This window comes from Bos javanicus, chromosome 18 (assembly GCF_032452875.1).
Source record: "Bos javanicus breed banteng chromosome 18, ARS-OSU_banteng_1.0, whole genome shotgun sequence".
In the NCBI taxonomy this organism is placed as follows: domain Eukaryota; kingdom Metazoa; phylum Chordata; class Mammalia; order Artiodactyla; family Bovidae; genus Bos; species Bos javanicus.
Window position 1 is genome coordinate 44690565 of NC_083885.1, and position 122612 is coordinate 44813176.

Sequence of the window (122612 nt, forward strand, 5' to 3'; positions counted from 1 at the left end):
AAAATCCCATGGACAGAGGCGCACAAATCTTCCTCTTCTTTGAGAAAGAATACAACAGATTTTCCCAATGGCTCAGTGGTAAAGAAACGCCTGCCAATGCAAGAGACGTGGGTTTGATCCCTGATCCGAGAACTAAGATCCCACACACTGTGTGTGTTAGTCACTTAGTCGCGTCCAACTCTGTGACCCCATGGACTGTAGCCCTCCAGGCTCCTCTGTCCACGGGATTCTCTGGGCAAGAACACTGGAGTGGATTGCCATTTCCTTCTCCAGAGTATCTTCCTGACCCAGGGATCGAACCTGGATCTCTTGCACTGCAGGCAAATTCTTTACCATCTGAGCTATAGGAAAACCCACATGCTGAGGGGCCACTAACAAACTAAATAGAGGACCACAATCCATACCAAGAGAAGCCTAGTCACAAATAGAGAAACCACCCCCTCCCCCCCCACACACACACACAGCAAAAAAGAACCCACAGGCCACAATGGAGACCCAGCACAGCTAAAAAATTTAAAATAAATTTAAAAAATTGTTTCAAAAGTGAGAATGAGAAAGAAGGTATATGAAGTTTCAGGAAAAGAGAGAAGTTGTCAGAGTCATCTAAAAGAAATCAAGTGCTTTCTTTCCTCAACTCTGTAGCCAGAGAAAGTGAGCTATTCTGAGGATCTGCTGCTCTCAGTACACTATCTAATGAAAAGGGTTCTTATGTGTTCTGTTAAACTTAACACAGACACGTAATCGTCACCTTGAGATAAAAGAAGGATGTACATCCTTTACATAAAGTAAGTTCAACATAGTTCTCACTCTCTCTGCTCTCAACTGCACAGTGTAGGAGGTACTTACAAATGATCCTTGTACACATCAAACCCATTACTTTAAGAAGCTAGTCTCTTTTAGGAAACTGAGCCTAATAACCTATGAATGAAAGCATGTTCCATGTTCCCTATAAAGTACATTAAACGCAGAACTATGATTTAATGCCAAGTACGTTTTAGGTATTATACCTTAAAATGCTTCATGTTCACTTTAAAAATTATGTAACAGCCTGCAGATTCAGGAGCAGTAATGCAGCTTTCACCATCACTCATGAAGGTTCATTTCCTCCACACCAGCCATAGCCCACCTGTGTATGAGGTATAAACAGCTTTCATAAATTGGATGTACTGAGTGGATTTTCTCCTCCCTGTTGGGGTTGGGGCTGTTGGGGTTAGGGAACCAAGGCATTCTAAAATCCAAGGAAGGGATGTGCCTGGTGGAACAGTAGAAAAGAATCTGCCTGCCTGTGCAGGAGACATGAATTTAATCCCTGGTCTGAGAAGATTCCACACGCTATGGACAACTAAGCCCATGTGCCACAACTACTGAGCCCACATGCTGCTACTACTGAAGTCCATGGGCCTAGAGCCTATGCCCCACAACAAGAGAAGTTACTGCAATGAGGAGCCTGCTCACTGTAACGAAGGGTAGCCCCTGCTTGCTGCAACTAGAGAAAGTCCGAGCAAAGCAATGAAGACCCAACACAGCCAAAAATATACAAGTATATAAATAATCAAAGGCTTTGTTCATAGTAATACTTCCTAAGGCCCACTTGACTTCACACTCCAGGATGTCAAGCTCTAGATGAGTGACGACACCATCTTGGTTATCTGTCTCATTAAGACCTTTTTTTGTATAGTTCTGTGTATTCTTGCCACCTTTTAAAAATCTCTTCTGCTTCTGTTAGGTCCTCGCCATTTCTGTCCGTTATTGTGCCCATCTTTGCATGAAATGGTCCCTTGATATCTCCAATTTTCTTGAAGAGATCTCTAGTCTTTCCTGTTCTGTTGTTTTCCTCTATTTGTTTGCATTGTTCATTTAAGAAGCCCTTCTTATCTCTCCCTGCTATTCTCTGGAACTCTGCATTCAGTTGGGTATATCTTTCCCTTTCTCTCTTACCCTTCACTTTTCTTCTTTCCTCAACTATTTGTAAAGCCTCCTCAGACAATCACTTTGCCTTCTTGCATTTCGTCTTCTTTGGGATGGTTTTGGTCACTGCCTTGTGTCCATATTCTTTAGGTACTCTGTCTACCAGATCTAATCCCTTGAATCTGTTCAATAGCTCCACTGTATAATCATAAGGGATTTGATTCAGGTCATACCTGAATGACTTAGTGGTTTTCCCTACTTTCTTCAATTTAAGCCTGAGTTTTGCAACAACAAACCCTCCTTCACCAAATATATATACAGTAAGATTGTAAGTACATTCAATAGACACTACACCAGACCAAGAGTCAAGAACCCAGAATTCTAAGGACCCTGACCCCCACTACACACACTCACACCCTAGAATCATGTTAAATATACTTGAAGGTGCTGTGGTTCAGCAACCAGAAGCAGCACCCTGAGCTTTCATCCCAGTTCTGCCATCAAGGAGCAGTGGGCTTGATAAATTACAGTGAGAATCCGGTCTGAACCAGGCTATGATATTAACTTCAGCTCAGTTTCTAATCAGCTCACTTAGGTCAGTCTCATGAACTTTTGAGGCCTAAGGATATTAATTTCCACTCTGCAGGGGTGCTAGGACACAACAGAGGCTCAGCGAATGTAATTATTATTATTCCTTCATCTGTCTAAGCCTGTTTCCTAATCTTTGCAAATGCAATGGGTAACTAGACCAGTTCCCCTTAGCCTGAAGGGCCACTGTGAGCATCCCATGGCATCACACAGAAGAAATATGAGCATCAAAGCAGAACAGGCTGAAGGAGAAATGAAATGGTAGGAGTAATATGATTATTTATTTGAAACAAAGAAAATGTTTCTATTTGGGAAAAGTATAGTCTCAAAAAAAAAAAAAAAAATCCAGGACCAAAAATAAAGAAAAGAAGACTAACTGAAAAGTGGATATTTATGAGAGAAAGCCTAGAGAAGGTATGCCCTAGCACATGGTGAAAATGAAGGCATAAACTCATAAGTTAAGTTTATTTTTCTTAGAGTCTCCAAAGAATAATCTCTTAAGGTTGCTTATAGCCAAAAGTAGTGTTTCTCAAAGTATGGCCCCAAGGATCACCTTCTTTTTTTTTTTTTTTACCCTGAAGCTCTTTTTTGCTTTCTTTAATTTTACTTTTTAATATAAATTTATTTATGTTAATTGGAGGCTAATTACTTTACAATATTGTATTGGTTTTGCCATACATAACATGAATCCACCACGGGTGTACAGGTGTTTCCCATCCTGAACCCCCCTCCCACCTCTCTCCCCATACCATCCCTCTGGGTCATCCCAGTGCACCAGCCCCAAGCATCCTTTATCATGCATCGAACCTGGACTGGCAATTCGTTTCTTATATGATATTATACATGTTTCAATGCCATTCTCCCAAAGCATCCCACCCTCGCCCTCTCCCACAGAGTCCAAAAGACTGTTCTATACATCTGTGTCTCTTTTGCTGTCTCGCATACAGGGTTATTGTTACCATCTTTCTAAATTCCATATATATGCGTTAGTATACTGTATTGGTGTTTTTCTTTCTGGCTTACTTCATTCTGTATAATCGGCTCCAGTTTCATCCACCTCATTAGAACTGATTCAAATGTATTCTTTTTAATGGCTGAGTAATACTCCATTGTGTATATGTACCATTGCTTTCTTATCCATTCATCTGCTGATGGACATCTAGGTTGCTTCCATGTCCTGGCTATTATAAACAGTGCTGCGATGAACATTGGCGTACAGGTGTCTCTTTCCCTTCTGGTTTCCTCGGTGTGTATGCCCAGCAGTGAGATTGCTGGGTCATATGGCAGTTCTATTTCCAGTTTTTTAAGGAATCTCCACACTGTTCTCCATAGTGGCTGTACTAGTTTGCATTCCCACCAACAGTGTAAGAGGGTTCCCTTTTCTCTCCACCCTCTCCAGAATTTATTGCTTGTAGACTTTTGGATCACAGCCATTCTGACTGGCGTGAAATGGTACCTCATGATGGTTTTGATTTGCATTTCTCTGATAATGAGTGATGTTGAGCATCTTTTCATGTGTTTGTTAGCCATCTGTATGTCTTCTTTGGAGAAATGTCTATTTAGTTCTTTGGCCCATTTTTTGATTGGGTCATTTATTTTTCTGGAATTGAGCTGCAGGAGTTGCTTGTATATTTTTGAGATTAGTTGTTTGTCAGTTGCTTCATTTGCTATTATTTTCTCCCATTCTGAAGGCTGTCTTTTCACCTTGCTTATAGTTTCCTTTGTTGTGCAGAAGCTTTTAAGTTTAATTAGGTCCCATTTGTTTATTTTTGCTTTTATTTCCAATATTCTGGGAAGTGGGTCATAGAGGATCCTGCTGTGATTTATGTCGGAGAGTGTTTTGCCTATGTTCTCCTCTAAAAGTTCTATAGTTTCTGGTCTTACATTTAGATCTTTAATCCACTTTGAGTTTATTTTTGTGTATGGTGTTAGAAAGTGTTCTAGTTTCATTCTTTTACAAGTGGTTGACCAGTTTTTCCAACACCACTTGTTAAAGAGATTGTCTTTTCTCCATTGTATATTCTTGTCTCCTTTGTCAAAGATAAGGTGTCCATAGGTGCATGGGTTTATCTCTGGGCTTTCTATTTTGTTCCATTGATCTATATTTCTGTCTTTGTGCTAGTACCATACTGTCCTGATGACTGTGGCTTTGTAGTAGAGCCTGAAGTCAGGCAGGTTGATTCCTCCAGTTCCATTCTTCTTTCTCAAGAATGCTTTGGCTATTCATGGTTTTTTGTATTTTCATACAAATTGAAATTATTTGTTCTAGCTCTGTGAAGAATACCGTTGGTAGCTTGATAGGGATTGCATTGAATCTATAAATTGCTTTGGGTAGTATATTCATTTTCACTATATTGATTCTTCCAATCCATGAACATGGTATATTTCTCCATCTATTAGTGTTCTCTTTGATTTCTTTCACCAGTGTTTTATGGTTTTCTATACATAGGTCTTTAGTTTCTTTAGGTAGATATATTCCTAAGTATTTTATTCTTTTCATTGCTATGATGAATGGAATTGTTTCCTTAATTTCTCTATTTTCTCATTATTGGTGTATAGGAATGCAAAGGATTTCTTGTGTTGATTTTATATCCTGCAACTTTACTGTATTCATTGATTAGCTCTAGTAATTTTCTGGTGGAGTCTTTGGGGTTTTCTATGTAGAGGATCATGTCATCTGCAAACAGTGAGAGTTTTACTTCTTCTTTTCCAATTTGGATTCCTTTTATTTCTTTTTCTGCTCTGTTTGCTGTGGCCAAAACTTCCAGAACTATGTTGAATAGTAGTGGTGAAAGTGGGCATCCTTGTCTTATTCCTGACTTTAGGGGAAATGCTTTCAATTTTTCACCATTGAGGATGTTTGCTGTGGGTTTGTCATACATAGCTTTTATTATGTTGAGGTATGTTCCTTCTATTCCTGCTTTCTGGAGAGTTTTTATCATAAATGGATGTTGAATTTTGTCAAAGGCTTTCTCTGCATCTATTGAGTAATCATATGGCTTTTATTTTTCAATTTGTTAATGTGGTGTTTTGCATTGATTGATTTGCGGATATTGAAGAATCCTTGCATCCCTGGGATAAAGCCCACTTAGTCATGGTGTATGATCTTTTTAATATGTTGTTGGATTCTGATTGCTAGAATTTTGTTAAGGATTTTTGCATCTATGTTCATCAGTGATATTGGCCTGTAGTTTTCTTTTTTTGTGGCATCTTTGTCAGGTTTTGGTATTAGGGTGATGGTGGCCTCATAGAATGAGTTTGGAAGTTTACCTTCCTCTGCAATTTTCTGGAGGAGTTTGAGTAGGATAGGTGTTAGCTCTTCTCTAAATTTTTGGTAGAATTCAGCTGTGAAGCCATCTGGACCCAGGCTTTTGTTTGCTGATATATATATTTTTAATTCAGTTATACACACATATATTTTTAAATATCTTTTCCACTATGTTTTATCACTATAAACACAGTTCCCTGTGCTGTACAGCAGGACCTTGTTGTTTATCCATCCTATATATAATAGTTTGCATCGGCACAATAAACTGTTGAAAATTCTGAAAGAGATGGGAATGCCAGACCGCCTGACCTGCCTCTTGAGAAATGTGTATACAGCTGAGGAAGTAACAGTTAGAACTGAACATAGAACAACAGACTGGTTCCAAATAGGAAAAGGAGTATGTCAAGGCTGTATATTGTCACCCTGCTTATTTACCTTATATGCAGAGTACATCATGAAAAACGCTGAGCTGGAAGAAGCACAAGCTGGAATCAAGATTGCTGGGAGAAATATCAATAACCTCAGATATGCATATGACACCACCCTTATGGCAGAAAGTGAAGAGGAACTCAAAAGCCTCTTGATGAAGGTGAAAGAGAAGAGTGAAAAAGTTGGCTTAAAGCTCAACATTCAGAAAATGAAGATCATGGCATCTGGTCCCATCACTTCATGGGAAATAGATGGGGAAACAGTGGAGACAGTGTCAGACTTTATTTTTGGGGGCTCCAAAATCACTGCAGATGGTGATTTCAGCCATGAAATTAAAAGACGCTTACTCCTTGGAAGGAAAGTTATGCCCAACTTAGATAGCATATTCAAAAGCAGAGACATTACTTTGCCAACAAAGGTCCGTCTAGTCAAGGCTATGGTTTTTCCAGTGGTCATGTATGGATGTGAGAGTTGGACTGTGAAGAAGGCTGAGCGCCAAAGAATTGATGCTTTTGAACTGTGGTGTTGGAGAAGACTCTTGAGAGTCCCTTGGACTGCAAGGAGATCCAACCAGTCCATCCTAAAGGAGATCAGCCCTGGGATTTCTTTGGAAGGAATGATGCTAAAGCTGAAACTCCAGTACTTTGGCCACCTCATGGGAAGAGTTGACTCATTGGAAAAGACTCTGATGCTGGGAGGGATTGGGGGCAGGAGGAGAAGAGGACGACAGAGGATGAGATGGCTGAATGGCATCACTGACTCGATGGACGTGAGTCTGAGTGAACTCTGGGAGTTGGTGATGGACAGGGAGGCCTGGCATGCTGCGATTCATGGGGTCGCAAAGAGTGGGACACGACTGAGCGACTGAACTGAACTGAACCCCAAACTACCCCACCATCCCTCTCCCTTGGTAACCACAAGTCTATTCTCTATGTCCGTGAGTCTGTTTCTGTTCATTCCTGTTTTATTTTAGGTTTCACATATAAGTGAGATCACATAGTATTGCTTCCTCTTTCTGTCTTACTTCACTCAGTATGATAATCTCTAGTTGCATCCATTTGCTGCCAATGGCATTATTTCATCCTTTTTATGGCTGAGTAGTGTTCTATTGCATATATTAATATGTACCACAGCTTCCTTATCCATCCATTTATTGATGTAATGTCCTGGTTTTGATCACTGTATAATGGCAAGGAAAACATTAACATTAGGGGAAGCTGAGGGAAAGCTATACAGAACCTCTTTGTACTGTTGTATTAATTTTCTACTGCTACATAACAAATAATCACACATTTAGCTGCTTAAAACAATACTCAGTTATTATTTCACAGTTCCATAGGTCAGAAGTCTGGCATTCATGGTTAGACTCTCTGCTGAGGGTCTCACCAGCTCAAAATCAAGGTATCCATAGAGACTGGTTTCTCATATGGGACACAGGATCCTCTTGCAAACTCACTCAGGCTGCTGACAGGATTCAATTCCTCCAAGTTACAGGAAGAAGGTTGCACTTCCTAGCTGGTTGTCAGCTGGGGGCCATCCTTATCTCCTATAGGCTTCTTTCTAGTCCCTACCCTTGGCCCTCTGAATCTTATAGTTAGCAGAAGCGTGTTGAGTCCTCATGCTTTGAATCTCTCTGACCTCAGCCAGAAAAAATTTTCTTCTGTTAAAGGCTCATGTGATTAGATTGAACCCACCTGGATATTCCAGGCTAGTCTCCCTATTTTATTTGCAACCTTAACTACATCCGCAAAGTCTCCTTGCCATCCAACATAATATAGTCAGAGGCATCTGAGATTATGGCAGGGATATCTTTGGGGGACCATTTTCCTATCACAACTATATTTGCAACTTTTCTCAAAGACTAAAATTAGTTCAACATTTTAAATTTAAAAGAGTGATTCTCTCTTGGTGTTAATATTTGGGGGGATTTGGTTTTTTTTACTATTTTCTAGGTCCCCTGCATTGATTAATATTTTTGTAATCATAAAGTGCGATTTTTCTGTTGTCTTGTCTTAATATAGTGTTTTATATTCTCAAGATATACAAATATATTATATATATATTCTTCAATAATGCTGTGCAAGGGACTTCCCTAGAGTTCAAGTGGCCAAGACTCCATGCTCCCAATGCAGGGGACCTGTATTTGATCTCTGGTCAGGGAACTGGATCCCACATGCCGCCACTAAAGATTTCACTTGCCACAGTGAAGATCCCATGTGCCGCAACTAAGAAGACCTGACATGGTCAAATAAAATAAATACTAAATAATAATAATAATGCTGTGCAAAGTCAGCCTGCCTAAGAGAAGCATACTGATTTCTTCACCAACCAGATTGGTTCAAAACAGCAAACAGGAATGCTGGCCACCTGTAACCTCCCAAACCATCCCTTCTTTCTCATGCAAACACTGCTTGAAATTCACAGAATTCTAAAACTAACTTTTCCTGTCAAATCATTATGTTACAAGGTCTTACCCATCACAGGGATTCCCCTCCATATATTTTCTGAAAATAATTTGTCGTTTGAGAATTTGAAGGCAGTTGAATTGCTTTTAGTAATAAGTCAAAATGTTTGAACAGGTTGTTTATAAACAGACCTAGAAATGTCATTTTCACTGAGCATTGGATCAATTTAAATGCTGTTATTCACTGAATAATAACACCACCATGCTGTCTTTCTAAAATTCCAACACAGAATAATGAGACTAATTACTGGGTAAACTCAGCCCTGAGGAGGCCAAGGGGGCAGATATTCTTGGCAGCTGTCCAACTTGGAGTCTGGAGAAACAGCAGATGTTGTACAAAGGCTGATGATGATGCGAGGCTCAGCCAAGGGGATCAAAGGATGAGGGGCATCCTGGGAAGAGGATGAGGTGCTCATTTTTTCAAAAAAAGAAAGTGGACTGGTAGTCCAGTGGTTAGGAATCTGCCTGCCAATGCAGGGGACACAGGTTTCATCCCCAGTCCAGGAAGATCCCACATGCCACACAACAAAGCCTGTGCAATACAACTACTGTGCCTGTGCTCCAGAGCCCAGGAACCGCAACTACTGAGCCACAACTTCTGAAACCCACACACCCTAGAGCCAGCCTGTGCTCTGCAACAAGAGAAGCCACCACAATGAGAAGCCCATGCACTGCAACTAGAGAAAGACCATATGCAGTTATGAAGACCCAGCACAGCTAATATAAACTTAAATTTTTTTACAGTGGAGGAGGCATGGATTTAAAGTATTTACCAAATATAAATTTCAAACATTTTGATAATTCTTCAAGGTACTAACTTTTATACATTTGTTACCAAGTCCAAGCTCACTCTGCTCACCATGTAACAACCAATTAACCAAGAGACAAAATGTTGAGGCAAGGAATATGACTTTATTTAGAAAGCCAGCTGACAGAAAAGATGGCAGACTAATGTCTCAAAATAACCATCTTATCAGGGTTTGGATGTCCAGTTTGTTTATAGAAGGGGAGAGGGGAGGTGAAGAAGTAAAGTAAAAAGGGCCATTAATCTTACAAGTATCTTCTGGAATGATCAGATGAGATGTGTTAATTTCTTCCTTCCTGTAGGCATCCACAGGTGGACAGGGTCCTGAGCAAAGGTATTTTGGTTTAACATTCAGGCAGAGGCAGGGTCAGAGGCAGGCCATTACGTATAATTATAATAGCAAAAGCAAGGAAAAGCAAATGTTAAAAGTCAAAGAATCAGATCCAACGTAGAGTCAATATTGGCTCTTCAATGTAACACATTCAATAAATATTTACTGGGCATTGTTTCAGCACTGAAGATACAGTAGGAGAAAACTTGCAGCATAGTAGGTGAGATGGACATTAAACTAACAACCACTCAACTAATAACAAAATCATGACAAATGTTCCAAAGGAAAAGCTTAGAGTTCAACAAGAATGTTAGTCTGGAGGGCCAGAAAAAAGGATATTCTGAAGATGTGGGGTTTTCTTAATTAACTTTTTTATTTTGAGGTAATTATAGACTTACATGTAGTTACAAAAAATAATAGAGATTTCTTCCTTAAAGTTCAGTTTAGAAGGTTCTTTATATATTATAAATACTAGTTCTTTGTTGGATATATAGTTTGCAAATATTTTCTCCCCAGTCTGTAACTTGTTTTTTTATCCTATTCACATGGGCTTTAGAAGAGCAGATGTTTTTATTTTTTATTTATTTATTTTTTTATTTATTTATTTTTTTCAGTGTTACAGCTCCATTTTATTTAGAAGATAGCAGGAGAATCCAAGACTCGAAGAGAAGAGAGTGGAGGAGTGCGTGGGGAGTGGGGGGGCGGGGAGAGAGAGAGAGAGAGAGAGAGAGCGCGCGCGCGCACACACACGGAAGAGAGAGAGAAAAAGAGAGAGAGAGAGCGCATGCGTACGCGGGGGTGGGGGGGGGGGGAGAGAGACAGTCTGTGAGAAAGCGCTTTGGCTCCTCCTTTTATATGTTTTTTCCTCCACCTGGGCCTGCCCTATGCAAATTGGGCTTAGCCAGAAGTGCTGTTTGTTCTGCCTGAAGTCTTCACTCTGGTCCTCGGACCTTCTTTGACCTTCCTTGTCTTCTAGTCACCGCCATTTTGGACTCCTTTTCCCTATTCTACCTACCTAACATTTCCCCCTCAAGAGATGGGAGGCCCAATTCTTTGAGAATAGGGGCGTCGAGGTCTTTCTGGCTACTTCCTGCTGAACTGGAGCAGTGAGGGGTATTGGGCCTCCCCCTCTTGCTAGTCTCAATCCCCAGAGTCCTTATAGCGGTGTCCAAGGGTGTGTGATATTTTCCGTGGTCAGCTGTAGTTTTATATCTTTGTTGAACTGGCACTGCATGTTGTAGCTGGTTGATCTGGTGGCAGAGGCTTAGCCTCTATGGTCTCAAAACTGGAGACTACTGCATACCCGGCTCTTCTTTTTCCATCCAAGACAAAGCTGCTTCCATCAGTGTACTAGATTTCCTCAGGATTGGTCAGAGGATCTTCTGACAATCCCTCTTGGGGTTTTGTCCAGTGGTCCAAGGTTTCTTAACCTGAGGTCTTCTGGAATCTGAGACTGGGCCGCGTGAGCTTTCTGCTGAGTTCGTTTTTCGCTGTCCCGGTTTCCAGCATGATGGGCCTTCCCCTGCGCTGGGTTTCTTTGCCTTCCGCTTCTAGCGGGGGAGCTTTGCTGAGTTGGGCTCCTGTTGTGCTTGGCCTCTTCCATGCAGAGGTTGTTTCAGCCAGGTTATATCCAAGTCACGGCACCATAGATGTCACGTGAGTGTATGTTCCTCAGTTCTTTGTCTCATCACAACAAAGATTTGGAGCGACGGACATTAAAGTCCTCGGCGCGTCACAGCTCTCGGGTCTCGGACAAACTGTGCTACAGCTCTTAGGCAAATCAGTGTTACAGCTCCATTTTATTTAGAAGATAGCAGGAGAATCCAAGACTCGAAGAGAAGAGAGTGGAGGAGTGCGTGGGGAGTGGGGGGGAGAGAGAGAGAGAGAGAGAGAGCGCGCGCGCACACACACACGGAAGAGAGAGAAAAAGAGCTAGAAGAGCAGATGTTTTTAATTCTGATGAGATCCAGTATATCAGTTTTTCCTGCTGTGGATCATGCTTTTGATATCAAGGCTAAGAACACTTTGTATAGTTCTAGATTATGAAGATTTTCCCCTTTGGTTTTTTTCATAAAAGATTTATAGTTCTTGTATCTTACATTTTGAGTTATAGGTCAAGATTAATTTTTTTGTCTATGGCTGTCCAATTGTTCCAACACTGCTTGTTACAAAGCTATGCTTCCTCCATTGAACTGCCTTTGCACTTTGTCAATATTAAGCCGGGTATATCTGTGAGGTCTATTTCTGGGTTATCTATTCTGTTCCATCGACCTATGCATCATATCTTCTTTTGCACTGGGCCCCAGAAATTGTGCAGCTGACCTTGTTTAACTGAGCAATACCTCCAACTCACATTCTACACCACCATCATCTGCCACTACTTCAGGGCACAGAGAAGTGGATAACACAGAAAAATATCCAGTCCTCACTCTGTGGCTCCTGAAGGAAAATAAATTTCCCAGGTATTATAGAAAGAGTGCCAAGAAGTCACCCCACTGAAGCACCTCACTGAGCAGACAGGGAGGTTAACATACATGCAGAGCCACCCAAGCATGACCAGGTTCAAGGGAAAAAGCATGCACTATGCAAACACCTCCCAAGAACTTAGCACACAAAACTAACCCTGAAGATAATTAACTCAAAAAACAGAGGAACACTTCCCTACAGTGACTTTTCATGATAACAAGTCAAAGAGAACATGAATTCAATAAAACTCAAGGACAAGATGGAAAATAACAAAATGGTATGAAAAGGAAGATTGCAGACTTAATGAAACTGAGGATCAAAACATTACAAAACAAATCAGCATGTTGGAAATGGCAAGAAACAGACTCTACCACAGCTGATGATTAAATTAAAGACAGATGAGGAAAAGGGGGTTACAGAAATGGCAGTGAACAAAGATTCAAAAGTCAAAAAAATTAAGCAACTGGAGGGAAATATTGCTATGGAGGTCAGGTGAAGATGATTCTGTATTACAATGATTGGTGTGCCTATAATGAAAAACCCAACAAGTAGAACAGAAATTTTAAAAGATGAAACACAAGATAATTTCCCTGAATTTTTGTTCAGTTGCTAAGTTGGGTCCGACTTTTTGTGACCCCGTGGACTGCAGCATGCCAGGCTTCCCTGTCCTTCACTATCTCCTGGAGTTTGCTCTTGTCCACTGAGTTGGTGATACCAACCAACCATCTCATCCTCTGTCTCACTCTTCTCCTCTGCCCTCAATCTTTCCCAGCATCAGGGTCTTTTCCAATGAGTCAGCTCTTTGCATCAGGTGGCCAAAGTATTGGCACTTCAGCTTCAGCATCAGACCTTCCAATGAATATTCAGGATGGATTTCCTTCAGGATTGACTGGTTTGATCTTGCTGTCCAAAGGACTCTCAAGAGTCTTCTCCAGCTCCACAATTTGAAAGCATCGATTCTTCAGTGCTCAGGCTCCTTTATGGTCCAACTGTCAAATCCATACATGACTACTGGAAAAACCATAGTTTTGACTATATGAACCTTTGTCAGCAAAGTGATGTCTCTGCTATTTAACATGCTGTCTAGGCTTGTCATAGCTTTTCTTCCGAGGAGCAAGCATTTTTTAATTTCATGGCTCCAGTCACCATCTGCAGTGATTTTGGAGCCCAAGAAGAGAAAATCTGTCATTGTTTCCACTTTTCCCCCTTCTACTTGCCATGAAGTGATGGGACCAGATGCCATGATCTTAGTTTTTTGAATGTTGAGTTTTAAGCCATCTATTTCACTCTCCTCTCCCAGCCTCATCAAGAGGCTCTTTAGTTCCTCTTCACTTTCTGCCATTAGGGTGATATTATCTGTATATCTGAGGTTGTTGATATTTCTCCCAGCAATCTTGATTCCCTGAACTGGGGAGAGGGGGAAGTCTGGAAACTGAAAGGTCATATCACTGTCAATCTGAAAGTTGAGAATTATATTTTACTCAGAGGCTATTACTGAGGACTCTAGCCCAGGAATCAGCTTCTCAGACAGTGCCAAGAAACTGTCCTAAAGAGGTAAGAGAAGTATGTGTGTATAGGAGATTTTGCTAAAAAAAAGAAAAAATCAAAAGAACATCAAAAGATTACTGGTAAACACACAAAAAACAGACATCTCATGTTAATGATTTTAGTGCTTTTCTGCATTGGGGAAGATGTCTGGTTTCACCATCCTGAATTCCCCTCAGGACATACCATCAGGGTGGCTACAGCAGTTGACAGTAGGCAACACTCACTGTTTACTGGAATGGCAAGCAACAAACTTTGTCCACACTACATGACAAGAAATTGGATACAAAAAGCTCAATCTCCTATCAAAGCCACCAAACTTCCATCATAAGGATTTCTTCAGTACCAGGTAGCAGAATCTAGATGGCCTCAGCATTCAGATGAATGCTGAATGCCCCATGGCAGCATTCAAAGCCAGAAGATGGGGACTTCCCTGGTGGTCTAGTGGCTAAGGCTCCATGCTTCCAACACAGGGGTCCTAGGTTCGATTTCTGGTTCAGGATCTAGAGCCACAGCTAAGAGTCTATATGACACAACTAAAGATCCCACATGCTGCAACTAAGACCAGGTGCAGTCAAACAAATATATAAATATTTTGAAAATTAAAAAAAAAAAGATTGTGCCATTATAAAAAAGCTAGAAGACCACACGGAAATGTGTGCTGCAGCAAAGAATGTGTGACAGTTCTGTGTGTGTGCCATTATTACGTCCATTTAATGTTATTTCCAGGTGGTGGGATTTAGGATGGGTTTTTTTTTTTAACGCATTATTTGAACTCTTTAGAATAAACAAATATCACTGTTATCAAACTAAAAGGGCTCTGGATCCCAGTTTTCATTGTGGTACTGTTAGGGGAAGCACACTGACTGAAACTGCCCACCCTGGCCAGGCACCATAGTAACCATTTGCATGAGTTGGTTTACAGCAGGAGGTCCTGGTAAGGAACACAGAACTAATAGGCCGCCACCAACCACAAGATTTCAGGAAAGGTCAAAAGAAGACACCACATGTTCGATCACCTCTCAGAATCCTTCTCACTGGCTTCCATCTTGGCTAAGCAATGCATGTGCCACCAGGAAGGACTCTGAGTAAGAATGATTGGCCAAAGAACCCAGAAACTAATCCCATCACCACAAAACCCAAGACTGCGAGCCACATGGGAGAGCAGTTCTCCTGGGTTCCCTTATCCTACTACTCTTCACCTGGGTACCCTTTCCAATAAAATACCCTTTCTTGCTTTGTCAGCATGTGTGTCCCCTTGGATAATTCATTTAAAAGTGTTAGACAGGAGCCCACTTTTGGGCCCTGGAAGGGCTCCCCCTTCTGGCAACAGTACAGGTGGTGGGGTAGAGCAAAGATTCCCCCACAGCACCAATTCTCAGGATACCAGCAAAATGGCCTACAAATCAACTCAATTCTGATGCTCTCTGCCTGGAGACAGCACCAGATCCACAAGTTAAGGGCTCAGTCGAGCAGCACTCTGTCTCCTTGCCTTACTTCAGATGCCAGTCACTAGCACAAGTTATCACCTGGTTTCTGACCAACCAGCTATAGACTAGAGTTCCAATGACCCCTGCCTTAGGTTGGATTAATGTCCTAGAGCAGCTCACAGAACTCAAAGAAATATTTTACTTACTAGATTACCAGTTTACTATAAAAAGATGTAACTCAGGAAGAGCCAGATGGAAGAGAAGCATCAGGCAAAATGGGGAGAAAGGAGCACAGAACTTATACTCGCTCCAGGAGTGCCTCTCTCTCCAAATCTCCACACGTCAGCCAACCTAGAAGCTCTCCGAACTCCATCCTCTTGGATTTTTACCAAAGTTTCATTACATAGGTATGATTGCTTAGATCAATCATCTTTAGCTACTGACTCATCCTCCAGCTTCTTTCCTCTTTTTCCAGCCATTCTCCTTTTCTCCCTTTTTTTTTGGGGGGGGGGGCGGCGGGGGGCGGGGGCTCTTTTCAGTTTATTGCATGAAAGAGTTACCCTAGTTCAAGTTAAAAGCAGACCCCAAATGGTTACATTATACAAGCTGTGAGGTTTTTAAACTTGTGACAAGGGACAAAAAGGAAATTATACTCATTGCAAAAAAAAAAAAAAAATCCTCATTTAAGCTTCAGTGAACCCAAAACATTTAAAACCCATGGACTTTCATCTGGTCATGCTAGCCAGTCTCTATGAAGAACTGGCATGTGTTCTTGTGCTGGTCACCCTGTAGCTGAATTACTCCTCCATATTCTGGCTGTTCAACTGCAGTACCAGTGCAGGCAAACTTCTTTCTTAAACACCTTTATTAGTTCCTCTTTATCATAATCATCAGCAATCCCTTGACAGTAGTGAGGGTCTTTCTGCCATTTCTCTGTTGAATTCTTATATAGATATAATCCTCAATGCTAGCAGGAAGGCAGAGCAGAGGGGGTTAGAGGGTGGGACTAAAAGTTCCAACCCTCTAATCACCAGATTGGTTCTCCTAGTAACCAACCTTCATTCTAGGGCTCTCCAAAAATCACTTAATTAATATAAGCAATACCTTTAAATTCTCACCACCTAGGACACTCCAAGGGTTTGGGGAGCTGTGAGCCAGGAACCACAGACACCATTTGATCATCTGAATGACAAAATATATATTTCTTATCAATCACAATATTGCACAAACTGATGGTGATTCTTCTTTAAAAAAAAAAAAAAAAGATTTAAAGCAAATATGCAAAGATGTTAGCAGTGGTGTTGTTCTAAGTGGAAGGAATGGGAATGATTGCTTTCTTCTTTGCTGTGCATCTTTTAATTTCTAAAAATTAACAAGTAAACAAATAGGAGCAGAGACAAAAAAAACTTCCTGGTGAAAGAACTGCCATGAACCTAGTTAGAAGAAGAAGGAGATGGTATCATCCAGGAACTAAGAACAGGACAGTATGGAAAAGAAAGTCACATGTGGTGAGGCAGATGGGTGGGAAAACCACCAGCAGAGCTTGCAGGCTACACAGGAGACTTAGAAAGTCATACAAAAGCTTGCCCCTGATCAAAATTTAATCTATTCCAAAAACTTCACTTTCCACTCTCAGCCCACAACTAAAAATAATTTTTAAATACCGAAAATTGGACTTACCTGGTGGTACAGTGGATGGGAATCCACCTGCCAATGCAAGGGACATGGATTCGATGATTCCCCTGGTTGGGGAAGATTCCACATGCCTCAGGGTAACGAGGCTCACATCAAGAGAGCTCTAGGGCCCAGGAGCCACAACTACTGAGTCTACATGATGCAACTATTGAAGCCTGCGTGCCTAGAGCCTGTGCTCCATAACACAAGAAGCCACTATACTACTAAGAAGCCTGTGCACTTCAATGAAGAGCAGACCCTGCTCACTGCAACTGCAGAAAGCTCACTTGCAGCAACAAGGGCCAAGCACAACCAAAAAGTAAATAAATAAATTTTTTGAAGTTTTTTTAAAAATGAATAAATGCTGAAAAATTAACAGCGTTCAGAGTTGTCTGCACACCACCATGGCCAAAACAGTGAACTTCACAGACAACATTGTCCTTCAGTCAGCTACAGTACCTTTCCATCCTATTAATAAAAAAAACTCTCCTTGTGTTCTAGGATAGTTTTAGTAAAAAGGTCACACAGTTCAGTTCAGTTCAGTTGCTCAGTCGTGTCCCACTCTTTGTGACCCCATGAATCACAGCACGCCAGGCCTCCCTCCCAACTCCCGGAGTTCACTGAGACTCACGTCCATCGAGTCAGTGATGCCATTCAGCCATCTCATCCTCTGTCGTCCCCTCTCCTCCTGCCCCCAATCCCTCCCAGCATCAGAGTCTTTTCCAGTGAGTCAACTCTTCGCATGAGGTGGTCAAAGTACTGGAGTTTCAGCTTCAGCATCATTCCTTCCAAAGAAATCCCAGGGCTGATCTCCTTCAGAATGGACTGGTTGGATATCCTTGCAGTCCAAGGGACTCTCAAGAGTCTTCTCCAACACCACAGTTCAAAAGCATCAATTCTTCGGTGTTCAGCTTTCTTCACAGTCCAACTCTCACATCCATACATGACCACAGGAAAAACCATAGCCTTGACTAGACGGACCTTTGTTGGCAAAGTAATGTCTCTGCTTTTGAATATGCTATCTAGGTTGGTCATCACTTTCCTTCCAAGGAGTAAGCATCTTTTAATTTCATGGCTGCAGTCACCATCTGCACCTGACCTGCCTCTTGAGAAATTTGTATGCAGCTGAGGAAGCAACAGTTAGAGCTGGACATGGAACAACAAACTGGTTCCAAATAGGAAAAGGAGTACATCAAGGCTGTATATTGTCACCCTGCTTATTTAACTTATATGCAGAGTACATCATGAGAAATGCTGTGCTGGAAGAAGCACAAGCTGGAATCAAGATTGCCGGGAGAAATATCAATAACCTCAGATATGCAGATGACCCCACCCTTATGGCAGAAAGTGAAGAGGAACTCAAAAGCCTCTTGATGAAGGTGAAAGAGGAGAGTGAAACAGTTCACTTAAAACTCAACATTCAGAAAATGAAGATCATGGCATCTGTCCCATCACTTCATGGGAAATAGATGGGAAACAGTGGAAACAGTGTCAGACTTTATTTTTGGGGGCTCCAAAATCACTGCAGGTGGTGACTGCAGCCATGAGAAAAGGTCATACAAAAGGTATTAAATATGTCTCATAATTAAAATAGTACTAAATCAACTCCAACAAGCTGCAAATGAAAAATCAGCTTGGTCCTTATATATAAAACTCTGTTTAGTATTTCAAAGTTTCTCCAGCAACTTCATCATCTCAAATGTCAGCAAAGATAATAGTCCTTTGGACTGCAAGGAGATCAAACCAGTCAATCCTAAAGGAAATCAACCCTGAATATTCACTGAAAGGACTGATGCTGAAGCTGAAGCTCCAATACTTTGGCCACCTGATACAAAGAGCTGATTCATAAGAAAAGACCCTGATGCTAGGAAAGATTGAAGGCAGGAGAGAGGACAAGATGGTTGGATGGGATCACCAACTCAAGGGACATGAGTTTGAACAAGCTCTGGGAGATGGTGAAGGACAGGGTAGCCTGGCCTGCTGCAGTCCATGGGGTCACAAAGAGTCAAACACAACTGAGCAACTGAACAACAACAATCAAACATATAAAACTAGATGGCAGCACTTGCCTGCCTTTTTAGGACACAAATGGCAGTCACATTGCTGTCATCTTTTAACATCAAAAATAATTAGGAATCAAGACAGAAATTCTATGAATTGTTACAGTTTAATTATGTTTATAAATTCCAAACAGCCTAAACATCTGTACATATTTTTCTTACTACTTAGTTTGCCTAAAACAAGTTGAGATCATGACCTCTTAACAGCTATACTTGTTTAGTATATGAGAGAAGAAAAAGATCCACAATGTAAAAAGGATTTTTATTAAAACCAGTATGGTTCCCACAAGGATCCAGGGCAGGATGCAGACAGTAAATAAAGAGTTGGTGGCTACTCTGTTCCTACTGTGGCAGTCCCCCTAGCCTTGACCTCTGTTTTCCTGCAGCCAGGCAGGCAGCCACCTTCTCAGGAGCACATACCCTGCACTCTCCTGAGAACACCAGTGGTCCAGAAGCCCAGGTCTCTGTTTCAAAGTTCCACCAAAGGATTGGTCAACAACCATCATTTCTGCATGAAATTCACACAGTCAACAGAGAAATGAAATAACATCGTACTTCTATAGCTCTTTTTAGTTAACACACATTTCCTTTCAGGGAATTCCCTAACAATCCAGTGGTTAATGGGGCTTCCTCAGTGGCCCAGCAGTAAAGAATCCACCTACAATGCAGGAGATGTGGGTTCAGGCCTTGGGTTGAGAAGATCCTCTGGAGGACAGCATGGCAACCCACTCCAATATTCTTGCCTGGAGAATCCCATGGTCAGAGGAGCCAGGCAGGCTACAGTCCGTGGGGTGGCAAAGAGTCGGACATGACTGAAATGACTTAGCACTCATGCTTGCCAGTAGTTAGGACTGAGCTCTCACTGCTGAGGACCTGGGTTTGATCCCTGGTTGAAGAACTAAGATCCAACAAGAAGCAGAACAAAAAAAAAAAAAAAAAGAATCCTTTCATATGCATCAGCTTATTTAATTTTCACAATATTGTAAGGCAATTATCAATATCTTCATGCTACATATGAGGCACTAAAGTTCATAGATACTGAGCATATTACCTGAGGTCACGCTGGCAGAGCTGAATAGAGTCCAAGTCTTCTTGGCTCTAAATTCAGGTGGCTCTTCCCTTCACAACATTTGACAAAAGCTGTTGATCACCCTATCCCTAAAGTAGACCCATAGCCACTCCCTATTCCACCCCACCCAGTTACTATTCAATCACCCTAGTTTTTGCTTCTATAACCAAGAAGGACCCTGTGAGGTCTTCCTGGGACAGACTCCTCCCCTATATCCTCTGCTATAGCATCTTTCTGAAGTACCTAGATCATAGTATCTGACGCACACTGACTGGGTTGTTTTACAGATACTAAGACCATCATCAATTGGAAGAAATTAACTACTTGATGATTATGAACCTCCAGACATACTGGCACCTAAGGATTGATAATGTTAACCCCTGTGACCCCATTTTGTTTCCTCACCATCAACCAATCAGAGAACTGTACACGAGCTGATCCTACACCCTGGGACCACTCCCCATTTACCTGGCCTTTACAAATGCTTTGGTAAAACCCTTTGGGCAGCTTGGGGTTTAAAGCACAAGCCACCCATTCTCCTTGTATGAGAGCCTTTACAGTAAATGCTGCACTTTCCTTCATCACAACCCAGTGTCATTTAATTGGCTTCACTGTGCACAGGCAAGCAGACCCCAGTTTGATTCAGTAACATTTCCAAAAGTTTTTTATATATTGTTTGTCTCTTTCTTCCTCCCTCATTTTGAACACATCCTCTAGAACATGTGTTCCAACAAAGTGGGGACTTTGTCTGTCTTCTTCACTGCTGAACCACCACCACCTACAGCAGTGTCTGAACATAGCAGGTGGCAATAAAAATGAAATAAATAAATGAATAATGAAGTATTTCTGGGGCAAAAGACTTATCCAACAATCTTAAAATCTGCAGCATGCCTAGGACTTACAGTCATGTGGGGTGTTATAAAGTAATACACTTTTGAGACTCCTGGCTGGATTAAGAATCCACCCAATGTGACTGTCTTCCAATAAGACTGGTCTTCCAGAATACGTGGCATCCTCTATTCTATGCATCATCACACCACGTCTGGCTCCAGGAATATTTAGTTCTCATTTCTTATGAAAATCTAGTTTTGTAGGATATCCTTCATGTTTGATGGCATATAGATTTACTTATCTTTATTTCTACTATTAACACATACACATAATCTTTTTTTGGGTCTATTACTTGCAAATCATTAGCTTGATATAATTACACAGAAAAAGTAAATTGATTTTTTAAAAATAGTAACTAGATAGCAGGGATATGGTTTAAGGAATTCACAAATTGGTTGGAGTAAAAAAGAAAAAATGAAGAGGTAAGCAAAGAGGAAAAAGATATAAATAACATTAATATAAAATATCATGATAGAGTGGCATAAGATTAGTTGCCATATTAAATATGAACAAATTACTTGCTATGGAAATTCACAGGAAGGATACCTGAAGCTGAACTTCAAAGAAAAAACTTCAAGAAAGACAGGGAATGAGTTTTAATTAGCCCTTGAAGAACAAGTAGGATTCATAAAAGTATAAAGACTGAAAACATCATGAAAGCTCAAGGAAGCTTGTTTTGCTAAAGAAGAGAATATGGTTTAGAAGGTAATCAGGAAAAAAGCTCACAAAAGAATGAGACCAATTCAAGTAAATACCATTAATGCCAGGATGAGAAGTCTGAAATGTATAGGCAATGAGAGCCACTTAATGGTTTAATGCAGGGCTTTCCCATGATCAATGTGGTATTTTAGGAAAATTACTCTGACATGGAATGAGACAGAAGGATGAGAGGAAGCTGTCACTAATCTACTTGGCCTCTCTGTAGGGAGCTTTCCTTTTTATTCACTCAAGCTTTGAGAACAGTTATCCCAAAAAAAAAAAAAAAAAACAGTTTCTGGATGAACATTTCCAGGATGTTCACTGCTGCAAATACCTTATTTAATTGGAAGAGATCACAAACAACCACATCACAGTCTGACACCTTCAAGCTCTGCTGCTGTTGCTGTATAGTTGCAAAGTCATGTCCGACTCTTTGTGACCCCATGGACTGTAGCCCGCCAGGCTCCTCTGTTCATGGAATTTTCTAGGCAAGAATACTGCAGTGGGTTGCCATTTCCAACTCCAACCTTCAAGCTCTACTTCATGATAAAGCTAAAGAAGACAAGTCACAGGGCCCTCCCTGGTGGCCCAGTGGCTAAGTCTCTGTGCTCCCACGGCAGGGGGCCCGGGTTGGATCCTGGTTGGGGAACTAAGATCTGGGGCAACTAAGCCTGAACACAGCACCTACTGAGCCTACGTGCTGCAACTACTGAAGCCCATGCCCCCTAGAGGCTGTGCTCCACAACAAGAGAAGCCACCACAATGAGAAGGCCATGCCCCACAACAAAGAGTGGCCCCCATTCACCACAACTAGAGAAAGCCTGTGATCAGCAATGAGGACCCAGTGCAGCCATATAGAAATAAATTTTTTTTAATATATTAAAAAAAAAAGGAATGTGAAGTGACTTAGCCAAGGTAACACAGAATGTAAGTAGTGGGTGCAAGAGTCACCTAGCCTCTTCATTGTACTACACAGCCTACCTTACCTTCACATGGCATTCAGGCCCTGAACAGTATAGCTCCAAACTGCCTCTCCAATCTAGCAAAATGTTTACATCTTTTATCTTGTATATATACAGTCAGCCTTCTATGTCCATGGGTTCCAAATCCACAGATTCAATCAATTACAGACTGAAAACATTCAAGAACAAATAAAAAATTCCAGAATGTTCCAAGAAGCAAAACGTGAACCTGCTGCATGTTAGCACTAGTGACACAGTATTTACATTGTATTTACAACTATTTACATAATATTTGGGCCTTCCCTGGTGGCTCAGGGGTAAAGAACCCACTTGCCAAGCAGGAGACACAGGTTCAATCCCTGGGTCAGGAAGATCCCCTGGAGAAGGGAATGGCAACTCACTCCAGTATTCTTACCTGGAGAATCCCATGGCCAGAGGAGCCTAGCGGGCTACAGTCCATTGGGTCACAAAGACTCAGACACGACTTAGTGACTAAACACCACACCACGTAGTATATATACTATACTAGGTATTTAAGTAATCTAGAGATGATTTAAAGCACACAGGAGGATGAATATAGGTTATATGCAAATATTACATCATTTTATATAAGGGACTTCAGTAGCATAGATTTGAGTATCAGTAGGGGGTCCTGGACGGAGAAGGCAATGGCACTCCACTCCAGTACTCTTGCCTGGAAAATCCCATGGATGGAGGAGCCTGGTAGGCTGCAGTCCATGGGGTCGCTAAGAGTCGGATATGACTGAGCGACTTCACTTTCACTTTTCACTTTCATGCATTGGAGAAGGAAATGGCAACCCACTCCAGTGTTCTTGCCTGGAGAATCCCAGGGACGGGGGAGCCAGAGTTGGACACGACTGAAGTGACTTAGCAGCAGCAGGGGGTCCTGGAACCAATCCCCCATGAATACTGGGGGATGATTATAAACCAAAGTGGTTTCATTAATTCAATAATTTCAATAATAAAACAATCATAGAAAATCTGTTGATTTCTATGTTATCAGTAGTTGCTTAACCTGAATATACATATATTCTATGACTGAAAAGTAAAAGGAAAACCCCATTTAAAATGAAGCTGGGGGACATCTCTGGTGGTCCAGTGGTTACGACTCTACACTGCCAGTACAGGGAGAGAGGGTTTAATCCCTGGTGGGGAAACTAGGATCCTGTATGCCATGCAGAACAGCCGAAAGATAAATAAATAAATAAAAAGAAAGCAGAAGTCATGAAGGGGGAAGATCTCCCGCACTGTCCCTCATTACTGTTTGCAGATCCCAAACAGGAAGAGATGTAACTTGGATCTCCAACAGGAAGATTATTACTCTCCTTACTCCAAAAAAGAAAGAGTTCTCCTTGTCCAGCAACAGCCTCAGGCTGAAAAACTATTCAGCCAAAAGAAACCATCATCACCCTGAACACTCTCTTTCCTCCAATGGACTTTCTTTCAAAACAGCCACCTCCAACTTCCTTATTCTTTAGAAAGTAACTTTCCTCTCCTTTTGCCAGACTTGCCTATGGTTTTGCCACAGCTTGTGCATCCTGGATTGCAATTCCTCTACTATTCCCAAATATCAATAAGCCCATTTTGCTCGTAAAACACTGGCTGTTTTATTCTAAAGATCAACACAGCCTAGAAATTCTACTCCTAGTAAATGCCAACAGGAACATGTACAAAATTTCATCAAAAGACAAGTTCAATAGTCACAGCAGCACAACTTACACAAGCCAAAAACCAAAAAAAAAAAAAGGTGATAACCCAAATGTCTATGTATAACAGAAAATAAAATATATATACACAGAAAATAAAAAATTGCAATGAGAATAAAACAAACTACAACAACACACACACATGTGAATCTTACTAACAATGCTGAGTGCAGAAGCTGGGCACAAAAAAGTACAGACTCTATGATTCCATTTACATGAAGCTCAAAAACTACATAATAGAAATTAGGGAGAGGGGTTTACCTGGTGGTCCAGTGGTTAAGAATCTGCCTTGCAATGCAGGGGACACCAGTTCAATCTCTAGGATGGGAGGATACCACATATCACAGAGCAACTAAACCCGTGCACCACACTACTAAGCCTGCACTCTAGAGCCCTCTAGCCACAACTACCAGGCCCATTCACCACATCTACTGAAGCCCGTGTGCCTAGAGCCCACACTCCACAACAAGAGAAGCCTCTGCAACAAGAGAAGACACGGCAACAAGAAGCCCATGCACTGCAACTAGAGAAAACCCTTCAAACAACAACAAAGACCCAGCTGCTGCTGCTGCTGCTAAGTCGCTTCAGTTGTGTCAGACTCTGTGCAACCCCATAAACGGCAGCCCACCAGGCTCCCCTGTCCCTGGGATTCTCCAGGCAAGAACACTGGAGTGGGTTGCCATTTCCTTCTCCAATGCGTGAAAGTGAAAAGTGAAAGTGAAGTCACTGAGTCGTGTCCGACTCTTAGCAACCCCATGGACTGCAGCCTACCAAGCTCCTCTGTCCACGAGATTTTCTAGGCAAGAGTACTGGGGTGGCTTGCCATTGTCTCCTCTGAAAGACCCAGCACAGCCCAACAAACAAATTTTTTAAAAGAAGTATTTTTTTAAAAAGGAAGTTAGGGGAACTTCCCTGGTCGTTCAGTGGCCAAGACTCTGAGCTCCCAATGCAGGTGGCCCAGGTTTGATCCGTGGTCAGGGAACTAGAGATCCTGATGTATGCTGCATGTATGCTGCAACTAAGAGTTTGCATGCCACAACTGAAGATCCCATATGCCACAACCGAGATGGAAGACCTCGCATGCTGCAACTAAGACCTAGTGAAGCCAGATAAATAAGTAATTAAAAAAAAAAAAGACATTAGGATAAGGGTTCTCAGCCCCCAGGTTGGGGGGAGCAGATATGACTGGAAAGAGTTGGTGCCTTAACACAAATCAAAGCAGTGGCACTAAACTGTTAGTCACTGTATTCTTCACAGCCATGCCCTCAAGTTGAGAAAGGGAGAAAAAGCCCGCTTCAATAAACAATGTTCTTGATGAACAGTAAATATTATTAACTTTATTAAATCTTGCTTTTCAACATACATCGTTTTACTACTTTAATATAATGTGTAATATGTGATGAAATGGGAAGTATGCATGAGGCACTTCTGTCCCGTACTTAAGTTCAATGGTTGTCATGAGGAAAAGCACTTGTGTGAAAATTTGAGTTGTAAACTGATACAGCCATTCTTTTGATAGAATGTCATTTTTACTTAAAACAATGATTGACAAGCTGAGGCTATTCAGTCTTGAGTATCTGGCACACATTTCCTCTAAAATGAACTATTGTAAGTGAGCCTATTACTTCAAGGAAAACAACTTAGTATTTGCTGGCAATTAAAAAAATTCAAGCTTTCAACAAAAATTATTTTGGAAAACTTATACCTGACACAAAGAGCTTGACAATTTCACACTACTCAAGACTCTTCTTGGGGGCTTCCCTGATGGTCCTGTGGTTAAGAATCCACCTTCCAATCCAGGGGACACGGGTTCCATCTCTGGTAGGGGAACTAAGATCCCACATGCCATGGGGCAAACAAGCTGGCGCAAGCAACTACTGAGCCCACATGAGGCAACAAAGACCAGACACAGCCAAACAAATATTAAAAAAAAAAAAAAAGACTCTTCACTGATAGGTTAGTGGTAGAAGTAATCATCATGAGGCTTTTTTGTTTTGTTTTTGTATAATGAAATATGCCAACATTTGGAAAATTTGCAGAACTCAATGAGCAGAGATCTGGAATAGGTAAACCCTCAAAAACAGGAAAAATGATGGCGCAGGAATGGAGAGTGACTGCTAATGTGTATGCAGTTTTATTTTGGGGTATTGGAAATATTAAATTGTAGTGATGGTTTTACAACTCTGTAAATATACTAAAAAATCACGGCACTTTATACTTTTAATGGGTGAATTGCATGGTACATGAAATATATCTCCAAGAGCTGTAAATCAAAAATTATACCACTGTAATAAAATCACAATATCTGAAGTTTATTTAAAAGAAAAAACCAGACTGTCACCCCACAGGCCATGGTTTGCTGATCCCTGTTTAACCATTATCTTTGAATTTCTCATTCTAGAACAACTTTTGGTGATCAGTATTTCAAAATCTACTTTTAATTTACTGTTTTTCCTTATTCTTCCACTATGCCCTTCTGTTATCTGTACATCAAAACAATTTTCTTTAAAGTTAGAGTTGCCTATATTAGTAAAATGAGCCTCCTTCCAACCAATACCTCACAACCAAAACACACACACACACACACACACACACACACACACCAATAACAATAAAAGATATCAGATGTGGCCATAGTTATCTAAGATCTGACTGGGGGTGAAAGACCAGTTTCCAAGTTCACTCATGTGGCTGTTGATACAAAGCCTCAATTTCTCAACTCAAGGATATCTTAATCAGTCACTTGCATTTCATCATGACTCCTTAGCTGACTTCCTCCAAAGCAAGCAAGCAAGAGCAAGGAAGACACTCTGTGCCTCTTATGACCTCATTTCTGAAATGTATATTACCTCCACTTTATTCTATTTGTGAGAAGTAAGTAGCCAAGTCTTGCCCACATTCAAAAAGAGAGGAATTAGGCTCCATCTCTTGAAGAGAGGAGTATGAAATAATTTGTGGACATATCTTAAAACCACCATAGACTCCTTGTGTGTGAGTCACACAGTCATGTTCGACTCTGCAACCCCGTGGACATGACCTGGTGCCGCTCTTTGCGACCCCTGTAGCCCACTAGGCTCCTCTGTCCAAGGAATTCTCCAGGCAAGAATACTGACGTGGTTTGCCATTTCCTCCTCCAGAGGATCTGCCCAACCCCAGGATCCAACCCACTCCCTTATGTCTCCTGCATTGGCAGGCAGATTCTTTACCACTGGGCCACCTGAACTTTTTTTGCTAACTTGATGGTATGTAAAATAACAACTTCCTAAACCATGTGTTTTTAATTCAAGTATGAATGGAACACATCAGGTTACCCTGGATAACTTTTGTTTCATGAAGCAAATTAGCATCCAGAATTCAGGCATTTTATTCTTTCTCTTTTTTTAAGCAATTTAAGTAAACGTCGAACACAGTCTGACAGGGAATTAACCTGGAGGCAATACTGAGTAGTCAGGAACAGCATAATCTCTGAGGCCAGTCTGTGGAGATTTCGATCTTGCAGTCAAGATCTGTCACACTAACAGTGTGTGAAATCTGTGGGCGGCAACTTTGCTTCTCTGTACCTCAGTTTCCTCATGCACTGTCATACTATATCAGCATGGGAAGGAACAACTATATTTAAGCCTAAAACTCCCCACCTAGGAAGAAACAAACCACCCAAATGCTTCGTCTCTTTTTCAAAAGCGCTCTTGAAGCCGGCGCGAGGACGAGGAGAGCGTCTCCTGGATAGCTGGTCCCACTTGCCGCCGGACTCGGGCTCGGTCCTAAGTGAGCTCACCGAACTGGGGAATATCAACCCACTTAACACCGGCAACATCCTGCCTTCCCTTCAGCAACTCAGCTGGTGCGAATAACCCCGCGCTCCCGCAATCGCCCCGCCGCTCTCACCTGAGGGGGTACGGTAGCTCATAGACCCGCAGCCACGCCTCCGACCACCGCCCAGGTCGAGAGGCGGGGCGAGGGTCCAAGCCACGCCCACCCAGCCTCCGGGCCGGACCTCACTGGGCCCCCACCACCACCTATCTCACTGCGCCTGCGCCCCAAGGCGCGGGGCAGGCTGGGAGGTGTCAGGGGCTTATTGCATGGTGCGTAGGTTGGTTACCTGTTCCGCTGCTCAGGTGTTCGCCGCGGCCACTGGGTATCGCTTTTACCACTGGTACTATTCCAGCCGTCTTTACCTCCCAGGCTTACCAGCCCCTAACCCAGAAAGTTCCTGCCGCGATCCACCCAGTGATCCCAGCAACTAGCCAGGGTCTAACGCTACTGACACCTCCTCCCCACCTGTGTACCTGGCACTACGCTAATTCCATGCATTATGTCATTTTAATACCCTCTGCAACTGACACTGAAACAAGTTAAAGAACTTGCTTAAAGTCAGAGATCCAAGATGTACTAGAACTTCAAATAGATTGCAGACTGCCTACTACCCTTCCACTTTTAGTGGTGGAACAACAGAATGTATGGCCAAGGGTCATATGCATTACACAAGTTTTCACTGTCTCTCAAGCGTCGCAAGGGCGGTATTATCTCTACAGCTGAGGATTCTTAAGTGACTGGCCCAGGAACACCAGCCCAATTTTGGTCACATAATCTGGGTCACACGTGGCCTCTGTGTTTCTCCATAGTTTTTTCAAACGACTTTATTGAGGTGATATACTTAAAATCTGCACATAGTTGAAGTGTACAATTTTATTTTTACATGTGTATGTATACACCCCTGAGACCATAATCAAAGTCAAGAGAGTAAGCATACACATCATCCCCCCAAATTTCCTTCTGCTCATTTGTAATCTCTATTGCCAGTCACAACCTACTATACTTACTCCTCAGAGAACTGCTTTTGGTCACTGTAGATCAGTTTACATTTTATAGAATTGACCATAAATGAAATTATATGCTACGAGCTTTGGGAGAGGTTGGGGATGAGTCATGCTTAATTATTTTGAGGTTAGTCAATGTTGTTGAGTATATCAACAGTTCATTCCTTTTTACTTCTGAGTAGTAGTGCATTATGGGCTTCCCTGGTGGCTCAGATAGTAAAGAATCTGCCTGCAATGCAGGAGGCCAGATTTGACCCCTGGGTTGGAAAGATCTTCTGGAGAAGGGAATGGCTAGCCATTCCAGTATTATTGCTTGGAGAATTCCATGGACAGAGGAGCCTGGCAGGCTGAACAGTCCATGAGGTCACAAAGAGTCGGACATGACTAAGCAACTTTCACCTTTTTTCACTTATGCTATATTAATTTTCATATACAGTGAAAGATATGAGTTGAAGTTAATTTTTTCAAATACAGAAATCCAGTTGTTTCAATTATTTGTTGAAAGATTATACTTTCTCCATTGAATTGTCTTTGCCACTTGATTAAGAAGCAACTGATCAAATCAATGTGGGTTTAGTTATGGAATCTATTCCATTCATTGATCTACTTTTCTGTCTTGAAGTTGATTACCATGTGTGTTCTTAGTGACTCAGTCGTGTTAGACTCTTTGCTACTCCATGGACTGTAGATGGCCAGGCTCCTCTGTCCATGGGGATTCTCCAGGCAAGAATACTGGAGTGGGTTGCCATGCTCTCCTCCAGGGGATCATCCCAACTCAGGGATCAAACCCAGGTTTCCCTTGTTACAAGTGGATTCTTTGCCGTCTGAGCCACCAGGGAAACTCAAGAATACCGGAGTGGGTAGCCTATCCTTCTCCAGGGGAACTTCACAATCCAGGAATCGAACCGGGGTCTCCTGCATTGCAGGCGGATTCTTCACCAGCTGAGCTACCAGGGAAGCCTTTGGTTACCATAACTTTATAATAAACCTTGAAATAAGGTCATTTACATCTTCCAACTTTGTTTTTTGGTCTCAAAGTTGTCTTGGCTATTCTATATCCTTTGCATTTCTAAAGGAATGTTAGAATCAATTTATCAATTTCAACAACAAAAAAAGAGCCTGGTGGGGTTTTGATTAGTCTTTCAGTAAAGACTTTTAGTCTTTCTACAGATTAATCTGTAGATTAATCTATGGCACATTGATGCCTAAAAAATAATGAGTCTTCTAGTCTATAAATATGGTATATATCTCCATTTAAGTATTTAAGTATTCTATAATACTTAAGTATTATATAATTTCTCTCACAATTGTTTTGTAGTTTTCAGTGTACACACCTTGCAAGTCTTTTGTCAGATTTATGCCTATTTCATACTTTGTATGCTAGTATAAACAGTATTGTTTCTACATTTTTAAAAGAATTTTTCATTTATTTATTTTTGGCTGCACCAGGTCTTCATTGGTTGCACTGGATCTTCACTGGTGTATGAGGGCTTTCTCTAGTTGTGTAAAGCATAGGCTATGCTTCATTACAGGGCACTAGCTTCTCATTGCAGTGGCTTCTCTTGTCATGGAGCATGGGCTCTAGGGCTCATGGGCTTTAGTGGTTGCTGCATGTGGAATCAGTAATTGCAGCTCCTGGGCTCTAGAGTGTGGGCTCAATTGCCCCGCGGTACGTTGGATCTTCCCAGACCAGGGATTAAACCTGTGTCCTGTGCATTGACAGGAATTCTTAACCACTGGACCACTAGGGAAGCCCTGTTTCTACATTTTTAATAATTTATTGCTAATAAATAGAAATATAACTGATTTATATATATATATATATCTTATATCCTGAAAACTTGCTAAACTCAATAGTTTGAGTAGCTTTTTATAAATTCTATAGAATTTTCTATAGATACAATCATAGTATCAGTTATCAGTAAATAAAGATAAATTTCTTCTTTTTTTTAAATCTGGATGACTTTGCTTTTTCTTACCTATTGCACTAGCTACAACCTCCAGTATAGTTCAGTGAGAAATGGATTGTCTTTTCAATAAGTGAAGCTGAGTCAATTGGATATTCATCTAAGAAAACATGAAACTTGACCCCTACCTCACATAACACACAAAAATTAATTTGAGAAGTATTATAGAGCTAAGTGTGAAAGGTAAGACAATAATACTATTAAAGAAAACATAAGAGACTATGTTAAGGGCTAAGAGCAGGCAAAAATTTATTAAATGGGACACAAAAAAAGATTAATAAATTAATTCCATTTAATGTATGAATTAAGTTTAATTTACATATTAACTTAATTACTAAAACTTCTGTTCATCAAAAGATGTCATGAAGGGGACTTCTCTGGTGGTCCAGTGGCTAAGACTCTGTACTCCCAACGCAGGGGCCTGGACTCGATCCCTGGTCAGGGAACTGGATCCCACATGCTGTAACTAACAGTTTGCATGTCTCAATTAAAGATCCCACATAATGCAACTAAAGATCCTATATGCCACAATTAAAACCCGCCTCAGATAAATTAAACTTTCTTTTTAAAAAAAGGTACACAATGTTTATTAAAAAAAAAAAAATTGCCATGAAGAAAGTGGAAAAGTTAGTGACAGGCCAGGAAAAGATATTTGCAAAACATGTATCTGACAGAGGACTCCTGTAAATTGATTTTTTTTTTAAAAAAAAATCTGAATCAACTTTAAGAGAGCAGAGAGACAGAAGACTTGCACTGATATTCACAAAAGAAGATATCCAAATGGCCAATAAGCAGATGAAAAAGCATTCAACATCAATAGTCATGCAAGAACATGCAAATTAAAGCCACAATTGGGATACCACTACAAACCAACATACTCACCTCCACCATGCTGCACCCACTTTGGAGAACTAGCAGTATCTACAAAAGCTAAACATACATGTTCATCCTGTGACCCAGCAGTTCCATCTCTGGGTATAGCCAACATAAATGAATGCCTCTGTCCACCAAAAGACATGTACAAGAATGTTCATAGCAGTTTTATTTATAATGACCCAAATCTGGAAACAACTCAAATGTCCATCACCAGTAGGATGGATAACTGGCTATATTGTATTATATTCATGTGGTGGAATGCTACTGTATGGAATGGAATACTACAATGGTGAAAAAGAAGAAATCCCTGCTATGTGCAAGCATGGGAATGAATATCACAAATATGTGCTGCGTGCTGAATCGTTTCGGTTGGGTCCAACTCTGTGCGACCCTATGGACCATAGCCTAGCAGGCTCCTCTGTCCATGAGATTCTCCAGGCAAGAATACTGGAATGGTTGCCATGCCCTTCTCCAGGGGATCTTCCCAACTCAGGGATCGAACCCTCATCTCTTATATCTCCTACGTTGGCAAGCCGGCCCATTACCACTAGCGCCACCTGGAAAGCTTCACAAATACAACATTGACCAAAATATGCTGAGTACAAAAGATTATACCTGTGTGAAGCTCATAAACAGGCAAAACTAACCCACCAAAAAGTTACTTTTGTTGGAGGAAGTGATAGTGACTGGAAGAGAGTACAGACAAACCTACTGGGGTACCAGAAATGCTCTATATCTTGGTCTGAGTAGTGTCTAAGCTGCTACATATACACATGTAAATCTCACTATTCTCTACATGTAAAATGTATGCATTTTATGTATGCAAGTTATATCAACATAAAGGAAAACTAAAGTGTCTGTTTCTGAACATAATTATTCAATTCTTCTGATATGTATGCCTATTTCTGGGCCCAAACTGCTCTTTTGATCACTATAACTTTCTAGTAAGTTTGATATCTACAAAATAAGTTTAACTCTTTTCTTTTTTAATATAAATTTATTTATTTTAGTTGGAGGTTAATTACTTTACAATATTGTATTGGTTTTGCCATACATCAACATGAATCCACCACGGGTATACACATGTTTCCCATCCTGAACCCCCCTCCCACCTCCCTCCCCATACCATCCCTCTGGGTCATCCCAGTGCAAATGTATGTTTTCAAGTGAATTTTAGGATCAATTTTTCTAATTCTTTAGAAATTTTCTATTGTGATTTTAATTGGGATTGTATTATATAGTTAATTTGTAAAACAATTACATTTCTACAATACTGTGTGTGTGTGCATTCATTCATGTCCAACTCTTCGAGACCCTGTGGACTGTGACCCACCAGGCTCCTCTGTCCGTGGGCAAGAATACTGGAGTGTGTTGCCATGCCATCCACCAGGGCATCTTCCTGACCCAGGGATCGAACCCATGTCTCTTACATCTCTTGTAAGATTCTTTACCACTAGTGCCACCTGGGAAGCCCTTCTACAACATTGACTCCATTCAATTAACATGGTTCATTATTGAAAAGTCATGGAATTTTCAACCAACTTTTAAGGCATTGTTATGTAGGACTTGAACATTTTTTTTGGTATATTATGTATATGATGTAATTACATAATTATGATTTCTATTGTATTATAAAGAAATATTTATCTCATTATATTCTCTAATCACTGTTGGTATATTAAAAAGCTCTTTACTTTTTCAAAAATATCTGGCCACCTTATTGAACTCCTTCATTCATTTTAGTAGTTTTTCATTTGATTATTTTTATTTCTAGGTCATGTGTAAAATGTTAAAACTTTTTCTCCTTTATATGAGCATCTAACTTTTGGTTAATTTTCTAACAATGTTTTCCTGGAAGTAGATGAAGATGGTAAGTGCCCACTAGGTAACATTGTTTATAATAACAATGTCGCCCATGGTTTGCAACTTTTATCTGGACTGGGAGTCACCATTAGTTACTTAGTTCAGTTGCTCAGTCTGTCGGACTCTTTGCGACCCCATGGACTGCAGCACACCAGGCTTCCCTGTCTATAACCAACTCATAACTCAAATTCATGTCTATGGAGTCAGTGATGCCATCCAACCATCTCATCCTCTGTTGTCCCCTTCTCCTCCTGCATTCAATCTTTCCCAGCATCAGGGTCTTTTCCAATGAGTCAGTTCTTCGCATCAGGTGGTCAAGATATTGGAGTTTCAGCTTCAGCATCAGTGCTTCCAATGAAATCCCAGGACTGATCTCCCTTCGGTTGGATCTCCTTGCAGTCCAAGGGACTCTCAAGAGTCTTCTCCAACACCACAGTTCAAAAGCATCAATTCTTCAGTGCTCAGCTTTATTTATAGTCCAATTCTCACATTCATACATGACTACTTGAAAAAAAAGCTTTGACTAAACAGACCTTGGTTGGCAAAGTAATGTCTGCTTTTTAATATGCTGTCTAGGAAACAGTGTCAGACTTTATTTGGGGGGGGCTCCAAAATCACTGCAGATGGTGATTGCAGCCATGAAATTAAAAGACACTTACTCCTTGGAAGGAAAGTTATGACCAACCTAGATAGCATATTAAAAAGCAGGGACATTACTTTGCCAACAAAGGTCCGTCTAGTCAAGGCTATGGTTTTTCCAGTGGTCATGTATGGATGTGAGAGTTGGACTGTGAAGAAAGCTGAGCGCCGAAGAATTGATGCTTTTGAACTGTGGTGTTGGAGAAGACTCTTGAGAGTCCCTTGGACTGCAAGGAGATCCAATCAGTCCATCCTAAAGGAGATCAGTCCTGGGTGTTCTTTGGAAGGAATGATGCTGAAGCTGAAACTCCAATACTGTGGCCACTTCATGTGAAGAGATGACTCATTGGAAAAGACCCTGATGCTGGGAGGGATTGGGGGCAGGAGAAGGGGACGACAGAGGATGAGATGGCTGGATGGCATCACTGACTTGATGGGCATGAGTTTGAGTAAACTCTGGGAGTTGGTGATGGACAAGGAAGCCTTGTGTCCTGTGATTCATGGGATCGCAAAGAGTCGGACACGATGGAGCAACTGAACTGAACTGAACTGAACTAGGTTGGTCATAACTTTTCTTCCAAGGAGCAAGCATCTTTTCATTTCATGGCTGCAGTCACCATCTGCAGTGATTTTGGAGCCCAGAAAAATAAAGTCTGTCACTGTTTCTGTTGTTTCCCCATCTATTTACCACGAAGTGATGGGATCAGATACCATGATCTTAGTTTTCTGAATGTTGAGTTTTAACCCAACTTTTTCACTCTCTTCTTTCACTTTCATCAAGAGGCTCTTTAGTTCTTTGCTTTCTGCCATAAGGGTGTTGTCATCTGCATATTGAGGTTATTGATACTTCTCCCAGCAATCTTGATTCCAGCTTGTGCTTCTTCCAGCCCAGTATTTCTCATGATGTATTCTGCATAGAAGTTAAATAAGCAGGGTGACAATATACAGCCTTAACGTACTCCTTTCCCAATTTGGAACCAGTCTGTTGTTTCATATCCAGTTCTAACTGTTGCTTCTTGACCTGCATACAGATTTCTCAGGAGGCAGGTCAGGTGGGCTGGGATTCCCATCTCTTTCAGAATTTTCCACAGTTTGTTGTGATCCACATAGTCAAAGGCTTTGGTGTAGTCATTAAAGCAGAAGTGTATGTTTTTCTAAAACTCTCTTGCTTTTTCTATGATCCAGCAGATGTTGGCAATTTGATCTCTGGTTCCTCTGCCTTTTCTAAAACCAGCTTGAACATCTGGAAGTTCACGGTTCACATACTGTTGAAGCCTGGCTTGGAGAATTTTGAGTATTACTTTACTAGCGTGTGAGATGAGTGCAATTGTGCGGTAGTTTGAGCATTCTTTGGCCTTGCCTTTCTTTGGGATTGGAATGAAAACGGACCTTTTCCAGTCCTGTGGCCACTGCTGAGTTTTCCAAATTTGCTGGCATATTGAGTGCAGCCCTTTCACAGCATCATCTTTTAGGATTTGAAATAGCTCAACTGGAATTCCAGCACCTCCCCTAGCCTTGTTCGTAGTGATGCTTCCTAAGGCCCACTTGACTTCACATTCCAGGATGTCTGGCTCTAGGTGTGTGATCACACCATTGTGGTTATCTGGGTCATGAAGACCTTTTTTGTACTTCTATGTATTCTTGCCACCTCTTCTTAATATCTTTTGCTTCTGTTAGGTCCATATCATTTCTGTCCTTTATCGAGCTCATCTTTGCATGACATGTTCCATTGGTATCTCTAATTTTCTTGAAGAGCTCTCTAGTCTTTCCCATTCTATTATTTTCCTCCATTTCTTTGCATTGATCGCTGAGGACGGCTTTCTTATCTCTCCTTGCTATTCTTTGGAACTCTGCATTCAAATGGGTATACCTTTCCTTTTCTCCTTTGCTTTTAGCTTCTCTTCTTTTCACAGCTATTTGTAAGCCCTCGTCAGACAACCATTGTGCCTTTTTGCATTTCTTTTTCTTGGGATGGTCTTGATCCCTGCCTCCTGTACAATGTCATGAACCTCCATCCATAGTTCTTCAGGCACTCTATCAGATTTAATCCTTTGAATCTATTTGTCACTTCCACTGTATAATTGTTAGGGATTTGATTTAGGTCATACCTGAATGGTCTAGTGGTTTTCCCTACTTTCTTCAGTTTAAGTGTGAGTTTGGCAATAAGGAGTTCATGATCTGAGCATGACTGAGCAACTGAACTGAACTGAACTGAACTGATCTGAGCCATAGTCAGCACCCAGTCTTGTTTTGCTGACCATATAGAGCTTCTCCATCTTTGGAGTCACCGTAGTTCATTTTTAACCTGCAAGTCCCTTGAAGGGATGCTTGGCCATCTGCTGAGTGAATTGCTGCAAATATTCCCACTGGTAGGAATATCTGACACTGCTTGGTTGCCTGTGTGGTTCCTGTCCTATGTCCTGAATGTTGTTGCTGTTGTTTAGTTGCTCAGTTGTGTCTGACTCTTTTGTGACCCCATGGAGTGTAGCCCACCAGGCTTTTCTGTCCATGAAATTTCCCCAGCAAGAATACTGGGGTGGTTTGCCATTTCCTTCTCCAAGGGATCTTCCCGACCCAGGGATCAAATTGGTGTCTCCTGCATTACATAGGCCTGTCCTATATCATGTGTAGCCTGCAACAGTCTTGTGAGTCTGAAGATATTTAGTCAAATCTAAGAAGGAGCCTCACGGGCATTGCAGAGTGGCAGCAGCAGTAGGCTAGACTTTTAGACCCTCCATTCAATTTTACCAATGGACTGTGAGATAAGGGAATGAGGAAGAAACTGCTGACAAGGTACTAAATGTGCGAGAGAAGCCATCTACCCATTCTCTGATGTTGAAAACTCTGCTGTATATAAGAGGGGATAAATCATCCCCTTGTGGGAAGCAGATTTGGGTTGAAGTAAAACCAACTTCACACTGAGAGAAGAAATTTCTCACTGTTCACTGTGGGACCCACTGCAGCTGGGCCACAGAAACTTATTAACAAACTTTGGTTGGTTAGATGTTGGACAGGGGTGGCAAAGACAAAAGAATGAATCATGAGACACCATGCCTGTGATGGGACTGCCACCTGATAAAGCAGGCATGACTGCCAGGTAGATTGATTCCATGCAAACTTGAATCTACAGAGAGATGTTTGTGAGTGCCCAAGAGAGCAGAAGGCAAAAGCAGACAGCAGGCTGTGTGATGACCATCAGGTCCAAGCAGAGCTACAGCAGTATAATAGCATATGGGGTCACCAATAAAAGATTAAAGAAAATGGTAAGGGATAGCCTTATAATTCTGATAAAAGCTGTGGATTGAGAATGCTTGAGGCCACTTAAGGCTACACAAGAGCCTGACCAATGTCCTCTGCTGCCATCTAGTGAAGACTTGGTGGGAATGCAAGCACTTTCTAAAGTGAGAAGAGGTTGTTAAAGCAATACTTCGTTATTTTAAAGGCCTGCACTGTACACTTTCAGACTGGATAAAACCTTTGATATACAAACGGTATATAGGGAGAACAGATCATTTTTCTTAAAAAGTTAAATAAATTTCACTGTAGTATGTTCTGTCTGCTAAAAACTAATCATGTAATATTGTTAGCTGTAAAATACCTAGAAATCCCAAAATAAGGTATTGTAGGCACTATAAATACAGATGATCAGATCATTCTAGATTCATAGGATATGGCGGGAACATCCTTACTGTAATACAAATCCTGGTGATGGCAAAATATTCAAACTTGTCCTTTATGTTAAAAGTGATAATCACAGTCTTGGGAAAGAAGAGTGGAACTGGAGGAATCAACCTGCCTGACTTCAGGCTCTACTACAAAATTGTAGTCATCAAGATAGTATGGTACTGGCACAAAGACAGAAATATAGAACAATGGAACAAAATAGAAAGCCCAGAGATAAATCCATGCACCTATGGACACCTTATCTTTGACAAATGAGGCAAGAATATACAATGGAGAAAAGACAATCTCTTTAACAAGTGGTGCTGGGAAAACTGGTCAACCACTTGTAAAAGAATGAAACTAGAACACTTTCTAACACCGTACACAAAAATAAACTCAAAATGGATTACAGGTCCAAAGGTAAAACCAGAAATTATAAAACTCCTAGAGGAAAACATGGGCAAAATACTCTCTGACATAAATCACAGCAGGATCCTCTATGACTCACCTCCCAGAGTAATGGAAATAAAAGCAAAAATAAACCAGTGGGACCTAATTAAACTTAAAAGCTTTTTCACAACGAAGGAAACTATAAGCAAGGTGAAAAGACAGCCTACAGAATAGGAGAAAATAATAGCAAATGAAGCAACTGACAAACAACTAATCTCAAAAATATACAAGCAACTCCTGCAGCTCAATACCAGAAAAATAAATGACCCAATCAAAAAATGGGCCAAAGAACCAAACAGACATTTCTCCAAAGAAGACATACAGATGGCTAACAAACACATGAAAAGATGCTCAACATCACTCATGATCAGAGAAATGCAAATCAACACCACCATGAGGTACCATTTCACGCCAGTTAGAATGGCTGCTATCCAAAAGTCTACAGACAATAAGTGCTGGAGAGGGTGGAGAGAAAAGGGAACCCTCTTACACTGTTGGTGGGAATGCAAACTAGTGCAGCCACTGTGGAGAGCAGTGTGGAGATTCCTTAAAAAAACTGGAAACAGAACAGCCATACAACCCAGCAATCCCACTGCTGGGCATACACACCAAGGAAACCAGAATTGAAAGAGACACATGTACCCCAATGTTCACTGAAGCACTGTTTACAATAGCTAAGACATGGAAGCAATCTAGATGTCCATCGGCAGAGGAATGGATAAGAAAGCTGTGGTACATAAACACAATGGAGTATTACTCAGCTATTAAAAAGAGTGCATTTGGATCAATTCTAATGAGGTGGATGAAACTGGAGCCTATCATACAAAGTGAAGTAAGTCAGAATGAAAAACACCAATAGAGTATGTTAACACATAAATATGGAATTTAGAAAGATGGTAGCAATGATCCTATATGTGAGACAGCAAAAGAGACACAGATGTAAAGAACAGACTTTTGGACTCTGTGGGAGTTGGTGAGGTTGGGATGATTTGAGAAAATAGCATTGAAACATGTATATTAGCATATGTGAAATAGATCACCGGTCCAGGTTTGATGCATGAGACAAGGTGTTCAGGGCCAACGCACTGAGATGACCCTGAGGGATGGGTTGAGGAGGGAGGTGGGAGGGGGTTCAGGATGGTGGACACATGTACACCCGTGGCTGATTTGTGTCGATGTGGTGGCTAAAGCCACTACAATATTGTAAAGTAATTAGCCTCCAATTAAAACAAATAAATTAATTTTTTTAAAGTTCTAATCAAAGCCATGACAAACATTAAAAAAAAAAAAAAAACACTTCTGCATGATAACCTAACCTTAGGTTTATTTCCCTGAACGTATGTCAAGTGTGTTGCTAGGCTATAGGTTGTTACTGTTGTTCAGTTGCTGAGTTGTGTCTGACTCTTTGCAACCCCATGGACTTCAGTCTAGCCCATCAGGTTCCTCTGCCCACAAGGTTTTCCAGGCAAGGATATGGAGTGGATCTCCATTTCCTTCTCAAGGGGATCTTCCCGACCCAGGGATCAAACTTGTGTCTCCTGCATTGCAGGTGGATTCTTTACTACTGAGTCACCAGGAAAGAAAGGCTACATTGCTTACAGTAAAAATGATCATTGGTAGAGACTTCCCTAGTGGTCCAGTGGTTAAGAAACCACCTGCCAATGCAGGGGACACGGGTTCAATCCCTGATCTGGGAGAATTCCACATGCTGCAGAGCAACTAAGCCCAAAAGCCTCAAATACTGAGCCCAAATTCTGAAGCCGTCTTGCCTAGAACCCGTGCTCTGCAACAAGTGAAGCCACCTCAACGAGAAGTCCATGTACCACAACAGAGTGGCCCCCAGTCGCCACAACTAGAGAAAGGCTGCACGCAGCAACGAAGCCCCAGTGCAGTCAAAAATAAAAATTAAATAGTTTTTTTAAAAGCTAATCTTAAAATGATCATTGGTGGGACTTCCCCTGATGGTCCAATGGTAAGACTCCACACTTCCAATGTAAGGGGTGTGGGTTCAATCCCTGGTTGGGCAACTAAGATCCCACATGCTCCACAGTATAACCCCCCAAAATTTTAATTTTTAAAAAATGTTTCATCATTGGTAAACTGGACTGACAGATCTGCAACTACCTAACGGGGAAGCCATTTTTGGGGCTTTGTGAGTGCTGGACTCTTATACCTAGGCATATCCCTTGCAGAAACCCTGGAAACTGTGCCTGTGGAATTATGAGATTGTCTCTTGTGAGGCAGAGAGTGAAGTGAGGTAAAGTCACTCAGTCGTGTCTGACCCTTTGCGACCCCATGGACTGTAGCCTGCCAGGCTCCTCTGTCTGTGGAATTTTCCAGGCAAAGATACTGGAGTGGGTTGCCATGAGGCATGAGACATTTAAACCAAAGCAGCTCTCATTGAGGTCCAATGTGCATCTAGCATCTTTGTACCTACCCAGAGAACTGTGGCAAAGAATGTCTGAAGCTCCCCCAACCTATCTCCCTCTAAACAGACTGAGTGTGGCTTGCAGTCATCTTGTGAGTCTAAATAAGCCTGAAAGTGAAACTGTTAGTCGCTCAGTGGTGTCTGACTCTGCAACCCTATGGACTGTAGCCCACCAGGCTCCTCTGTCCAAGGAATTCTCCAGATAAGAAGAGTAGAGTGGGTAACCCTTCTCCAGGGGATCTTTCTGAGCCAAGGATTGAACTCCTAAATAAGCCTAAGAGGCCCAGTGGGCCTTGCATAGGTACTTAAGTCAGCTGCCCAAAATGTCTTTTTTTTTCCCTTTTGTTTTCTGTAACTATATTCATTTCCTTTTTATTTGTTATTTGTTATAATTTGTTGAATTACAGTCAGCATAATGCTGAGGGGAGGGAGAGGAGTACAGTGGTGACAAGGGGAGAAGGGATGCCATGTCCCTATGGCTTACTGTTTCACTTTTTATTATGAAAAGCATATTTTTTATATTTGAACATATAGAAAAGTTGCAAAAAGAATATAAAGAACTCCTAGAAAGATTCACAGAAAATTGATTAATTGTTAGCATTTGGCTACACTGCTTTATGTTTTTTCTCTCTCTACATATATATATATATATATATATATATATATATATATACATACTTATTATCATTATTTTTATTTGAGAGTAAGTTACAGCCATCATACCCCTTTATTCTTAAATATTTTATTGTGTACTTCCTAAAAGCAAAACATCTATGTAGATTTCCCCAGTGGTCCAGTGGTTAAGACTTCACCTTCCAATGTAGGGGGTGCTGTTCTGATCCCTGACCTGGGAACTACGATCCCACTCAAAACATAAAATAGAAACAATATTGTAACAAATTCAATAATGACTTTTAAAATGGTCCACATTAAAAAAAAATCTATGTACATAATTGCGGTACAATTTTCAAACTGGGAATTAATATCAACACAATGCTATTACCTAATTAACAGACCCATGAAAATTTCCATAGATCCCAGTGGCTCAGGACTCCAGAATTCCATGCCCAAAGAGCCTCAAGCCTATTTCTTCTTCTTCTTCTTTTAATATTTATTTACTTATTTGGCACATAAGATCTTTAGCTGTGACATGTTCCCTGACGAGGGATCAAACCTGGGTCCTCTGCACTGGGAGCACAAAGTCTTAGCCAGTGGACCACCAGGGGAGTCCCACCTCAAGCCTGTTTCTAAATAGGCCTCCACAGGCCTCTCTTCCTAAGTCCACCATCCTGAAGCATGACACATTGTCACTTACAGGATGTTTTTCCTTAGGCTTGAGTATGACTTGGCTGTTTGGAGGAATGTGGACAGATTCGACCACACAGATGGGGCCTTCACACTGTTGGAAAGAGCTGAGAGTGGGAAGAGAAGAGGGACTGGGCCATGGTTGGGGGTGGTTCTCCCCCTTCACCATGTTCTTCTGACATGGAACTCCAAGGAATCAGAGAAGTCTATATTTGACCTGGTCTTCCCAGTCAGTTTGAAGGTACAGTTTATCTGTTGCTGTTTTCAGTTTCTAGGTCGTGTCTGACTCTGCAGTCAGACATGGACTGCGGCACGCCAGGCTTCCCTGTCCTTCCCCATCTCCCAGAGTTTGCTCAGATTCATATCCACTGAGTTGGTGATGTTATCCAGTTTATCTAGAAAAATAAAGTAACATTTTGTTTAACCTCTTATTGCTTGAATTGTAACTGTTAAACATTTCGACATATGATACATGACCCATTTGTAATTTGACCTTGCTCCACCATGGAATACCCTGTGTAAAAGAACAAACACTTCTCAGAACGGTCTTAGGGTGAACTGGTCCCCACAAGTGTTCACCTGAGAAGGTAATCTGCAAGCTGACTCCTGTCTCCACATTGCCCCTGGGAGAATCAGGAATGTCAGTGGCAATGCCGCTCAGCCTCCCTTGCCTGCAACCACTCAGTTTGGTGACAAGCCCCAGGCTTAGTGCTCAGCATTTTCAACAACAACAGTGCAGAATCCAAACTGGCCAATTCCTCGTTCTTTCCACTCTCTACCTCTGGAATATCTTTTCTTTCTAGTTTATCTAATTTCTTTGAACAGCTTGATATTTGACAAAAAAAAAAAAAAAAATCCCCTATGATGGACTTAAGACCTCTAGACGTTTCTTTCTTTCTTTTTTTTTTTTTTGACCACACCACGCAGCATATGGGATCTTAGTTCCCCCACCAGAGATCAAACCTTCACCTCATGCAGTGAAAGCTCAGAGTCTTAACCAGTGGACTGCCAGGGAAGACTCTTTGGAAGTTTGTCTTCCTCTATTTATTTAACACACTACTACCACCACCACAGCTACTGTTACTGAAAGGTACGGATGGGGGATCTGGATGCTCGCCCCTCAAAAGTCAAAAAGCAGGCCGGGTTGGTGGAAAGGAAAGTTTGTTTTATTTCAGATGCTGGCAACTGGGGGTGGGGGGTGGGGGGGTGGACATCTGTCCAAAGGCCTATTCCCCCCACTGACAAGCAGGGGATAAGAGCTTTTATAGACAGAGTGGGGATTGGGGTCACATGCAGAAACAGCACAGTCATCTCTGACTGTCATCTTCAATTGGTCATCAGTGGTCTGACTAGCATCATGTTGCTTGTTTTAGGTACAGTTAATCTTCAGTTCGGGTGTGCATTTGTTCCCATTTCTTTTCAGTCAGTTCTCAGAACTGTGGCAGCTCAAGTCCAGGTACAGTCTGGTCATCATGTAGGTAACTCCTCCACCTGGTGTTTTGGTACCTACAAGACAGCTCACAGGATACGGCTCAGAATATTATCTATAGCCCTTGAAATAGAACTGAACGGCCTTGACTGTTCTTAGTGACTACATTATTATTATTTAGTCTCCTTAGACTGTTTTGCTTTGTTTCAGCATTTTTCACTTCTCTGATTAAATTTATCCTTCGATTGACGTTTTCCACAGGCAAAAGGAAGGCAGAGAACATGATGGGGGGCAAGGACCATACAGTCCTGCTCTGTTTCAATACCGCATCCACACTGCCACAACTGCCCCTGGTCAGCGCATGGTCCTAAGGCTCATTTTCTCTTCCCAGAACACTCTAAATCCAAAAGATATTGCAGGGGGTGCATCTTACCAACACTAATGTACACTTATGTCCAAGACACTTTGGAATTCCAACTAAGTAAATAACACCAATATGGTGCCCAGATCTTAGAAGTGAGGTGTATCTGGAAAAATGAGCAATTTTAAAAAATATTACCCAGTGAAGTACCTCTAACTTTTAATGTTGTTTAGAGGTAAGTCTGTATATGTCACTTTCAATAATGTAATACTTTCGGTAAGACAGCCAAAAACATCCAAATTTAATTACTGCCACATGATTTACACAATTACTAATAATATGAGTGAGTGATAGTTGCTCAGTCATGCCTGACTCTTTGCAACCCCATGGACTGTAGCCTGCCAGGCTCCTCTGTCCATGGAATTCTCCAGGCAAGATTACTGGAGTGGGTTGCCATTTCCTTCTCAAATTTATAGGAACATATAATTTATTGTTATGTAATTTACTTTTTTTTTTTTCATTATTTTGCTCAGTTTTTTACTTTTGTTCTAAAATTACTTTCTATAAATGTCATATAAACTCTAGGGAGTTCCCTGGCAGTCCAATAGTTAGGACTTGGTGCTTTCACTGATGTGGGCCCAGGTTCAGTCCCTGGTTGGGGAACTAAGACCCCACAGACTGCTGCGGTATGGCCAATGTGTGTGTGTGTGTGTGTGTGTGTCTATGTGTTATATATATTCATGCATGCTCAGTTGCTCAGTCATGTCCGACTCTTTGTGACTCCATAGGCTCTAGCCTGCCAGGCTCCTTCTGTCCATGGAATTTTCCCAGAAAGAGTATTGGGGTGAGTTGCCATTTCCTCCTCCAGGGAATCTTCCCTACCCAGGGATCGAACCCCCATCTCCTGCAGCTCCTGCATTGTCAAGTGGATTCTTCACACTGAGCCATCTGGGAAGCCAGGTTATATCTACATAAACGCTAAAAGTTGTTCCACTGTAATTTGTTTCTTTTTATGATGCTTTGAATCTCCAGAAAAAGGAAATTTTTACGTAAGTGTTTTGCAACAATGCATTGATTAGTTACTCCATCATTTTTATTTGCCAATAGTTATTCCTGTTACTTACCACAATTTACTTATTTATATCTTCAGTAACCCTGGTCAACTATCAGAACACAAAATCAGTTAAGATACACAATAGAGCAAAAACAGGAATTTTTCCCACAAGGAAGTAAAGCAGAACCAGTTCCTAAGTAGGCCACTTTCTCTTCTAGCTGGGTGCTGTAATAGAAAGAACTGAGGTTTGGACTGAAAATACATGAGTACAAGTCTTGACTCCACCATCGTCCACCTGAGGTCAAAACCTTCTCTGGCCCTTGGTTTTCCCAGTGTAAAGAGAGGAGTGTGCTAATACTGATTCCCTGCTCTACCACACATGAAGTCATATGAAGATCGACTGATAAAATGTTTTGTTAACAGTATATTAATGTGCTATTTGTGATCATCCCACTGAATGTAAAGTCTGTTCATTGGATCATGATCCCTCATGCCGCAGTGGTGTGGCAGCCTGCAGGAACGGTCCTCTTTACTGAAATTGTACATTGAGAATAATTACCTCCTTAAATTTTGCACCCTACCTTGATGCCTACCTTGTCTCTCACCAGCCCTGGCCCTGATTCCTTGGGGGGAGACCCAAAGCCTGCAGCTGTAGGAATAAGCCAGTGTAATTGTTTCCTGGTCTAGTGTGCTCTGGTACTGAAGTTCCATCCTAGAGGGACTGACCCTCTACATTTCCCTGCATTCCTCTGCATTGGGCTCACAGTGTGGGCCTCGAAGTCATTGAATTTTAACTTCATGTCCCATCTTGTCTTAAGTCTTTGCTCTCTGCAAACTTTACATCTGCACATACATTTCAGGGGGGAAACAAGTGTAAGAGTACCTATGAACCTCTGCTGTAGATTCTCTTTGGAACTTTGAACCTGTGGGTTCATGTATCCCACCAAATTTGGGGGATTCTGGACCACTGGTCTTTGATATATTTTTCCTTCATTTTTGGAACTCCAACTACACATATATTAGACAACTTGATATTATTTCACAAGTCACTGAGATTCTGTTCATCTTTTTCAACCATTTTCTCCCTATACTTCATTTGAATAATTTCCACAAACCTGTCTTCAATTTGACTCTCCTGTGTTCTGCAGCTCCATTCTGCGTTAGGTCTATACCATGGATACATTTGATAATCCTTAATCCTGGGCTTACTTGTAAGACATGGCCATGCCCTTTTGGATTTCAACAGAAAGCTTTATTTATTTTGGATTTTAATAGAAAGTTATACTTATTTATGGTTTTTCCAGTAGTCGTGTAAAGATGTGAGAGTTGGACCATAAAGAAGGCAGAGCGCCAAAGAATAGATGCTTTCGAACTGTGGTGCTGGAGAAGACTCTTGAGAGACCCTTGGACAGCAAGGACGTCAAACCAGTCAATCCTAAAGGAAATCAACTCTGGTGTTCATTGGAAGGACTGAGGCTGAAGCTGAATCTCCGACACTTTGGCCACCTGATATGAAGACCTGACTCATTGGAACAGACCCTGATGCTGGGGAAGATTGAAAGCCGGAGAAGAGGGCAACAGAGGATGAGATGGTTGGATGGCATCACTGACTCAATGGACATGAGTTTGAGCAAACTCCAGGAGATAGTGAAGGACAGGGAAGCCTGTCATGTTGCAGTCCATGGGGTCACAGAGTCGGACATGACTGAATGAATGAACAACAACAAGAAAACTTTCCAAGTTCCACAAGCCTATCTTAGTTGCAAGAACCGAACTTCAAAATTAGTACAGAAATTTCTGCCTAAAATTCTGTTAATAGCTAAAACTTTCAGCTGGGTTCCCTGAAGTCTCACCCTCTTTGTATTCCTGTTAGAAGTCAACCAGAGCTTTGAGGGGAATTTATATGCAGATTTTGTAGTTACTCTCCATGACTCACTCCCTTCTGAGATGTCCTCCATCAGTTTTCAATTTTAGGGCAGTTTTGACAATCCTAAAATCTCAGTCTTCAACTAGTAAGACCACCACTTTAAAAAATAATTTTTTAGCTGATTTATACTGTTGTGTTAGTTTCAGGTGTGAAAGTGATTCAGTTATTCTGTTCTAGATTCTTGTTTAGACTCTTTTCCATTATAGATACTATAAGATATTGAGTTCCCTTGGTATCTCTAATTTTCTTGAAGAAATCTCTAGTCTTTCCCATTCTGTTATTTTCCTCTATTTCTTCGCATTGATCGCTGAGGAAGGCTTTCTTATCTCTCCTTGCTATTCTTTGAAACTCAGCATTCAGATGCTTATATCTTTCCTTTGTTCCTTTGCTTTTCGCTTCTCTTCTTTTCACAGCTATTTGTAAGGCCTCCCCAGACAGCCATTTTGCTTTTTTGTATTTCTTTTCCATGGGGATGGTCTTGATCCCTGTCTCCTGCACATGGTTTGCTAAAGGACAGAAATGGTATGGACCTAACAGAAGCAGAAGATATTAAGAAGAGGTGGCAAGAATACACAGAAGAACTGTACAAAAAAGATCTTCGTGACGAAAATAATCACAATGGTGTGATCACTCACCTAGAGCCAGACATCCTGGAATTTGAAGTCAAGTGGGCCTTAGAAAGCATCACTATGAACAAAGCTAGTGGAGGTGATGGAATTCCAGTTGAACTATTTCAAATCCTGAAAGATGATGCTGTGAAAGTGCTACACTCAATATGCCAGCAAATTTGGAAAACTCAGCAGTGGCCACAGGACTGGAAAAGGTCCGTTTTCATTCCAATCCCAAAGAAAGGCAATGCCAAAGAATGCTCAAACTACTGCACAATTGCACTCATCTCACACGCTAGTAAAGTAATGCTCAAAATTCTCCAAGCCAGGCTTCAGCAATATGTGAACCGTGAACTTCCAGATGTTCAAGCTGTTTTTAGAAAAGGCAGAGGAACCAGAGATCAAATTGTCAACATCCGCTGGATCATGGAAAAAGCAAGAGAGTTCCAGAAAAAAACATCTATTTCTGCTTTATTGACTATGCCAAAGCTTTGACTGTGTGGATCACAATAAACTGTGGAAAATTCTGAAAGAGATGGGAATACCTGACCACCTGACTTGCCTCTTGAGAAACCTACATGCAGGTCAGGAAGCAACAGTTAGAACTGGACATGGAACAACAGACTGATTCCAAATAGGAAAAGGAGTACGTCAAGGCTGCCTATTGTCACCCTGCTTATTTAACTTATATGCAGAGTACATCATGAGAAACGCTGGACTGGAAGAAGCACAAGATTGCTGGGAGAAATATCAATAACCTCAGATATGCAGATGACACCACCCTTATGGCAGAAAGTGAAGAGGAACTAAAAAGCCTCTTGATGAAAGTGAAGGAGGAGAGTGAAAAAGTTGGCTTAAAGTTCAATATTCAGAAAACGAAGATCATGGCATCTGGTCCCACCACTTCATGGGAAATAGATGGGGAAACAGTGGAAACAGTGTCAGACTTTATTTTTCTGGGCTCCAAAATCACTGCAGATGGTGATTGCAGCCATGAAATTAAAAGACACTTACTCCCTGGAAGGAAAGTTATGACCAACCTAGATAGCATAGACATTCAAAAGCAGAGACATTACTTTGCCAACAAAGGTCTGTCTAGTCACGGCTATGGTTTTTCCAGTGGTCATGTATGGATGTGAGAGTTGGACTGTGAAGAAAGCTGAGTGCCGAAGAATTGATGCTTTTGAACTGTGGTGTTGGAGAAGACTCTTGAGAGTCCCTAGGACTGCAAGGAGATCCAACCAGTCCATCCTAAAGGAGATCAGTCCTGGGTGTTCATTGGAAGGACTGATGCTAAAGCTGAAACTCCAGTACTTTGGCCACCTCATGCGAAGAGTTGACTCATTGGAAAAGACCCTGATGCTAGGAGGGATTGGGGACAGGAGGAGACGGGGACGACAGAGGATCAGATGGCTGGATGGCATCACCGACTTGATGGACATGAGTTTGAGTGAACTCCGGGAGTTGGTGATGGACAGGGAGGCCTGGCGTGCTGCGATTCATGGGGTAGCAAAGAGTCAGACACAACTGAGCGACTGAATTGAACTGAACTGAAGATATTGAGTAAATTTTTTTTTGTTTTTTTTTTTTTATTCTTTTTCATTATAGGTCATTACAAGATATTGAGTATAGTTCCCTGTCACTTTCTAATTGAGCTCTATTCTACCATGTGTCTTGTGTTGTTGAAAAATAGAAGTGCCCTTAATGGAAAAGCCTGATAAATTGGAAGCAACCAAGTTTCTTTCCCTTCTTACAAGACTCATATTCCCTTTAATTCCTGACATCTTTAGATTGCTCACCAGTGCCTTCAAGCAATAGCATTCAAAAGAGCTTTTTGGTCTAGGGTTAATAACTGTTACCAAGAGATAAGTTGGTTCAATACAAGATACTATCATTTCCAAACTAAAACCTCACTGTCCATAGCATTTTAAAGGAGTTATTCTTCCTTAGACAATTGTAGTAAAATCATATACAGTGAAGATAAATCTTTCTAGTTTTTACTGTGTAAAATATACATAACTGAGAAATTTACCATTTTCACCATTTTTAAGTGGTATTAAATATACTCATATTGTTGTATAGCCATCACCATCATCCACCTCCAGCACTTTTTCATCATCCCAAACTGAAATTTCATATCCTTGAAACAAAATTCCCCACTACCCTGTCTGCCTAGGGCTTCCCCAGTGGCTCAGCAGCAAAGAACCTGTCTGAAATACAGGTGACGCAGGTTAATCCCTGAGTTGGGAAGATTCCCCTGGAGAAGGAAATGGCACCCCATGCCAGTATTCTTGCCTGAGAAATCCCATGGACAGAGGAGCCTGGTGGGCTACAGTCCATGAGGTCACAAAAGAGTATAACATGATTTAGCAGCTAAACAACAACCCCAAAAACCACCCCTGCCTGCCCCCAGCTCCTAGTAACCACCATTCTACTTTCTGTCTCCATGAATTTGACTGTTTTGGTACTGTTGCCTGGAAAATCCCATGGGTGGAGAAGCCTGGTAGGCTGCAGTCTATGGGGTTGCTAAGAGTCAGACACGACTGAGGGACTTCACTTTCACTTTTCACTTTCATGCATTGGAGAAGGAAATGGCAACCCACTCCAGTGTTCTTGCCTGGAAAATCCCATGGACGGAGAAACCTGGTGGGCTGCAGTCCATGGGGTCACACAGAGTCGGACACGACTGAAGAGACTTAGCAGCAGCAGCACAGTACTTCATGTAAATGATATCATACAGTATTTGTCCTTTTGTTAGAACACTTCCTTTTCAAAATGAGTGAACTCCTGGTTAAAGATAGCTGGGATCTTTTGTTTGTTTTTACCATTGACTGATTGATTGATTTGACCACACCAAATCTTAGTTACAGCACAGGGCATCTTTGATTTTCATTGTGGCAGGTGGGATCTTTAGTTACAGCATGTGGGATCTAGTTGCTTGACCAAGGATTGAATCCCGGCCCCCTGTGTTAGGGGTTTGGAGTCACAGCCACTGGACCACCAGGGAAGTCCCTAGAGATGATTGTTTAACCCACACTTTTATCCCCATGCCCTCCCCATACCCCACTAAATTAATAGTAAAGAGGTAAAAGGTGCAACAAGAGATGGGAAATGACCATTCACAGTGAGCCGGGAATCCACCAAGAAATAAGAACTTTCAACAGATTGCGGTCAGGAAGCCTCCTGACCAGAAGCCTCCTAGTGATGATCAGGGGGCCTTTTGGCAATAGTTACAAAAGGGCTCAGTCAGCTTCAGAGGTGACCAGGTTTCTGGGCCTTTCTGTGGCCTTGGGGAAGGACTCAACAGAACCTACTGTATAGCCCAAGGAACTCTGCTCAATGTTATGTGGGAGCCTGGATGGGAGAGGGGTTTGGGGGAGAATGGATACTTGTGTGTGTGTGGCTGAGTCCCTTCACTGCCCACCTGAAACTATCACAACATTGCTATGTGGAATCTAAAACAATAAAATAAAAAACTGGTGAATAAAACCAAAAAGAAGCAGACTCACAGATAAAGAGAACAAACTAGTGGTTACCAGTGGGGGAGGGGGAGGGGCAACATAAGGGTGAGGGCGAAGGTGGCAGAGACCACTGGCTGTAAGACAGGCTCAAGGATGTATTGTGCAACATGGGGCACATAGCCAGTATTCTGTAATAACTGTAAGTGGAAAACTAACCTTTAAAACTTTTTTTCATTTTTTAAAAAATTTTAACTAAATAAAAGAGTGGCTTCCCACCTGATCACCATCAGTGAAGTTCTTCTATCAGTGAGTCCACTACAAACACAAAGGCCCAATCACAAGGATGATTCATGATCTCATTCTTACATATGCTCCAGTGGCCACCAGACTTCAGTGAAAGCCTCCAACATGAAAGACTCACTCTAAAATAAGCATACAAAATCACGGCCAAGAAGCAATGTTAGTCCCTCAGTTGTGTCTGACTCTTTGGGACCCTGTGGACTGTAGCCCACCAGCCTTCTCTGTCCATGGAATTCTCTAGGCAAGAATGCTGGAATGGGTAGCTATTTCCTTCTCCAGGGGATCTTCCTGACCCAGGGATTGAACCCAGGCCTCCTATATTGCAGGCAGATTCTTTACCATTTGAGCCAGCAGGAAGCCCATGGGAAGTCCCCAAGAAGCAAGGGGAACTGTTAATACAGCAAAGAATATACAGTCAAAAATAGGCACCACCAGGACATATCAGGCCTACCTTACAATGCATATAGCCTTGGACTTATGTCCTTCATGAAGGAAATACAAGCAATTCGGGAAAATAATTTTCAAATATCTCTAAGTATTTATTCTGTGAGATAAATCTTCATTTATTATAGCTGGAAATTAATGGTGAATGTCTACAATGGATGAATGAGGAACAGATGCTATAAGCATATTATTTAGAGATGCAGATAACCACCAGGATAAGCAGCTAAAAAGAATTAGAAGTGGTGGCCTCCATAGGTCCATGGCTGGGGAGAGGTAGGCTAGGAATAATTGCTGTGCTTCATAAGTCCTTCTGCATGATATGATGGTTTAACCTTATGCATGTACTAGTGGCATTTTGATTTTTTTAAATTTTTTTCAAAGAAAATGACTGAAAGATTTTTTCTCATGTAGTATTGTTTCGTTCTAGAATTTTCCAATTAAGCTTTTGGCTAAACACATACATATGATAATGATAATTATTCAGGAAACTGGGAGATTTGTAAAAACATTGTGCGCCATTAGAGTAATCAAGCTCGGCTCTAACACATCTTGGCTTTTCAGGATAATTAGACCACACTGGAGGCCCAGATGGGGTGAATGAGAAAGCCATGGGTGTCTGCCATAGAGAACCACTCAACTGGCAATTGAAATTTGCATGTTAACTTAGTACACAACAAGAAATGAATAAAAATGCTTGGATTTGGGGCAAAATATTTTATGTTAAAAACCAAACTTAGAACATAGGTGCAGTAATGGATGTCCCACACAACTCATTTAAGCCTTCATGTATGAAAACAATCTTCAAACTACAAGTAGTTCCTTCTATATCTTCTGGGTTTTTTTTTTTAAAGGTCACCTCCCACTGTGAGTATCTTTGTTGTAAATTCACAAAATATGAAAAAAAAAAAATGAGAAACTATGGGCTGTAGCCCGCCAGGCTCCTCTGTCCATGGAATTCTCCGGGCAAGAATACTGGAGTAGCCATTCCCTTCTCCAGGGTATCTTCCCAACCCAGGGATTGATCCCAGGTCTCCTGCACTGCAGGCAAATTCTCTACTGTCTGAGCCACCAAGGAAGCCCCGCTGAGGGGCAGGGGGGAGTAAAAAAAAAACAACTATTAATTCATCTGACAGATATTTTGCATGTCAGCTCTATGCAAGGCCCTGAGTTGGTGCTAGAATGCAATGGTGGAAAAGCACATATAGTCCCTGTGGATGGCATCACCGACACAATAGACATGGATTTGGGTGGACTCTGGGAGTTGGTGGTGGATAGGGAGGCCTGGCATGCTGCGGTTCATGAGGTTGCAAAGAGTCGGACATGACTGAGTGACTGAACTGAACTGAACTAGGCACAACTTACAGACTAGGGCAGACTGTGCATATGGAAACAAGCAATTTCACCACCATGTGATTAGCACAAAGGCCTTAGTACAGTTTGGATAGGGTCACCTGAGAGGAGCAACTGTTTCAGATGCTGCTTTCAGGACATCAGTGAGGGAGCTCCTGAACTGACATGGTACCTAGGCTGAGAGCTGCAGTGGGAAGGCTCAGGGAGAGAATCTGATAGAAGTTTAACCTTGCCTGTGTAATAGAGGACAAAGTCTGAGAAGTGGAGAGAACGGGGACAGTGAGATGGGAGAGCTAAGCAGGAGCCAACTTCTACAGGGTTTTGTAAACAACATACCCTGGCTTACTCTAAGAATAAGTAAGATTGAGGGGAAAGGCTTGCAGGTCAGTTCTGGCATCATCAGATTTGCATTTTAGAAACATTTTCCTCAGATAAACTCATTATAGATTAATTTTCATTATTTTGGAAAGATAAGACTTTCCAATCAGACCCACTTCTTACCCATTTCTATTGCTTGTTGTTAAGATCAAGGGACAAACATTTGAATAATGCTAAGAACATGTAATTAACTATAGAGTACTAAATTTTTTAAGACTTTATTGGAGTATTGCTGCTTTACAATGTTGTGTTAGTTTCTACTGCACAGCATAGTAAACAAGCTATCAGATCAGATCAGTCGCTCAGTCGTGTCTGACTCTTTGCGACCCCATGAATCACAGCACGCCAGGCCTCCCTGTCCATCACCAACTCCCGGAGTTCACTGAGACTCACGTCCATCGAGTCAGTGATGCCATCCAGCCATCTCATCCTCTGTCGTCCCCTTCTCCTCCTACCCCCAATCCCTCCCAGCATCAGGGTCTTTTCCAATGAGTCAACTCTTCGCATGAGGTGGCTAAAGTACTGGAGTTTCAGCTTTAGCATCATTCCTTCCAAAGAAATCCCAGGGCTGATCTCCTTCAGAAAGGACTGGTTGGATCTCCTTGCAGACCAAGGGACTCTCAAGAGTCTTCTCCAACACCACAATTCAAAAGCATCAATTCTTCGGCGCTCAGCCTTCTTCACAGTCCAACTCTCACATCCATACATGACCACAGGAAAAACCATAGCCTTGACTAGACGAACCTTTGTTGGCAAAGTAATGTCTCTGCTTTTGAATATGCTATCTAGGTTGGTCATAACTTTCCTTCCAAGGAGTAAGCGTCTTTTAATTTCATGGCTGCAGCCACCATCTATAGTGATTTTGGAGCCCAGAAAAATAAAGTCTGACACTGTTTCCACTGTTTCCCCATCTATTTCCCATGAAGTGGTGGGACCGGATGCCATGATCTTCGTTTTCTGAATATTGAACTTTAAGCCAACTTTTTCACTCTCCTCCTTCACTTTCATCAAGAGGCTTTTTAGTTCCTCTTCACTTTCTGCCATAAGGGTGGTGTCATCTGCATATCTGAGGTTATTGATATTTCTCCCAGCAATCTTGTGCTTCTTCCAGTCCAGCGTTTCTCATGATGTATTCTGCATATAAGTTAAATAAACAGGGTAACAATATGCAGCCTTGACGTACTCCTTTTCCTATTTGGAATCAGTCTGTTGTTCCATGTCCAGTTCTAACTGTTGCTTCCTGACCTGCATACAGATTTCTCAAGAGGCAGATCAGGTGGTCTGGTATTCCCATCTCTTTCAGAATTTTCCACAGTTTGTTGTGAGCCACACAGTCAAAGGCTTTGGCATAGTCAATAAAGCAGAAATGGATGTTTTTTTCTGGAACTCTCTTGCTTTTTCCATGATCCAGCGGATGTTGGCAATTTGATCTCTGGTTCCTCTGCCTTTTCTAAAACCAGCTTGAACATCAGGAAATTCACGGTTCACATATTGCTGAAGCCTGGCTTGGAGAATTTTGAGCATTACTTTACTAGCGTGTGAGATGAGTGCAATTGTGCAGTAGTTTGAGCATTCTTTGGCATTGCCTTTCTTTGGGATTGGAATGAAAACTGACCTTTTCCAGTCCTGTGGCCACTGCTGAGTTTTCCAAATTTGCTGGCATATTGAGTGTAGCACTTTCACAGCATCATCTTTCAGGATTTGGAATAGCTCAACTGGAATTCCATCACCTCCACTAGCTTTGTTCGTAGTGATGCTTTCTAAGGCCCACTTGACTTCAAATTCCAGGATGTCTGGCTCTAGGTCAGTGATCACACCATCATGATTATCTGGGACATGAAGATCTTTTTTGTACAGTTCTTCTGTGTATTCTTGCCATCTCTTCTTAATATCTTCTGCTTCTGTTAGGTCCATACCATTTCTGTCCTTTATCGAGCCCATCTTTGCATGAAATGTTCCTTTGGTATCTCTGATTTTCTTGAAGAGATCCCTAGTCTTTCCCATTCTGTTGTTTTCCTCTATTTCTTTGCATTGATTGCTGAAGAAGGCTTTCTTATCTCTTCTTGCTATTCTTTGGAACTCTGCATTCAGATGTTTATATCTTTCCTTTTCTCCTTTGCTTTTCACTTCTCTTCTTTTCACAGCTATTTGTAAGGCCTCCCCAGACAGCCATTTTGTTTTTTTGCATTTCTTTTCCACGGGGATGGTCTTGATCCCTGTCTCCTGTACAATGTCACGAACCTCATTCCATAGCTCATCAGGCACTCTATCTATCAGATCTAGGCCCTTAAATCTATTTCTCACTTCCACTGTATAATCATAAGGGATTTGATTTAGGTCATACCTGAATGGTCTAGTGGTTTTCCCTACTTTCTTCAATTTCAGTCTGAATTTGGCAATAAGGAGTTCATGGTCTGAGCCACAGTCAGCTCCTGGTCTTGTTTTTGCTGACTGTATAGAGCTTCTCCATCTTTGGCTGCAAAGAATATAATCAATCTGATTTTGGTGTTGACCATCAGGTGATGTCCATGTATAGAGTCTTCTCTGTCGTCCCCTTTTCCTCTTGCCCTCAATCCCTCCCAGCATCAGAGTCTTTTCCAATGAGTCAACTCTTCCCATGAGGTGGCCAAAGTACTGGAGTTTCAGCTTTAGCATCATTCCTTCCAAAGAAATCCCAGGGCTGATCTCCTTCAGAAAGGACTGGTTGGATCTCCTTGCAGACCAAGGGACTCTCAAGAGTCTTCTCCAACACCACAGTTCAAAAGCATCGATTCTTTGGCCCTCAGCCTTCTTCACAGTCCAACTCTCACATCCATACATGACCACAGGAAAAACCATAGCCTTGACTAGACGGACCTTTGTTGGCAAAGTAATGTCTCTGCTTTTGAATATGCTATCTAGGTTGGTCATAACTTTCCTTCCAAGGAATAAGCATCTTTTAATTTCATGGCTGCAGTCACCATCTGCAGTGATTTTAGAGCCCAGAAAAATAAAGTCTGACACTGTTTCCACTGTTTCCCCATCTATTTGCCATGAAGTGATGGGACCGGATGCCATGATCTTCCTTTTCTGAATGTTGAGCTTTAAACCAACTTTTTCACTCTCCACTTTTACTTTCATCAAGAGGCTTTTTAGTTCCTCTTCACTTTCTGCCATAAGGGTGGTGTCATCTGCATATCTGAGGTTATTGATATTTCTCCCGGCAATCTTGATTCCACCTTGTATTTCTTCCAGTCCAGCGTTTCTCATGATGTACTCTGCATATAAGTTAAATAAACAGGGTGACAATATACAGCCTTGACGAACTCCTTTTCCTATTTGGAACCAGTCTGTTGTTCCATGTCCAGTTCTAATTGTTGCTTCCTGACCTGCATACAAATTTCTCAAGAGGCAGATCAGGTGGTCTGGTATTCCCATCTCTTTCAGAATTTTCCACAGTTTGTTGTGAGCCACACAGTCAAAGGCTTTGGCATAGTCAATAAAGCAGAAATGGATGTTTTTTTCTGGAACTCTCTTGCTTTTTCCATGATCCAGCGGATGTTGGCAATTTGATCTCTGGTTCCTCTGCCTTTTCTAAAACCAGCTTGAACATCAGGAAATTCACGGTTCACATATTGCTGAAGCCTGGCTTGGAGAATTTTGAGCATTACTTTACTAGCGTGTGAGATGAGTGCAACTGTGCAGTAGTTTGAGCATTCTTTGGCATTGCCTTTCTTTGGGATTGGAATGAAAACTGACCTTTTCCAGTCCTGTGGCCACTGCTGAGTTTTCCAAATTTGCTGGCATATTGAGTGTAGCACTTTCACAGCATCATCTTTCAGGATTTGGAATAGCTCAACTGGAATTCCATCACTTCCACTAGCTTTGTTCGTAGTGATGCTTTCTAAGACCCACTTGACTTCAAATTCCAGGATGTCTGGCTCTAGGTCAGTGATCACACCATCGTGATTATCTGGGACATGAAGATCTTTTTTGTACAGTTCTTCCGTGTATTCTTGCCATCTCTTCTTAATATCTTCTGCTTCTGTTAGGTCCATACCATTTCTGTCCTTTATCGAGCTCATCTTTGCATGAAATGTTCCTTTGGTATCTCTGATTTTCTTGAAGAGATCCCTAGTCTTTCCCATTCTGTTGTTTTCCTCTATTTCTTTGCATTGATCGCTGAAGAAGGCTTTCTTATCTCTTCTTGCTATTCTTTGGAACTCTGCATTCAGATGTTTATATCTTTCCTTTTCTCCTAGTATCAGGTAAATCACCTGAAAGTATTTCATAGTGATTGTTTTCATAGACATTTCAAAAGGGTTGCTTCATCAGGAGAGAGTAACAATCCAAACTGCATTCACTAAATAACAAAGCTGATAGATATAACAGAAAAATAGATAAATATATACCCATAGAGGTTTTTAACATACCTTTCTCAGTAATTGATAGAACAAGCAGACCAAAAAAATCAAAATATTTGAAGAACATTCTCAACCAATTTAAAATTTATAAAATACTACACTCAGTAACTGCAGAATACGCATTCTTTTTAAGTGCCTATAGAACATTCATTAAGAAGTTGAGCTGTGAAACAAGTATCAATAAATTCAAAGGACTGCATGCAGAACACAATCTCTGACCATGATGGAAATAAATGAAAAATTATTAACAAAAGACAACTAGAATATTCTCCAATGTCTGGAAATTATCCCACACACTTGGAAATAATTTATGGGCCAAAGAAGAAATGATAAAGGGAAATTAGAAAACATTTCTAACTGAACTAATAAAAACAATACATATCAATCATGAGGGATACAGCCAAGGTAGTTGTTAGAAGGAAACTTACAGGTTTAAATGCTTATGCTAGAAAAGAAGAATTCTTTAACACCCATAATTTAAGCTTCTACCCTAAGAAGCTAAGAAAATAACAGCAAATTAAAACCAAAATAACTAGAAGAAAAGATATAATGAAGATAACAGAAGTCAATAAAATGGAAAACAATAGATAAAGTTAACAAAACCCAATCTAGTTCTTTGTAAAAGATTAACAAAACTGATAAACCCCTAGCAAGACTGATAGAGGGAAAAAAGAAAGAGGACTCAAATTATAGGGGAAACATCACTACAGAGCCTACAAACGTTAAAAGTTTGTTAACAGGATATAATAAGTTAATGCCAATACATTCCACAACTTAGATCACATTTCTTTTTAAAAAAACAGAGAAATTGATAGAAGAAATACAAAATCTCAGAAGTTCTAATGTATGAATATAAAGTGTTACAGAAGAGAAACTTATTAAATGGGGATCAAATTCACTAACACTTGCTAAAGTAAGATGTGATCATAGAAAAAGACTTTAGGGAATTGTTGCAGCATGCTTGTGCTCAGGCATTTCAATCGCATGTGACTCTTTGAGACCCCATATTCTGTCCATGGAATTAGTCAGGCAAGAATACTGGAGTAGGTTGCCATGCCCTCCTCCAGGGAATCTTCCCCACCCAGGGATTGAGCCTATGTCTCCTGAGTCTCCTGCAATGCAGGTGGATTCTTTACTGCTGAACCACCAGGGCAGCCCAGGGAACTGTTGACTTTACCTAATTTTTACTTGCTTCAAGAAAGGATTTGTGGAGATTGGGAATGACATATTTACAGATCTATGTATAAAATAGATAACTAATGAGAACCAAATGTACAAGCTGGGTTTAGAAAAAGCAGAGGAACCAGAGATCAAATTGCTGACATCCGTTGGATCACAGAGAAAGCAAGGGAATTCCAGAAAAACATCTACTTCTCTTCACTGATTATGCCAAAGCCTTTGACTGTGTGGATCACAACAAACTGTGGAGAATTCTTAAACAGATGGGAATACCAGACCACCTGACCTGCCTCCTGAGAAATCTGAACACAGGTCAAGAAGCAACAGTTAGAACCTTACGTGGAACAACTGACTAGCTCAAAATTTTGAAAGGAGTACAACAAGCCTGTATATTGTCATCCTGCTGGTTTGACTTATATGCAGAGTATATCACACGAAATGCCAGGCTGAATAAACCCCAAGCTGGAATCAAGATTGCCAGGAGAAGTATCAACAGTCTCAGATATGTAGATGATACCACTTTAAAGGCAGAAAGTGAAGAGGAACTAAAAAAGAGCTTCTTGATGAGGATGAATGAGGAAAGAAAAAATGCTGGCTTAAAACTCAACATCCAAAAAACTAAGACCAGGGTACCTGGTGCCATCATTTCATGGCAAATAGAAAGGGAAAAGTAGAAGCAGTGACAGATTTTATTTTCTTGGGCTCCAAAATCACTGTGGGATGGCGACTGTGGCCATGAAATTAAAAGACGCTTGCTCCTTGGAAGGAAAGCTATGACAAACCTAGACAGTGTATTAAAAAGCAGAGGCATCATTTTGGCGGCAAAGATTCATATAGTCAAAGCTACGGTTTCTCCAGTAGTCATGTATGTATGTAAGAGTTGGACCATAAAGAAGGCTGAGCACCAAAGATGTGATGATGCTTTTGAATTGTGGTGCTGGAGAGGACTCTGGACAGTTGCTTTGATGGCAAGATCAAACCAGTCAATCCTAAAGGAAATCAACCCTGATTATTCATTGGAAGGACTGATACTGAAACTGAAGCTCAAATACTTTGGCCACCTGATGCAAAGAGCTGACTCATTAGAAAAGACCCTGATGCTGGGAAACATTGAAGGCAAAAGGAGGTGAGGGCAGCAGAGGATGAGACGGTTAGATAGCATCACCAACTCCGTGGACATGAATTTGAGCAAACTTCAGGAGATAGTGAAGAACAGGGAAGCCTGGCATGCTACAGTCCATGGGGTTGCAAAGAGTTGGACCTGACTTGGTGACTGGACAACAACGTATGAGAACCTACAGTATAGCACAGGGAACTCTACTCAATGCTTTGCTGTTGCTGCTGCTGCTGCTAAGTCGCTTCAGTCGTGTCAGACTCTGTGCGACCCCATAGATGGCAGCCCACCAGGCTCCCCTGTCCCTGGGATTCTCCAGGCAAGAACACTGGAGTGGGTTGCCATTTCCTACTCCAATGCATGAAAATGAAAAGTGAAAGTGAAGTCGTTCAGTCGTGTCCCACTCTTCGTGACCCCATGGACTGCAGCCTACCAGGCTCCCCTGTCCATGGAATTTTCCAGGCAAGAGTACTGGAGTGGGTTGCCATTGCCTTCTCCCAACTCAGTGCTCTGTGATGGCTTAAATAGGAAGAAAATCCAAAAAAGAGGGGATATACATATACATATAGCTGATTCACTTTGCTGTACAGCAGAAACTAACATAACATTGTAAAACAACTGTAATCCAACAAAAATTTTAAAAGGAAAGAAAGAAAGGATTTGCAAGGCTGCTGCAAGGAGTGTGTTTAGTGGACAGCTTTCAATCCAAGTCCATGCTCATAAGTCCCTGCTTTTCCTGGGTAACCAAGGCCAGTGACAGGGTACAGCAGGCCTAAGGCCTGACAGTTTCTCTCTGATATGGGGCTATTCTAAAAAGTAATCTTTGCTCCAGGCCCCCTGTTAAGTTGACTTGAGACTTGGTCAGATCTGCAAATTCTGCTTGCTCCATCCTGCTTCCACTCCCTTTCACCTTTCACAGGCATTACCTCCAATAAACCTCTTTCGCTCCTGTCTTAATATCTATTTCTGAGAAGGACGAACTGACACATATTCTGAGTTTAGAATTCCTAAGATGCGGCTCCTCCAAAGTATGTAAAATGACTGACCCAGGCATTTGTCTTTCTTTTTGCATCATTCAGGAAATGCATTTGACTGCTAGTTAAGAGAGACTTAAAATAACTCTGACACAAGTAAGATAGTTGACAGGCCAAGTTGGTAAGGTGGCTCCACAGTGTCATGAAAGTCCCAGCCTTCTAGGCATTCCTCCCAGTCAAGTGAATGAAACAATCTTGGACCGGCTAGACCAGGCAAGTGGCCACTCAATGATCCTAGATGATGCTACATGAAACAGAATTACTTAGTCATGCCTCTTCCAAAAAATTGTGAAACAGAACAAAAGGTAATTGTTTGAAATTACTGAATTTTAGAATGGTTTGTTATATAGCAATAGATAGCCAGAGCACATCTCCTAACTGCTGCTGCTGCTGCTGCTGTCGCTTCAGTCATGTCCGACTCTCTGCAACCCCAGACACGGCAGCCCACCAGGCTCCGCCATCTTTGGGATTCTCCAGGCAAGAACACTGGAGTGGGTTGCCGTTTCCTTCTCCAATGCATGAAAGTGAAAAGTGAAAGTGAAGTCGCTCAGTTGTGTCCAACTCTTTGCAACCCCATGGACTGCAGCCTACCAGGCTCCTCTGTCCATGGGATTTTCCAGGCAAGAGTACTGGAGTGGGGTGCTATTGCTTTCTCCGAATTGCGTAACTAATAGAGGGGAAAAAAGTACCATAAAATCTTATATGTAATACCTTGATACAGTAGCATTTGGAAATTATTACTCTCTTGCTTTAACATGCTGCCTGGTTTTTTTCTTTTAAAGAAGTCTTCATACTCATGTAAGTTTGTATCTAGCTTTTTATCTTAAATATTCTCTTATGTGTAACTGATTCACTTTACTGTATACCTGAAACTAGCAGGTTAGTTTTGCAAATCAACTATACGGAATTTTTTATGTGTATATATATATATATATATATTCTCTTATACACCTGTGCCCATTTGCCATGTAACTTTAAAGAGTCATAAAATGAGGAGACATACTTTTTATTATGATACAATTCACATACCATAAAATTCACTTTTTCAAGTGTATAAGTTAGAATTTTCATAATGTAGTGTAACTACCACCACTAATAATTCCAGACATTTTCATCACCCCAAAGAGAAACTATTAGCAGTCACTCCCCTTTCCTAGACCCCAGCCATAACCCCTAGCCCCTGGCAACCACTAATTCATTAATCTATTTTATGTCTCTATGGGTTTTCCTACTCTGAACATTTCATATTAATGGAATCATATGATATGTGGCTGTTGTGTCTGATTTCTTTCACTTAGCATAGCAGTTTTAAGGTTCACCCATGTTGTAGCATGTACCAGTACTTCATTCCTTTCTATGGCTCTAATATCCTATTGAATGGGTATATGTATTTTGTCTACCAATTTATTAGTTAATAGACATTTAGGTTGTTTCCACTCTATTGTAAATAACACTGCTATAAACATCCACATATAAGTTTTTTGTGGGATACGTATTTTCAGTTATCATGGTTATAGACCCAGGATTGGAACAGTGGCATCATATGGTAACTATGTTCAACTTTTCAAGGAACTGTCAAACTTTGCTGAACAGGATGCACTACTTAACATTCCCACCAGCACTGTATGAGGGGTCCAATTTTTCCACAACCTTACTAACATTTGTTCTTGTCCACCTTTATAATTACTAGCCATCCTAGAAGGTATGAATTGGCATCTCACTGTGGCTTTGATTTGCATTTCCCTAAAGATCAATGATGTTAAACATCTTTTTCTGTCCCTTTTTTTGGCCATTTGTATATCTTCTTTGGAGAAATGTCTATACAAATCCTTTACACATTTTTTAACATTTACTTTTTATTGACGTATAGTTGATTTACAATGTTGTGCTAATTTCAGCTGTATAACGAAGTGATACATACATATATATACATTCTTTTTTAATATTGTGTTCCATGATAGTTTACAAATTTTAATCCGGAAATTTGTTTTTCAATTGAATGTGTTATAATTTCTTTTAGTTGTAAGAGTTGTTTACATATTCTTTATATATCCTGAACCTCTTATCAGATCTATGATTTGCAAATAGTCTCTCCCATTCTGTGAACTGTCTCTTCACTTTCTTGATGTCCTTTGAAGCACAAAAATTAATTTTTATGAAATCTAATATACCTATTTTTCTTTGATTGTTTGAGCTTTTTGTGGCATAGCCAAGAAATCACTGCCTAATCCAGGTCAAGAAGATTTACCCCAATGTTTTCTTCTATGACAGTCGTCTTCAACCTTTTTGGCACCATGGGTCAGTTTCTGGAAGACAACTTTTCATAGACTAGGGTTGGGGAAGAGATGGTTTGGGGATGGTTCAAGTGCATTACATTTATTGTGCTCTTATTTCCAATCTAATGATGCCACTGATCTGACAGGATGTACCCGTCCACAACCCAGAGGTTGGGGACCCCTTTTCTAAGAATTTTATAGTTTTAGCTCTTACGTTAAGGTCTTTGATTTATTCTAATTTTTATCTATACTGTGAAAGTGATTTTGAATCTTGTCAAATGGAGATGGAATAAAGAGCCTTTCATATCAAACAGGAGACAAAGGAATGGTTAGAGGTGGGAGAGTGACATGTATGTTCTGAGAAGCAATGAATTCAGCATGGCCAGAGCCTAAGGCATGCAGAGAATATGTTGGGAGTTGCAACGAATAACCGTGGGCACACCAAAAGCCAGTGAGGTGCAGGAACCTTGTTTCTCCCATATTCTCCATTACCCAATCCCCAGCGTCACGAAGCAAACACAAATATAAGTTAAAAAAAAAAACAGGGTGCCAGCTAGAAACGTTAACTTTGGACAAGCCTCCCATGTTTTTCATCTCTTCTTCCAACCTGACTGCCTCTCTAATGTAGAAATTCTAGACTTTCTATTGTTGGAAACATTCAATGGAGAGGTTTTTTTTGTTTGTTTGTTTGTTTTTTCTGTAGGCCAGCAGACATAATTGATGGCTCTTAAGCAGGGGAGCAACATGGGACTTGGGTTTTCAGAAACAATGGTAGTGAAAGGTGCCACTTTCTCAGTCTTTTTCTAGTACCTAAGTTAGAGATTCACATGCATAATACACTATGGGCTATCACACTGATCAGCTGCACTTATGCATAGTTCCTGGTGCCCTAGGGTGCAGGAAGCCATGAACTGCAAACATAAAATAGAATCAGCAAGATTGGTGATTGACTGGGTACAGCCAGATAAGGATTCTGATTTCAAGACTGGACACCTGAGTGAGTCCTGGGGCCAGTGATAAGGACAGAGAGCATGGATAAAGGGCAGGTTTATTTGGGGGAATGGAGTAGATGCATATATTTTTGAACATGTTGAGTTGGAAGTGCCTGAGGGACACCCAAGCAACTGTATCTAGTAAGTAGGTACTAGTGTGACCCTGATGGCACCCCACTCCAGTACTCTTGCTTGGAAAATCCCATGGATGGAGGAGCCTGGTAGGCTGCAGTCCATGGGGTTGCGAAGAGTCAGACACGACTGAGCGACTTCACTGTCACTTTTCACTCTCATGCACTGGAGAAGGAAATGGCAACCCACTCCAGTGTTCTTGCCTGGAGAATCCCAGGGATGGGGGAGCCTGGTGGGCTGCTGTCTGTGGGGTCGCACGGAGTCGGACATGACTGAGGTGACTTAGCAGCAGCAGTGTGACCCTGGAAGTCAAGAGATCTGGAATGAAGATGTAAATTTGGGAATTAGTTAATATATGAAAAAGGATGAGATCACTCAGGAAGCACGGAAGATAATCTAGGTCCCAGGCCTGGAAGCGCGAGGAAGTAAGAGTTCAGCTCCTTGGCAGGAATCTTGTACTGAAACAGGTATTTCAGTCTTCCTTTGAAGCTACTGTGAACCAGACCCAACACAGCTGTTAGTCTTCTGTACTGCTTCCCTCTCTGTTTCTTGCCAGGCTTCTCATCATTTGTTCACTCAGCTCACCAGACATCCTACCTACGCTCTGCCTTCAGCTTCATCCAACTTACTGAAAAGCTGCTCTGTTCTAGGCTCTGTTCTAGGTTCTGATCATATAGTAGTAACCAGAGTAACATCCCTATCTCAAAATGTTTAGATTCTAGAGAAGGGGCTAGAGAGACCCAATTAAACATACTAGAGAGAGATGGGACTTCGCTGGTGGCTCAGCAGTAAAGAACCCACCTGCAGTGCAGGAGACATGGGTTCAATCCCTGGGTCAGAAAGATCCTCTGAAGAAGAAAATGGCAACTGACTCCATTATTCTTGCCTGGGAAATTTCATGGACAGAGGAGCCTGGTGAGCTATAGTTCACAGGGACACAAAAGATCGGACACACTGAGTGACTAAACAATTAGAGGAAGATAAACTCTATGAATAAAAAGAAAGCAGAGCAAGGGTATGTAGAGTGATTCAGGTGGTATCATTATAAACAGGACAATAAAGAGTCATCTGCAGAAGGAACATTTGAGTAGAGATCTGAATGAAGCAGGCAAGTTTGAGGTGAAAAGGGGATGGCTAGAACAGAATGGTGAAGCAAGGAAACAAGGGACTAAATCATATATGTCTCTATAGGGCAAAGTAAGGAGTCTAGCTAGCTCTCATTCTGTGTGATATGAGTTCACTGGGGAAAGGAGTATTGAGTAGAGGCGGGATACAATCTAACTTCAATCTTAGCAAGATCCCTTTGGCTGCTGTGTTGAGAATTAGAGGGACAAAAGCAGAGGTAGAAGGGTCTTCTAGGAGGATGTTTCAATAATTCTGGGTGGTTTGTTGTAGGGCAGGGGTGGAGATGGTGAGAAATGATCAGATTCGGGATACAGTCTATACTTGAAAAGGACAGAATTTTGTAGTCAGAACAGATAAAGGCCTGAGTGAGAAGTCTCACTATTATAAGGATGAACTGTTGAGTGCCAAGATTAGGTTTAGAGCGGAAATCTTCAGACACACAAACTTGCCAATTAGGAATTCAACTAAAGATGCTGAAAAGGCTGTGGATGTCCCCTGACACATAAGTAAACAAACGATTTGGCAGCTATTAAGCCATCAGCCACTGCAGTCAGCCCCAACTGTGAACCCTGAGGGGATTCAGGATGGAGAAAAGGTTTACTAACGTTAGATATTAAGGAAAAGATTTCAATGAGCCCAGACTCTAACTTCTTCCCATACACAGAAAAGTGCTGAATTCATTAACTTGAGATGTATGGTTTTTCTTTAAGAGTAATGTTTTGATGTTAAACTACCTGCGTTTGTTGTTTTTGCTATTTTTCAAAAACTCCTATATATCCTGGCTTCTCCCTTACTTCTTCCGAGCAGTCCCTCAGAGCTGAGAGGCTATCTCCAGATTTAAGTCCTCACCAAACCTCCCCGGAAGAAAGCACAATTCTCACGCTTAGGTTGAGCTTTTTTTTTTTTTTTTTAAAGCTAACAATGCTATGGCTTAAATGAATCCAGAGTTCACATAACTGAACAAAACTGCAGACAGTAGGGTTTGGTCTGTGTGCAATGGCACTGAAAGCAATGAGAACCATTTGAAAGCTCTGGACAGAATCCCACGTCTAGAAGCAGCGAAGGGGAGTAGAAGGGAGACTCGCCGGGTGACAGATGCTGTAATGATGGCTCCATGAGGGGCGCAGTTGCTTCCAGAGGAAAATGACCAGGTCTCAGAGGTGCTCACCAAGAGCTTCGAGGCACGTTGGAACTTTCTAGCTAGAAGGATCCGCTTTTGCAATGAAACCGGACTCAGGACAGGTTACAAAGGGTCTGGAAATGGTGTGGGCCACAGCGGAGATCAAGAGGACCGCGAGCGGCGCCACGCCAGCCCACAGTATCCTTACATTCCGAGGCCCTGGCCTCTCCCTGGATCTCCTCTCAGGCCTCGGGGAATGACAGCGACAGACCAGGCCAAGCGGCACTGCTAGGACTGCCGAGGGAGCGAAGGAGCCCTGAGCCACCGGCCGCCAGGCGAATCTCGCGAGACCTCGGCCTCCCCGTCCAGCATGCCCCGCGCCGCCGCCGCTGCAGCCGCCGCCGCCGCCGCGCCGCGGCTTGAGGGCGGGAGGCTGGGGGAGGGTAGCGGAGCCGGCGCTGCCGCCATGTTGGGTCTGAGGCGGCTGCTGTAGGCGCCGACGGAGCAAGTGGGCGAGCAGAACGGCCACAGCGGCGTGGGATCTGCCTCTCTGCGAGCGGCCGGGAGCGGCGGCGGCGGCGGCGCCATGAGCGGGGGCACCCCTTACATCGGCAGCAAGATCAGCCTTATCTCCAAGGCGGAGATCCGCTACGAGGGCATCCTCTACACTATCGACACCGAGAACTCTACCGTAGCTCTCGCCAAAGGTATGCCGGGGCGGGCCTCGGGGTGGGAAGCCGGGCCGAGCGTTCGGGGCTGCGCCGAGCTCTCGGCTCGCGACCTCCTCGCTCCCTCCCCGCTCCACCGTCCTCCTTGGGGTGCCGCTCCCCTCCCTCCGTCCGGGCCCCGGCGTCGCGGGCCGGGCCGGGCCGCGGCCTCCCCGGGGCTCTCAGGGTTCCGCCTTCGATCCGGTGACTAAGGACCCCGGCCGGGCCGGGCGGGGCAGCCCTGAAGTCCGAGAACGGGCCGAAGAACACGGAGATACGCGTCTTCCAACTCCGAAATTCGGTGGTTCTGTCTTCTTAACCACCAAACAAAGCCTGAGTATTCAAAGAATTTTTCCGCCCAGCCTGAGTTTAAAGCGCTGATTTGCTGATTTTCCAGCACCCATTTTCTCGCGTTTTTAATTTCAATTCGTTGCATATTCCTCAGGTGAACTTTAAGTAATGTGCCCAAAGTTTGGGTTTCTCCTGCGACGCAGACGGCCTCGAAATGCCATTGGTACCTGGAGCAGATCACATCCCACTTGTCTCCTGTGTGGTATTTACCTGTTAAACCGGAATCCTTCACCAAACCTGTTGTGCAACTATCTCTTTCAAATGTTTGCTGCTCTCCTTTCGGCCTTGTTTTTGGAAATCCGGTGGGAAGAAGGGTGCCAGCTTTTTCCGGGTCCCTTGTTCCCAGGGCAGATCTAAGTGGTCAGTGGGCGCTGACCGACCCCGGTGGAGGCACTCTGGGTCCGAGAGTTCTGGGGTCGGGGAGGAAGGTGTCCACCCCAAAGTACGTACCATCGCCCAGTCTTGTGGGTTTTGTTTCCGTTCACAAGTCTGGGTTTTTGTTCCGCCAGGAAACCAGGAAGAAAATAAACTTTAGCTCCTGATCTTAAACCTCACAAGTTTTGGGAACATATAGGAGAGGGAAGCAAGATAACTAAGGTCATTTTCGCAGCACATCTGGGAGAGTTATAGAAAGAATAGCATGGTAAGGAGAGAAGTCCGGCGATAGGAAGAAAATTTTCTAAATCTATTTTTAAGAAAAAGATTAGCCTTTGACCGATAGGAGAGTCATTTCGCGGTATCACGCAAGTATTTAAAGATACTTTTTGGATTACCTGGTACATCCTTTTTAAAACACTCTTGTTGGGACAAATTTTCTATCTAGGTAGGGAGTCTTTAAATTATTTTCTCTTAATTTTCTTTTCTTTCCTCTCCCACCCGTCCCTCCACCCACCCGCATGCATATTTAGCTGTATAATTTTTATGGTTTTGTGGAATTGTGAAAAGGGCCCTCTAAAGTTTTTGATGAGAGCCACATATAAGCTGAAAATAGTATTTCTCATTAAAGTGATTTAATAGTTTTGGTTTTTTTTTTTAAAGCATTGTTTGGCCCAATCTGACTTTTAATATTTCTTGCCAGGTTAGTGACTTATCAGTGAGTTGACTGTGGTACCTTTACTTCTTACAAAGAAAATAACCTAAGCATTTTTAAGATTTCTAATGTATTCGTCTTTTTAAAAACAAAAACCTATAAATACATTCTTTTGTGCAAGAACCTAAAAACATCTATATAGCAATGAAAAGGTTTTTTTAATCATTGATTTAATTTATGTCTGTTCTCATGGCTTTGATATGTAATCCCACGTACGTAATATATTCTTTTTTTCTAAAGAAATTTGAGTTGTTGATATAACAGAGGCTTGGGAATTGTGTTTGCAAAAATTGGAGTTACCAAATGTGGATATTATTCTACTTGGCAGTTTCTAATCTAAAACTGCTTTGTAACTGTGCAGTCAACAACCAGGCACTTATTTCAGATTTCAGAATTAGAAGTGGGATGTTTGGTGTTAAGATTTTAGAATTTATGTGATTTGCTGAGTAATCTGATATCTGAAATTCCACCTTTTTCAAAATTTGGATGAAGAGTGGCAGTCTACCCAACGAAACCAAAAGTATATTCATGGATTTTAGACTACAGTGTGTCTAGAATACAGTATGTATTTGGATTTAGAGATCTTGCTAACTCTTTTTAAACTATGAATTGAGTTATCTCTAACATTCTTAGAATTCTATTTAGGACGTTAATCCTTTTCCCCTTTAGAGAGAGGTGTTTTTTCTTCCCCCTCAGTGTGAAATATAACCACACATGTTGTAAAGATATGTGGATAAAAATGAAATATTTTTAAACAAAGGTTCTTGTAACTACCACCCAGGGAAAGACTGGCTTTGCCAACATCCCACAAGCCTCCCACTCCTGCATCTTCCCATCAACAACTGCTGCCTTCTTAAGCTAGATATAAATGTTATTCTGACATTGATCGTTTTATCACTTAAGTTACATCTCTGAATGATAAGAGTTTTGTCCCTGTTTGAACTTTATATAAATGGAATCATGTTGCATATATTTATTTTGACTTTTGTTGTGACAAAGGATTCCGTCATGCATGTAACTTGTTTATTTCTCCAGTTGCTTTGGATATTCTGAAGCTATTCAACTTGTTTACAGTTTTGGGCAATTATGAACAGTAACTTTGTGTTTGAGTTTACTGATACATGTTTATGTAAATTTCTTTATGCTCTGTACTTTGAATTGCTCTGTACTTTGAATTGCAGGATCCTGGGGAGTATGTCTTTATTAGATCATGAAAAACTGCTTTCCAAAGTAGTTGTTTACTAATTTTTATTTCAGTTATTAGTAAAGTATATGAGAGTTATAGTTGTTCCACATCTCTCACCAACAGTAATACTTGTAACTGCCACTTTCATCAGGTGTTTTAGTTCTGTCCAGTTTGGTGGGTATGTATTTGTATGTGGTTTTAACCTTCCTGATTACTAGTGAGGTAAACACCTTTTCATATCTTGGTCATTTGGATTTCATCTTCCATGAAGTGCCTTAGAAATTTTTTGCCCATTTTCCTGTTGAAATGCGTGCTGCTGTTGTTGTTTTTCTTGAGTTCAGTATCAGAATATGAATCCTTTGCTGGATATATCTGTTGCAAGTATCTTTTCTCATTTAATGGTTTCTTTTGGTGTATAGAAGTTCTTCCTTCTATTGTAAATATGTTACCACTCTTTTCCATTGTGACTAATGTTTCTTGTCCTTTTTTTTTTTTTCTTTCAAAGGAGCTTTTCCCTACCCAAGGATCATGGACTTACTTTGATTATCTTATCAAAACTTTTCTGTTTTGCCTTTTCACATTTAGGCCTATGATGCCCCTGTAATTGATTTTGTGTATGTTGTGAGGTATTTAAATCTTTACATTTAGTAAGGAAGTCACTTGGCTTATATGGTCCAGATTATAATTTGGTTTCTTTACTTGGATATTACTTACAATTTAAATCCATCTGCAATTATAAAATACTCTTGATATTTTGGGCTAGCTCTGTTTGATGTAGTATATAATTAGGATGACCATATGGCCTGTTTTGCCCTGGTGGAAAGTCCTTGTTTGTGCCTGTTATTTTGGCGAAATTGTTAAAACATCCTTTTTCTCTCTTGAAAATCTTGCAGTTTGGATAATAAATTGTATGGTCCCACTGTATGTAGTCAAAAGCCCAATGCCAGAGATACTGTCAAATAGGTGTTATCTTTTATTTTCTGCTAGAGATTTCACAGACTAGCTTTAGTTCTATAAAAGTGAAATTGAGGTAAGTTTGATGAACTTTGATACATTGAAATCTTCTAAATCAATGTCAGGAAGTTTTAAGGGCAAGTAAGGAAGAATTTAATGTCAGTATAAGTATGTTAATAGATAATCTGGATTGTTGTTTGTTTCTTGAGGTCTTTATCATGGGTCTGAGTTTTTTTTCTTCTAGTACTGATCATGACCTACATGTAATCATCTTTGTTTATTTGCATGTATTTATTGTCTAAGCCCCTGGGATGAACAGATATTTATTAAATGAATGAATAAATGAAAATTATTTAGCATTTTAGTTTATTAATCTTATAGAAGTCTCTTGGGGATATCTCTAAGTGTTTGCAGTTGTATCGCTTTAAAATTAAAATACATAAAGTATGTTCCCTCCACCAACAGTAAGAAATTTTGGAGAATGGGAATATAAGAGAATAAAATCTTTTTTTTTTTTTTTTTGGCTGTGCTGGGTCTTTCTGTGCACGGGCTTTCTCTAGTTGCTGTGAACAGTACTGCATGGGCTTCTCATTGCAGTAGCTTCTCTTGTTTCAGACAACAGGCTCTAGGTGCATGGGCTTCAGTAGGTGCAGCTCACAGGCTCCAGAGCACAGGCTCAGTAGTTGTGGCATATGGGCTTGGTTGCTCTGTGACATGTAGAATCTTCCCAAACCAGGCAGATTCTTATCCACTGTACCACCAGAGAAGTCCAGGATAAAATCTTAAGACATGCATGATATAAATGACATTGTTGGGCATACAGAGTTTTTCACCTTATGGCTCAAGCTTAATTATAATTTTCATTTAAAATTTAAAGAAGAATCAATTCAGAATGTTTGAGGGAGCTGCAAAGTGATGATGTGCATCAGTAGTTTGTAGGATACTTCCAATTGTATATGTACTTGTATTTGTGAATATGACACCCAAACACATAATAGATCCTGGATACCAAGAGATTCCCCACAGAATGGAAACTTTGTAAAGGCAAGGGTTCTGTCTCATTCATTGCTCTGTCCTCAGCAGCTGGAATAGTGCCAGGCACAGAGCAGACCCTTGGTAATATTTGAATAAATGAAAGGAAACATAGCTTTTGAAGGTTTCTCATTGTGGGAATCTCAAAGTTGGAGGAAACTTACATATCCTATAAGCATTATATATGTGGATTTTAAAAGTATTTAAGTAAAATAGACTCATTTCAGTTCAGTCACTCAGTCGTGACTCTGCGACCCCATGGACTGCAGTATGCCAGTTACCTGTCCATCACCAGCTCCTGGTGCTTGCTCAGACTAATGTCCATTAAGTTGGTGATGCCATCCAACTGTCTCATCCTCTGTCGTCCCCTTCTCCTGCCTTCAATCTTTCCCAGAGTAAGGGTCTTTTCCAGTGAGTCGGTTCTTTGCATCAGGTGGCCAAAATAGACTAAATAGACAAAAGTGAGTAAAATTCTTATCTAACATGCATTTAGTTAACTGTACCTGGTTAATAAACCCTTAAAATGAAAATCATGTTGCCATTGAATTAGGAAAAGAGACTTTGTGAGGAAGAATGATTATATAAGCCAGCTGCTTTTAAAACAAACAGTTTGTTCTTAAAGAATCAAGTGATTGGTGGAGGAATATAAAAGTGGGTAAGTTGGTGGGTAAGTGGGTAATGGATTATATTGCCCATTGGCGTAGCTTACTCACCTCTTGATTGTTAATTATCCACATAGTCATAAACTCCAGAGAGAGTGGGAGAGCTTGTGTTGGATGAAATGCCTGTGAAGTGCTTTATTGATTTCTTGCCTTCTCTCTGATTTGGGGATCTGAATCTAGCAATTCACAAAATCACTACTTAGGAACAGCAAAGGTCTAGTGAAACTTAATGCTGCAGTTTCTTTTGGTTGCCCTATTTAGTGAGATTGCCAGAACTTGGAGCCTTGGAAACAGTTTGTTGTTGTTGCATAGTCCTCAGAAGTTCTTGGTAATTCTGAGAGTCTCAGGTCAGGTGCCAGAAACTAACTGTACATTTTCCAGTAGAGTAAGAAAAGCCATGGCTTTCTTTTTCTTTCTTTCTTTCTTTTTTTTATATTTATTTCTTTTGTTTGGTTGCACCAGGATCTTCAGTCTTCTTTGCAGTCTGTGGGGTCTTTAGTTGTGGCATGTGGGATCTAGTTCCCTAACCAGGAGTCAAACCCAGGCCCCCTGCCTTGGGCGCTCAGGAAAACCAGTGGACCATCAGGAATGTCCCAAGACATGACTATCTGAATTGGAAGTAAAGAAAACAATATAAAGCCTGAGGAAAATAATAGTAGAAGAAGAGAAATAGTAAGAGTAAAGGGATCTTACCTGTGTGACACATAGCAAGAGTTTTGTATTTAACTCAGTGCCAAAGTAGTAATAGCAGTAACTGTAGATGGTTTAGCTTGAATTTATTACTCCATGATAGAAGGTGCTCTCTATAGGAGCAATTTACCTTTTATTTTCTCTGTGATACTTTAAAGTAGTACTTCAGTTAGCTATTTTAAAAACTGGATATCAATGAAGTAAAATTGATCAAGTGTGAGGTAGTCTGTGAAGTATTTTACTCACAAAGATTTATTCTAGTGTTGTGGAGTGTTTGTTTTTGGAAGCAAATGTGACCTAAAAGGCCAGTTGGAAAACTTAGTGGTGTCCTTGGACAAGTAATTTAATCTCAGCTTTAACTTCATATTTTAAGTAAGGATAGTAACGTGCATCTTTCAGAGTCATTCTCAGAATTAAATGAGATAATACCAGAAGTATTATAATAACTAGTTTGTTACAGTGCTTACTAGAGTAGCTTTCTCATTGTTATTTCCAACCACTATCTCCATCTTTGTCTAGGTAACCCATCTCCCGGAGAAGGCAATGGCAACCCACTCCAGTACTCTTGCCTGGAAAATCCCATGGACAGAGGAGCCTGGTGGGCTGCAGTCCATGGGGTCGCTAGGAGTTGGACACGACTGAGCGACTTCACTTTCACTTTTCACTTTCATGCATTGGAGAAGGAAATGGCAACCCACTCCTGTGTTCTTGCCTGGGGAATCCCAGGGACGGGGGAGCCTCGTGGGCTGCCGTCTGGGGTCGCACAGAGTTGGACACGACTGAAGCGACTTAGCAGCAGCAGCAGTAGCAGCAGCAACCTATCTCCATCAGTGATTCAGATCTACTGTAGCCTACAGTCTGTTGATCTTACTACCTTTCATTGACCCACACTCTCCTTACAACTTTACCCCCTGTTTTAATTCCATGAGGAGTTGTTACAGTCAGAACAGAGCTTATACTGTCAACCCTCTTCCCCCTCCCACTTTCTGTACAAACCTCACAGCCCTAATTATATCAGCACAGACATGCTGGCCAGTTTCACTGTACATTTATGTTCACTAAGCCCAGAAGTCATGGTTACTTCCCATATATTGTATGTCCTTAGTCCATTCATTCCGGTTTTGTACATGACCATTCCATTCCTTGTTTTCCTCAGACTTCTATCATCTCTTCCCCCATCTTCACTTTCAGCCTGTGAACCTTGCTTCTTCTTTATTTGAGAAGAGAATAGCAAACAAGAGAATTTTGCTCAACTCATCCCACATGTGCCCAGTAACCTGCATCTGTCCCAAACCTCTCCTTTTCTTTGTTTAGATAAACTGTTCTCTCCTAAGGTCACCCATGCATTTGTGCAGTAGGTTTCATCCCCTCTTCATGATTCAAGGACATTGCTCCAACAGCCTCTCCTGCATATTTAGTTTCTCCTTCTCTACCAGACCTTTCCTGTCTACTCACAGATACGCTGTTATTTCACCCATCTTAAAAACAGCAGCAGCAACAACAACAAAAACACTGCTATTCTTAACGCAGTTACTCTTTTCTATCTACTGCCCCCTCTCTCTCCTTCCCTTTACACCAAAACTCCTTGAAGAAGTTGTCTATATCGAGGTTGCCAGAGATTTCCATGTTGCCAAACTCAGTGGCTGGTCCTTATCCTCAGTCTACTTGACTGATCAGCAATATACTGCTCAGTCAATCTCGTCTGCTTCTAACCGTTTTTTCACTTGATGTGATCCTAGTTTTCTCTTAGACCTCACTGTCTCCTTTGTGATTCTTTAACTCCTAATCCTCCCATTGTTGGAGGGTGCCAGGGCTTAGTTCACATCTTCACTCTCTTATTCTCTTTCTCTTTTTTCTTTTGTGTTGTTTACAGATTATTTCCTTGTTTTATCATGTGCACTCTTCTCTTGATTTCATTCTGAATTTCATGACTTCAGATGCTGTCTGTAGATTATTGTCTCCATCCTGCACCCCTCCTGCAGACTCCTAATTTGTGTATCCATCGGCTTCCTTAATATTTCCACCTGGAAGGATGTCTGCTAGGCACCTCCCATTCAATATGTCCCAAACCTGTTTCTTCATCTAGTCCTTTCCTTCTAATTGAACGACAATTTATTGTTTTAGTTGGTTAAGATAAAAAGATCTTTGAGTTATCCTTAAATTTCTCTCACATACTGTGATTCTGATCTTGTCAACTAAATCCAAGATACATGCAGAATTTTACTTCTTACCACCTCTGCTACTTTACTACTTTGCATTATCTCTGTCCAGTCTATTCAGAGACATTCAGGGGTTCCTGTTTCTTGTTTACCATGTTGACTTCTTAGTTGGTTCTTTTCCCCTCAGTTTTGCATAAGTGCATCTTTGTCATTAAAAAAAAAGGTGGGATGTGTGGGTGGCAAATTTTCTTAGTGAATCTATGTTCTTGATTGCTTGATGACTGGCTATATTATTATGAATTCAGATTGTTTTTTCATATGGACATTTTAAATTATTGGATTATTGTATTCTAACATTCTGGTGTTGCTGATACCAATTTGATTCTCACTTTTCTCTCTGGAAGTTCTTGGAGTTTCGAAATGTTGCCACACTGGAGTGTGTTTTTCCTGAGTGGTTTCACTGGGCCTTGTAAATCTGAAGACTCAAGTTTCTTTAACCTAGTAAATTTGTCCAACTCTCAGATTAGTTTCTCTTTCACTCCTGTGTTTTTTATTTTTTAACTCCTATTGGATAAAGTTATTTTTAATTAATTAATTTGCTTTTAAAAATATTTTTATATCTCTGTTGGTTATATCTTTGGGAGAGTAAAATACAAAACCAACCATAAGGAAGAATACCCAACAAAGCAGCTTAGAGGGTTGAGGCTAAATTTAGACTGCAAATTGGACGTGCTTTTCCTTTTTCTTCCTGTTTATAAGTCTTAACTCAAACTACATGAGAAGGCATTTTTTTAAAACACATAAACCCATAAAAGAGAAAGTAGAATTGGAAAGGGGACAACAGCAACAAAATTTTGAAGGGTGAAAAAAAAGTTTTTGTCTTTTGAGTTTAAATGTCTTAGCAGAATTTAGCTGTAGACTAAGGAGGCAGTGGGTAAAGCCAAGAAGTGAACCCAAACTCCTAAAAGTCTCAGGAATTGGCATCATCATATGCAGTGAAAACAAGGACTATAGTAATTGGGTGAAGATAGAGGTCAGAACTGGAAGATTAACTTGAAATTTGTTTCAACAGTGGTCAGATTTCCAAAGCCTCTTTTGCATTTCCCACATCTGGATGAATAGCTACTTTTCTTCGATCCTGGTACTCTGGTGAGGTTAAACTAGAGATTCTGGAGAAACCTCAGCACATTTAGGAGCAGAGGTACCTACCACACCAAAGACATCATGGAGCACAGGGAGCATAAGGGAAGCTTGCACATGCCTGGGGCTTATTATATCCATTCAGGAGAATTGCTGAGTACCTTTTACGACTACATGTTAAACACTGTGCTATATGCTAGGAAACCAAAGAGCCAGAGACAGGGTTCTTGAGGACCCAGCAGCTAAGGTAGGGCCTGACAGATAGTCACAGTTAGCCACAGGAAGAGGATGTCTAGGGAAAAGTCTCCAGTCCTAGGTCATGGGGAGTTTTGCAGTCTGTTGGGAAAGTGAACCAAAGTCACAAAGGAAAGAGAACCAACAGCTCTGGAAGGTCCCAGTGAAAATGTGTCAAATAACAGACTCCAGCCCCTCCCTCCCCTTTTATTTTTCTTCCCCTGCTACATTTATCTTAGTTTATTCAGTTTGTCATTTGAATAGCACAATAACAAGTCTGAGTTTTCTTGGTGGGTTGTAAAGTGAAAGTGAAAGTCGCTCAGGCGTGTCCAACTCTCTGTGACCCCATGGACTCTGCAGTCCATGGAATTCTCCAGGCCAGAATACTGGAGTGAGTAGCTGTTCCCTCCTCCAGGGAATCTTCCCAACCCAGGGATCAAACCCATGTCTCCTACATAGCAGGTGGATTCTTTACCAACTGAGCTATCAGGTGGATTGTAAGGATCCCTGGAAAGTTTTTAGCCAATGAAGTGATTTGTCAGAGTCCAGCTGTAGGATGTTTATGCTGACAGCATTGTGCAAAAATTGTGAGTGAGGGACAATTTGAGCTGACAGTATTGAATGATAGTACCTATAATGATTCCTATCCACCAAAATTAGGAAAGGAACAAGAGGGAATCACATTTATCCTTCTAGATGCTACTTGAGCATCCTCACCCCTTCAAAGCCTTCCCCAGTTACCCTAGTCAGAAACTATATTGCATCTTCTGTGTTTGCAGTTTATCTTCTGTTTTCTTTTTGTGCTTAGCAAACTTTTCTTATTTTTCACTATAGACTATTTTTCAACATCTTTCCCTCCTTATGTCCTTTGTGCTTAACAAATTAACTGTTGATAATATGAAGGATTATTATTTCTGAAGTCTCCTTCGTCAGAAAATGTGTGGTTGAACTTGACGTTTTATAGGAAAGGACACTATGATAAATGAAGATGGTATGTATTGACATTTTATTCTCTCAGATTAGTATTAATAAGTAATAATAAGTATTAACAATAAGTATTTACTTTTGCTGTCCTATGCTTTACAGAACTGTTTTAGGATCTCTCCTGTTGCCATTTCAAAAAAGTCCTATTTTTGTGTTTTGCATTACTGCTGCTGCTGTTTTGTATCACCATCTAAATTATCAAAGTGCCTTTTGGTTTTATAATTCTTTCTTCTTGGCACTCTTTCTAAATTCTTAGGCTAGTCATTATTTTCTTGTACTCAATCTGAAATGCTAATGGTTGAGCAAAGAAAGGTATGTCTTGAGTAAATCTGCACATATTAATAATCCACTGGGAGGAAGCAAGTGAAGTTGCAGGGTCTCAAATCTATAATCATGGAAGGTGACATTGGACTGAAAGAAATGTAGAAATCTTTCTTCCCCCAAAACTATGAGGAAGAGGGGAGAAAATGAGTGAAGATATGAAATGTATTAATGAAAAGGACGAGATTATTTGGAGTCATTTTAGTCAAAGAGGAGTTTACTTTCACTTTTAGAATTAAGTGATAAAGGAGTTGGTTTTAAGAATATGTTTGAAAAGGTGAGAGGAAAGTTATCTGGGCCATGAAGTCTGTTATCTTAGAGTCACCAGTGACTGGCATGTGACCCATGCCAGGAGATTGAGAATACTGCAGAGAGGTCAATAGTAAAGTCACTGTTGGGGAGGACAGGTCTGAAGTACGTACAAGAAAGGATTACAGAGGCTGGAGACAGATGGTTTTATTTAGCACAGTATTAGACCCTAACAGAAAGTAGTGTGGATACGGGTGAAGAATGGACCAAAGCAGAGAGTACAAGGTGTGCCAAAAGTGGAGGTTTGCAGTTACAAGCTGTGACGTGATTTCAAAGAGCAGCCCTGTGAAATCTTATATTTTAAATCTCCCCCCCCCAAAAAAAATAAATAAATAAATCTCCCCACCCAAGTTAAAAAAAAAAAAAACCCGGAGCCCACTTACCACTATCCTGCTCTCAGGGTCTGTGGGTACTGTGTTGTAGAAGAGATAGTTTGATAAATGAAGATCTTTTAATATTTAATTAAACCTTGTGTTAAACCCTTATATAACAGCTTATTCCAAATATGTAGTATCTCAAATAGTTTCAGCAAGAGTTTGTATAGCATACTGGATATGCACTAAGAACTGTACTTAAAGATAAATGTAAGGAAAATAGAAATACCAAGTGGAGCTTTTTGTTTGTTTTTAAATTTATTTATTTTACCTTAGCTGTTGTGATGGGTCTTTGTTGTTACACATGGACTTTCTCTAGTTGGGATGAGCAGAGGCTATTCTCTTGTGGAGCATGGACTCTGAGCATATGGGCTTAGTTGCTCCATGGCATGTGGCATCTTCCCGAATCAGGGATTGAACTGGTGTCCCTTGCAATGTAAGGCAGATTCATAACCACTGGACCACCAGGGAAGTCCCCAAATGTAGCTTTTCAGCACTTCCCCCCAACCCCATTTGATGCTTATATGCTGGGGTTTTTTTTTTAATCCATGTGCTATGCTTTCTGTTTTCCCATCCTGTTGATGTCCAGCTGTTATTTCTTTTTGCTGTAAATAGTCATTTTCCCATTTTATTCTAAGTAGGTTTATTGTGTGGTTTAATTCAGTTCCTTTGGTATTAAACAGTGCTTAGTAATTTTGGAAATAGCTTACTTAATAGCTTTTTCCACTCTGAAATTTATTCAAGAAATATTCAGATGTCAGCACTATTTAAAGCACTGTGTTAGCTACTTGTGTTAATTGCAAGGATACAAATCTTTGTCCTGAAGATCTTTCGATTTTAAAAGAGGTCACTATATACAGTGGTAGAATGCTGTATGATTTTTAAAGGAAGAATATGTTACCAACACCTGGGAATTACTGGTGGAGTTGTGTGATGGCTAGTGTTAGGTCACTTTGCCTGGGCCACTGTGAGCTTAGTTGTGCAGGCATTCTGACTTTTTGCGACCCCATGGACTGTAGCCCGCCAGGCTCCTCTGTCCATGAGGATTCTCCAGGCAAGAATACTAGAGTGGGTTGCCATGCCCTCCTCCAGGGAATCTTCCCAACCCAGGGATCGAACCCAGGTCTCCTGCATTGTGGATGGATTCTTTACCCTCTGACCCATAAGGGAAGCCCACTCGTAGCCAGGCCACAGTGCCCAGATATTTAGTCATATATTCTGGATGTTTCTGAAGGTTTTTTTTTTTTTTTAACCAGATTAATATTTAAATTATTGTACTTTAAGTAAAGCATCTTTGCTCCCCCATGATGTGGGATGTGGGTGGGCCTCATCCAGTCAGGTTGAAGGTCCTAATAGAACAAAGACTGACCTCCTCTGAGCCAGGAGGAAAGAATTCTACCAGCAAACCACCTTTGGACTCAAACTGCAACTCTTCTCCAGGTCTCCAGCCTGCTGGCCTAATCTGCACATTTTGGATTTTCATGGGAGCCAATTTCTTAAATCTCTCTGTGTCTATATATGTGCATTCTGTTGGTTCTGTTTCTCTGCAGAACTATGATGAATATAAGTAGTATCTAAGCTGAAATTTAGGATAGGTCACGTGTGGAGAGGCACTTTGGTGGAGGACAGAAAACTTGGTCTGTATATGGAGAATGATGAGCTTGGTTTGAACTCACATTCAGATAAGTGATTGGGACCAGGTCTTGTAATTGATACTTGAGAGGAGTTTTACTTTTAAGACTACTTCATAAATGTTATTATGGATTTCCACTTGAACTTAGTTTCCCAACTTACTTTTGGACATTTCTTGAATAATCAGCCTTTTATTTATTGCTCTCACATTTTAGTATTCAGGAGACTTGTTTTTCTTATTTATCAATCAGTATCAGAGCCTAATTTATAATTTTTAGTTTGTGTCCAAAAGTTAAGGCTTTTGGGAAATATTAGTGTTATTTTGATGGTGCCAACTACATTTAACTATGGGTATATTTATCATATTTAAACTTAACAAAGCTTTGGTATTTTATAATGGAGATACTGTATTGGGAATTTGGTTACTACAGCTCTTCCCTCTTGTTGTGTACTTTGACTATATGTGTGGGTATTAAGAGTCTTCCCCTGGTGGCCAAGAGGTAAAGAACCTGCCTACTAATGCAGGAGAAGTGAGTTCTAACTTTGCGTCGGGAAGATCCCCTGGAAAAGGAAAATGGCATCCCATTCTAGAATTCTTGCCTAGGAAATCCCGTGGACAGAGGAGCCTGGCCGGCTGCAGTCCATGGGGACACAGTTCAGCGACTGAGTATGCACATACGTGGGTAATTAATACACTGTGAACCAAGTTTAACATTAGTGTATGTTTGAGTTTGCCATGATCTAAAGATAGAGTGGCTCAGATGGTAAAGAGTCTGCCTACAACACAGGAGACCTGGGTTCGATCCCTGGGTCAGGAAGATCCCCTGGAGAAGGAAATGGCTACCTATTCCTGGAAAACCCACGGATGGAGGAGCCTGGTAGGCTACAGTCCGTGGGGTCGCAAAGACACGACTGAGCAAATTCACTTCCGCTTCAGAGATAGAGATATTTTAGATAAATGATTTTGCCGGAACTTTGACCTTATTTCTTTTTTTATTAAAAAATAGTATCATGGGATGCATTTCTATTAATAAATCTTTGCTATTTGTAGCCAGAAGTAAGGAATTGATTATATTCTTTTAAGACTAATGCAGGAAAAAATACTTTCCCTACTTCCCACTCTTTTGAAAGGTAGCCTAAAATGTGGACTTTTCTATTTTGGGAAATAAGAAAAACTAGAATACTTACTAAAGCAATGTAACAATGTGAAGTTAAGAGTATAGAGGACAACTACTCCTAGTTTCAGCATTCTATTCCAACTATTTACTGTCATTTTGTGTTTTCTCTTACTGCTATATTTGTAGGGGGGTGTGTGTGTGTGTTTCGTTTTTGTTTTTTGCCTCACCTCAAGGCATGTGGGACCTTAGTTCCTGGGAGACCTGGAATGGAACCTATACCCCTGCAGTGGAAGTGCAGGACTGCCAGGGAAGTCACTATGTGTGTTATTGAAGTAAAATTCAAATAACATAAAATTAACCATCATAAAATGTATGATTTAATCCAGTCACAGTGTTGTGTAGCCATCAGTTCAGTTTAGTCACTCAGTTGTCCAACTCTTTGAGACCCAGTGGACTGCAGCACACCAGGCCTCCCTGTCCATTGCCAACTCCCAGAGTTTACTCAAATTCATGTCTATTGAGTTAGTGATGCAATCCAACCATCTCATCCTCTGTCGTCCCCTTCTCTTCCTGCCTTCAATCTTTCCCAGCATCAGGGTCTTTTCCAGAAGACAAGTCAGCTCTTCTCATCAGGTGGCCAAAGTGTTGGAGCTTCAACATCAGTTCTTCCAAAGAATATTCAGGGCCGATTTCCTTTAGGATTGAATAGTTTGATCTCCTTGCTGTCCAGGGGACTCTCAGGAGTCTTCTCCAACCCCATAGTTCAAAAGCATCAATTCTTCGGTGTTCAGCTTTCTTTGTGGTCCAACTCTCACATCCATACATGACTACTGGAGAAATAATACCTTTGACTAGATGGACCTTTGTTGGCAAAGTAATGTCTCTGCTCTTTAGTATGCTGACTAGGTTGGTCATAGCTTTTCTTCCCAGGAGCAAGCATCTTTTAATTGCATGGTTGCAGTCACCATCTGCGGTGATTTTGGAGCCCGAGAAAATAAAGTCTGTCACTGTTTCCCCATCTATTTGCCATGAAGTGATGGGACGGGATTCCATGATCTTCATTTTTTGAATGTTGAGTTTTAAGCTAGCTTTTTCACTTTCCTCTTTTACTTTCATTAAGAGGCTCTTTAGTTCCTCTTCACTTTCTGCTGTAAGGGTGGTGTAATCTGTGTATCTGAGGTTATTGATATTTTTCCCTACAGTCTTGATTCCAGCTTGTGCTTCATCCAGTCCAGCGTTTCTCATGATGTACTCTGCATATAAGTTAAATAAACAAGGTAACAGTATACAACCTTAACATACTCCTTTCCTAATTTGGAACTGGTCCATTGTTTCATGTCCAGTTCTAACTGTTGCTTCTTGACCTGCATACAGATTTCTCAGGAGGCAGGTCAGGTGGTCTGGTATTCCCATCTCTTTCAGAATTTTCCACAGTTTGTTGTGATCCACACAGTCAAAGGCTTTGGCATAGTCAATAAAGCAGAAGTAGATATTTTTCTGGAATTCTCTTGCTTTTTCTATGATCAACGGATGTTGGCCTTTTTCTCTGCCTTTTCTAAATCCATCTTGGACATCTGAAAGTTCATGGTTCACATACTGTTGAAGACTTGCTTGGAGAATTTTGAGCATTACTTTGCTAACATGGGAGATGAGTGCAATTATACTGTAGTTTGAGCACTCTTTGACATTGCCTTTCTTTGGGATTGGAATGAAAACTGACCTTTTCCAGTCCTGTGGCCACTGCTGAGTTTTCCAAATTTGCTGGCATATTGAGTGCAGCACTTTCACAACATCATCTTTTAGGATTTGAAATAGCTCAGTTGGAATTCCATCACTCCCACTAGCTTTGTTCATAGGAATGCTTCCTAAGACCCACTTAATTTCACATTCCAGGATGTCTGGCTCTAGGTGAGTGATCACTCCATCTTGGTTATCTGGGTCATGAAGATCTTTTTTTGTATAGTTCTTCTGTGTTCTGCCCACAGTTTGAAGGACACTTACTTTAATTTCTCATTTCCCTTTCCCCAGCCCCTGGTGGCCACTAATGTGCTTTCAATTTCAGTGGATTTTCTGACTCCAGATAAATGGAATCGTAATATGAGATCTTTGGTGATGGACTTCTTTTACTTAGTGTGTTTTTAAGATTCATCATATTGTATTATATTTCAGAATTTAATTCCTTTTTATGGCTAAATAGTCTTCCATTATACCAGATACATTGGGGGCTTCCCTGGTTGCTCAGATGGTATAGAATGTGCCTGCAATGCAGGAGAGCTGGGTTCAACCCCTGGGTCAGGTAGGTCCCCTGGAGAAGGAAATGGCACCCACTCCAGGATTCTTGCCTGGAGAACTCCATAGACAGAGGAGCCTGGTGGTCTACAGTCCATGGGGTCACAAAGTGTTGGACACGACTGAGCGACTAACACACTTTGTGTATTCTTGCCACTTCTTCTTAATATCTCTGTTCCTGTTAGATCCATACCATTTCTGTCCTTTATTGTGCCCATCTTTGCATTAAATGTTGCCTTGTTATCTCTTATTTTCTTGAAGAGATCTCTAGTGTTTTCCTCTATTTCTTTGCACTGATTGCTGAGGAAGCCTTTCTTATCTCTCCTTGCTGTTCTTTTGAAATCTGTATTCAGATGGTTATATCTTTGCTTTTCTCCTTTGCCTTTCGCTTCTCTTTTCTAAGCTATTTGTAAGGCCTCTTCAGACAACCATTTTGCTTTTTTGCATTTCTTCTTTGTGGGGATGGTTTTGGTCACCGCCTCCTGTTGCTGCTGCTACTGCTAAGTCGCTTCAGTCGTGTCCAACTCTGTGCGACCCCATAGACTGCAGCCCACCAGGCTTCCCCGTCCCTGGGATTCTCCAGGCAGGAACACTGGAGTGGGTTGCCATTTCCTTCTCCAATGCATGAAAGTGAAAAGTGAAAGTGAAGTCGCTCAGTCGTGTCTGACTTGTAGCGACCCCATGGACTGCAGCCTACCAGGCTCCTCCATCCATGGATTTTCCAGGCAAGAGTACTGGAGTGGGTTGCCATTGCCTTCTCCCACTGTGTGACAAACCTCCATCCATAATTCCTGGGTGATGCTCTGATATCACTCAGGAAATTCCAAGAGATTTAGGAGCTCTGTGTCAGAAACCAGGGTCAAAGACCAAACATTAGAACATAAGATGCCCTTAGTACATTTATCTTTTAAGAAAAAACAGAAATTTTGGGGCTCTGGTCAGAAGCTAGAGATGCGAACCTATTTATATGGGCTTCCTTGGTGGCTCAGATGGTAAAGCGCCTGTCTGCAATGTGGGAGACCCGGGTTTGATCCCTGGGTTGGGAAGATCCCCTGGAGAAAGAAATGGCAGCCCACTCCAGTAGTCTTGCCTGGAAAACCCCATGGACAGAGGAGCCTGGTAGGCTACAGTCCATGGAGTCACTAAGAGTGGGACACGACTGAGTGACTTCACTTTCACTTTCACTCTGGTGGCTTAGATGGTTAAAAATCTGCCTGCAGTGCAGGAGACCCAGCTTTAGTCCCTGGCTTGGGAAGGTCCCCTGGAGAAGAGAATGGCTACCCACTCCAGTATTCTTGCCTGGAGAATTCCATGGATAGAGGTTTGATCTCCTTGCAGTCCAAGGGACTTTCAGGAGTCTACTCCATGATAGCCAGCATCATCATGTTCAGTGGTGAAAGAGAAAACATTCCCCTAGGAACAGAAACAGGACAAGGTTGTCCATTTCCACCACTGTTACACAGCAATGTATTAGAAGGCCTAGCCAGCACAGTTAGTCAGAGGGACTATACTGTCATGAAGTATAGTCCCTTTGATGTACTGTTTGATTCAGTCTGCCAGTATTTTGTTGAGGATTTTTGTGTCTGTATTCTTAAGAGATTTTCATGTAGTTTTCTTACAGAAACTTTGTCTAACCTTGGTATCAAGATAATGCTGGCCTCATAGAATGTGTCAGGAAATATTCCTTTTTCTTCTGTTTTTTGGAGGAGTTTGAATAGGATTGATGTTAATTCTTAAAATGTTCAGTAAAATTCACCAGTGAAATTTGGTATCACCAGTGAAGTATGGTCCTGGTTCTTTGGAGGGTTTTGACTACCAGCCCAGTCTCTTGTTGGACTTGTTAAAGATCTGTTGAGATTTTCTGTTTCTTCTTGAGTCAGTTTTGGTTATTTGTATATTTCTGGAAATTTTTCTTTTTTGTCTATAGATTATCTATTTTGTTGGCATACAATTGTTCATAGTATTCTCCTATAAGTTTTTAGTCTGTGTAAGATTGGTAGTAATGTTCTTGCTTTCATTTGACTTTAGTTATTTACATTTCCCCATCTTTTTCCTTAGTCTAGACTAGAATCCCAGGGACGGGGAGCCTGGTGGGCTGCCGTCTATGGGGTCACACAGAATCGGACACGACTGAAGCAACTTAGCAGCAGCAGACTAGCTAAAGTTTTGTCTATTTTGTTGATCTTTTCAAAGAACCAACTTTTGGTTTTAATGATTCTGTGTCTCTGTTTGCTGTGTTGTTTATCTTGGGTTGAATTCAGTATTATTATTTCCTTCTGTCTGCTGGATTTGGGCTTAGTTTGCTCTTTTTCTGATTTCTTTCTTCTTTTTGTTCTCCTTTCTTTGAGTGCACTGGGTTTTAGTTGCAACACTCGGTTTCTTCCATCTTTAGTTGCAGCATGCAAACTCTTAGTTGTGGCCTGTAGGTTCTAGTTCCCTGACCAGGGATCAAACCTGGGCCCCCTGCATTGAGGGCACAGAGTCTTAGCCACTGGACCACAGGCAAATTCCTCTAGTTTCTTAATAGATGATTTGAGATTTTTAAAATATAGCATTTATAATTATAAATTTCTTTCTTGAGTATGGCATTCTTTATATCCCCTAATATTGTCAGGTGGTGTTTTCTTTTTCATTTGTCTTCAAGTTTTTTCTTTATTTTTTAATTGAAGGTTGATTGCTTTACAGAATTTTGTTGTTTTTTGTCAAACCTCAACATGAATCAGCCATACAAATTTTTTCTTAGTTTCCCTAATGGTATCTTTTTTGTCTTATTGGTTCTTTATGAGTCAGTTGTTTAATTTCCAAATACTTGTGATTTTCTAATTTCTCTTCTATTACTACTTTCTAGCCTTATTTCCATTTTAGTCAGAGAGGATACTTGATAAAATTCGATCCTTTTCATTTATTGAGAGTTGGTTTGGCCTAAAATTTGGTCTGTTGTGAAGAATGTTCTATGTGCAATGTAAAGTAATGTGCATTCTGCTGTTGTTGAGGGGGAGAAAAGATATTCTAAATCTTTTAAATGCCTTCTCCAGTGTTACTGAGGAAGTCAGTTTTGCCCTGCCCTTGAGGGTTAAAAAAATGGTCAGCCTCTCTGGCTGGCTTCTCAGTGAATTTTTAGGTAGATCATAGCATACAACCCTAAATTTTTGGAGGACAATATCCCTGTTCCCCACATGGCACCAGCAAGCTAGCCAGGAACATGGGCGACTGTCCCCATAGCTGCCTTTTACAGAGATGGGAGATGATGAATGGTAATAGCTAGCCACTCTGCAAAATGCCAGAATTCACCAAAAGTTAGCGACCTCTTTCTTCATTATATGCTCACTTGGATTTTACAGGCATCTGGTTAGACTCCATAATTCCAAAATGGTTTGTTCAGATCGTTTGCCAGCCCAGTAGTTATTTGGGTAGAGGGACCATTCCTGGATCTTCTTACTCCACCATCTTGCATGATGCCCCTCACGCCTATGTATTTATTTTAAATAGTTGTAATCTTTTGAAATTAATAGTTTTATAATCTGCCTCATGAATAGCATGTTTAATGTTGTTGTATGTTTACCTAACTTTTTGATGTTACAAATAATATAGCAGTCTATTTTGGAAAAAAAAATGTGGACAGAGCTGTAGATTCTGAGTAAGAAATTACATTTAATAAATCATGTTATATTTTGACCTTAAGTACCTTTTCACCATCACTTGCCCAATAACTTCCAAACTGACCTTGTGCTTCCTTTTTCATTTTATCTTCCAAGTCACAGAAGGAAAAATACTGGAGAATGGTGGTTGCTAGGGGTAGGGGAAAAAGATGTGTTGTGGTTCAATGGGCAAAAAGTTTTTTAAGCAAGGTGATAAAGTTGTAGAGCTCTGCTGTAATTTTGTTTGTAATTAACAATACTGTGATGTACATTTAAAATTTTGTTAAGAGGGTAGATCTCATGTGGTGTATTCTTACCACAGTGAATCTGATGGGCTAGAGTCCATGGGGTTGCAAAAGAGTTGGACATGACTTAGCAACTAAACAACAATGCGATTAAGAAAAATCGGGAATTCTCTGGTAGTCCAGTGGTTAGGACCTGGCGCTTTCAATGCTGAGGCCTGGGTCCAATCACTGCTTAGAGAACTAAGATGCTGCAAGCCCGGTGATGCGACCAAAAAGAAAAAGAATTGAATTAATAGATAACATTAACAAAATTGCTGGTGAAGTATACCTAACAATGGAGTTGTCTGCCAGTTTGAAAGGGAAAAAAAGTAAGGTAGCACGATGGAAGAAAGTATAACAAAGAGCTGAGTCTGCTACTTGGAGGCAAGGAAAGAGTGCCTCAGGATCAGGAAGAACCACACAGAAAGGACTGGTTACTGAGCCAGGAGGAAACTTGGGGTGAGTGGGAATCATATACTGTTCCTATGTGGTTTTCTATGTTTAGCCACTGCTCCCTAAAATACAATAAATAAAACAAAATAAAATAGCACGTTATAATAAATTAGGAATGAAACAATGTGATTTCTGACTGTACTGACGTAATTCCCTTATTAGCCAGTTGCACATGAGCTAATTCATGTATTAAAATTATTTGTAGCAGAATACTACTGGTAATTTTCTACTTTTTCTGTTCTTGTCCTGCTTTCTCTTTCTGCTCTTAGCATCCAGGTTTCAGCCTTCACTACCTCTCATTTGTTCTGTTATCTTCCAGACATGTATACCTTTCTGATTGCTGTTCTAATTAAGTTATTCTTTATAATACTGCAAGAACTGTCTTGAAAACATTAAATCTGATCAGATAGTCTCTATCATTAGAACCTGTTTCTCAAACTCTTAGTGTGTGCAAATCATTCTTCATGGTGTCTGTTGCCATAATTTTTTGCTTTGACTCTCCTGCTGTATGATAGAGATTGTCTTCATACCGTATTTTGGAAAGTATGCTTTTAATTTTCAACTCTATTGTGGGTTATCTTTAGGAGTGCAGATAACAAATTTTTAAGCCAATGTATGTGAATTTATCAACTTCCCCCAATCTTTTATTAGGTAACTCCTTACTGTAAAAGTTGAGAGTATTCATTTATGAATTTCCTTTCATGTTTCCTTTGCTTCTTATTTTCATCTCCCAATTTTTGTGAGAATAGAGTGTGAAATAGATACCATCTTAACAGCCCATGGACGAAGAAGCCTGGTCAACTACAGTCCATCAGGGTGGCAAAGAGTCAGACAGGACTGAGCAACATCACTTAACTTTTCTAACACTTTGTAACTTTGTAATGTTTTTCAGAACTATTAAATTTACATTCTATCCTAGCACCTTCAGTGGTAAAGAATCCGCCTGCCAATGCAGGAGTCATGGGTTCTATCCCTGAGTGGGGAATGGAGTAGGAAATGGCAACCACTCCGATATTCTTTCTTGGAAAATTATATGGACAAAGGAACCTGGCAGGCATGGGGTCGCAAAGCGTTGGACATGACCGAGTGACTGAACGCGCGTGCACACTAGCACCTTGGTAAATTGTCACATACATTAATATGTTTAAATGATTTTATTGTCCATCTCTTTATTTTTTAATGCCATTGTCTCTGTGAGTTCTTTATTTTGATGTAGCAAAGGATAAGTCTGTATGGCTTATAGTGCACTAAAGTTCTTTTTTTTTTTTTTTTTTTCTGGAAATACAGTGAAACCTTCTCATCATATTTAGGTCCTTATGTCAGGAAATTTGTTATCTTTAGTTGCATTTTGTCTTACTTGTTCTGTTGTCTTTCTCATAGACTGTTCTTGTTGTTAGGTTTATTCTGCAGCTATATTTGTCTTACCTCTTTTTTCTTTCTTTAACTCTATGTGTTTTCAGTATGTGAGTTTTATTTTTCTTAAGAATATAAAGCAGTTCTTTCTGAAATTTTCTTGTTTCATCTTTCTTTTGGATATATGGATATCATTTGAATGGTTTTGTTATGCCTTGGATAGCCTAATAGAGCTTCTCTTTGGTTTTATAGATGGAAGACCTTTAACCCCACCCCACCTGCCCGCAGCTTCAGGATGAGCTGATTTGTTACCTTGGAGGTCTGGGACTTTATAAAACTTTGTATGGTGGTAATAGTGCTGGTGCTGAGTTTAGGAGTGAGATTGATCCGCTTGTAATTTTCCTAGCTTTCTTTTTGGTTAAAGGACAAAACGTAAAACCATATCTGTTACTTCTGCCCTGATACAGTATTGTTTGGCCACCAGAGAGGGAGGGGAGCTTCAGCTCTGACATTCTACATCTTTTCCTTTATCACATCTGTGTCCCCATCCATCAAGTTGGAGTATGCCTGGGAAAATTTCTCAGCATGCTATATATGGATACTGGATTTGGCCTTCCAGGGACTAACTCAAAAAATATCTGCATGATACTTTTTAATAAAGTTTTATGGCATAGGTTTGAGGTATTTTCTTGGTTTAGGGGTATTTTAACTTTTTAATTTTCTTTAGTTATAGGGCAGAATAGTCATTTGCAAACCTACAGATGCCATCATCTGTTCCTGAAAGTCTCATGAGTACCTCAAAAAATTTTTAGGATTAAAAAAAGGCATTTAAGCTGAAATATGTATCTTCAGTCTAGCTATGGATAAGTTCTGCAGAGAAATATAAAACTTTGCACAGTGTTAAGGGATTTGCTTCCTCTAGGATACTCTTTAAATGAATAATATCTGATATGGCAAACTTTCTTATTTGGAGCTTCTGTGGGGATGTCAACATTTTCAGAAGTCTCCTCAGATAGTGAACCTGAAACTGTAGTATTGATAAGAAACTTTTGAGGAATTGATTTAAAATATAGATATAGATTTCTGTATCCTCTTCACAGAAAGTCTGAGTCAGTGGATTCCAGAATCTTTTTTTTTAGCTAGTTTACCCTGAAACAGCTGGTCACAGTTCAACTTTGAATAATGCCACCCTGAGTGTTAGAATAGTCAGATTTAATTACGAGGTAGATATTTTAGGTAACTAGGGCATTTCAGGCTGTCCCATGGAGCCGAGTAGCTGACAGAGGCTTTACTTGGTTTCTAGAGGACGTACTACTAACCAAGGAAGATATTCTTTTCATTGTCTTATCTTAAACCTGAAGCTCAGTTTCCCAGACTTTGGGATTTTTGTAGATTGGGAAAATCTTCACTCAGTGAAGATTCACTATACACACACACACACACACACACACACACACACACACACACACACACACACACAACACACAAGTTGCCAGTTTTTTTATTTTGCTGAATGGGGACATTAAAAATAAATCAACAATGAAAGGGCTTTCTTTAGCACCTCTTACCACAACCACCAAAGATATAAGTAAGTGACAATGTAGAAAGAACACAATATTTTCTAATACAATATTCATAATACTGATAGTCTTTTAAATTGAATACATGTAACTCTATGCAAAACCCACTTTCTTTTCCACTTTTAAAAAGAATTTACTTTAGCAACAAATTAATGAATACTTTCTCATGGAAGGCGTTTAAGGACTGCTCCTTAGTACTGGAAACAGTGCACTGTAAGAGGCGCTACCTGAATACAGTGAGTAGACACCTATCTCATATCCTCTGTTTTCTTACCAGTTCGCTCCTTTGGTACAGAAGACAGACCAACAGATCGTCCAATACCACCTCGAGATGAAGTCTTTGAATACATAATATTCCGTGGGAGTGATATTAAAGACCTTACTGTTTGTGAGCCGCCAAAACCACAATGTTCTTTGCCTCAGGACCCAGCTATTGTTCAGGTAACATTGTAAATCTGTCTTGGAGTACAAATAAATTTCATACACATAACTAGCCTTGGATTTTACCTCCTTGTTTTAGTCTTTTAAATTTTCTCTATTGAACATTCATGTAGCTTATTACCATTTTCTAGTTACCTAGATACCCAGAATACCTGGGTAATGTTCTCATCCAGGTTTCTCTCTTTAGATGATAAATCGGAACTAAATAGAGTAAGAAATAGCTGAGGGATTTTTCTTTTTTTTTCTTTTTCTTGGGCTGGGCCACACAGCATGTGGAATCTTAGTTCCCATGTGGAAGCCTGGAATCTTTACCGCTGGATCACCAGAGAAACCCAGGAATTAATTTTTATCATAAGAATTCTCTGATTGCAGCAACAAAGTAGCTAATGTTTATTGAGTTCTGAGTTTATGAGAAGCACTGTTAAAAGCACTGCACATATAATAAGGCAAACCTCACAACACTCTCTGAGCTTGGTACTATAGTTACTCTCTTTTTTTATAAGTGAGGAAATTGAATTAGAGTCATAATTTGAACAGACCCAGGCATTCTGGCTCCAGAATCCAGGATCCATTCCACTATATTATTCACATATATTCTATTATTATATATTATATTATTCATACGTGGTTCATTTTACAAACCAGGGTGATAGTGGCTACTCTTAGGTATGTTACTAGGTTTAATGAGAAAAATGCTGAATCACGTTATATGTTTGTATAGTGTACATGGAGTGTTATATAGTCATCACAAACACAAAAGGATTTTAACATACACAGATATATTATTCGATTCTGTAATAAAGTATTAAAAAGAAGATCCTAAGGCTTCTCATTAAGAGAAATTTCAAAATTTGTGTATTTTATTAAAAACAGAAACATGTGATGTCTAATAGATTGCAAATTATGAGTTAAAGAGGATGTTCATTATAGTACCCGTTTATATGTTAATTGGAAATACATAGAAACTCTGGATTTCTACTATAGCAGCAGCACAGGAGACAGGTTAACATAAGAGTATTTTTAGTTGTGGGCATAACTGATTGAAAGCTTTGTTGCCCCCATGTGACTTTCCTTCTGAATCCATTTTCTTTCCAACTTTTTTTCTATCAGAAACCTTTGGTAATTTGCACTAAATTATGCTTGTTGGCTTTTTTAACTTACTCTTTTATGCTGAGAGTGATAAAAATCTTAGTTTTTCACAAAACTGATTGTTAAAAACACACAAAATGTATATGCATTATCTTGCAGAGAATGTACTTTCCAGCTTTTAAAAGGAAATACCTAATGAACGCTCCTAAAGAAAATATTAAGTGCTGTGTAAAATTAAAATGGGAGAGGGGGAGAGAAAAAGTACCTTTTAACATTTATTTACTGTTTTTTCTGAATACAAGATAAGCTTTTTATTAAGAAATGGCTGGGACTTCCATGGTGGTCCAGTGGCTGAGACTTCACACTCCCAGGTCAGGGGGCTTGAATTCGATCCCTGGTCAGGGATCTAGATCCTACAAACCGCAATGAAGATCCTACATGCCACAACTGAAGATCCCTGAGAAAATGCAAACTTCTTTAATGCAGGGAGAAAAGGCATGTTCTCGTGTAAATAGTTGCCTGCACTGAACAAGGAATCTTCTCCAGGCACTGTTCCAACTCAGGGATCAAGTCTGGGTCTCCTGCGTTGCAGGCCGGTTCTTTACTGTCTGAGCCACCAGGGAAGCCCCAGCATAATAATAACTATATTTAAAGTATAAATAGTAAATGATTTTGTATGGGATAGTCTCTTTCCTGTAAATGTAATAGTATACCTCTAACGATTGAAAAGAAGAGTAAAATCAAAAGTGAAATATCTTACAAGACTGAAACTTAGTACTGTTGATATAACCAAATTTGATTTTTCTCATATTCTTTCTTTAAACAAAGTTCATTTACTTACTCAGGTAACTTTTCTTTGGTTCTTTCCTAAATCTGCTCTAAAATGAAACCTAAAAGAGGAGTTCATTGTAGAAAAAAGTATTTATAAATCACATTAAGTATAATTGATAAATAAAATCAAATATTGCAGTCAGATTATTCAACTGTTATAACATTAAGTGCATGTTGCAAGTTGTTATAATTGCTTCTGTGTCTAGTAATTGTAATTTAATAGTTTTCTTTAAACTGTAAATATGCAAATTTATTTCCATTATGTACATATTGTTTAGAGCCTGATAAATTAACCCATAATCTTTTCTTCAGTCTTCACTAGGTTCATCTACTTCTTCATTCCAGTCAGTGGGCTCCTATGGACCTTTTGGCAGGATGCCAACGTACAGTCAGTTCAGTCCAAGTTCATTAGTTGGACAGCAGTTTGGGGCTGTTGGTGTTGGTATGTTGTGCTTTTTTCCTTTCTTTCTTTTTTGTAATTTTCCTGTCTTTATCATAAAGATGTATAAAACCTCCCACAAGTTTTCAGACATTGTTTGATCTTCCTTTTGTAACCTGTTATTTTGAAGACTTTGGTCCTTAATGATTAGTGGTTCTATAAAGGCCATCTCTTAGAATAGTAACTTTTAAAAATCTAGGTATATCCAATTACCAAATTTTATTGAATATTATTTTAAATTTACACAAGATATAGCCATTTATTTTTTAAAAAAAATTTTTTTTTAGCCATTTAAAATAAACATTTTTTTCCAATAGGATGGGTTTTCAAAAAGGGAAATGGAGATAATCCTGTTGTTAAGGAATAGTAAACAACACTACGGGCTTCCCTGGTGTCTTAGTCATAAAAGAGTCTGCCTGCAATGCAGGAGACATGGGTTCAATCCCTGGACTGGGAAGATCCCCTGGAGAAGGGAATGGCTATCCACTCCAGTATTCTTGCCTAGAGGATTTCATGGACAGAAGAGCCTGGCGTGCTACAGTCCTTTACATAGAGTTGAACAGAACTGAGCAACTAATATACACAACACTATAGAAAATATAGACAGGCTAGGCTAGTAACAGTCCTACTTGTGACTAGAAGACAAAGGCTCTCATGTACAACTAGATATAATGAGATGAACTTTTTTGTGTTTTTGTAGCTGTGCATTTTACCTTTTAAGTATACCTTTATTGATTTCATTGAAATAATCACTTATCAGTTTATTTCACTGAATCACAAATCCAGTTTTCAAGTTTATCTTGAAACTCATTAGTATATTAGTAGATTTTATTAATTAAGTAAACTTCTACACTGATATTTTACACTCTTAAAAGAAGAAATACAACTCTTAGAAAACGTGACTTAGGGTTTATAATTGGTAGTGGTATTGGTGGTGTTCATTTTGAAACTACTTTTTGTATGTATAATAGGATAAGGCATATGAATAATATATTGATGTTGATAAACGGTATTTTTACCTTGGAGAAGGGAGATACACATATTGAATGGGGAAAGGTAAAGAACAGTGTTGTGGTAGTGAATGTGAATTGGAGGTATAGGTGTGAACTCATTTTTTTAAAACTGAGTTTTAAAAAACTTTTTTTTTTAAAAAAAGTTTTAAAAATGATTATTTCCTGATTCTGTTCATAGAAGAGGCCTAGAAGCAATGATACCCAGTAGCAAAGGACATGTGTAGACCCAGTTCTTGCTTTCTAAATACTTTTCCCCACTAAACGGAATCTAGGCCCCTTTTAAAAAGAAGAAGAAAAAGGAAACTCTTTTTTTAGTAAAATAGCACTAGCTAAGAAATATAAGGAATGGTGGACATAGAAAATCACCATTGTTAATCTCTAGTGAAATAATTAGCAGGGATTAGCAGTGGATGCTAAAATCATTGGGTGAATGAGGTTGAAACAGGATATTAAAATAATCTTAAAGTATCATCACACAGTTTACTTGTTAATTACAAAGGGAGAAGATGTACCTTTATAATGGAGAAATCTGATGGTCAGTCACCATCTTAATTAATTTGTCAAGTTTGGTATTGCCATAATTATTGATTATATGTCTTCTGGTGTGATGATACATGGGAGAGGTGTAAACACCTTTACTTCTGGGCATTCTTGCTAAAACTGCAGACTCTAACCTTGAAGAAACTGACATACATTTTCAGAAGGTCAGGTTTTTCAAAGGATTCAGTGTTGTGAAGAAGAGAGGGAGCAGGGCTGTTTTAGACTTGGGAAGACTGAAGAAACATAGCATCCAAATGTAATATATGGTCAGAGCCCAAGTTTCAGGAAAAGCTGATAATAAAGAATGTTTTAGGGACTAGTGAGGAACTTTGAGTGAGGACTAAATGTAGGATGATGTTCATTTTCTTAGATGGTAATGGTATTGTGGTTAACCATATAGGAGAATATGTTTTAGGGAGATGACTTTAGTACTGAAGGGTGAAGAGTCAGATTGATTATGGCATATGTAGGTGAAAAGAGAAGTCTGTATATCGCAATATGAAAAAATGAAAAAAATGGGATAGGCGTGGTGAGAAGTTAGTAGTTGGTGAGCTAGGTGAGGAATATATTGATATTCAGTGTACTCCCTTTTTTTGACACAAGTTTGACATTTTTCAAGTTTATATATTTTTGTTGGGGGTGGTAGTTCTTTCATCTCTAATCAGAATTTAAATATTTAATTACTTCTTGGATAGGTGGAATAACTTTGGTCCATGTACCTCCTAATCCTACTCAAGGAAAGATCAATGTTAACTTATCCATGTTAAATCAAGGTATACCCTATGTTATTAGAATCCTATTCTGAGGATTCAAAATAAGGGACAGTTGCAAATTATTTTATCCTTTTGAGATTCCTTTCACTAAGTTGAATAGTTAGCTAACGTCTGTATTGTTGTACTTGCCTTCTACATTACTGTGAAGTTGCATGACAGTATTTATAAAAGTATTTGAAACAGGGTCTAACACAAAATGTCTGCATAGTAAATGCTGCTTTTGCTATTCCTCACATCCTGCTCCTCTGATCAGAGTATTTTGTGGTGGTGAAATACATTAATATATTCCTTATAAATACTTTTATCTAATTGTTCTTTGAATGTCAAAACATAGGTTTTACTTGTGTTTTCCATATGAGTAGACTAGCTTTTGCAGTAGCAAATTATTTTTGATTGTTTGATTTCCATACTGGTAGAATAATTTGTGGAGTGGCTAATTAAAGAACTATATATAGTATTTAGAAATAGTTAAATGAGGAGGAGGAAAACTGTAGCATTGATTAAGGTGGCAGATGTTCTTTAGAAACAGAATTAACTCAGATACAGTTTGTGTTGATACAAATTAAGCCAGATTTTAATCTAAGCCTCTTGTTTTCATTTTCTGTGCCTAGTATTCTGATGTAAAGAGGACGTTTAAATAAATTGGGATTACTCTACTGCTGTTTAGGGGAATTTTTTCCATTTTAATTTTCATATATTATCATCTTTTTATAGTTTTATTTGCAGTTTATATCATGAAGGATTAGTATCTGTAATATCTAAAGAGCTTCTGAAAATAAAGATCTACAACCCAACAGAAAAATAGATAAAGATTAGGAACTAACTTTGCCTTTTTCAGAAAAAAATACAGATGGCCCTTAAACATGGAAAGATGCTTAAATCTTGCTTATGGTGAGATAATTAAATCAGCACCACAACACCATTTCTCATTATCAATTTGACAGAAACCCAGAAGTTTGAATATATTCTGTTTTGTCATGATTATGAGGAAACAGATACTCTCATACTTTGAAAGAAATGATGCAGTGCGTAGAATTACAATGTTATTTTTTTAAGCTGACACTCAGATTGTTCTTATGTGCAAAGATTAGGTCACTACTGCCTTTAATTCATAGGCCTTTAGGAAAAATTAATTATCTCAATAAACTGAAGCAGCAAACAGCCATGGCGTGCTTTCTCTCATACTACTCTTGTGCGCAAGAGGAGGTAAATTGCCTGAACAGTCAGGCAAATGAATACATTTTAGCTGCTTAAATAATCAAATCATACTGGACAGTGATTCTCTTAGGTCTGTAGTGTTTTGTACAGATTAATTTTTAATCACTGAGTTTAATGAACACTTAACTTGCTTATGAACTTTATAAAGTTAGTATAAACCAGGAGAGTGTTTCCTGCATTAAGAATGACAGACTAAGGATTATTAAAGATCTACTTTGGAATTCCTGGCAGTCCAGTAGTTAGGACTTTGTGTTTCCACTGCAGGGGACCCATGGTTGGGGGAAACTAAGATCCCGCATGACATGTGATGTGGCCAAAAATAAATAAAAGACCTACTTCAGTAATGTGTAAAGGAATTGAACATTCCGGTTAAAAGGCAGAGATCATCAAACTGAATTTTTAAAAAAAGACCCTGTTAGGTTCTAATGAGGCAGATGAAACTGGAGCCTATTATACAGAGCAAAGTAAGTCAGAAAGAAAAACACCAATAGAGTATATTAATGCATATATATGGAATTTAGAAAGATAGTAACGATGACCCTGTATGCAAGACAGCGAAAGAGACACAGATGTAAAGAACAGAGTTTTGGACTCTGGGAGAAGGCAAGGGTGGGATGATTTGAGAGAATAGGATTGAAATATGTATATTATCATATGTGAAATAGATCGCCAGTCAGGTTCAATGCATGAAACAGGGTGCTCAGGGCTAGTGCACTGGGATGACCCTGAGGGATGGGATGGGGAGGGAGGGTCAGGATAGGGAATACATGTACACCCATAGCTGATTCATGTGAATGTATGGCAAAAACCACCACAATATTGTAAAGTAATTAGCCTCCAATTAAAATAAATTTTTTAAAAAGACCCTGTTATATGATAAGAAAAGTATGTTAGAAAAATTAACGTCAGACAAAACTGCTTAAAGGTCAGAAGTACTGCCAAAGATACAGAAGGATTCTTTATAACAGTACAGTGGACAGTTCATCAGAAAGCTGTAACAATCCTAAATGTGTATGTGACTTTTATAAAATAATACACCAACAATTGCAGAATATAGATTCTTTTCATGGAGAAGGCAATGGCAACCCACTCTAGTATTCTTGCCTAGATAATCCCATGGACAGAGGAGCCTGGTGGGCTGCCGTCCATGGAGTCACACAGAGTTGGACGTGACTGAAGCGACTTAGCATGCATGCATGCGTTAGAGAAGGAAATGGCAACCCACTCCAGTATTCTTGCCTGGAGAATCCCAGGGACAGAGGAGCCTGGTGGGCTGCTATCTATGGGATCGAAGATGACATGACTGAAGTGACTTAGCAGCAGCAGCAGATTCTTTTTAAGTAAGTGTGGATCAATCAATGGGATAGATCAAATCTTGGTCTATAAAAGAAGTTACATTAAATTCAGAAAGATTGAAATCACGGTATTTTCTCAAACCACAAAGAAGTTAAGTTTGGAGTTAATAATAAAGATAAATTGAAAAAATAGACAAGTAATTAGAAGTTGAACAAACATAAAAATCATTAATGAATTAAAGAAGAAATCACAGGAGAAATTAGAAGATATTTTAAAATATAATGATCATAAACCACAACATATCAAAATTTTTGAGTGGAGCTTAAGCATTGCTTAGCTCATACCTTAAACACATATATAAGAAAACAAAAATATTTTAAAATCAGTGCTCTAAGCTACCAGTTTATTAAGAAGGGTAAAACAAAAAAAGGAAAGAAAATTAGCCCAAAAGTACTAGAAAGAAGAAAAAAATTAAAACAGGAAATAGAAACTAATAAAAAAAAAGTATGTATATATATATTATCAATAAAGCCAGAAATTGGCTTTTAAAGAAATTTCATAAAATTAATAATATTCTAACAAAACTAAACAAGGGGGAGAAACTCAAATACTGATATCAAGAATGAAAGAGTAGACATCACTGTAGATCCTAAAAGGATACTGTGAACAACTTTATGTCAACAAACTTGTCATTTTAGATGAAATTGCCAAATTTCTTGAAACTACAGGTTTCCTAAACCAATACAAGAGAAAGTATAATCTCACTAGCACTCTGTTAAAGAAGTTGAAACTGTAATTTAAAATAAAGAAAATTCTAGACTGTTTGCTTTACTGGTAAATTCTACCATTTAGGGAAGAAATAATTTTACCAATCTTTCAAACTCTTTGAGAGAGTAAAGGAGAAGAACACTTCCTAACCAGGTAATGAAGGCAAGATAAGATACCAAAATGTAAGTGAAATTACAAGAAAATAAAATTACAGCTAATTTCCATGAACATACATATAAAAATCCTCAACGTAGTCTTATCAGTGGAAGTCAGCAATTCATAAGAAGGTTAGTACATAATGACAAAGTTTATCTCAGGAATGCAAAGATGTTATAACATTTGAAAATCATTGGTAATTTACCACATTAACAAAATGAAGCAGAAAAGCTGCAGTCCCAAAAGATATAGAGGAAGTGTTCAATAAAATTTGATACTCATTTATCAACAACTAAGGAATAGGAGGGAATTTCCTCATTTGATCAGTGAAATGAAAAGCTTGCATACATAATAGTGGGATAATGAAAAGCTTGCACACATAATGTGGGATAATGAAGGCTGTTCCCTTAAGGTAAGGAATAAAGTGAAAGCAGAATTGTATCTTATTTCATGTAGTGTTCTTCTAGAGGTCCTAGTCAGTCCAACAAGGCAAGAAAAAATAAAAGATTCAGAGATTGGAAAGGCAGAACTAAAAATGTCATTATCAGAAGGTGACATGATTCTGTGTATAGAAAATGCAAAGAAATATTAAAACCACTAGAATGAATAAGTGAATTTAACATGGTAAGGGACACATGGTAAGCACACAAAAATCAACCCGATTTTTATATTCGGAATAGGCAGGTTGACAAACGATGGCCTGTGGACCAAATCTTGCCAGCCTCCGGTTTTATTAGAATACAGCCATACCCATTTAGTTGCATGTTGTGGCTACTTTTACACTACAGGTGCAGAGTTGTATAGTTGTAATAGATCATGTGGCCTGAAAAGCCTAGAATATTTTATTTACCATTTGACAAATTATAAAATTTGCTGATCTAGAACAGATTATTGGTAAATGAAATACAAAATCCAATGCAGCTTATAATAGCATCAGTAACATCAGATACCCAGGAATGAATATAAAAAAAGATATTTAAAAGCCTCTGTACTAGTGGTTCTCAGTAGAGGGAAGTTTGTTTCATCCCCCTCCCTCAGGGGACATGTGATAATGTTGGATGACATTTTTGGCTGTCACAACTTGGGTGCTACTACTATCCAGTGGACAGAGGCCAGGGTTGCTGCTTAACATCCTATCATGCATGGGACAGCCCTCAAAACAAAGGATTGTCTGGCGCACCGTGTCAGTAGTGCTGATGCTGGTAAAACTGCTGTTCAATGAAAATGACAAAACGTTGCTGAGAGAGATTACAAATCTACATAAATCCATGCTTAGGGGTTAAAAGATTCAGTATTTTTATGGTGACACTTTTCCTCCAAATTACAAATTTACAGGTTGAACATAATCTTAGTAAAAATCCCATCACACTTTAAAAAATAGAAATTAACACATTGATCCTAATATTTGTATGAAAATACAAACTATAATAACCAATATACTCTGGAAGAAAGAGGAAGTTTGAAGTATATGCTGTTTCAAGATTCAAGACAGGGAATGATCAGTACAACAATAGACAAACACAGGTAGAGAATAGAGGGTTTAGAAATAGACCTATTTAAGTGCTGACTTAAGACAAAGATGCCAATGCAGTTCAGTGGAAAGGAGGAAATCTTTCCAACAGATAATGTTGCAGCAGCTGGGTATCTATTTGGAAAAAATTAACATTGATCCCTCCCTAACCCTATGCATAAAAGGTAATTTGAGATAAATCAGTAGCAGAATTGGCATGAAGGAGGTGGGTGTTGTATGACCAAGAACTCAGAAAAGAGATGGAGAATATAGAAGAGTTTTCTAACCAGAGGGCAAGGAGTAGGAGGTTGAGTCAGGTGAGAAAACAGAGCAGGGTGGAGGTTGCCTACGCATCATCAGAGTAGTCTATATCTTGGTCATTACCTAGAAATGCTAGGGATGAGGGACTCAGCATTCTATAGAACTATTGAGAGCACTAGTCTCAACATTTCTGGGCGTGTTGTGGGAGATTATGTTAGGCCTCTCCTTAGCTGACTGAGGCCACAGCCTGAATGGATTACAGCTCTTAAGGAATCCCATTCATTCTGTGATAAGTTCTGCTGCCCCATTAATTAGGGGGAAGTCAGAGGCAAGGCTTAAAGAATATGTGAAGGTAAGTAATGGTTGAAGGAGCTAGAGTTGCTTAGCTTGAAAATAAGATGTGAGGGACATGTCCATAATGTTCAAGTAATTTAAAAGCAGGTAATTAAATTTCTGTTGTGGAGTAGACATGAAAATAATGAGGGGAGGGGTAGGCAGATTGGCGGGGGGCGGAGGCGATTGCTTATAAACTAAAGCAGATAGAGGTGGGTAAGGAAGACTGTTGAAAACCTATGTAGATTAAATATTAAGAGATCACAGCATGTGGAAAGTGATTGATTCATAAATTCTGAAGAAATGTAGAGAAGATTGACATAACCTAATATAGCAAAGAATTGAGTCCTTTTGAGGGATTTTTTCCTTCTTCATATTATCTGAGCTTTTTGTGGTTGCTTTAGGCAGAACATAGCCCCACAATACTGTCCTGAGGAGAAGCATTAAAATGGACTGGAGTACATTGTCCATTGGAAATGCTGGAAAAGCTCTTTGTAGACCTGTCTGCTGATTTGGCTATTTATACAGATATTTGGTTTTAAAATAATTGAACCTTCATGTTAGTGTTGAATATATTTGAATATTTCTGCTACTTCTCTATCTGATGTGCATTCTGCTGTCCTACCTGTATAACTGCTCAGGACAGTATTGCATATGTTACAAAAATCGTTTCCAAAGAAGCTGGAGTACATATGGGCTTGCTTTTATATGTATATACTGCCAAAATTTTCTCAAAATTATTTTTTGATTCAGTTTCATTAATTTCTAGTATTACTAACTTGCTCAGGTGTTATGGGGAAGGACAGTTATCATCACTAACATGGTATATTACTTTATATAATAGAAAGGTTAAAAAAAAATTTTTTTTATTTTCATTAAAATTTTTTTTTTAAAGCCGGAAGCTCCTTGACATCCTTTGGAACAGAAGCATCAAGCAGCAGTGCCCTCTCCCAAAGTAGTGTGGTTGGTTCTGCCTTTACACAGGATTCAAGAGCTCTAAAAACACAGCTATCTCAAGGTAAGCTGTTTTTTCCTTCAAAAATTTCCATTCTAAATTTCTGTGGTGGTTTTTGTCTTTCTTTGAATGGAAGAGCTTTTGCAGATTGTGAATCACGTATATAATTTCTATTTAGCTCTTTTTAAATTGTCATCCAAATAAGTACATTATTGAATGACTTCCACTGTTTAGACTTTTCACAATTCTTAGATCATAAAATGAAAACGGTGAACACTGTTTGAATTTTTTTTTTTTTTCTAACAAAGCGATTATATTACTTGTATATGGTGGTTGAGTCACTAAGTCATGTCTGACTCTTGTGATCCCATGGACTGAAACCCACCAGGCTTCTCCATCCATGGCATTTTCCAGGCAAGAATACTGGAGTGAGTTGCCATTTCCTTCTCTGTGGGATCTTCCTGACCCAGGGATCTAACCCGAGTCTCCTGCATAGCAGGCAGATTCTTTACTGGCTGAGCAACCAGGGAAGCCATATATAATATGTACTTGTATACAATACTTAAAATATTATACTCAGACTCACTACTGAGGATGAATTCTCTGAATTTGAAATAGTAGCTGAGGAAACAGCTGTTCCTTATGCTGTTGCATCTTTCCTAGCATCCTCATAACCTAGAGCAGTGGCTCTCAGTGTGGCCGCCACCTAGAACCAAATCTAATCTGGAATGCTTTGAAATGTAGATCCTGAGAACTGATACATAAGAATCCTGGGAGCTTGGAGATCTGCATTTTAATAAACTTCTTAAAGGATCCTGTTTCATTTGTTTTTAATTTTGTTTTTCTACCAGCCAGTCTCATAACCTTCAGTGATTCTAAGATTCCTTGTCTTTATCTGCTGCTAAAGTAGATGATACTGGCCCATAGCTTTATATGGATATTTACTTTCAAATAAAACAATGTAAAGTCATTTCAGAAATATGCTGTAATCAGGACAATATTTTCAAAAACTCTTCAGGGTAAAATCAAGCCAGTGCTAAACATAATCCTGTGTATCTCACTTTAGATATTTTGAAATAGTTGTAGTTACTGTTATTCATATTAACTTAACTTAATTTTTAATTTGTTAACATTCTGAAGATTTCTTATAAGTATTAATAAATTAGAAATAGACTAAGTGTACTGTATAGCACAGGGAACTATATTTAATATCCTGTGGTAAACCATAATAGAAAAAAAGCATGAAAAAAGAATGTGCGTGTGTGTATGTATATAACGGAATCATTTTGCTTTACAGTAGAAATTACACAACTTTGCGAGTACTTCAATAAAATACATCTTTAAAGAAAGAATTACACTCAGCATAGGAAGAAAATAAAAATACTTGATTTCACTGCCCAGAAATAACATATTTATTTGCAGATTTTAACATAAGATTTCCTTCTGAGAGAAAATACTTAATCTTTTTAAGCATTAATTTTCTGTATTATAAAATAGGACTTACTGATAAACTAACAGACTTATTGTAAGGGTTAATTTTTTTAAAATGTGTGTAGTGCCCTCCGCATAGTACCTGACAGGGAACATGCTCAGTAGATGTTAGCGGTCTTAATTAATAACTAGCATTAACCCTAATATTGAAGCACCAGAAAGATTCTTATTAAAATCATAATAACTCTGGATCTCATTGCTACTCAGCATTGTTCTGGAATTTTTAGCTATGTCAGGAAAAAGAAAGAAATATGAATACTAGAATTAGTATTATTTGTCGATGCTAACATTCTTCTTGGAATTGAGAATTCACTGAAAAACCTAAAACTAATAAGGGACTTCAGTTAGAGGTAAAATGTAGAGAATAAGTACAAAAATCAATAGATGTCCTAAAACCTAACCCACTGATTATTAATGGGGATAAAAGAAAATGTTCACAATAATGAGAAATAGAAATTATATAGAAAATATATAATAAATATGACCAGCCTCTGATGAAAGAAAGGATAATAGAAGGACATAAAAGAAGTTACCTATAATCAGAAAAGCATATCTTATCTCTAAATACAAAGATTTAGTTTTAGGAAGACTTTACTTCTCATAATAACTTTACTGTACTTTGTAAGAGAACCTAATAAAATACATACACAAACTGTCTTAAAAGCATGCAGATACGACAGAGGATGAGATGGCTGGATGGCATCACTGATTTGATGGACTTGAGTCTGAGTGAACTCCAGGAGTTGGTGATGGACAGGAAGGCCTGGAGTGCTGCGATTCATGGGGTCGCAAAGAGTCGGAGACGACTGAGCGACTGATCTGATCTGATACCTAGACATGTTTTAAAAATAAAAGTAATGAGATAGGGCTTACCTCTTAATAAAGTATACATAAAATAAACAATGCAGGAATAAATTTAGAGATGAATGGAGCAAAAGTCAGAAATACATCCAAGTATAAATACGTAATTAATATATGATAAGGATGCTGTTTTTAAATTAGTGGAGAAAGACTTGTTGTCCAGTAAATGATGTTAACAGATAACTGTCTGATCATTTGGGAAGTTAACTCCAGAATTCTTCCCTCATACTTCAGACTAAGTTTTAAATAAATTAAAATTTTTTTTAAAAAAAATTTACAAGAAACAGAGAGGAGGCCTGGGGTTCTGCATTTTAATTTCACCAACTAAATTTCTGAAATTTATCAAATTTTAACGCCTAGAATTTTCTTGCAACTGGGAAGATAAGAATGAAGGTAACTTGAGGGAGTGTGTTTATAATAAGAGCTTTTGAGTTTTATGTTTGCATGTATGCTAAGTTGCTTCAGTTGTATCTGACTCTGTGACCCTATGGACTGTATATAGCCTACCAGGCTCCTCTGTCTATGGGATTCTCCAGATAAGAATACTAGAGTAGATTGCCATGCCCTTCTCTAGGGGATCTTCCCAACCTAGGGATTGAACCCCATGTCTCTTAAATCTCCTGCATTGGCAGGCGGGTTCTTTATCACTAGCACCACCTGAGAAGCCCCTATATAAATAAGATCATTTAATGGACTATCATAAAATTACCTATAAACAGGGACTTCCCTGGTGGTCCAGTGGTTAAGCATCCATATAACATTGCAGGGCACACAGGTTCAATCCCTGGTCAGGAAACTAGGATCCTACATGCTGTGGAGCAGCTAAGCCCTTGAGCTACAAGAGTCTGTGCCACAAGGTCCCACATGACATGTTGAAGATCCTGCATGCCTCAGCTAAGACCTGATGTGACTAAATAAACAGAGATTAAAGATAGAATTACCTAAATAACAAGCTTTTCAAAAAACATAACACTTGTTCAGTAAATAAATCACCTTTATTTTAACAAATAAATACTTCTGTAAGGTGATAAATAATTACAGAAATTTTTCTCTTAGGTCCAAACTTACATAAACTTGCACCATGATTTCCCATTGTAATTAATGGGAAAATTACAGTGTTTCTGTTGTTGGCAGACTCAACTGTGACATTAATGTAATGCTAGAAATAGTGACACACGTTTGTTGTTGCATACTTTAGATAACCATGAACCAGGGGAGGATACTGATAAATAATCCCTGAAGCTCCTGGTGCACAACAACCAGTGTGCTATCAGCACTCGGCCAGGTCACCAGTTTGGAGCCTGTGCATAATAGCACAGGTAGATAGGAACATTTGCAGCATATTTGGGATTTTTTTTTCTTTTACATAAAAGTGAGCATTATTTTTTAAAGCAAAACCTGTTTTGCTACAATATCATGGGATGTGAGAGCACGTTGAGCAGAGATTTACAGCAAACATAGGGGACAAAAGCATGATGGGAGCACCCAGTGTTACACTCTTCTGTTCATACTGTGACCAGGCTCTGACTTCATAAAAGGAAAAATGGAATTTGTAAGTACCAAACCATATTAAGCAAAACCTTGCCTAGAGATCATTCAAATAGCAAAGATTGAGTATAGTTATTATGTAATTATCTGAAGGTTTTATTTGTTGCTGGTCTTTTAGTATTAATTACCCAAGCCCCTAAGGTATTGAAGAACTTCATTATACTTTCTAATTCTTTACTTCCTTTATAATACTTACAGATATAAGTGTATCACTTTAGATATATCTTCAGAAAACACTAAAAAAGTTAAAGCCTCTGAAAATAATGACTAAAGTGTCAGTATAATCTTGTGATTGTGGTTGTTGGGGAAAGCCTACATCTGATCTGCCTAAATGCTCTTTGATAATATTCATTTGATAATATTCATTCATACTTAGAAATACAGATTCAGTTTTCACAGTTTTTTGTTTGTTTGGGTGGGATTTATTTTTACTTTTTTTTCTTCTTCTTTTTTTTACAGTAGTTAAGTGAACAGCCCACTAAAGATAATTTTAAGTTCTGGTCTAATAAGTAGATGGATTCAAATTATTCAAAGGATTTGAATTGGTGGAAATAAAGCTCTAGATGTATTTTTAGGGTCTAGATTATTTTGAAACCCCCAAAGGTTAGGGTAGTTTCTTATCTTTTGGTTACGTTTTAGGTCGTTCAAGCCCTCAGTTAGACCCTTTGAGAAAAAGCCCAACCATGGAACAAGCAGTACAGACCGCCTCGGCTCACTTACCTGCTCCAGCACCTGTTGGGAGAAGGAGCCCTGTATCAACCAGGCCTTTACCATCTACCAGCCAAAAACCAATAGAGAATCAAGAGCACAGGCGAGGTAGAACTTTAGCTGTTTACTATTTCTTGATTGACCGGTCAGCATCTTCCATTCAACTTATTTTCATTAAAAAGATTTACTTTATGTGAAATGATCCTAGAAGGTGTAAACTGAACTTGAGAGAATGTTCGTTCAGTCTTTCAAATTCTACTCAAAGTAGTGATGGTGGTGGGGTTATATGGATTTTTGGGTTTGTTTGTTTTTCCATTTCTGACTTTCCAGAAGTTTTTGATTATGTGTCCCAAGTTGACTGTCACTTTCTGTATATTCTATAGCTGAAGTACATAAAGTCTCAAGACCAGAAAATGAGCAACTCAGAAATGATAGCAAGAGACAAATAGGTAAGTTGTTACATGGATCTGAAAGTCTAATCCTCTGCTTTTCAATTAAACATTTGAAATGTATGATGTGTAATTACTATTTTTAAAAAAGAACAGCAAGGTTTGGTAGCTATACAGGAGTAGCACAGGAGAGTTTGATTGTGTTACCTCGATTATGGTGCTGGTGCTGTGGATCTGTGTATGTAGCAAGAGGTCATAAAACTGTATGTAAAGACATACCAAAAAATGAGTACATGCAAAACTATTGAGATCTGACTATGAGATCTTAGTGTAGTTAATTATATTGTGCCAGTGTCCTCGTTTTTCCCAGTTTTTGATAATGTACAATAGATAATCAAGATGTTACTGTTGGAGGGGAAGCTGGGTGATAGGCACTCTGTACTACTTTTTCCATTTTTTAATCTAATTATTTAAAAAGATTTTTTTTTTAAATCATCATTACGTGGAATAAAACCTACTTGTTGGTAAGCAATTGTCTTTTAATATATTCTTAAATATCTGCTAGTGAGATTTGTATACTTTTATTTTTATATTTTATATTGTTTAATGGCTTTCCCTTTTGTACTGTCTTTTGTATTTTTTTATGTTTTCGTATCAGTTTCATGTTAGCATTATAAAATTGCTTTCTTTGTTTTTTATGCTTTTAAAAATGGAATCGGGAATTCACTGGTGGTCCATGGGTCAGGACTTGGTGCTTTCACTGCCATGGCCTGGATTCAGTCCCTCTTCTGGGGACTAAAATCCTACAAGCCACATGGCGCAGCCAAAAAGAAAAAAAGAATGGAATCATTGGAAACTATGTTCAATATCCTGTGATAAACCATAATGGAAAAGAATATGAAAAAGACTATAATATATATATGTATATGAATCACTAGCAGAAATGAACATAGCATTGTAAATCAACTATACTTCAATAAAATAAATTTTTAAAAAAATAATGAAATTATCTATACCTTAAAAATTTGAGTTTTCTCATTAAAATTAAGTCCTCCTTTTTTTTTTTTGAATTATTCAAGAAGTTTAACTTTCTTTCATAATTATCAACTTAATACTTGTAAACTTGATGTTTTTGGTAATCTGTAACATACCCCAAATCCATCTATTTTTTTATTTTCATATTCATTAGCAGAGAATAAATTATGATTTAAAACTCTTCCAAGTTAAAAAAGAAAGGCAGTGTGTAATCAACTTAATTACATAATAATTGGCAGATGATCTTTAAGTTTAGCAAGCTAGAAAACACTGTATTTCTTCTGTACATTTTCATATGTGTTTTTATTTATGCTGTGTGCCATAGAATTAACAGAGGTTGGGGTTTGGTTTTACTGTTTCACTTTTTTTTTTTTAATTTGCAAAAATGAAAGAACTCCTCTCTTCTCAAGATAAAATAATTGCTATGCTTCCATCATTCAAAAATCATGTAAAGTAGTGTTCACTTTGGCAACACATACACTAATATTGGAACAATTAGCATGGCTTCTGCACAAGGATAACATGCAAATTCATGAAGATTTCATATTTTAATATAAAAGGAATGTGTGTGTCTATCTGAATCACTTTGCTATATACCAGAAACTAATACAACATTGTGAATCAAGTATACTTCAGTTACTAAAATAAATAGGGAATTCCCTGGCAGTCCAATGGTTAGGACTCTGCACTCTGACTGCCAGAGACCCAAGTTCAATCCCTGTTCAGGGAACTGGTCCCACAAGCCATGTAGCACAGCCAAATAAGCAAGCAAATAAATAAATCATGTCAAACAATAAATAAAAGTATCTTTAGCTACCTTTCAAAATTTAAAACATATCATGCTGTACTTGCTGGCTCGTAGCCAAGACATTTTCAGTAGTAAAGCTGAATATTTAAACATCCTGCCTGTCCAGATTTAAGTGTCTGGCTATACTGCTATGGGTTTTTGTGGTTTGTTTTCTCAAACTTGGACAATTGCAAAGTTTTATTTAGAGACTAGTGAGCACAGATGGTGACTGCAGCCATGAAATTAAAAGATGCTTACTCCTTGGAAGAAAAGTTATGACCAACCTAGATAGCATATTGAAAAGCAGAGACATTACTTTGCCAACAAAGGTCCGTCTAGTCAAGGCTATGGTTTTTCCTGTGGTCATGTATGGATGTGAGAGTTGGACTGCGAAGAAAGCTGAGTGCCGAAGAATTGATGCTTTTGAACTGTGATGTTGGAGAAGACTCTTGAGAGTCCCTTGGACTGCAAGGAGATCCAACCAGTCCATTCTGAAGGAGATCAGCCCTGGGATTTCTTCGGAAGGAATGATGCTAAAGCTGAAACTCCAGTACTTTGGCCACCTCATGGGAAGAGTTGACTCATTGGAAAAGACTCTGATGCTGGGAGGGATTGGAGGCAGGAGGAGAAGGGGACGACAGAGGATGAGATGGCTGGATGGTATCACTGATTCGATGGACGTGAGTCTGAGTGAACTCCGGGAGTTGGTGATGGACAGGGAGACCTGGTGTGCTGCGATTCATGGGGTCGCAAAGAGTCGGACACAACTGAGCGACTGAACTGAGCACAGAGATGTCTATTACTGTGTAGTCATTATGTGTTAAACATTTCACATAATTATAATCATTGAATTCATCCTGCTTTGTGCTCTATATTTTTCTGTTGAAAGTGAAAAAAGTGAAAGTCACTCAGCCATGTCCAACTCTATGTGACCCCGTGGACTATAGCCCACCAGACTCCTCTGTCCTTGGTATTTTCCAGGCAAGAATACTGAAATGGGTAGTCGTTCCCTTCTCCAGGGGATCTTCCCAACCCAGGGATCAAACCCAGGTTTTCTACACTGCAGGCAGAGTCTTTACCTTCTAAGCCACCAGGGGAGCCCATATTTTTCTGTTAACTCATCAAATACTATTCCATGTTTCTCTTATAATTTTTTTTTAACTGTTCCTCTTATTTGGATTCTCAAGTTTTCACTGTAATTTATGCTACTTTGGTATTGCTTTACCATGCCTCATAAATCTTGTTATTGTATTAAATTGTAGAGAAAGGATAGATACAGGAAGACTTGACTAATATGGATCTATTTAGAGAGAGACAGTGAAGGTGAAGCAGGAAGTGGCTGGAGGGATTGAGATCTGGTGCTTCTTGTCTTTTGAGTTCTCTTGCAGTTTGTGCTAATGTGCTCATTTATTTTTCTCCCTGTAAATCTTGGTTTCTATTATCCTTTCCATAAAAGGCTTCATAAGTTTTGAGAACCCGGTATACATTTGACACTTAATAGGTATTAGGGATATAAGCAGAACAAAGTAATGTAGTGCAGAAATCTCCCAAATTGTTTGATTGTATACTGTATCAGCCCTAACTTAATTGGTGGAGAATCTACCTGTAATGTGGGAGACCCAGGTTTAATCACTGGGTCGGGAAGATCCCCTCAAGAAGTAAATGGCAACCTACTCCAGTATTCTTGCCTGGAGAACCCCATGGACAGAGGAGCCTAGCGGACTATAGTTTATGGGGTCGCAAGAGCCGGACACGACTTAGCAACTAAACCACTACTACCATACTGTATCTGCAGCATGTTTGAGTACAGACCCCATAGGAATAAATTTCATTAAGGACATTTATAAATTTCATATTTATAAATTTTATGTGCACTTTTCTCAGTCTAGGGAGGCTTCCCTGGTAGCTCAGCTGGTAAAGAATCCTCCAGCAGTGAAGGAGACCCCAGTTCAATTCCTGGGTCGGGAAAATCCACTGGAGAAGGGATAGGCTTCCCAGTCCAGCATTCTTGGGCTTCCCAGGTAGCTCAGCTGGTAAAGAATTTGCCTGCAGTGTGGGAGACCTGTGTTCCATCCTTGGGTTGGGAAGATCCCCTGGAGAAGGGAACAACTACCCACTCCATTATTCTGGCCTGGAGAATTCCATGATGGTATAGTCCACAGAGTTGGCTGTGACTGAGTGACTTTCACTTTCTTTCACTTTCTTCTCAGTCTACTATGTATTAAATATTTGTGAAACTTCATCTCTTTTTTATAGTAAAAAAATACAAATATAGTCAGGTATATAGAGACATAAGCATTTCTGTTGTTGACCATAACGACCATAATAATAGCTTCTGCTTTAAACCAGCTTATTCTTTATTAATATAGTTCCAGGTGCTCCTTCAGCTCCAAGGAGAGGGCGTGGGGGTCATCGAGGTGGCAGAGGAAGATTTGGTATTCGACGAGATGGTCCAATGAAATTTGAGAAAGATTTTGACTTTGAAAGTGCAAATGCACAATTTAACAAGGAGGAAATTGACAGAGAGTTTCATAATAAACTTAAACTGAAAGGTGAGTTTTTATTTTTCTCCTCAGAGAGTACTCTTTTCTGACCATGTGAATTATGGATATTTAGGCCAAATCTTGACTTATATGGTTTGTACTTTTTTTTTTCCATTAGAAGATAAACTTGAGAAACAGGAGAAGCCTGTCAATGGTGAAGATAAAGGAGACTCAGGAGTTGATACTCAAAACAGTGAAGGAAATGCAGATGAAGAAGATCCACTTGGACCTAATTGCTATTATGACAAAACTAAATCCTTCTTTGATAATATTTCTTGTGATGATAATAGGTACAGTCTTTTAAGCTGCTCTTACGCAATTAGGAGGTTGAAGTGTGAAGTAATTCCTGATAAATTCACAAAGTGTCATGAATATTTAAAAGTCCCTAAGGACTTCCCTGATGGTCCAGTGGTTAAGGATCCATGCTTCCCAGTGGGCACAGATTTGATCCCTGGTTGGAGAACTAAGATCCCACTTGCTGTGTGGTGCAACCCCCCCAAAAAATCTAATGACTACAATTTTTTAATGTTTTGATAAAAGAAAATAACTTATACTAAAATTTTAAATGATACTACTTTTGGAAAAGAAGAAATAATCATATATTTTTGTTTGGGGATGTGTTCACATTCGAAAATTAGTAATTAAAATAGAAGCATTCATCTAACATCTAAACACCTTTTACTCTACCCCTCTACAGTGTAGTTCAGTTGAAGTTTGCTGATGTAGTAAAACTCTGCTCTATTGCAGTAAATATGAATCCAGAAAACTGGTTGATTAGAGGACTCAGCATAACAAAGTTGCAGAGTTTCTGCTGCCTGGCTCAGGCCGTCCTTCTGCTGCATTTTGGTGCCACCCAGTGGTGGTTGTCTGCTTCAGTTTAAACATGGATGGCGATGGTGCTGAATCTGATTGGGCTGTAGGCCAGCAGCAGTGATTCAGAAACTTTAGGCATCAGGTCCAGAGGTTGGACCAGGAGCCTAGTAGGATCTTGGGAATCAACCCTTTATCTCCTCCCATCCTGAGGCAGGGTTTCCTTTCCCTTTCTTCCTTTGAGGCTGATTGGAGGGTAGAGTCAACTGCCAGTCCATTTATTGAGGCTATTCAGTTTCTTTGTATCATCAGCTGCATTTGCAATAAACAATACCAGTCATACTTTCACATGAAGTGTAACAGAATATAATAGGAACATATTGCCATGGACAGCTTGTGATGACTTAGATTAGGTACTTTTTTGGGGTTTTTTGTTGTTTTTTATGATTTTTTTGATGCTTAGAAGTTATTTAGCCTCAATTTGGAAATTAAGTGCTACATAGTCGTGCTGGCAAATGTTCTTTAAAAGTTGATACACTACAAAAAAAAAACAACTTGATATACTAAAGATTATTTGTCCTCATAATAGAGAACGGAGACCAACCTGGGCTGAAGAGAGAAGATTAAATGCAGAAACATTTGGAATCCCGCTTCGTCCAAACCGTGGCCGTGGAGGGTACAGAGGCAGAGGGGGTCTTGGTTTCCGTGGTGGCCGAGGGCGTGGCAGTGGCCGAGGCGGTGCCTTCACCACTCCTCGAGGATTTCGTGGTGGATTCAGAGGAGGTCGTGGGGGCAGGGAGTTTGCAGATTTTGAGTATAGGGTAAGTGTTATTACATGCTTTGGGGTTGGCTTGCAGTTGGATGAAACTCAAAATGTTTTAAATTTTTATCTATTGGGAGTGAGTATTTCTAGGACATCTGTGTAACTTCCATTTGACTTTTCAGTGGAGGATATACTTGATTATGATATTTATATAATTTTAAGGAGAAGTAACTTCTTGGCTAATGGATCTAATTTTTTAAACTATTTTCTTTTCAATTGGAGGAAGTGAGAGAAATATATTTTTATCTTCTGTTACAGAACCATTGTTTCAGATTTCATGGACTGGTAAAATTTCTTCCAAAAAACTATTAGAGACTGACTTAATTTCTTTTTCTTAAAAAGTTTTGTTGTTGAAGGCACAGGGGATCGCTAAAAGATATTACACAATACAAAAAAAGACCATATTATATCACTTTTATTTCATGTTACAAAGTATGCTTTAATACCAAAAGAATCTAGGAAGAACATATTCCAGAATGGAAGGCAAACCTGTGCATTTAATATAGCTAACGTAGTATTTTGTGTGTACAAATGAGGAAATGGGTAAAGAGATATTAAATAACTTGCCCAAGGTTAGCTAATAAGTGATGATGCTGGATCTTGAACCTAGTACATTTGTTCCTCAGTCCATGATCTTGATTAGTTTTGTGGAAAACTCAACTACATTTTCCCTGGTTTTTTATTTTACCATGGTCTTAAAAATATCATATTGGTATATGGAAACTGCTGCTTGCAATTTCTAATTTACAATGTTAGTTTCTGGTGTATAGCAAAGTCATTCAGTTACATACACACACACACACATATACACAGTCTTTTTCATATTCTTTTCCATTATGGTTTATTATAGGATATTGAATGTAGTTTTCTGTGCTATACAGTAGGACCTTGTATAAAAAAATATATGTATAATGTATTTAAAGGAGTCTTTAAGTCAATGTTACTATCCTAGTTATTGACTTTAGGGATAGTGGAGAGGAAAGTATATAATGAAAGAAAGGATGAAAATCCCATCATAAAGAAGTCTATTAGGAATTACAGAAAGCAGCTAGAAACTTAAAGACCCACTATCAGGAATTTCACTCTTCTATATTTAAAACTGGTCATTGTTGAGCTCCCTCTTGAAGGATCATTAATTGTGGCTTTTGGATCTGTTCTGTTATTTTTAATGCCTTTGATACTGTGTCATCATAGCCAAGACTGCTGAAAATTAGCCTCAGATCATTAGGTCAGGACATCCAGCCATGGTAGACGCAGCCTGATGTATCTGCAGGACTTTTGACTTCCAAAATAGCCATTCCAACTTGGAGACTGTCTTAGGAACCATGGAATGCTTCTTACTTGCCACTATTACTCCTCTTGAGGTTGCCAGTGAGCTTTTGTTTACCGAATTCAATAGCTTTTTCACAAATATTTGCCCTTCATAACTCTGCAATATTTGACACTGATAACTACCACCCAACCTGGAATCTTCTTGGGTATTTTTTTTTCCCATAAATACTTTTGATATTTTTCTCATTATAAAAATTAAGTATGTTCCTCACCACAGCCTATAAGGTACTTCATGATCTGCTTGCTTCTCCAGGTCAGAAGTCTAGTACTTACTCTATATCTTGTTGCTGGTGGGACTGCAAGCTGTTTCTGTCATCCATTCCACCACAGATATACAGACCTTGTTCTTGTTTAATGCCAAGCTTATTCCTGTCTCACCTTTTTACCCATTCCTTCTGCCTGCAGTGTTCAGTTTGCTCTATCGAGCTCACGTTTGTACTCTTGTGTAGGCTTGATCTCTCTGTCTTCCTCCCTCTCTCCTCTCCTGCAGAGATTTCCCCCTCCCCTCTCTGAGCTGATCTATTCATAGCTTCTAATCAGTTTTTCAACTTGGACCTTGACCTACATATTTCTCTATTTACTTGCATTGTGTCCTGTGATCAGCTTAAACTTAACCTTCCTCAGAATGACCTCATCATCTTCTCACTTTCCCATCATATCAGTTTGGTGTTCTTTTGGTCACCCTGGTGGTGGAGTATCCATGTCCACGTCATCGCATTCATTCCTTTGAGATATTTCTGCCAATTACCATAGTAACCCACTGATGGCTCTTCAGACCTTCAGTCTGTCTTTACCTCACTTGAAGCGTATCAGCTACCTGTTGAAGAACCTATGGCAGCTCCTTGTTGAAGACCACATTGAGTCAGCTTGGTTTGAGAAAAGTGAAAGTGAAGTCGCTCAGTTGTGTCCAACTCTGCGACCCAGTGGACTGTAGCCCACCATGTTCCTCTCTCCAAGGGATTTTCCAGGCAAGAGTACTGGAGTGGGTTGCCATTTCCTTCTCCAGAGGATCTTCCCGACCCAGGGATCGAACCCAGGTATCTGGCATTGTAAGCAAGGTGCTTTACCGTCTGAGCCACCAGGGAGGTCCATGGTTTGAGAAAAAATACATTTAAATCAGACCGTGATCCTGATGAGAATTTTTGTAATCTTTGCCAGTATGGCATCGATTTAAGTTGTTAAACCTATCAGTCCCTCGGTTTTGACATTTGTGGGTAGAGAGTTGAACAGATTTATTTCAGATACACTTTTTAAAGACCATTGAAGTCTCAAGAGTTGGGAAACATCTGAAAGATGTGACCTCCTGGCCAACCCAAACGCCTCTTCTGTTGGTACCCCTGTAGGGACTGGGAACTTACTACTGTTTCTAAGAGCATCCATTCCACCACAAGGGTGCTCTTAATTATTAGAATTTCACAGACACATGGAATTTGAATGAAAATCTTTTTCCCTCTATCGTCAACCTATTAGTTTAACTCTTCACACAGAATATATACTCTTCTTCATGATGATTTTTCATATATTTGAAAAAAAAATAGCTGTCATGTTATCTTTAAGACTGGACCATTACTTCCCTTTATCTGAACAGTAACAACACACTGTGTGCATGGTATATCCGTTTACTAATGCCAGCCTTCTTTTTAAGGTCGAGTCTCACTGTTCAGCTCTCTTGAGCTTTTAGTTAAAACTTCTGTCATATATATTGCAGAATTAGAATGCATTTAGGGGGTGTCTGCATCAGTCTTTTTTTTTTGGCTCTGCTGGGTCTTGGTTGCTGCACATGGGCCTTCTCCAGTTGTGGCAAGCAGGGGGCTGCTCCCTAGTTGTGGTGCTGTGATGTGCAGGTTTCTCATTGCCGTGGTTTCTCTTGTTGCAGAACCCAGACTATAGAGCACACGGACTTCAGTAGCTGCAGCTCACAGGCTTAGCTGTCCCACAGCATGTGGGGTCTTCCCAGACAGGGACTGGACCCTTGTCCTCTGCATTGGCAGACATATTCTTAACCACTGGACCACCAGGGAAGTCCTGCATTTGTCTTTATCCATACTGGGATATCCCTGACGGATAGTTCAACCTCTGCTTGGGTGTTTCAAGGAGTGAAACCTGAGTGGACCTTAGGCTGATGATTAGAAGGTTCTAACATGACATTGCACTGCTTGCTGTTTTTACCCTACTAGAGTCCCACTTGCTATATCCAGCCCCATTTCTTATTACCCTTTAAACTGTCTAATTCAAATAGGTTAACTCTTGATCATCTCTTAAACGGTTGCTTGATTACAACTAAACTTCATTCATTGACCAAATATATTGAATTTCTAGGATATGCCAAGCTCTGTGCTAGACATTGGTGGTAACAAAACACTTGGAGCCTTGATATTAGATTCCCGTGGAAAGACAGACAGAGCTAAAAGTCAGGGGTTTCCTTTCGGTCTTGCCCAAGGTTTGCTGTGTCCTTAAAAGCTTCTCTTCCTTCCACCTCTGATTTCTTTCTTTTCTGACCTCCCATGGCATCTGCTTCCGTCACCACACATTTTACATATACCCGTATTCCCTGTTTCAGGTGTTTTGTTTTGTTCTGCATCACCAACTAGATGGGACCTCTTGGCATTAGTGAATATGTATTTTACTTTTCTTTCCACCAGAACGCCTATGCCAGCGTGGAGCCATAGTGAGCTTGAAGTAAGTACTTAGCCTGATTAGCGTGATTCCTTGATTAGGAATAAGTTACATCAGCCTTCAGTGAGGCTGAAGGTCCATCAGTGTGGGTACCCATTGATTGTGTATTCCAAAGTTAAATGATCCTTCTTCTGTCTACCACTAGATCCTAGACCTTCTCAGCAGCGTATTCGTTCCAAATCATACCGTCTGGCACCTTTAAAAGTGGAAATAGTGAGAGACCAGTATTACATAAAGGAGATTTATCTTCAAAGGATTAAACACGTTCTGAAACGTCTAGTATTTCTCAGAGATGAAGTGCAATGACATTTGCAGCAGCCTTCATGTAATGGGTTAGCTTTTTTCTTTATGCTTCACTGACATAAACAATATAAGTAGGTCTGGTTGTTTAATGCAAACGTGGGTAAAGATGGAATCATAGGTTTTTTGTTTTTTAAGGATTCCTCAGAAATACCAGTCAAACTAGAACCTCTCTCCCACCCTCCTCCCAGTAAATAGTTAGGAAGCCAGGAACCCAGAGGAGTTAACTTCCTTGATGTAGATACAAGCTAATCAAGCCAAAATTCACTCCTTGACTTCTGAGTTTTCCTTAAGGATAGTGTTAGAAACATAAACTTATGGTGAGTTTGGTCCTGTAGTGCTTTTTCTTTTCTTTATTTTTTGGGAGTGGAAGATGAGGCTGGGCATAATAAGAGAGTAGCCCACTATTATTTTATATGCTGCTGCTAGGGAGGTTGAGCCACCATGGTGGGTGAGATAGGTTGCCTTCCACTTGAGTCTTATGTTCTTCACAGAGGGTCCAGAGGCAAGTATCTGAAATGACTCAGCATAGTGCTTTCTCTCTCCCTTGCCCCTTTTATTTTCTCCTTTCCTTCCTGCTACCTCTCTGTCTCCCCCTCCTTCTGCGTCCTCCCTCCCTCTTTTCTTCTCTTTCTTGCTTTCTTTTTTTTTTTTTCACCTTTCAGAAAACCACAGCATTTCAACCCTAAAAGGTCTGGATTGATCATACAGCTTTCTGAAAGGTAAAAAAAAAATTAAAAATAGGGGCATGTGAAATTTGGCCTTGGTGGGGACAACAGGACCGTCTTCAGCAGCTTGCTTTCTGCATCAACTAATCCCATGCTGTTTGTATTCTAACTTAATAACATTGTACAAATGGTTTTTGTATATGCAGATAAAGTTTTTCATAAAGTGTGTGTTTCTAACAGGGTAAGAATCGGCAGTAAAAATCAGGCACGTGCTAGCAGCTATTCCTGAGGAAAAGAGAAGCCCTTCCCTTGGCTCTGTGTACAGGCCTTTGGTTTAGAATTAATCTCACTGGAAAACTAGAGGCTCCTTGAGAATTTTATTGCTTTCTTCTCCCTGGTTAGTTTTTAAAAAAAAAAAAAAAAAATTCACAAACAGTGCTCTGGTTTTCAGAACTTGATTTCATATTTAAAATAATAATATTTAAGATTTATTTAATCATATTTAATATGTCATATTTATTTCATATTTTCATAAAAGTTGTCCTTTTAAAATGTATTTTTCAAATCATTGGCTTTCTCCCGGCATGAAACTTCGAAGAGAAATGTTATTTTGCCACCTGATATTTTATTGCTTAGTAAAGATATCAGAGACTTAGGGATTTTATTAATCTTCTTCCAGTATATGTTGTCAGTTGTATTTGATGAGTTTGACTACTATGTTCAAGGCTTAATTATTTTTTGAAATTATTAGGACAGCACCAAAGGTAGTAGGGCATACCTCTGTTTTAACCGGGGAGCCTTCTTGCTCGGACAGCACCACTGCTTTAACCTCTATTAACTGGAAAATACAGTTAGCAGTAATGAGCTACTGCGGAGTGTGTAAGGTGTCAAAAGTGTTTCCTGGAAATCAGTGAAACAAATTTATATGTGAAAGTTAAGAGGAGGGTGAATTTAAAGGTAATGAAAAATATACTTAAGCAAATTAGAGAGAAATACTTATTAATAAACCCCAGTAGTTTGAAACATGAGCTAATTTTTTTTTTTTTCCTTTTTAGAAGGACAACAAAGTTGCTGCATAGTCTACAAACAAGTCTTTGGAAATAGATGGATTTCTAGTTCTTCGTGGTCCTGAGAATTGGTTTCAGTCTTTGAGAAGAATGAAGACGTGAATTTGCTGTATATTTGTCACCAGCACTGGGTTTTTGTTTGTTTGTTTTTCTGCTTAATTTCAGAGATACAATGCAGTTACTTTTGGGGGTGGGGGGAAGGCTCATCTTAAAAAATGAGCATTAATTATATTTGGAATAGCAGAAGGTTAAGTAATATCTTATGTATAGTTAAACTAAAGCAGTACTCCAGTGAAACTTACAGGTATTTTTTCATCACTGAAAGGATCTTCTTTATCACTAAATTGTATTTGGCGATTCCTGCAAGTTACCTGCAGATAGGGCCGTGATACTGTGTTTTGAGCCACAGAAGGGGGGGGTGTGTGTGTGTGTGTGTGTGTGTGTGTCTCTGTCTGTCTGTATCTTTTCTTTGCTTTTTTCTTTTTTTTCTTTCTTTCTTTTTTGGAGATCCTGTAATATCCCTTTTGAGGTAGCTTATTTCGTCAATTAATTAGGGTGCTGGATGGTAGAGAATTTTGTCAGTCAACTATGTACACACAGTAAATACTGTTTCTTAGGCAAAGGTAACTTTTTATATAGTTGTAAAATTCCATTATATTCCATTGCCAAAGAAACATTAAGAACTTTGTATAGCTGTATAAAAAGCAACTAATTTTTTAAAGAATAAACATTTTAAAGTCAGCAAACATACTGTGTCCTTGCAGAAGTTGATGTGCTGAGGAGCAGAACTGTGGGTGGGTCTTTTTTTCATAGCTTTTCAGGCTTAAGATTGTTGGTTTGATTTTTTTTTTTTTAATGTTTGGAACATAAATGAAGATTTGATACATTCATTATCTAAAAAGGATAAATTACTCATGCTTGTTGTAAGAAGTTTATTTTGTAGCAAATGGCATATCACAGGATTTATCCAAATAATAGATATTTTCAGTATACAAATGTAAATAATCATAGATAAGAATGTATTAGCTGTATTTTCAAATAAGTATCCCCCCTTTTTTAAGACAATAAAACTAGGTGTCAATTAACCTGTTCTTCCTGATATGCCTGGAATTTTGTTGTGATACCTTGACTCATTCCATTATATTTCAAGAGGATTCAGAGTGTTAGAAATTATTTTGGCAACCTACGAGATACCATAACACTGGTCCTTCGGCCTGTGACCCACAGATGTGACTCAGTATAGAGTTCATTGCTAATGATAAATTATTAGTAAATCTTTTTTCTATTTTAAGCTATAGTTGCGGGCAGGGGTGGGGGGGAATCTGGCCAGTTTTGTGTTTTATGAAGGCCATGGAATAAAGGGATCCAAAGATTTAAATATTTTTATCAATTTTGATTTTTGTTAACTTTCTCCTTAAAATAGTCAGTAGTGGTAAAGATACAAAAAACTGCACTGTAGGAGAATTGAAATATTTAAAGGTAGTTGATATTTTTAATTTTAATTTTATATCTTTTGTAAGGCTCTACAAGAAAATGTTTTGTGATTCAGTTTCAGTATCGAGGTCCAGCTCTCGGCAGCCATAGTTTAGATGATATCATTTAATACTGTTTGCTTGCATGTTAACAACAAAGTCTTTTGGAGGACCCACCAATCATGATATTGAACACATTTCCAAGACATTCGGAACATCAAAGCAAGTGCTATGACAATACCTGTGTAGACTGTCGGAGATATCCTGGGCTACTTTGAAGAAAAAAGAAAAACTGTAAATACCAATTCTACATGCTCTGAAAATATGAATTCATGCATTTTGCCAAGCCCTCTGGGTCATTGACTAGGGTGTTTGGTACCCCAATAATAACTGGCAGCATGGCATACCTGCAGTGCACCTTACAATATTAAAGCAGATTTTTATTCTGAGACAGAATAAAATTATTCAATAAAAAATGTTCGTCAAAGTTCTTTCTCTTTAAACACTAATATTATCCTTACAATAGAAAGAAATACAGTATAAGGCATCTTTAACATGTAAGGGTTTATATTCCTTAAAATTAGCAAAATTAATTTCTATTTTCCTAGGATTTATATATTGTCGTAGGTGTTTAGGTAAAGCTAGAAGCCTTCTCTCCCCCTCTTAGCATGCAGCCAGCTCCTTAGTTACAATCCATGACATGAGGAGATTAAGCCAGCCAGATACAGGCCAAACTGGCAACCTCAGGCTAGAATGCATGCTCTACAGGCAGGCAGGTGCAAAAGAGGGAAAAGGGGAGGGCTGATTCCTCCGAACTTGTCTTTGGAGAGACCATTTCTCCCTCCAAAAGCACAACTGGATGTGAGGGCTAGCAAGAGAGGTCAGGAATGTTCATTCAGCTCACTGGCTCTTAATCAGGGGTGACCTG

The 122612-nt window shown here is 39.8% G+C and overlaps 1 protein-coding gene and 1 pseudogene across 9 annotated transcripts; both read left to right on the top strand.

Moving 5' to 3' along the window:
- The first annotated feature begins 67394 nt into the window (after window positions 1-67394).
- LSM14A (LSM14A mRNA processing body assembly factor) lies at window positions 67395-121297 on the top strand. 9 transcript variants are annotated; one of them, XR_009730857.1, is made up of 12 exons: window positions 67407-67718; window positions 91829-91992; window positions 94225-94354; window positions 103115-103237; window positions 107714-107890; window positions 108166-108231; window positions 112363-112545; window positions 112655-112826; window positions 113936-114167; window positions 118144-118180; window positions 118323-118509; window positions 120201-121297. XR_009730857.1 is itself a non-coding variant. In XM_061387927.1 (11 exons), the coding sequence occupies exons 1-10, from the start codon at window positions 67598-67600 to the stop codon at window positions 119164-119166; spliced, it is 1392 nt and encodes a 463-aa protein (XP_061243911.1). In that variant the 5' UTR covers window positions 67406-67597; the 3' UTR covers window positions 119167-119199; window positions 120201-121297. The 9 variants fall into 9 exon arrangements, 6 of the variants coding, with proteins under 6 accessions (XP_061243910.1, XP_061243913.1, XP_061243911.1 ...); XR_009730856.1 differs by lacking the exon at window positions 118144-118180 and having other exon boundaries at window positions 67405-67718; XM_061387927.1 differs by lacking the exons at window positions 118144-118180; window positions 118323-118509 and adding an exon at window positions 119143-119199 and having other exon boundaries at window positions 67406-67718.
- On the top strand, window positions 109663-109758 carry LOC133231242 (U6 spliceosomal RNA; annotated as a pseudogene).
- Window positions 121298-122612: the final 1315 nt, after the last annotated feature.

What these genes read in the sequence shown, in the direction of transcription:
- LSM14A (XM_061387924.1), top strand. Translation starts at nt 67,598, where the DNA reads ATGAGCGGGGGCACCCCTTACATCGGCAGCAAGATCAGCCTTATCTCC. An exon ending in GTTTGGGGCTGTTGGTGTTG is followed by an intron (nt 94,355 to 103,114) that starts GTATGTTGTGCT and finishes TTTTTTTTAAAG; the next exon opens with CCGGAAGCTCCTTGACATCC. An exon ending in TGATAGCAAGAGACAAATAG is followed by an intron (nt 108,232 to 112,362) that starts GTAAGTTGTTAC and finishes TTATTAATATAG; the next exon opens with TTCCAGGTGCTCCTTCAGCT.